We start from the raw sequence: 129,619 nt of genomic DNA on the forward strand, positions 1-129,619 counted from the left end.
ATCCTTTTACTTAGCTGGTTTGGCCCTTTACACAAACTGAGAGCCACATTCTTTTATTTATATAATATAGTTTCATTTCGTAACAACCACTCTTGACATTTAATCTATTAAACTTGTGGCTGCTATAAGGCAATGCTAAATACTAGTACTAAGATATAAACCCTTAGTATATCTATTAACTAAGGCAAAGCTTTCAGGAGGAGTTTGTTTTGCCAAGAAAAGGTTTTGATGCTCAATAAATTAAGGCAAAGTAGTGCCCCGCGAAACCAACAACTAACAAAGTTTTGGCCAATGGGTTATGGGTTTGGCCTAAACATTTAATGTTTAACTTAAGATTGTTGCGAGGCTTATCCATCACATGTATGGCCAGTCCTATAAAGGGTGTCCGAAGACAAACTCAAAGCGTTAGTTGTTATCGTATGTGCTTTGGATGCCACGTGTCTCATTTGCAAGTTCAAGAACAACTTTTTTCATTATGGCCGGGTGAGTGTGACGGCTATGTTGTTCAAGAAATAAGATCAAGATTAGACACTTTAAATTGTAAGCTTGATTGACTTTTTTTTTTTAAATTTAAAATTTAAATAGTATGATCTCGATCTGACGGCTAACGAAACACTAATTATGTGAATGTGCATAATTGTTGAAAGCAAACAATTTAAATCTCAAGAAGTTTGACTTTTGATGGAAATTGATTCACGATGAACCTAAGAGTAATGACTAGACTGAAAGAATCTGGTATGGCAATACGTTGTCTCCTCAAATGTGGGTGATACATGCAAATAAAGTTGATTTATATTCTTACTTGTAGCATAAAGGTTTAATATCATGATGAGAATATCAATGCAATTAGGAAGATTTAAGGGATTCACTTTTTGACCTGAGCTAGACCGAGAAGGATAGTTGATTGGTTGACGTCGAACAAATCATTGAACCCGATGGTAGGGGTGATATCTACGAACACTCTAACGCCTTAGATAAAGTGATTACTTGAGGAGAGTGAGATATATCAAGGATAGATAAAGTGTACCTTTATCAGTACCATAAACACTATTTATATAGAAATGAGTCTCAACGTGGAGAGGGACAGGGACATTTAATGGAGATCAATGCTAGCAGATTTGACGGGATTAGTCGTTATATTTAGGTATGGACTATGAGGCCATGAACCCTAAGTTGGTCTCTTTGGATTGTGATTTTGGGTTAAATCAATGTATAAATTCAGATTAGGTCGATCTCAAACACTTTTGATGACGAGGTCAAATTTCACATTTACAATACGCAAATGTTACTCTAATAGTTGGAAAAATAGCTCAAAAAATATTAAAACTATAAAAGTTGGTTTGCCAAGAAAATTTGAAGTAATTTAATTATGTTGAATCTGTTTATATTTATTTGGCGGCTACTACAAAATAAAATAGCTACGAGAGACAATTTAGTTAAGAGAAGGTGTTAGGAGAAAATAGAGTGATGTGTTACTTAGATTGTGGAGACAATGAATCTATTAATCATCTCTTTTTTTCAATGTCCTTTTTATTCTCAAATTTAGTATGCTCTTCAAATGACTTAGTATTAACTCCTTAGTTTTTGACGATTTTGGGTCAAATTTGGAGTTTTTTTGTTGGATTACTTGGTCGAGGGATAATGTTATCAAACAAAATGTTTGTGTGGAATGCTTGCATTTGGTCATTGTCGAAAGCAATGAACAATTTTTTTTTTCAAGACTGTGTAGATTTATCCAAAATAATTGACGAAGCAAAAGTCTCATCGTAATTATAATTTTCTTTGTTTTAGATGTGTAAGTGACTGCATGCAATCAAATGTTATTTCGCTTCTATGTCATATATGATGATTGGTCATCTAGCTGGTAGTTTTGTTATGTCTTGGTATTGTGAGGTTCATAAGTTTGACATGAATGTCATATGTTTTGGGTGTAATTTATTTCTTATGGTTTGATTTGGTGGTTCTTTTTGATAATGTAACTCTAAAATTCCGACTCTTTGGATTGTTGTTGTTTCTCTTGATTAATCCTTATGCTTCAGGTGTGTTTTTCACCATTAATAAAATTGTATTTTATAAATTTCCCGTCACAAAATAGTATTCTATCGTCTTAAAATAGTTGACTCATGCAAAATACATTATTTCAAAATAGTTAAATCTTTTAATTTTTTTAACTGAATCATTTAATTAATATTATTTGTATCATTTTCAATGCAATATCTATTTATGACATTAATAATATATTAATATCTAATAAGAATAATTTAATAAAAATAATATTCTTTTATTTATTTATATATATTTTTTAATATATGTAAAATGATCAAATATCTTAATTATTTTGAGATAGAAGAAGTAGATATTTTGGAAGGTGGTTTGGTCCTTATGGTACCACATAAATCTGTGGGCTTTATAATCCAATTCTGCACCATCGTGTTTTTTTTTTTTGGTACACCATCATGTTTTTTCTATAAATAATAGTTAATACTATATTTTCAAAGTCATTTAACCCAGCATCACGTTCACAAGTGCACGCTCTTGCAACCTTTTAGGAATGATTTAAAGGACACTCAATCATGTGCTTAGATTGGACGGAAAAAAAATCATGCACCCAATTTTAGTAAAAATCATACATTTACCTTAAATTATTACAAAAACGTCAAACAACACATCGCACTAGTTTTTTTCTCCGGTCACATTGCACTAGGCTTATACTCCCTATACTACACCATAATAGACCAATCAAAATACAAAACAAAATTAGGATGGGTACCAAAACATTAAAGGATTAACAATTTAAATGTCATTTTAATCTTATAATTATAGTGTTTTTTTTTAGTTTGAATTTTGTTCTTTGTAAATTTTAAAAATTATTAATAAACTAGATAAAAATAATAATTTTTCTATATATTTAATGTACTAAAACAAATAAACTCTATAGCTGTAACGAGTAAACTCATATTTAATGTCCTATATTTGATGTAGTAATAATTATTGTCGATAGTTTTATCACAGTTGTCTATAATGTAATATTATTAGTAGCATATGTTATTTTTATTTTATTTTTATCTTGGAAGAGATCTCGAATTCGAACTTGGAACACTACGTCTAATTCCTTCTACTATTTCACTATTTTAGAAATGTTCAATTGAAATATATTTGTTCTTTTTAAATATCGATCTCGTTGATTTTTGCAGTTATTTGTTGTTGTACCATGATTTTATTTCACTTGATTTTTTTGGTAATTTTTTTAAATTAGTAGTAGTTTGTATCCTTTTAAATCGTTTTCTTAAGTATTGGGATAGTCCTCCAAACTTTTTGTAATTTTCTTTTTATTTTTAATAATAATTTGATAATACTACAAAAGATAGGTGATTAATTTAAGATGCTAACATAATTAAAATTTCAGACTAATCATATAATACTTTTGCATTTTATTTATAAAAAAATAGTAGGTTATCCGTTAATGAAATTACATTGAGTAAACAAAAGTGATTGAAGGGATATATATGTGTTGCCATTGAACGAGTGACAAGCCTCGTAGTGCACCCATTCACAGCCATTTAAGCTTCTAAATTCACTCATGGGTCAGTTTGAGGCAAAATTAAAAGAATGTGTTTTTTCACCTCTAATATGAGTTTGGATACACACATTAAAGAACAGTAAACCTGTTCCTTTAGAAAGTCTAATTTTAAATAATTTATGCTTACACTTTAAAAGAAAAAGAAAAAAAGTAGCAAGAGTGGAGTGAAAAGTAGCCAAAAGTTTAGGCCATGGTGTCGGCTAATGGGCCGTAGCCCAAAGATAGTTAAGAGAGTCCAACAGGTGTTTGATATATTATTTGGTACAAAAGTAAGGGAAATTAGCCTTTAAAGTTTCTAAAATAAATAAAAAGAATTTATTTTATTTAGTCAAAATAATAATCAATGAAAGCGTACTTTATGATTGGACCTTTCTAAAAGTTTTTTTTAAGAAGGAATTTTTTTATTTTAAAAATAAATAGTAAATACCATAAAAACTCATATATTTAAATATAATACATATATATTAGTATTTTATATACATTATTTAATAAATAAAACTAATTCTCTTTCTTCATAAGACTTAGTTTAACTGAAAAATATAAAAGTTATTAGATTAGATACCATGTCTCGAATTCGAACTTAAAAATCACAATTACGTATGAGTTTATTTACTATTCTATCTATAAACTAAAAAAACAAAAAATTAACCCTCCTCTGTAAATATTATTTTATGATATAAATATAATTGCATGTGTACAATATTTTTACAAAGCCCCTACTTCGTACAAATTATTTTAAAGCCCCTACTTCTTCATCAAAATAAAGACATAAACATTAATTGAATGTGTACAATATTTTTACAAGGTAGGTAGAAAATAAAGGCATACGAACTGCCTTCCAATTAGGGAAAACAACTTCTTGTTTTGTTTGTTTTTTTGAAATATCATATTAAAAAGAAACAATAGCGATATGGTGCTTTTAGTTTTTATCTAAGAATCACTTTTATTCCTTCCTATGTTTTTTAAAGTTACGCTGTGTTTGGAAGTATATTTTTAGATGGCAAAAATTGCAGTTGTTTCAAAGTATGTATGTGAAGTAGAAAAATAAACTATCTCTTTATTTTTGGTTGAATAAATGCTACATCTGCAATAGAAAGGCAAAGCCCTAAAAAACCAGAACGGCTAAACAAAAGGCCCGACCGGAAATAATATGCACTTATTTTAGAGAATTATATTATGAACTTTCACATTTAAATTTGTTATTCTCAATCAAACGTGAAAATACAATTTTATTTTTTTGACTATTTTTAAAATCTTTAATTTTTTATTTTTTCACTATCTCTTTCGAAACTGTATAAAAATTACTTTAATCTTCGAAACTTTTAAAATATTTGAAATAAAAAATAAGTGACACTCGAAAATTTCGAAGTTCTAAAAGATAAAATTTTCATAATATTCGAAAGTTTCGAAGTGTCAATTTCTAAAATTTTCGAAACTTTCCATATTTGAAAACTTTCTAGATTTAGAAACTTTCAAAATGTTTCAGATTTAAAAACTTTCGAAACTTTCCAAATGTAATTCTTATTTCAAATATTTGAAACTTCCGAAAGTTTTGAAAAATTAAAACTTATGAAATTATCAATTTTGAAACTTATTATAAATGATTAAAAGGATAAAATTATTTTTTATATATATATTGGAGAGTGACATGTACAACTTTGAGATGCAAAGTAGAATCTTCGTTATTTTATTATTGTAAAAAATATAACTACACGAGTCCAATCTACATACAGTCACATAAATAAATAAATAAATAAATAATTAAAATTATCTTATGATTATAAACCATATACCCCACAAAATTAATCCTATAGAAATAAACTCAAACTAAACAAAAATAAAATACGCAAATAAGTGGATTAAGTATCTCAATCACTATAACAGTAGACTTAAATAATTACAACTAACATCTATAGAAAAGGGTAAAAATTTGTAGAACCACACAATATCAAATTCAAAATAATAGTACTTGTGTAGTTCCATAATGTTTTTATCTCATTTCATATGGTGTTAATTTTAATTATTTAAGTTTATTGGTAAAGTGGTTTGAATACTTAATCCACCTCATTACTTCCTTTGGTTTCGGTTCCTTTCTACGAATTAGTTTTGTGGGGACATAAAAAAACCTATAATCATCATCATCATTCAACACGTGTCTAAAAGCCCATTAGCAACTCAACACCAGCCCAAAATGATGGAAAGGATAACCACAACAAAATGTTATGGATGAGAAATAACCCAATAAATATTATATATATATGGAATATAGAACGCAATTCTGGACGCCAAAAATAATTGGAAGACATAATTCTTAAATATGTTTTGATTGTTGACGGGGTTAATCTTAATTATTCAAGCATGCATAATACATTAAAAAATGTTTCTATATTTATCATAAATGTTTTTGGCTATGTATAGTAGTATACTTCTATAGTTCCCTGTATGTCCCTCCTTGTTCTCATGGAATAAGCATGACATGGTCAGGTGCGGAACTAGCATTTAATTGTGGGAGGGGCCATGAATACTTTTACTGAAATGATGATATTAGTGAACAATTTGATAAATTTTTAAAAAGATAAATTCTTTACTTGTTTAATTTTTTTGTCCTTAATAAGTTTGAAATATTATTTACTTAACCATTATAAGGTATACTTTCTCCAAACTAAAATACAAGAATAATATCATATTTGATGAACTACAATTTAAACAAATTCTAACTAATATTATCACTTCCAAAATACCTTTTAATTGATAACCCATGAAACCAAATTATCACAGATAAAATTAAATTTTCATTAAAAAAATAGATATAATTAAATGAAGAGAAATAGCAGTTTAAAATTGTATTTATTTTTTATTACATAGAAAGAAATTTTAAAAAATTAAAGGTGTTCGAATCTGCATATAGCATTTCACTTAGGTCTGCTCTTGAACATAATCGATATTAATTAAATAAAAAAATATAATCATGTATCATATTTTTATTAATTGTTTTATCATATTTTTGGAACTAATACTAATCAAGATATCGTATCTCGTTAAAATAAAAAAGGTGTAAACTCATACTTTCATTAGCACTAAAAGTTTTCACAAGTAATTTGTATGTATAGATAAATGGTCGATCATTCAAAATATGTCCTAGTACTAGTTGGAGCAATTTAAAATTCACATAGCTAGCAAGGTTTGGACGCTTGGTTATTCATGGCTCATTTGCATTTCTAAACTTATCGACCATGAGAGTGGTGGTTGTTGTAACTTGTAAGTACGTGAAGAAGCGAAATGCTAAATTGTCAAATACAATAAATGAGATATCTTGTAAGTCAATAAAGCTTTGTTCTGGCTTTCTAGCCAATGTTGTTTAGTTTCTCAAACGACAATTGAATTTAAGAAAGGAAGAGGGTAAAAAATTACTCCAAATTTAATATCCTGACTAATGGAAACAAAAATACAACCCTTTTTTTTCTCTTGATAAATTCAAACCACAATCCTTTGATTGTAATAATAATATATTCAATGTGGCATCGTATCAACCAGACGTTTCACAACCACTTGATCTCCACCAAGAAAGAAAAACAGTGCTGCCAACGATTTTTTTTTTTTTTTGTTGACAGTGACATTTGTACCAACCCACATGTGTATCTATTACTACCACGGTACGCTATCCACGATACACCATATATGTTTGTTTTGTGTTTAAACGGATACACGTCATTTATTTTACAATTTTTTAACGAATTTTTTTAATAAATATTTAATTCATTCAATCCAACATTTCTAAAAAATTTATTAAATGAGATTAATTAGTAATTTTATATTATTATTTTTTACAACAATAATAATAAATACAAAGTACATGCTATTATTATTTTTTAATGGTTGGATTAGAACATCGTAGAGGAAATTCATAGAAATGGCCTATACAAGATTTGTCCTTTAATAATAACTTACGTGAATTATTCTATAATAGAAGTCGCTAATAGAGAGTAGTTAATAATAAGAATAAATAAATATAATATTTTTCGTTAAAGATGTTCTTAGTTGTTTCTATTTTAAGGTGATTTTTCTTATTCTTTTACAAAATTGTGAAAAAATAAATTTAAAAAATTCTATTTGTTTTTGTCGCATACCAAGTGATCGGTCCATTTGAAAAAAAATAATTGTTTCAAACTATATAAACATTTCAATTTTTTATGCATTTTTTTTATCATTTAATTAATGGTGATACTAACAAGTACAATAAAAAAAATTTTAAATAAATATATTACTTTTTACAATTTCAAAGTTTAAAACTACACAATTTTCAATATTTTATTTCTACATTTGAATTTTTAATGTTGATATTTTCTTTAATTAGTTATACTATCATCCCTTTCAATACAACGTCTTATATTATGTATTTATGATATTAATAATACATTAATACTTAATAAAAATAGTTTGATAAAATAGTATTTTCTATTTTGTTTATATTATTTTTTTTAATATATGTGAAATTATGAAATAATTTAATATTTATGGGAAAGAAGTAGGACCTTTTATATCTTTATTATTTGTATTATCTATTTTCATTTTCACTTTAAATAATAAATATAAAAATTATAGATTTATTGATTCTTTTATCAACCATTTTTAGAAATTTAGGTACTATCAAAATATTTTTAATTGAATTCCTTTTTAAAATATTGAAACTTCTTGAGAGAATGTTTGGAGGAAGTAATTTAAAATTTTTAAACCATTAAAACGATAATGCTTCAATTACATTCCTTCTTTTTTAAATTTTATTGTTTAGATTGAAAATTTTTTTATTTAAAATTTAGATATTTTAAAAATTTTGAAGCAAGAATAAAAAATTAAATTTAGATCAAAATTAAATTTAAGAAAAAATTGCAAAAATATTTAGCAAAATTTTATGAATCAATTTAAAAAATATATAGAAATTAACATACAAATCTTGAAACATATAAAGTGAAAATTATAAATTTAAAAAATTATAAAAACTATTTAAAATTTATATATTATTATATAATATGTAAAAAAATTAATTATTATATAGTCAAATTTATTATCTAAACAAAACACCGCACAACTTTCAATTCCTCTTTGATGAGTGAATAAAGGTGATGTGGTCGATCTCGGACCGTATCTTACGAGACTCCACTTGTTAGCAATACTGAAAAGTAATTGCGATACAAGTTAGTACGAGAATGCAAATGACGTGTACATATACACCTTAACACTGTGTTTGTTTGAGTAGAAAGACTAAGGAAAAAATGACATCGGAGAGAAAGGTCGGATTCCAAGATTATTCCACCGTTTGGAACAACACAAAATGACAAGGTAATGGAAAAATGCACATGGGCCCCATATCGAAATTCTTTCCTCGCTTCGCTGAGTGGAAAGCTGAATTAGGCACATGCATCAATTAATCTTTCCATCCTTCCAGTCCTTTACTTCTTCATATATGTTTGCTACATTTCTGTTTTCTATAATAAAGTTATATATAGGTTAGATATTTTTCAACTAAATCAATTTTTTTAAAAAATTTAATATCCTATTTTAAAATTTATATACATAAATATCATATATTGTTGGTCTTTAAGAAATTGTAAAGAAGAGATGCACGCGGAATAATTTTTTTTCCTTCTTTATAAGAGGTAGTATTATAAACAATTTATTAATGAAATCAAATTATTTTTTTAATAAATGAACAAAGATCAAATTAATAACAAATTTGTATTAATAAAATTAAATAAAATACACTAAATAAAAAAAATACATTAAAATTAATGCAGTTAGATACACGTGCAAAATAAACAATGTACTATGATATTTTAATAATTAATTTTTATTTTGCATTCTATTGTAAATGAATTATAAATTAATAATTTGGTTACAAAATGAGAGAGAATCGTTAACAAATTAGGGAGAGAGTGTTAACAAAATATGATGAAGTTGTTAATTTATATGTAAAATAGACTACAAAATTGGAAAATGTTAAGTATTTTTTTTTTTGTTACTTATTTTATTAATATAATATAATTTTTATTTTATTTATTAAATTAACATTTGTTAAGTTGCACATTTTTTGTATATAAGTTTTAAAGTAGAGTATATTAAAAAAATATTTTAAAAAACATATATGTGAAAAATATCCATATATATCACTTAAAATATATATTTTTCTTTTCTCTCATTTTTTATTTACTTTCACTCTTACTACATAACTATAAAAAATCATCTTATTTTCTATTTACTTTTTATTAATTTTTATTTTCTTCTCTCACTTTCTTTTTTCATTCAAACACATCATACATAGGAGGTAAAAATATAAACATAATGTTATAATAAATTAGTAGTGTGATAAAAATAAAGATATACAAGAAACAATATAAAATGTGGAAGATGAAGTTAAAAAATTAAAAGCTATCCAGATATAAAATACTCAATAAAAAATATTTATTATTATGATAAAAATATTAAAAAAGACAAATAATCATATGTATTATTATTATTTAATTGATTTGATAATTTCTATTCACTATGTTAATGTACAGTTAAATTTCCTAACTTAACATTCTAAAATTTATTCGTGAAAATACCTATCTTATATAGAGCTTTACAGCATTACACATACTCGGTATAATAAATCATCATTTGCAATGAACCATACCACTAGTATAATTTTTCAAAAACTAACACCACGAAAAGTTTACAATAAAATGAAAATCATTTATCCAAAATGAGAATGCCAAGGTTTTAATTAGTTTACAATCAAGCCCACGATTAGTTTAGAATAAATTAGTTTAGAATATAGAATGGAGCTATATATTCTAAACTAATTGTTACTTTCACATTATTAATTTGGATGACTATTTCAATCACAATATTTTCGGACATCATAGTTGTTGTAATATAATATATTATAATATAGAGTGAAAATTAAAGAGTAGTTCTTATCAGAGTTATTTAATAAATTTTTATAGATATTGAATTTTATTGATCCAACTTTTAAATTAATATTTCTTATCAAATAAATTAAATATGTAAATTTTCATAAAAATAGAAGAACATTTTTATATTTTATTGAGTGATTCATTTATATGTATAATATATGTATAAGTAAAATATTAACAAAATTATATGGCTACAAATATTAAATTTCTACAACTTTTAGCATAAATGATTATTTAAATAATATAAAAATAATTAATAATTAAATTAATAAAATTTAATGTTTATAAAGATTTATGAGTTATTAAATAGATTAACTTATGAAGTAAGTTGATTCTAGTAACAATAAATAGTTTTGTATTATTTTGTAATCAATATAAAATGGAAGAACTAAACTAAAATTCCAAATAATATTTGAAACTGATTAGGCTTTGTCAACTGTTATCTTTATTCATTAACACGGCTGAAATATCGGATTAATGAAGTCAAGTTAATCGATTGATGAGGCTAAATAATCTCTAAAATTACCTAATTAATTGATTAATTAGGTGGAAGTAAATTAGAATTTAAAAGCTAGTTATATTAGATTGTTTAATTAGTAGAACAATGGAATAAAGTTATAAATAAAGGGAGTAATCATTGGGTAATTATAATAATGAGATTAATAAGCGATGTAGACAATGATTATTAATTGAGTAAGCATTGATTAGTGAATAATTAAGTATATAGTCTAGTTCTAGTTAGTAAATTGAATAAAATAAGTAATGTTGTTACAAGTATTTAAGTGAACTTAGTACCATGTTATCAAGTAAAAAATATTATATTAAGAAATTGATAGTTAATTAAGTAAAATAACGATAATTAGTTTAGTAATGTAAAATAATCACTAGTTAAAGAAAATAATGGCTACACACAATGATATTAACAACTCTCATACTCAATAATTAATTTAGTAAACTACCTCTCATTTTAAATAAGTTTTATGTTTTAAATGATTCAATTTATTACTTATTGAAGACAATAAACATAACTTTTTATTAGACATACATAAATTAAATATATCAACACTATTTTTAAAAATAGTGTAATTTAATTATTTATAATGGTTTTGCTCTTTACCCTTACTTACCCAACAAGCCATGCATTAAGGTTAAGGTTTTGAGAGAGAGAGAGAGTGTGCTAAGTGAAGAGGGACAAAACAGAAGATAGAGTGCGATAAATGATTCATCGTATAAGTTTGGTGAGTACCGTGACTATAATAATAAGGCAAACCAACCAAACTATATCAAACTAAGTTCTACAACACTTCACATTCAACTGTCAATCACTGCCATACACGTGTACGGTGATTGACATGGATACTCCCCTGCTAAACGGTGCGTCGGCGTTGGTGGAGGAAGACGGCGATTATGCGGAGGTGAAAGGGTTTAAGGAAACCAAGAAAGTTTTCATGATTGAAACAGTTAGAATATGGAAGATTGCATTGCCAATAGTTTTCAACATTTTGTGTCAATACGGTGTTAATTCTTTTACAAACATCTTCGTTGGTCATCTCGGAGATATTGAACTCTCTGCTGTTTCTCTCATTAACTCTGTCATTGGCACTTTTGCTTTTGGTTTCATGGTATCTCTCTTTTCTTCCTTTTCTCTCTCCAACGCTTTTCAATAATTATAATAATATATGTTTTTTTTTGCTATACAGTGATATTCATGATTTTTTTTTAGTAATATTTTTTGTTTCATTTCCTTCTACCCGTTTGAGTTTTTTTTTATTTTTTTTATTTTTTTAATTATAGTCAAACCCCATTGTTTATTTATTTTTCTGGGTCGAGTGTAGCTAAGATATTTTTGTTTTTTTTGCTGAATTTCAAATATTCTTTTAAGTTGATTTCTATTTTCTCTCTTTTTTTTTTGTCTTCTGTGAAACTAAGATAATGTTTTTCCATTATTTGTTTGGAGCTTAAATTTAGTATCTTTTTTTGGTTTGGACTTTTGGAGTGTAGCTTAGTTTCATGAAGGAGAAAGAAAAACAGAGATTTTTGCTGAATTTCAAATATTTTTTTAAGTTGATTTCTATTTTCTCACTATTGTCTGTGAAACTAAGCAAATGTTTTTCCCTGATTTGCTTTTAGCTTAAATTTAGTATCTTTTTTTTGTTTGATTTTACCTTCCTGAAGAAGAACAACCTAGAAAGAAGGATTTTTCTTAATATAAAAATTAAGGATTTAATGGTTTTAATAATGTGTTGGCTTTTGTTAGTTATGAAGATGCAGAGCATTTTGTAGTGTTTCATGAATCTGGATTCATGCAGTCACTTACCACACACATTCACGCAGTCATTGACTGCCATCAGATAATATGGATCTCAAGTTTGTTAATTTTAGTTTAAAGTAAAATAAAAATCTGTTTGAGATCTGACTTACTGCGTGAATGCGTGCAGCCAGTGATTGCAGGGAATTTGGAATAGTGTTTCATGTTATTTTATTGGTAAAATATAATGTTGCATTTGACACCAGATACCACCTGTTTTGAAGTTCTAATTGATTTTTTATTTACCTTGTATTCAATTTTGTGTTGTGTATTTATTAAATGTTATGTCAGGAAAACTTGGATTCAAAACAGAAACCAAGTTGTATGGAAACTTACTTGTCAACAAAGTTTTTGTTTCTTAAGGACAAGATTTTGATGGTATTTTACTAAACCTGTAGCTAGGCATGGGGAGCGCAACGGAGACGCTCTGCGGTCAAGCTTATGGAGCTGGTCAGGTTCATATGCTTGGTGTTTACATGCAACGGTCATGGTTAATTTTATTAGGGACAAGTATTATCCTCTTGCCAATATACATTTTTGCTGCTCCAATTTTGAAACTTCTTGGCCAGCAGGAAGATATGGCTGATCTAGCTGGAAGTTTCGCCCTTTTAGTAATTCCTCAGTTTCTATCACTTTCCTTCAATTTTCCAACCCAAAAGTTCCTTCAGGCTCAAAGTAAGGTTAATGTCATTGCTTGGATTGGGTTAGTGGCTCTAATTTTGCATATTGGGTTGCTCTGGCTCTTGATTTATGTATTAGGTTGGGGCTTAACTGGTGCGGCCGTGGCATTCAATGTCACGAGTTGGGGAATTACTTTGGCTCAACTTGTTTATGTGGTTGGCTGGTGTAAGGATGGATGGAGTGGATTGTCATGGTTGGCTCTTAAGGATATATGGTCCTTTATTAGTCTCTCCATTGCGTCGGCGGTAATGCTTTGCCTTGAAATTTGGTATATGATGAGCCTCATAGTTCTTGCTGGTCATCTTGATAATGCAGTGATTGCGGTTGATTCACTATCTATATGGTAAGATTATGCTATCATTAAAAAAAGGCTTGTTGTCCTAGCTAATTCTAGTGGCATAGCATATTCCTTAATGGTTGCAGTTCCATTTGCATTGCTATAAATGAATATATTATGTGATTTCATTGAAGTTGTGAAATTCTAAATTAACTCTCTTTTCCTTTATTCTTCTATGCAAATAAGATTTTGAAATTGTTGAGGGAACATGTCAAATACACAAATCAAGACAAATTTTTTGTTAAGTATGACTCATAGTTTACTACTGATAAGTGGGTAGGTCGGCCAATTGTTGAGGGGTAATCTTGTAAACTGGATCGTAGTATTGAAACGCAAGTTGTAATATGTACCCCTAAGCTTGAATCATAATAGAAAGGTATTGCAAGACACAATTAGCTGAACTTCGTGGTCAAATCTCGTTTGTTCTTTGATTGTGCTTTTTGTACCTGTTTTCATTTGAATCGTTGTTGCTCTTCTAACCAATTTATATCAAGCAGTTTGTAGTTTGATATTAGTAATCAATTGTTGAAATTGTGGATGTTTTGTTAATACATTATTAATAGAAATTTGCTAATACATTCAATGATGTTTTATAGCATGAATTACAATGGATGGGAAGGCATGATCTTCATTGGAGTAAATGCAGCTATAAGGTATGCAGCATAAAGTTATGTCTTACTGTTGCCATTCCAATTTATGATTGATGAAATTCCAAGGTGCCTAGATGCAAAGTGATGGTATGCGTATCGACTTGTTAAATATACATAATGTATAACTGTGTCACATTGTTAGCATTAGATGCATATAGTTTTTTATATAGTCATGTTTGATTCACCTTTGTATTCTTTTTGTTTTTTCAGTGTCAGAGTTTCCAACGAACTTGGACTTCGACATCCAAGAGCTGCCAAATACTCTGTCTACGTGACAGTCTTTCAATCTATTTTCATCGGATTTTTCTTCATGGCTGTTATATTGTTTGCTAAGGACTATTTTGCCGTTATCTTTACCAACAGCAAGCCTTTACAAGAGGCAGTTGGAAAACTAGGAAACCTCCTTGCCGTGACAATGGTCCTAAACAGCGTTCAACCAGTGATTTCCGGTACAAATTTGTAACCATCTTCCTTTTCTACTTCATGAAGGGTAAAATATTATCTCCTATTCACAAAATGGAAATCATTTGTTACAGGTGTTGCTATTGGAGGTGGGTGGCAGGCCCTGGTGGCTTACATCAATATAGGTTGTTATTACTTGTTTGGGCTTCCACTAGGCTACCTTCTTGGTTATGTTGCAAATTTGGGGGTTAAGGTAATGTATTCATTATTCATTATATTCTAATTCTATCTAAAGCCACCTTGAAAATCTTCACAAATTTGGTAAACATACTTTTTACTTTTCCCATTTGGTAATCCTGATTTATTTTTTTCTCGTTTAGGGACTTTGGGGAGGTATGATATGTGGAATTGTCCTCCAGACGTTGCTGCTTTCGGGGATACTTTACAAAACCAATTGGCAGAAAGAGGTATAAAATGCTTCTCATTCCAACACTCTTTTAATATTGATAAGTTTTCATCTTCAAAGCAACACAGTCACCCTTTTTCTTTCTTATCCTTAACCTTAAGAGCGAATCACATAAGAGCTTATCAATTTAAGTGTTTATCTATGAGATATTTCAATAACAAAAGATAAAATAGTTGAACTCTTTTCACTTAACTCTTGGCAATTGTAGGTGGATAATACAACTCAACGGGTGCAGCAGTGGGCTGGAGAAGCCGTAGAAGTTGACAAAGCATTGGCTTCTGCATAAGCTTGCATGTATCTAGTCAAATTCAGAGAGCCCTTTTTTATTTTTTTTATTATTGTGTTGTTAGTAAAATTAGGGTCATTGGTCTCAATTGTTTCTTTATCATTTTGCTTTGTAATGTAGTAGTTGCTTTCTTTCAATTAGGTACTGAAAATTGGAACATCATCAGTATTATTCTTTTTTCTCTTGCACGTGCATCTTTTTTTCTTCTCTTTTCTATATTTTATTGCTGCGCTACATGAGTGAGATAATAATTTTTAGCATATATAAAATAAGGTTATAAGTATCTGGTAGAAACCAGCAGTGGTGTTGCTCTCTATTTTATATATGCTCAATAGTGATAAATGTGGCTTGGTAAAGAGCTGTTTAATCTTGTTTGTAAAATTAAGTATTATGACAAAGACTAATGTGACATAGTTGGTAGATAATTAAGTTCTATAAGCACATGATCACCAATTTGATTCTTGTTTGGTATTGGTGTGCATAGAAGAACATTTCTTGAAAGATGTCAATTTTTTAAAATGGATTTATGCACTTCGAAAGATTAGTCTCTGACTTTTGATAGGAGATACTTTTAGTAATAAAAATAAATAAGTTAAAGTATTATTATGATTTATAACATTAAGTGTAAAAAATAAAAATTGTTTTTTATGAAAGTCTCAACCAGTAATTGTGAAAAATAACTAATTAAATACAACTATTTAAAATTAAGAGCAAAATGTTAAAGTTTTGTGTACAATGTATGTTTTTTATTGTTTTGATCAAGTGTACTTTTTTACTGTAATTGTTTTCCAAAACACACTTACACATATAAAAACCAATTTTACACTTGTTTGGTTTTTAGTTCAATTCATAAATCTCACATTTTAATATAATTTTTGTCACAATTTTAAGACACTAGACATTCAAATTTTCATATCACTTTGCTATCACTTTTATCCCACCACAAGAACAAAAGTGCTTTATATTTTTAAAAGCTTAATTGCCTCTAATAAATAAAATCAAACATACACTTTGTTCATTGCTTCAAATAAATGAAAAATATATTAGAAGTTCAAAATAAAGTTTGCACCAATGTAGTGATCATCACCTCAACATACTTTAAACACTTTTTCGTCAATTTAGTATTTGGTAACATATTTTTTCTTTATCCTGATTTAAAAAAAATCATGGCATATCAATCATTGAGGTTGGAAGGTTTAACACCATTGTAGTTATATTAACACACAAAAAAAAAATATTGTAGTTATTTAGTCATGATCAAGAACCTTTGTTGGTAAGTATAGAAGAGAGACTATAGAGGAAAGCAAGTTCTAGAAAATATTTCAGCAACACCATAGTTCCTATATATCTCTCTTCCCCTAGAAAAATGACGATTGCTCAAAAAGCTGAAGTTTGTTTCATTTCAACTAAAAGAAACAAACTTTACAAAGAATGATTTTAGTGGCAAGAAACAGTAGCTTGTGCTTCTGTTGGATAGAGGAAAAAAATGAATAGAGAAAATTCCAGAGAAACGAATCATGCTAAGGAATAGGGAAGCTTCTGCAGCTTGAGAACGAAGAAGAATTTTAACGTGACTTCAAATGCTACTATGAAGCAATGATTAGAAATATCTGAAGCATAGATTTCGTTGAGGGGTATCGTACTTTGTAAAACAATCACAGATATATAAATCTTGGTCTCTTTCTCCTGAAATAAAAGCTTCAATGTCATGTTTGATCTTCAAGCTTTGAGATATTGAATAAATAAATGTATTCATATTTTAAAGATATGCGATTGAAGAGAATCGTAATGGGTGTGTGAATGGGGGAAGAAGACTGTGAAAACAGGGAAAGGAGAAAGGAAAGGATCAAGTTATCGCGTGTCTACGAGTAAAGCCCCACATCGGTAGCGTATGAATAAAGCTAAACTAATCGTATTATAAAATGAAAGAACCTATTTCCGAAAGAAGGCACGGAGCCGTGTGATGAGCACAAAGCGAACTATTCTTTCGCCTTTTACTAAAGAATACCGTGTGTACGTCACATATTAGCGGCATACGCTTCTTTTTGGGAAGAGTTCTCATTTTGAGAACTCTACAATTAGTTTAACGATTGTAGACTTTGTTTATTTATCATATTAATTGAAAATTGTTTTTTATTTCGTTGATGTTTAAATCAATTTAGTAATTGTCATAAACATTTTCGCTTATTATTGTATGTAATATTAGAAGTTTTAATTATACAATGCGATTGGGTATGTGAACTGACATAATTGAATGGTTGTTAAACTTTTTATTTATTTCGATCAAAGTTTATTGATTTTGTAAAAAATATAACTGTGATAACCGTTTTTGTGAGTTCAAAACGCTTAAAATAGTAAGTTAATTTATACATCTATTACTAATGAAGCTTGTTTTGGTTTCGAAAAATATATTAAGATGGTGTTAATTGTTTGATTATTTATATAAAATTGTTCAAATTCATTTCTCTCTTATTATTAATAAAATGTCAAAAGAGTTAAAATATTATTTATATAAATATTTTAGATTCTAAATTGGACTTTGGTCTATCGTAGTTTAAAACTAATTTAACAATGAGCCTCCCAATTTCAGTTTTTTTTTTCTTTTCAGTTCACTAACCTTCTTAAATTCTATAAAGAACTTCGTATTGTCTTTGGAGTTTCAGTTTTTTTTAGACAGGAAGGAGTTTTCAGCTATTACATTTTCTTGACTTGCACTAGTTATAAAGCATATTTTCAAAATTTTCCAAGTTTATTATTTTTCATATTTTAATTATAAAGCATCTCAGTGAAAATTGGAATGAAATTATCAGTATAATTCTTTTAGTCGTGCATATTTGCATATTTTGTTTTTCTTTTCTATAATTTATTGCAAGGCCAGATTAGTGAATAAAATGATTTCTAGTTGAAAATAATCTTGATAATGTCTAGTAAATAAAAGCGGTGAATATAGTAAGATAATAACAATAATCAATTTTGATGAATTTCTTCTAATACTTGTGAAAAATAAAAATTTAGAAGAATGTCACAGTAACTAGGAGTTTTTAAATAATAATTTATTTCAAATTAACTTATACATCTCTTCGTTAAATTTTCTTATAAACACTTATCAAATTTGTAAGGGCATAAAAAATACGACAACAGAAGCACATCAACTAATAATTGACTAGAAGTGAAATTTAACGGCCAAATGTGAAGTTTTCTACATTTGATATTGATATCCTTTTATTTGACATTGATATCCTTTTATGCTTCCTTCAAGTCATCTATATATACCAATCTTTATCTATGGTGATGTTAATGTTAAGGTGAGAGTACTTAACTTTGGTGTGGTATTTATAGACTATCGAAATTGTTAAAAAACACGTCCCTACTACTATCGAAATCTAACACTTTATGGTGGTACAATACAAGGAGAAATGTAATAAAGAAACTATAGACTCTAGTTAAATTGTTTACTCGTTAATTCTTGTAAATTATTACACTCACCAATTCCATACTTATACTCACCAATTCCATACTTATACAAGCTAATCATAATAGAAATCGACCTAATCTAACCAATGACATATCATAATATGATTTATTTAGACCCTTCTACATAATGATATCTAGTCATTTAAAACATCTCATGAAATTTGGGTTTAGAGCTTCACATGTTTAGGCAAGACATCCCACCAATTTTATGGTTTACACACTAGTCACTTCTCACATACTTAAAAGTGTAGGACGACTCAACACTTACGAGTTTCTTCTAGCAAACAATACATTATAAATAAGTTGTTCCTAACATATGTGATGTTTTATTGAGTGTAGTGTGATAGTGAATTACATGACCGAAGGTGCATGAATTATGAGTGAGTTCTTCCTAACATATATGTTGTTATGCCAAAACTATTATGATTGTGAGCATGTATTTGACAACTTTAACTGGACCAACTCGATGTTGTATGGACATGTTCTTATTGAACATGCAACTCATCGGGTTTCTATATGATCACATACCTCTTAATTGCCGCAAAACTCAGATTATAGTGGTGTATAAAATTTGCTTTGTCCCATCCACATGTCCTGACTCACAAGTTTCGGGTCATGTTGACCGTAATCCCATTAAATAAAATGGAATAAGTCTAAGGACAAAATACTGAAGAAGGAATGATCAATTTATGGTTGAGTGGTTGACACACTAATCACTGGTCCCTTTCTTAAAGTGTTAGAAGACTCAACATTTTCCTAAAGTGTGAGAAGACTCAACACTTACTAGTGTTTTCCAACAAACAATACATTGTTAATGAGTTGCTCCTAACTTATGTGTTGTTTTATTGGATGTGATGTGATAGTTAGGGTCGTCTCAATGTTTTTGGCGGTCTTGTTCGAATTTAAAAATTAGGCCCCTAACATCTAGATTCAAGATTCTATCATTTGGTGATGGGTGGTGGCACCTCGTAGGCTGCAGCCGCTATTACAAATTCACATTGGAGGGAAACTGAGTTTTATTCTAGGCATATGGTGCAAATATAAAAACTGGATTTTTATTCTAAGCATAAGGTACAAATATAAAATTTTAAAGTGTTTAACTTACAAAATTAAGATATCAATGCTGTAATTTTTCAAATGTTAGTATATACTATAAAAAAAAATTGGAGCTCTCCCTAATTAGGGACTTGTGTCAATGTTTTGGTTGCTCAGATTGATAGCCGACTCTGATGATAGTGAATTATAACACACATAGTGAGTAGTATTGTATCATATAAACTATTTAAATAAATTTATAAAAATACTTTTATGCCAAAATTATTATGTTTGTAAATATGTATTGATGTTGGACGAACTCAATCTTGCCTTGTATGAATCCGTGGTTATTGAATCCACACCTCATCAATTTTATCAAGTTAAAGATCATATTCAAGTCTATAAATAGGCTAGATATAATGTTAGGACCAGTTAAAAGACACATACAAACTCATCATCTGTACACCTCTAGCACATCATCGATTTCAATTTTGAGATGCTGCCAAAGCAAAAAAAGTAAATATTATTAAAATTCAATTATAAAGAAACCAACTTCAGAACCTTAATTTTCAACTGAATTCCGGTACAAAATAATGAGATGCATGCCTTATGAGTTATGAGTTAACACTTGATTAAGAAAATACTCTTTGAGTGTATTTCCCATTTGTCACAGTTAATCCACAATACTAATTTCTTTTTCTTAATAATAAATCCCATCAGTAATGGTGCTTCGTGAAGCAAATTATTTATTTTAACAGCAATATGATTATAAAAAATGAAGAAACAACAAACTTATTTTTTTACTAAAAAAGAAAAACAACTTATACTACAATATTTGCACCTTGTTTTCATGATATGCTGACAAAGGAACATAAAAAATCAATCATTGAGGTTGGACGGTTTCAAACCATTAATGTAGTTATTAGTTGCTCATGATCAAGAACCTTTCTTATGATTCTCACGCCACTCTCATCTCCAAGAAGAAAAATGATTGCACAAAAAGCTGAAGCTTGTTTCAAGTAACAGAAACCTCACAGTTACAAAACCTTGCAAGTTTATCAGATTTTTAACATAAGAGTTACAAAACCCTCACTGATATGATTGTGTTAAGCAGATACAAAACCCTCAATGATGGAAGGAAGGATGAGAAAGTAAATGGTACTTAGTTAACTCTGCTAGGTTGAGAAGGAAGAATAATTTTAATGTGACTTAAAATAGGAAGAACAACGATTAAGAAATATCTGAAGCATAGATTTCGTTGAGGACCAATCATAGATATATAAATCTTGGTCTCTTTCTCTAAAATAAAAGCTTCAATGTCATGTTTGAGGTGTGTGAATGGGGGAAGAAGACTGTGATAGCAGGGAAAGGAGATAGGGAAGGGCTAAGTTAGCGGGTGTCTACTGCGTAAATAGCCCCACATCGGGTAGGTCTGCGTGAAACTAAACTGATCGTGATATAAAATCAAAAGGACCTGCCCCAATGTAAAAGCACGGAGCCGTGTGATGAGCACATAGCGAACTATTCTTTCGCCTTTTACTAAAGAATACCGTGTGCGCGTCACTTATTAGCGGCATACGCTAGTTTTTGGGAAGGGTTCTCTTGTTAGAGGGCTCTGCAATATTAGTTTAAATTTTGAATTGAATTTGAGCTTATTTTTATGAATCACTTCATTATCTATTTATTTTAGTTTATGATTCTTTGATTATAATTAATATTTTGAAATGTATGAAACTTGTGACGTTATTAAAGTGAAGCCTGACGTCGTAAAAGGCTCTAAATCGTGCGAATAGCTCTCTATATTAGACTATGTCATTATTTTGGTGTATTTATTTGTAGTAGATAAAATATTACCTAATACACGATAGTCAACTTAATTGAAAAATATTAAATATTTGATGATTAGTTCTTAATACCAAAAACAAAAATATTTTTATTCAAAATTATTTTAATTATACAAACATTTTATCAAAAAAGTTTCTTTATACAAACAACTACACAATTGTTTCAGTGAAGTCCAAAATCGAGTAATCCTTAATCGTATTTTTTTATCTGTAATGGTTTATAACAGTGTTTTGTCTACTATTACCACTGTAATTAGATTCCCGACTCATTAAATTAAATTTCTTCAACCTTGTATTTTTACTTTTTTGTAGATTTAAGCTTTTAAGTCAATTAATTTAAGTTCTCCACTTGAAATTCGAATACTTAGAACTTTTCCTTATTTCAATCTTGACTCAGTTTTCACTATATTATTTACTTCAGGACATCAAACGTGTTTGGGCGACCGTGACAATATTCTTATCTAATTGGAAGGGTGCTAAGGTGCAACAAGATGAGGTTGTTGATCGTGATCCTGCAACGTAAGCATTTGTGTCTACTGTTGTTAGCACTTACGTGGGTTATTTTTAAGCGTGATTACAAATTAATAGTGGATAACAAGCATAGCATCCAATGTAAAAATATCTTCTCTACCACGTCAAACTGCAAAGTTAAATTTAATCAAATGCAACATATGTAACAACTCATTAGTTAGCTAGTTTCCACATTTTTACTATTGCTTGTATTTGTGTGGTTGATTTCAAGACTGCATATTTATTAAAATAAATTGTGTTACACCAATCTTCCATAAATTTAGTGCATATTAAACTGACATTTTATTTGAAACTACACAATTTTTTATATATTATCTATTGTAATTAGGTGTGCTAATAAAGTTAGTTAAATGGGAGTCATATCTATGAAGTCTAAGAGAGTCGATTATCCCCTTTAAAAAAGTTGATTAGTTTTATTTAAAATTAAAAGTGGATTGATTTGTTATCTAAATCTTTATATTTTTTATTTTTTAATGGTAAAATACTTTCATCATTATCTACAAGAAAAAACAGGAAAACCAACAACAAAGTTTGACTATGTTGGGACATAACCCAACCAACCAAGTCCTAGATCCAGCATGTTTTGAAAAATGAACTAAACTATGAGTAATATAATTTAATGTTTAAACTATGTTTAACATAAACAGCATTGGTTTTCCATATTGGGAAAATCCAAATCCCACTCAAATAGATAAGAGATATAGCACCACATAGATAAGAGATATAGCACCACATAGATAAGAGATAGAACTCTATAATAATATATAAAGAGATACAATTTTCACTTTAATATAAGTTAAATTTAATATAAAATTTAATATTTTACGTGTAATGGATTTGTTTGCACCTTTTAAAATGGACTTCCTTGGTGATAAATTTATAAGATATTTTTTACAACTCAAAATAAAAAATAATGATGTATGTTGGCATCGTTGACATGTTCATTCTTTCTTTGCTTATATCTTGATTATGGCGGAAGATAATTGTAGTCTTCTAAAACATTCTTCCAATACGCCAAATCAAGATCACTATCCTTCACGTACACTACAAGATATCAATAATAGATAGCATTGATCTCACAAAGTCTTTCTTATAAGCAACAGCCAAAACTAAAATGGCAATGCATTATAAAAGTTCGAAAAAAATTCTCTTGCAGAGAGAACAGTACCTACTTAAAAATTCCTACATTTGCAAAAGTTTTCAAGAGCAAAAGCTTCATTCATCACAAAGGTGGCATCTAATTGAATTTCATTTGAAAAAGAGATACTCATTATAACTATTATTATTGCCTCTCTCCTCGTGAACACCAACACGTGTATTTACTTAATAATACTTTGAATATATTTAATTAATTCATTTTGTCAAATTATTATTATTATTGATATTCAATGTTGTGTTTAGTATTCGGTATTTGTGTTTCATAGCTTCTGAGTTATCTCTCATATGTGTTGATTTGCAGTATAAGATATGATAACAGAGATGAAGAACAAATTGGTTCGGCATATAAAGAAGAAGTTGTTTCCGTGTTCCAGTAATCACACTTTATCCTTTTCCTTTTTCCTTATTGAACTTCTATCACTTATCATGCAAAAAAGTTAAAATTATCAAGAGCAGCAATATTTCATTCTTTATAAAAAAAACAATTTTGATAATCACAAGCAATTTTGAACCATGATATCAACATATTTTTAATTATCGGTTGTCTAATCCATAAATAAATCAACACCGACTGCACAATAAAATTAGTTACAGAGGATAATCTAAATTCTTTTCATATATAAAAAAAAGTAGACATTTGTCTCTAAACTAATAAATTAACATTATTTTTATTTTTATGCATTCAAAGAATTATTTATCGACTTCTATATTTTAAGAAATACTATGTCATAAGAAAAACACCATTTCATTATTTTAAAGCATTATACTAATTTTTTACATTGTAAAAAATATTCAATATTTACTGCTATGAAAAAAAAATTCAATTTTTATTTTTTATTTTGCTGACATTTATGGTACATAATATTTAGTTATTATAATATTTTAAATGATAATTCTTTTTTTAAAACAATAAACTTATTAAGTTATTAATTAAAATTCAAATGTCGAATTGATATATGTACACGTTGAATTTCTCAATAAAATCAATCATCTACGAACTAATTTTATATTAAAACAGTTTTTAGTTTTTATAGTGCAGCTGACTAGAGTACGAATTTCTACAAAAGCTACACAGTGCAGCAGTAGCTGTTAGATATAGAAAGAAAAACTGTATCTATAGATCTAACTATTCTCACATCATCTATTGCATGGTGGTTAATGTACAATACTCATAATTGTCACTATAGTTTATTAATTTGATTTAATGGCAACGTATTAATAAATTAATGGCAGTAAGTGACATGCAACAGTGTGCAGGCATAGTTCTCCAAATCATGAAACAAGGGTAGACGTGCGTGAAGAATATGCCAATGCATTTCGAACAGAATCATACATAGAATTTTGGACACATGTGGTTGAATATTCAAATGCTGAATGTCGTAAATCTTGTTTGTCAACAGAAGAGTCCACCACATCAACCCGTCTTCCATCTTACCGTTTATTTGCCGAACACCTATTGGACCCAGATCAGCCCACGGTTACACAGATCTTGGCCCAAACCAAACTTCAGCCCGAAATCCATTCTCTCCTAAAAGACTATTTTACCCACACTGCTAATGCCTCTTTACTTTGTAGCCATTTGTTAAAAGACATTGATAGTGTTCGTGTTAAATATAGATCACTTAATACCATTCTTCAATGTGTTTCAACCAATCAAATTCCTTCTCCAATAGTAGTGGCCCATTTAATTGAGTTTTCAAACTCTTTAAACCCATTTTCTATATCTGGTCCATCTCCGTGTCGGGTTCGGGTCAGTTTAGGTAATTGCTTTGATTTACAAAAACGGCTTGAGTCGAGCCGTGATAACGCACGTGCCAAGCTTAAAATGGTTACCATGCTAAAACGTTGCTCGAATTGTTTTGTTGTGGTGGTGATAACGGCTTCCCTTGTTGTGCTTGTTGTGGCTCATGGCTTTGCATTGCTCGTGGCTATGCCTGGACTAGCTTTGATGAATTTGGCTTCGAAAAGGAAGTTGACTAAGGTGACGGCTCAGCTCGATGCAGCCGCTAAGGGAACGTATATATTGAACAAAGACTTGGAGACAACTAGTCGGCTTGTGGCTCGGCTTAATGATGAAATGGAGCATTTAAGGGTAATGGTTAAGTTTTGGCTTGAAAGGAAAGAGGATAAAATTCAAGCCGATGGAGAAGTGGTGCGCCTATTAAAGAAGAATCAATGTAATTTTAGTGATCAATTGGATGAGTTGGAGGAACATTTGTATTTATGTTTCATGACTATTAATAGGGCTAGAAATCTTGTGTTGAATCAGATCACTGATTCAACTTGATTCACCATCAAGTAATAAATTGTTCACATTTGTTGTTAATTAAGTTTGACTTAAATGGAAGTAGTAGATGATCAGTTATATTAAACTTAAGCAACTTTTACGATTTAACTTACAAGGGAATTGTTTTTTCATAGTGTTTAACTTTTTTTTTTTGCGTATAAGTGAGACAATTTACATCCCAAAAAATTAAAAGCTTGCCAGCAAATTAGATATATACTTTATCATACACTTAACCATCATCATCTGCTTTGATCTTTTGTCAAAGAAAAACCAATAAATTTTGTTTTGATCCTCCAAAATTTTAGCTGGATAGAGAAGAGTTTGAAAGAATGTGATTTAAAATTTTAAAGATAAATTACAACAAAACAAAATTGAGTTATTTTATAGAATAAAATATGATATCTTATACATATAATAACAACTCCCATTTTCTTCGTTTAAAAAAAACTCCTATTATCATGGAGGCAAAGAAGGAGTTATGATACAAGAAAAAGATTAATAATTTAATTTTAAATATATAATTTTATATCAAGTCAAGTAGAAAATTAGTAGGGTTTAGACCTATTCAATCTCTAGAAACGACTTCCTAAAAAAACTCTAATAGTCACCTTAAGTGTATTGAATAAGAGATTAATATCAATATTTTATCCAAATACTTTTAATTTACAAACATAGTTTGTAATAGAAGAGTAAATCCATCTATAGAAAATTCTAGCATTTACATGATCAAACATTTACAAATTATAAAAATATACTGAAGTTGAGAATGAATATTTAGAGCAAATACACCTTTCTATAGATAAATACAGCAATAGAAAACTCTAGCACTTACTTTTTATAGATAAATATACTTTGACTTTATATTTGATACAATTTTTAATGGTAATTAGTTAAATAAAAATTGACATCAAAATGTATGTTAGATTTTTACCATATACTTTTTATTTTAGATCGGCGACTCACTGTGATCCATTTCAAGCTCAAATATAATACAATTGAGAATTAGGGTATTACAACAGAGTAAAAGGATTTGAGTGATCATCAAAATTTACTTGGACCTCCTCCCAAAGCCACATAGACAATCATGATTCTCATATCACAATCTTAGTCACACCATGATAACAATTATCATCTATCATTGATGACATGTATTCGAAACTAAACCACGATCCACATGTCACATATTATAGAAATGCTTAACACAGTTTAAAGATATACAATATTCCAATTATAAAATTTCTTCCTCTCATTTATAAACTTACTCGATCATAAGAGTATGTGTGTAGGTACACACCTACCGAAGAGTTATCATTGATCACCACCGCACAACAATCATGTTTTCACTTCTTTAAACTCAAATATAGGTTCACCAGATATTACTTCTAGTAACTCTTTTATGAAGCAAGATCCATATACTTTTTAAGTCTTCTTGTGTCAAATAAGATGCTTAATTTATAATTTTACTTTATGTCTCTCATATTACTAATGAAGTTTTTTTGTTGCTTTTATTTGCAGAAATAAAATTATGTGAAATATTTTGTACAAAGAAGTCTCTTCTTTTTGTATGAAATCTTATGTTCTAATTTTATAGATTAAAATATGTTCTAAATTTTTATTCATTACTCTATATATAAAACTAAATTGTAATATAAAAATATATCATTTCTCTAAATTAAGGAACATATCAAAAATATATTTTAAACACTAATATAAATTATATCCGAGTGATATCTTATTCTAAATCTAAATATATATCTTATCAAAATATTCTCAAGCTATTTAGCCATAGTATTTTCAACACTCCTTCTTTGTATCTTTAAATCTTCATATCCTCCTTGATAGGGCTAGCTATTGTATTGGGTTGTGTAAGCAGTCCAATAACACATGATCCCCAATTGGTAAATGTCCTAATTTTTTGTATTTATAATATAATAAAATAAGGTGATTTTGAATTAAATATATTGTTAATTTCTATAAAATTATGATATTTTAAATTTAGTCTATAATTTTTTTTATTCACTTCTAGTCTCTATTACGATTTTATAGGGACCAAACGAGAATACATTTTTTTAGGGACTAAAATAAAAGTTTATAGAGAATTAAAATTATTTTATCTATTTTTTTAATTATTAAAATTGTATTTTTTTTATTAGGACTCAATTTTTACAATTAGAATAAAACCTCTAAAATATTTAAGACAACCCTACTCCTTGATTGAATATTTTGATGTTTGACGCCTCTTGTTGTGGTTTTTTCTTTCTTTCATATCTTCATGTAACACAAAAGTATACAGTTTTTTTTAGCCCTATATTTTTACGAAACACATAAATAAGTAGTATTTGGTTATAACCATACATCTTCATGAAGCACACAAAGAAGCAGTGCTTAGTTATAGCCCTACATCTTCATGTAACAAATAAGCATATTTCATGTAACACATAAAAATGTAACATTAGTTATGGTTATCTATCCTCGTGTAACACGTGAAGATAAATTTTTGCTTATGGTTATATATTTTCGTGTAATATGTATCAATTTTTTATTGTGATTATCGATCATCATGTAGCACATGAAGAATCAGATTTTTTATCTATCATCACGTAACACATGAATAATCATGTTTTTTTATTTATTTATCCTCATGTAACACATGAAGATCATTTTTTAATTATCTACCCTCATGAACACATGAATATCATTTTTTAGTTATCTATCTTTATGAACGCACGACAATTCAGACCAATTGTTAGGATCCTTTCTTTTAGCAAGAAAGAATTTTTGGAATGATAGTGTAAAAATAAATTAAAATGAGCAAAGATAAAGATTGTAAACAAAAGTATGATTTATTATTCATGTAGTGAGGTTGAAAGAGAAGTTACAAGAGATTAACAAATAATCATGCACTCAAGACTATCCCAAATGAATATTCTCCTTTCTTGTTAGAGCACTTTTTAGTTTACAAGTTAATTATTCAAAGTTTTCTTTCCCTTATACCAATTGAGGATTTAAAGACTTTATAAGAATAATCAAAATAACACCTCTGAATAACCATGTAACTAATTCACCAACTTACTGAATAACTCTTAACAACTCCAATTAGTCTCATTCTATATCCTAACAATTCAAGTTTTGTATTTATAAAAACAGAACTATATGCAATATATTTTGTATAGAGAAATTTCTTTTTTTGAGTGAAATATGTTTTTATTTTATTTTATTTTATTTTTTGATTAAATATGTTCTAAATTTGTATTAAGTGCTCTACATATCGAGTTAAATTGTAATTTAAAAACATCTCATGTTTCTAAATTAAGAAAGATATCCAAATAATATTATAGATATAAATATAAATTATACATTCAATGATATTTTATTCTAAATCATAATTATATTCAAATCAAAATAAGATATTTAAACATATTATTCTCAACAACTAAATTATAAAATACATACAATTACACGTTCAAAAATATTTTTGACAAGTATCATCCAAATAATTTATATTTTATTAGACACAGAAAAGTTTATCAAACCTAGATTATATCATATCATTAAATCATATCTTTTTAAAAAAGAAAAAAAAAACAGATTATATCATTATTTTACGGCGATTTATCTTATCCTATCTTTTGTTTTTGACTTTTTTTCAAACAGATCATTCAGCAAGTTCGGGCCGTTATAAAAAAAAAACTATAAATCCAAGGAACGAGCCCAAGTGTTATAACATACGGTTGCTAGCCCAAACATCTTTTCAATTTTGGGATTGTGAAGCTGAGAACAAACCTTTCTCTTCTTCCTTCCCTCTCCGCCTGCGACAACACACTCTCTCATTACTTCTTTCTCCTTCCCCGGTAAGCCTCCATCTCAATTTCGCTCCCTCAAAAATATTATTATATTTTACTATTTCCATTCCTATTTATTTAATACAAATTTTAAATATACAAAACCTACTCACTGAGTAGCTTCCGTTAATTCACGCGCGTCCTCAACAAACACAATTTAGGTTTTATTTTCGAAATGGATTCGATCGAAAAAAGGGACGAAGAAGATTGGGAGTTCACCGATAAGAGAAAGCAGAGGTCAAGGAAGTATTCTAACGGCGATGACGGTGAAGGTGAAGCCGAAGGTGATGGTTCCGATGGAAGCGGAAGAAGGAAGCGTTCTGCAAAAAGCGAAGTTGACGATTACGATTCGCGGTCGAAGGCGGCGAAGAAGAGACAAGAGGAGAGTACATTGGAGAAGTTGAGTAGTTGGTATGAGGATGGTGAATTGGATGTTGGTGATAAGATGGGAAGGAATGTTCATAGAGTGAAAGAGGATTATAGGTATTCGGATAAAGGAGAAAGTGGAAGAGATAAGAGTCGTGGAGCGTCTGAACAGGTTAAGAGTTCTAGAAGGAAGTGGGATGAAGTTGATATTGTTAGTGTGAAGAGAGAAAAGGAGAGTGTTTCTGAGAAAGGTGAATTGAAGAGTGTTAGTAATTCTAAGGTTTCTGATGGTAAGAGAAGCGAGTCGAGAGAGAGGAGTGGATCTGTTAGGAATGAGCATGGGGAGAGTAAAGCTTCTGGTAGTGGTGATAGTAAGGTGGTTGTTAAATCTGGTGGTAAAGAAGATAGAAGAAATGATGCTGAGAGAGGTAAGAGTAAAGGAAAGGTGGAAGTTTCGGATGAGCGGGTTGAAAAGCCTAGGCGTCATAGAACTCCGACAGGTTTTGATGTGGCTGAAACATGGGAGAGGCCGGGGAATGTTGATGAGGAGGGAAGTGTGAGGGTTAAGGATAAAACTGTTAGGGAAACTGGGAATTCGGCCAGATCTAGGACACCTGAGAGGAGTGGTAAACGTCATAAAGATTCGGAAAATTCGGAGATGGATTATGAAAGAAGTGGTAGTTTTAAAAGGAAGGAACTTGAGAGTGATGGTTATAATAAAGATGATAGATCGAAAGGAAAAGATGAAACTTGGAGTGATAGGAGGAATGATAGGGAGAGTTCTAAAGAGAATTGGAAAAGGAGGCAGGGGAGTAATGTTGACAGAGATTCGAAGAATGAGGATGGTGGCTTTGATCCCAACAGAGAATGGGAGTTGCCTAGACACGGTTATGATAGGATGGACAACGAAAGGCCTCATGGTCGGCCCGGTGGTAGAAAAGATGTACTCAGAGGGGAAGCTGTGAAAACAACAACGAAGTTTGGAATTTCAAATGATAATTATGATGTGATAGAGATCCAGCCGAAGTCCATTGACTATGGAAAAGCAGAATCTGTATCCAACCTTATCAAGAGAACTGAAGGTAATCAACAGTACAATTCTAGATCAGGTGCTAATTCTGAAGAATGGACACGGGATCAAGAAGAAAGAGCGAGAAAGAGTGATTTATCTGGTTCTGGTACACCTGGTGAAGATCAGAAGGAGAGATATAATGATGATGACTATGATTTTTATGGGGGAAGAGGAAGAGGTCAGAGAGGTGGCGCAACTACTCGCAGTACCGGTGGCTCACAGTCTCAATATGGAAACCCGGATTCCGGATCCTTTAACAGAGCCGGTCCACAAGGAATGAAAGGGAACAACAGGATTGGTAGAGGAGGAAGGATTAGGCCTCCCGGGAGAGACAACCAGCAGGTTGGAATGCCATTACCAATGATGGGATCTCCCTTTGGACCTCTTGGCATGCCTCCGCCCGGTCCAATGCAGTCTCTTACCCATGGTATGTCACCTGCTCCTGGTCCTCCGATTTCTCCTGGAGTCTTTATGTCACCATTTAATCCAGCTGTTTGGGCTGGACCTCGAGGTGTTGACATGAATATAATGGGTGTTCCACCTGCAATGTCTCCTGTGCCCCCAAGTCCCTCAGGTCCAAGATTTAATGCCGCTAATATGGGAAACCCACAAAATCCTGCAATGTATTATAACCAATCTGGCCTTGGAAGAGGGATCCCTCCAGGCATTTCTGGTCCTGGTTTCAATCATACAGGACCGATGGCAAGAGGAACACTGCCTGATAAAACTCCAGGGGGATGGGCTCCACCCAAAAGTAGTGGAAGTATGGGTAAAGCTCCTTCCAGAGGTGAGCAGAATGATTATTCTCAAAACTTTGTCGACACTGGTATGCGGCCGCAGAATTTCATCAGGGAACTTGAGCTCACAAATGTTGTAGAGGACTACCCTAAGCTTAGGGAGCTTATCCAGAAAAAGGATGAGATTGTGGCAAATTCTGCAACCTCTCCCATGTATTACAAGTGTAATCTTAAAGAGTTTGAACTGACTCCAGAGTTCTTTGGGACCAAGTTTGATGTCATTCTTGTGGATCCCCCATGGGAGGAGTATGTGCACCGAGCCCCTGGTGTTGCTGATCACACAGAGTACTGGACATTGGAAGAAATTATGAATCTCAAGATTGAGGTAAGCCATTATTTTGGTTGTGCAACGCTTTTTGTTAGTCTTGTTTCAGTCTTAGCATTTGCATCCTGCTAAGGTTTCAAAAGCACACGAAGGCCTTTATCTTTACTGGTTGGACTAATTACCAACTGTTTTTAGTACCCTAGGCTGCAATAGAATGATAAGGTTTAAGAATGTTAAAAGTGACAAGAGTATTGTGGTACTGAAGCTTTTGCTAACTTTACAAGTTGTATTTTTGGGGTGGCACTTGTAGCTTAATGATCTATCTTGTTCATTTAAAAGTTAGTTGTTAATATTAGTTTGTGTGATATATATAATGCTTCCTTTTTGTTTCCTTTTCTAATTGCATAATCTCTATCTTTTGATTTAGACATCTATTTATTTTGTCCATTTCTCCAGGCTATAGCAGACACTCCTTCTTTCATCTTCCTTTGGGTGGGTGACGGTGTAGGCCTTGAACAAGGACGTCAATGTCTAAAGAAGGTACACTATCTAGAAGTTGCAACTGTTAATCGCATTTGACTTCAATCATTGGTTATGGTTCTCATATCCTATTTATTGCTTCTACTGCTTAATTTCTATCTTTATATTTTCTTTTTCTTATTTGGGGTTGGGACTGGGTTTCTACAGTGGGGATTTCGCAGGTGTGAAGATATATGTTGGGTGAAGACAAATAAAAGCAATGCAACTCCAGGACTGCGGCATGATTCACATACTTTATTTCAACATTCAAAGGTTTGTTAAAATTTATATTTTGTACACCCGCAGCTTGATTTCAACATTTGAGATAGTTGTTTTGACGTCGAAGTGTCAAAAATAGTAGTCTAACCTGAACTGTTTGGTTTTGTTGTGGTGCAGGAACACTGCTTGATGGGCATAAAAGGAACAGTCCGTCGAAGTACTGATGGCCATATTATTCATGCCAACATTGACACGGACGTAATTATTGCTGAAGAACCTCCTTATGGTTAGTTTATCAATTGTGCCTATAAAATTGATGTTTCACATGACTAAACCATACTATGTTAGATAATATTCTACTTCCTCTGCCCATAAATACCTCTTGAGAATTTTTGTTTCTTTTTATAGAATCCCTTTCGAATTTCAACTTCATGAATCATTTACTTACTACGATGGAAAGATGAACTAATTCTTCTACCTTAACGACAAATTTGGAAAAGCAGTATTAATTGTTAACAAATTTAATAACAACTTCCATACTTTTTGTAATTTAGTTAGTGAGGTCCTTCGTTTAGGGACAAATGTAGTATCAGCTTTTCCTCAATGGGTACTATTCCAAAATAAGTAGAAGCTGCAAAGCATCAAAATAAATTTTGGAGATCAGAATATGTTAGATTCGAGAATTAAACACAGAATACTGTGATTTCTAGCAACTATGGTTTCATGTTCTTCCCTAGGCATTTTTGTTCTTCATAAATCACTTTGTCTTGGCAAGGGCGCTAGCACTTTACTTTGCTTCATAAATTGAAAAATTACATACCTACCTAAATTGAAAACCAAAATTGTGTAAAAGCTGCTTAAGATAAAATGCTTTGTTTTTTAATACATGCCTTCTTGATTGCAATGCATTTGCACGAAAGACTAAAATGGTCACCTCTTTAGTTTCTTGCTCAATGCTCTCATATACATACTGCAGGTTCAACACAAAAGCCTGAAGACATGTATAGGATTATTGAACACTTTGCCCTTGGAAGGAGGAGGCTTGAACTATTTGGTGAAGACCACAATATCCGAGCTGGTTGGCTGACTGTTGGTAAAGAACTGTCGTCTACAAACTTTAATAAGGAGGTAAAAAATTTGAAATGATGATATACCAACATGATATCTGAAGTAGATTTTTCCTATCTACCTCTTTTATTTCTTTAGAGTTGGATAAAATCTGCAGCATGTTATCCATTCCAGTAGGATAGTATGATCTACTGTATTTTGAAAACAGTCTTCTCATCACAAGATAAGTTCTAGAAAATAAATTAAGCAGTTAATTATCCATTTTTAATTGGGTCATTTTGCTCAGTGGCTGTAACTGCTTGAAATATTGGTTCAACAACCATGAATTTTGTTGGATGTAGTACAATAGGCTAAAATTCATACTTAAAACATACTTTTAGAAGTTTTTGAAGCCTATCTTACTCTTTTGTTCATACACAAATAATGCGTTTTTATCTTTATTTCCTCCAACTTCAAGATTTTCTTCTATCTTGTTTGTTACTTGATGCTGATTGATTGTATCCTCTGGCTTGATTAATCACATTGATTGGACTTGGATAAATTCAGGCATATGTCAAGAACTTCGGTGACAAAGATGGGAAAGTTTGGCAAGGTGGAGGAGGAAGAAATCCACCTCCTGAGGCACCTCATCTGGTGGTGACTACTCCTGATATAGAGGCTCTTAGGCCAAAGTCCCCAATGAAGAACCAGCAACAAATGCAGCAGCAGCAATCAGTATCCATTAATTTGACGTCAGCCAGCGTATCAAACAGAAGGCCCACTGGGAATTCACCGCAGAATCCAACTGCACTCAGTGTCAACCAAGACGCTTCTAGCTCAAACCCTTCTACATCGGCTCCTTGGGCTTCTTCACCTATGGAGTCCTTTAAGGGACGTGAAGGCTCAGTATTGCCTTCTGATGATAAAGTAAGTGATATGTATGGGTTTCATGGACCACCACCAGCAGGCTATCTAGATTTTGAAACATTCAGACAAATGAATATGTTGTAGCATAACTTTCCAGGATAAAGCTGCATGAGTATGTATTGTATAATTTTTTTTCCCTGCCAATATAAAATTGGGAAGAAAATTTATTCGCATTTTGTCTGTTCATTCTTTTGGTAGTGCTGGCGATTATTTTGTTAGGGGAATAATAGAAAGCGTCGGATTACTGTAAAATTAGTTATACATTTAATGTGTTTTAATCAAATGTTTTGAAGCAATATAAGTTTAATTCACGTGCTTCCAATTGTAATATTAGTGAAATGGTTAGGTTAGTAATCAATCTTTAAGGAAGTTCAAACCAAATGAATTGATTGATTAAGCAAATAAAACTTGTTGCGGTTTAATTCAAGACGTCGGGTTGCAAAAACGATATGCAATTAATACATATCTATTTATCAAAATTCACCATTTATGAAAAAAATTTCTATGATGAAGGGATGATGTCCTAGTTTAAGGTAGCCTTTTTTTTAATGTAATTTCTGTATAATCATATTTTTATGTTTTATGGTTTTCGCTATCAAGAAGGAAGAGAGAGAGGATGCTCAACTTTAAAAGTGACTACAACAAATTCATATAAGCACACTACATGTTAACATTTTTCTATACTTTTTTACACAATTTAAATGACTAAGAGGCAACAAAATTGAGTGACACTCATTCATTTTCTCATCACCAATACCAGTAGTTGCCCAAATTCCAGGTAATGAACTGATAATTGGACAAGTTACTTTGTACTTCCTATGAATCCATAGGTAAAGATTCACTTTCTGGTTTCTGAGGTGGTGGCACAGTAGCAGCTGTTTCATTAGCTGCATACCAAATCGCTTTAAAGTCAGGTGAATATAGAGCAGAATGGAAACAGGGAGAAAAAGATAGAGAGAAGTGCTACAGAAACGACTAACCAGGAGACTGGATTTGCAGTTCAATTTCGGCTTCTTTAGGAGGGGGTGTCTGCTCCTGCTGTTGTGCAGCAGCAGATGCCTTTAGCTGCTCCTCTGTAATCTTAAGATAATCCTCAGTGCTGTATGCTCTACTTGGATCTTGCTTCCCATCTGCATTGTCAGAGATATAATTATATTCATCCACATATTACACATCTAGCATTTAGGTTGAGAGATTGATGGGAAAATATTCTCTCGTGTTGCAACATCTTCATCCTAATGGCTAACAAATTCTTGAGTTAACTCTTAAACTCGTACGAGTCACAATTTAGGTCACAAATGAGTTACCTCGCATGTAAACTCCCTTTTTGATAAACTTTAACGCAAACTATTTCTGAACATGAGACTGGTGCAGTTGTAATAATAATAATTCACTTTCTAGGACAATTGTTGATTAATTATGGAACCTATTAATGAGATGGTTGCATCCAAAAAGTGTATATGGGTCATCAATTTGGATTTTTATACTTAACTACTTAGTATAACCAAACCCTACCTAGTGTATATGGTTGTGCTGCTGTTATCTAGCTTTAGAAACAAGTAGTTTAGTTAAAAATCCGAAGTTTGGTTTATTTTCTGGCTGTTAGCAACTACCAAAATCTTCTACAATAGCTGATAAGGTAGCTTAATGAATAATGATAATTGTTTTATAGCGATATTAATTAGATAGCATGCATAAGATGGAAAATACCCTGTATATGGCGTTGTGATATTAATTTGCTAGCATGCATATGAGGATAAATAACCTGTTCATATTTCATATTCTAAACTCCCAGAAAATAAATATAAAATAAAATCGATATTAGATAACTCACTAGGGTCAACGGCAATCTGAGAGCTATTGGTGGATGGTGGAGTTGATGTGGCGGTGTTGCGTAGATTGGAAGAATATGTGTTCTGTGTTGGGTTTGAAATGTCATCAAGCCCAATCTCCCGTTCAAGTGTACTTTTAAATTCCCTTGAAACATCCTAAAGGAGCAAAAATGGCAAGTAATAATGACATTAAAACATCCATCAAATGGCATTGGCATAACAAATTTTAATCTAGACTCTGGACTCTAGTATTTTGCACCAACCTGGATCTCTCTAATGGTAGGTTGAAATTCACGTAATGTTTTTCCCAGATTTCGAGCAACCTGCATTCAGTGACTCGGTAGAAGACTACGGGTTAAGAAAAAGGTAAACGAGAAAAAAAGATTACCACCATAACCAATAACAACGACAAATATTTTACAAAATAAGGCTCAGAGGACCTCTCTAGTGAATTACAACTATCTGAACTTAATCTCATTCAAAAACAATCACGGAAGAATGTAAGAGTAAGACAATTCTTTATATCCTGAATGACAGGATAACTTTCACAGCTTCCCTGCAAAATCCTTCCAGGAAATATGTAGTAGAACCGGCAACGCATTATCTTCTGTTGTTTCATGTAAATTTGATTATTCTTGTGAAGTGTATAAATAGAGGGAGCCCTATCCTTTCCCTTATATAAAGTCAAAAAACAAAGGTATAGACGTCTCCAGACAGATTAGTATCAAGAATGAAAGATCTGAGAACGAAAAAATCATCATCTTGAATATTATTTTTCCCCATCTTATACATATTCACTTTGATTAACAAAATATATAAAAAAAAAAATACTTCTTGGCTATCTGCATCCCCGAACACAAGGTATCACTATTCTCAACAAAGATTTAGATTAAGTATATGTATCTCCGATTGATTCATCATACTGATGTATAAGATGGGGAAAATACTAAGAAATAGAAGGTTTATTCGTGAATTGATCCGTTGCTTAGTGGTAAGAAGAGAAAGTCTGAAGCAGTTCAATTCCAATCAAAACATGAAAAATGTTAGTTTTCAAGCAGATTGGTATCCATCAGCATCTCGGAGGTTTTGCATTTTATTAAAGATTTGACTATATAGAATAGAACAAGAATATTCCTTAACTAATAAGAGAATTAATCCTTAATCATTTAAAAACTAATCTTTTGCAAACCATGCAAACCACAGAACTAGTGAATATCAACAATGAAAATCTGAGTAAACATGACCAGTTTACTATTTCTTTAGCATAAGAATGCAACATTGACACACAAACAAGCTATGAGAAAAATAAGCGCTTTTTTTGTCTATGTTCATTGAAGATAGGTGACATTTGATAAACTAAAGGAAACTTCTTTCAAACGTTTACCAACTGTTAATGTTTTGTCAGTTGGAAATTTACAGGTTCTAGGATTAATAGCCTTTCTAATGTCAATTTCATGTAAAATCATGAGCCTTATATCCATTGTTTCCTTCTCTTCGCAAAGTAGACAGAACAAGTTCTCGAGAGTGTATGAGATAAAATCGAAAAGAGAAATGATATTTTGACACAAAATTTGACAACAAGTTAGGTGGTGAATGCAGTTAGGTGGTTAATTACCAATGGTTAATGGATATAACAAGGTTATTAACTATCTATATTAACCATATATTAGAACTGTTGTGTCAAAATAACACAGCTCAATCATAAAACCACCCTTGGACCTCCCCTAACTACTGAAACTGTTAAATGATCAAGAAATTAAGCTTTTAGAATCACTGATTCCTTAACAAAACCAAATACTATGAATTAACAAGATAAGAAATCATTAAAGATTCTAAAATTTATCATAATAAGCATAGGAAAAGGCATTCAAAAATGTTATAAACAGAAAAATGATACCAAAGCAAGATAAAACTCACCTCAGCAAGACCTTTAGGACCAAAAACCAACAAAGCAACGACACCAATTACCAGAGCTTCAGGTGCTCCAACTCCAAAGAGAGATGCATAAACCACTTTACCCTTACACCGACCCTTTCTATCTACAAAATGAGTTTAGTATAAATAAATTCAACAAAAACAAAACCCAAATAGAGAAAGATGTTGATTATTGTTATACCTATATGAAAAAGGGGTTTTTTGGGTTTAGTTGAGAGACCCAGACGCTTCAAACCATTCCAAGGTGAGAAAAGGCGTCGACCCAATGGAGATAACAATGAATAGAGATGAAAATGTTTGATTTTTGAATGTGAAGTTGTACAATTGGACAGTGACAATGAACATGTTCCTAGTTTAGGATACAACAACATGGTTGAAGTTGAAGAAACCATTGTAAGTGACACTGTCATTTGGAATAGAATAATTCGATTTGATGAATGAACGAATGTGTGTCGAATTGTTATGTCTGAATTGCTTCGGCCCTCGAATCCTATCTCTAATTTTCTAATGGCTAAAGCAAACCACTTCCTATAAATTCATTTGGGTTGGGCTTAATAATTTCGGAATGTTTTCATTTTCACAAAATGAAAATCGTATTTATCTATAATGAGGACTTTTTTATTTAATTTACAATAATGCTAAATAGTATGAAGCATGAGGATAGTACATAATTTATCATACATACATGAATAAATGGTGAAATAGAAAAATGAAAGAGTCTTACTATTTAGTTTAATTGATAAAAATATTGATATTATTTTATTGAACATTTTATAGATAAAAAGATAAATGCATAATAAAATAAAAAAGTGATAATAAATTAAAAATAGTTAATGTTTTATTTTTCATTTATAATGTATTTGTAAAATTTAACATTTTCTTTAATTTTAACATGTAATTACAAAAGTAGGTTGAATTTATAAAATAGTGAGCTCTCAAATTTCAACAGAAGTCATTGTCAAATTAGCTTATATCCACAGTACATGTTTGTAAACTCTTTATTTGTTTGTTTGTTAATTGTTTTTTTGTTAACGATGATTTAATAAAATATCCGCATGTATTAATAATTATTTGTAAGATAAATTAATGTTTAGGTTTAACAAAATGAATCGTTAATCTCATCGTGGCAAACTGTGATTCAAATCTTTGCTAAACAAAAGCTATTACAAGACTTCCCAAACTTAATTGCATTATGTAAGAGAATATAGTGTGTTCATATAGTACTTGTGTGAAGCTCCATTCTTCAACTACTCTTTTGCTTAATATATATGTATATAATATCGATTTATATATTGTCGATTTAAAGTACTACTAAAATTTAGTCTATACTGCTAAATAAAAATTGTCTATACTTGGCACCCTTTTTCAAATAGATTATGATGATTATGTATTTGGTTTATTTACACTGAAAAATAATTACTTATGAGTTGTATTATTGGAATACAGTTTTTGACAATATCATATCTCATTCATGCGGATTATATATCTCTCGTCTATGCACGCATTTTAAGGTGACTGAAAAAAGTAAAAAAAAATATTACCGACCATGTTAATATACAGTGTCGATGTCACTTTGTGGGTCAACACTATTGATTATTTATTTATGGTTTCTTCTAATGGCTAGACCAATTATGAAGAGATGTTACTACAATTTGGCACACTCCCTCCCTCAAAATCAATATGGTTTAAGATTTTTGTATACATTTTAAAAGATGTGATAATTAAAAAAGAGAGAATTAATTTTATCAAACTATTCATTTTAATTGTTGATGAGTTTTTTACTGTTATTAATATAAAATATAATAATGATTTGAAATTTGTGTATATAGTAATTATTAAAAAATAATATTAAAAAAATTATTAAAGTTGCGTTGAAATTTGCTAATAACATTGATTTTGAGATAGTTTTTTTTTTTTGTTAAAATTTAAATGTGAAAAAGAGAGACTTTTTAATAATTAAAATAGTGCAATGACTAATTAACATTAAGTCTAATTTAACTGTTTTTAAATTTTGTTATGAGTATTTTCTCAACATCTTTCTTAACAGAATGCAAAAGTAATATCCTTCTCATTACATTTACCTAGCAAACAACCACAAAGTACATTGTAATTATACTATAAAATAAAAAATAAAAATAAAAATCAGATAACAGAAATACAACTTTGGATTCGATCTTTCAACAAAAGAGAACTTTGGATGGTGTAGTACTTTCGAGTCTTGCGGTGCAAGGATAAAGGCACTAGGCTTATTAGATTTAGATCTTAAAAGGGTAATGTTTGTACCCATTTTTCTTGGAATTAAACTTTCAAATAATTTTCTCCATTTGAAAATAAACTTCTAAAAATTCGAAACACAGCGGCAAAATGGAAGTATCAATAGCAAGCACTCGAAATTTGTATCACTCTGGTGTCAAGTGCACTTCTAGGAAAATACTTATTGTTCCAACAAAACTACTTATCACGATAAGGAAACACAAGAATTTTGCGACGTATCACAATTACAAGTAATAATCACTCATTCTCCTTAATTATACTTTCATCTACCAAATCTATTAATAGAGACCTTCATTTCTTTATAGAAATAAAAAATATCTCAGCTCTATTTGTTTGGACCCTAGGCCATCCCTTACCAAAAAAACAACAGATTTTTTTAAAACAAAATTTCCACAATGTTGTCATGTTCTAAAGACACAATTTTGATTATATCTATGACCGTAGGGTGAAAAACCTCCATAATCACGAAATAAAATCACTACAGATCTCTAGCAAACCAATATACAGGTCACAAGTCATCGTAATCATCATTAATTTAGTCCAAAATTTGCACCAAAATCAAGCATGGTTATATTGGCAATTAAGGTCGTATGCATGTACCAAATGAAGTCAAGGTCCTATACAAGAGCTAGTTCCAATGCACAATCCAAATGGTCAAAAAAGTGCATCAAAAGGCAAACTTATCAACCTCTTCATCCTCGTCCTCATCTATAGCATCCTCATCATCAGTATATATCCCCAAATCACCATCATCATCACCATCCATTTCCTCGTCCTCTTCATCCTCATCTTCCTCGTCCATCTTGCTTTTACTTTTACATATCTCTCTGTCTTTCAAACCAGTGCTCAAGACTACAGTTTCTCCTCCAGATTTCTCCATGTCCCTCCTCAGTTTATCCATGTTCTCCTTCCTGCGCTCTTCCTCCAATCGCTGTTTCTCTTCACGTCTTTTATCAAGATCAGCCCTAAACATTGCATAATTGAAAAATTTAATTGCTAAGCCAAAAGTGAAATAATGGTCAAACTAGCAAATAAAAAATATGTCAAGAGAGACAATACTTATAGTTTTCCATGTACTCCTCTGCACTGGCTTCAACAGCTTTGAAGAAGCCATCAATTCCTGCACCTGAAACTGCAGAAACTCCCGCTGTTCTTAAATTATTGTAAAATTCATCAAGTGCGAGAGAAAGGCTGTGAGTTAAATTTGATGTGTACGACTGATCTGAACTTATTGCTGCTTGGAATGCCTCAAAATCTTTCATCCACTAGATACACAACAAGTTCAACAAAAGAAAAAATAAGGATAAACTCAGTGCCAGCCAGATGTAAAGACAAGACAGAACAAAAGTTCAACAGACAGGAAAAAAGGAAACCAGCTGAGAATTGGCAGGGTATTGGGCTGCAAATAAAGTAGTCATTCAATTTTTCAGAGCAGAAATAAAGAGATTCAGCTCAGACATGCAAAGGAAGGAGCCATAAACCCTGAACTTACAGGAAAACGTCTTAATCTCTATCTATACAATAATATCTCCAACATGAAAGGAAAAACTAATAACTAACTCTGATATTGCTTCCCATTTCACCCCAATTTGTTAAAACATAAAAGTTGAATTACTTACTTCCTTTAACTCCATTTTCTCCAATTGAATGTTATGTTAAAATACACTAAGCATATGACCTTTTAATTAGTGTTTATACGTGCAGTAATAGGGGGGCATAAAACCATGTCTAAGAAATAAATAAATACTTCAAAACAGAACAACCAAGTCCAACTCCTACTTCATAGGACAATGAAAGCCATTAAATTGAATGTTGTTTTTAAGGTATTGAGAAATCTTCTAGTGTGACGCCAAATTTCATTACAGACACAGCCCATATGTCATTAATTACCTGTTGATAGTGAGTTAAAAGACACACACATCCTATCATTTTTTAGTTTTCAACGAACTAATCTCAACAACACATCACATACAATTGAAGCTAAATAAAATTCATCAAAAATCAGCAATACCTCCAAGGCAAACTCATGTTGTGCTACATCGACCTTGTTGAATGCCAAGATGAGAGGTAACCTTGTCTTATAGAGGATACTACAAGCATAAAGCATATTGCTCATAAAAGTAGTGGGATTTTGTGCACGAGGCGTATCAACTACATAGGCAACTACAGTGGGAAATGTGGAGGCAAAAGCTTCTGTGATGATAGCACCAGAAGCAGACCAGGTGAATATTTCAATCTGACCAGGGGTATCCACAAGAACATAGTCAAGATGATCTGCTCGTTTCTCAATAACAGAAATTACCTGAAATTGAGGGGCATAAACATTAGTTAAATTGCATTTGAAGTGTGCAGTAGATGGGAACAAGATGTACCAGCAAGCAAACAAATGTGTTGTTAGACTAAAACAACAAATAAGGACCTAAAAATGAACCACTGGCAATGACAACGTACACATTCTTATCTCAAACATTACACCAATAGCTTAATTGCTGGAAAAAAAAATCAAACAATCTCAAGGAAGCTCTCCATCATAAAAAATAAACATGAAGCTGGGATCATGTTACCATTATTAGTGATATAAATAAGTATGAACGCCCAATGCAAACAAATATGTCCTTAGGAGTAAAACTTAATTCGAAAGGCAATCAGTCCACATAACCAGCAAAGCAATGTACTACGTTATATTGAACAAGAGTTTCAGGGATTAAGAAGAAAACTTTACCTCATCGAACTTGGTTGCAAACAAGTTAAGAGAAGTCAAAATTCCACCATTGGGGCCAAGGTTGAACTGCTTCATGACTTCTTTGTACTTGACTGTGTCCCTTATATCAATGTTAGAAGCATATGGGAGTGTCATGACAGCCGGGTCGAGATTCATCACATAACCCCTAAGTTTTGACATGTGTGTGTGGGCAACCAACCTATGAAGGAGGGTTGTTTTCCCACTCCCTGAACACAAATGAGTTATATTCCAAGTATTAATTTATAAAGCAAAAATAGATACACAATATATACATATAATATACAATAAAGTGAAAGCAAACTAAGCATATTCGGATTGACTTAATGAGAGCTTAAGGAAACAAACTATCACCTGCCCCTAAGCTATTTTTAGCTTATTTCCATTAACTCTCCAGGTTAGCTTACAAAAATAGGTTATAACTAATGTTAAAACAGATTAGCTTTATTATATCATAGGTTATAGAAATAACTTATACATAAACATTTATATCATAAGTGTTTATAGCATGTACATGCAATCACCTGCCATTCCCACAACAATGATGATAACAGGTTTTCTTTTGAAGTTAATTGATCCATTCCCAATCCCAGACGATGATCCTTCAATGCCCAAATTCTTCATAGACTCAGCGAGATCCTCTTTTTGTTCATCTTTTGCCTTCAACACAAAACCACTCCACAATTCAGAATTTCAAATTAAATTAAACTCGCAAAATTACAACAACTAAAAACACATCGTTAGGGTTTATCATTTTTCAGAATAACAGTTAACAATCACGTCTTATGAGTCTATTAGGCATAGTCGCGTGAAGTGGAGTCAACGGCATAATTTGTTAGGGTTATTCATTTTTCAATTTTGTTTCATTTACGAAATTGAAGAAAGAGAAAAGCGAGTTCGGAGGAAGTACTTGAGAATCAGCGGATTCGAGTTCCATGAGAGTGTCATCGGGGTTAACATTCGTTGAACCGTTATCAGCGTCCATTTTCCAGTAGAAGAAATCCTCCAAGTAATTTAGTTGCGGAGAGTATTAAACTGGCTCTAAATGGAAGAAAAGGGGATTCAAAAGGTGGTTGTCCGGTTGAGCCTTGAAACAGGAAGACTATTCGATAGGTTTTGAAGAGAACGGGGAAATGACGAAGGGTGGATGGCGGAGTTATGGCGGGGATTAGCCGGCGGCGGGGGTGGCTGTTTGTAGGAAGAATGAAGTAAAATGACTGACTGTGTAGAGGGAGGTCACGGTGATTTGGAAGAGATCGATAAAAGTGTTTTTGTACGATTTTGAATGAGAGAGATGGGCCTAGAAATAACAATACTCGAGTTTTTTTTAGGAAACAATCGATGACTAGGGTTTGAGTTGGGTTCCTCTTCCAATTTTTAGGTATTTATTTCTTTTTGCAAATTCTATCTCGATTTCCTTTCTTTTTATATCTGACAAATTGGAAGTAGTCAATCAAATTTATTAAAAATTATGAGAAAAAATAACAATATTATTTTTATAACTAAAAATTACTTGTCTATTACGACTATATGGCTCTTTTTTTTTATTAAAGTTTTTTTTTATAATCACTCATTTAAATTATTTTATTTTATTTAAATAAATGATTTCTGTACAAATTATTTTTTTTTTGTATTTTTAATGTGATATTGTTTTGTTTGCTTAGTGTTTTCTTGTTTGTTTGATTTTCTTATTTTATTGTAGTGTTTATTTGATATAAATTGATAAATTAATTTTAATCTATTATAAATTCAAATCAATTATTTTAGTGGTGTCAATATTACAAATTCAGATGAATTGACATGTACATTTTAATATTTTTAGGTTTTAGACATTTGATTATTTTGTGCTATTAATTTAGACATTGTTAATTTGTCTTCAGATTAATGATTTTTTTATTTTAACAATTTAAAATTTATATTGAATCAATACTATATATTTGAATGAATCAACATCATATTTTTAATCAAATAAAATAACTAAAAAAATTAAATTATATAATTTTTTATTTAAATCTAAATTAGACGTAGAGGGTGGGATCTAACTACAAACACGCCGTGAGATATTTTCATTTACTTTTATTTTTCTTTCATCTTGTAATTTATATTTTTCTCTTTTTTCCTTTTCTATTTTAATTTTACTCTGTATTAATTTACTTGAACCAATCTGAACGTGCTTGTGTTGGTTAGGCTCTATCACTCGTTTTTTCTGAAACATAAAGCTAACCCAATCCATTGTGAATAATAATAATAATAATAATAATATCTTCATAGTAGTTTCCCCCTTATTGTTTGTGCGGCTTGTTTTTTACTCGTTTTGTTGACAATGAAAGTCACTTTAATAACAATATTATTTTTTATTTTATATATAATTTTAATTATTAATTGTATTTTTAAAGTAATGTATGTACAAATCTTAAACTGACATTTTTAAAAATAGTCAATGAATTGTATACTGTCTATATAGATAGTATCTACTAATATATCACAATCAGATAAAATTATAGATCGGTTATTTAACTTTATAAATTTTATAACTTTTTTTCGTTGTTATATTTATTTAAAGGTCTATCTTTGTCAAAACTAATTTAAGCATAATTGTTTCTGCAACATTTCTTTCGTCAAATCTCATCTAGTGACTTTGTCTCGCTACTTTAATGGTAGTGTGAGCTACTTCATCTGATTAATTTTGGTGATTGTTCGATTATTCAATTTAAATTGAATTGTCCGTCCATTCAATACTTTTGTTTGCAACAAAGATAGTATATAGGTTGTTCACAAACAATCGATTGAACACAGTTATGCAATCTTAATCGAGGTCTCACCACCGTCAAAATTGAGCTCAAAAGTCAATGAACGTTTGAGTCACTTGATATAGTTTGCAACAACAAAAGACAAATAATGTGAAACAAAGATTTTTCGTTGTGCAACATAAAATTGCCTACGTCATTGGCTCTCTACTATCCCAATTTTGCAAACACTTACAAATATATCCAGTTGATTTTTAAGGAGCTCACATAGATCCCCAAACCATCTTATGTCACTTCCTCGCATATATAATGCCTTACAATATCGAAATTTTAGTCAATCACATTCTTCCGACTTTAAACCCTAAAATAAAACACTTATATCCACTTCAAATCAAACCATAAACGTCTCTAGTTGAAAAATGGTTATTGACCTCCTCTTCTTTTGTTGGTCCCACACCACCGATGAGACATTTCCTCTAACCACTTTTACAGTATTTGTTTAAATTTTAAAGTTCAAAATATTTGAGAATAAAATATTCGTAAAAAAAAAATTATAAAATTACATAATTGAAGATCTTATAAAATAATAATACCTTTTAGTCCAAAAAATAATACTAATAATTTGTCTATATATCTCTTTTTTTAAGCACATATAAGAGTTGAGATACTCTCTTATAATTGAAAGAATTATTTGTAGGAGAAAGAGAAAATAAAATAAAACAGAAAGAAAGGTTCAAAAATTAAAATATTATCTTATTTTACTTATCTTCCCTTCTACTAAATTTTCCAATAAGATGATATAGGATCCTAACCCTACACAAAAATCTACTATTTTATATATAAAAAAAAATATATATATATATATATATATATATATATATATATATATATATACTATAACTTTAGACATACATCAAAACCAAAACACCAATAATGATTTAACAAAATAATTGATAATGAAAAAATTCTATAAATTTTTTAAATTTATATAAATATAATTTTTTTTATCTTTTTGCAACGATTACTATTAATGATATTAAATTATTAGTATTTTGGTGATAATAACAATCAAATTTATAATTTCTTTATCATTTTACTTTTTAACTCACTTGTCTTAGTCACCGAATCAACTTTATAATTTATAATTTATATGTTGAGATTTTATATATTGATTGATAGCCATTGATTTCAAATCATAGAGCACATATTGGCCTTTTTCTGTTTTAAATATACCACCAACCATTCCAATTATCACCAATTTACCTGGTCGCCATGGTTTGAAGTTTGAAGGAATCAAATCCAAAAACCAAATCCATAGAATGTGTATTGCCATATTTTTATAACATTTTTCTTATGTTAAAAGACAAATACCAATATTAATATAATTTGATTTGTTTAAAAATACAAATCAATAATTTAATCACCTTGATGTAGCAGGTACATTTTTCTTTCGAATTATATATTTATTTAAAAAGATTAAAATAATTAAATTAAAAGGATCATTATTTAATTATTAAATTAAAGTGATTAAGATAAATCGTTTAAAAGAATTTAATTTCACATCCTACCTAAAACAAGTATTGGATCAAATTTTAAATTCCACGCGTATTTCAGGAAAGTGTTCATTTGAAAATCAAAAGATTAAATTAAAAAAATAGGCCCTTGCAATAATGTGAAAAGGTTCCATGTGGTAATTACAAATTGAATATATTTTAATAATTAAATTATTATTTTTAATATTAAGAAAGAATAACACTCATTGAGACAGAGACCTCTTATTCACTCTCTTTTGTTTCTCTTTCTCTTCTTCTTCTCTCTCATTCTCTACGCGATCTCTTTCACTGACTTTCCATTCCGAATGTTTTCACCACAAATAACTACAAAATCCTTCTCTATTTGTCGCATTTTCCGTGTCTTTTGGGTCTCTCTCTCGAGGACCTCCGAACCTGTTCATGAAATTTTCTCACTCAGATTTGAGCTGAAAATTACACACTAGGTTCAGTTCAGCTTTAAGGATTTCATTAATTGAAGTAAGTTTCCACCTTTTTAACATTTTCGGTTACCCTTTTGCCTGATTTCACTCTATGATCAACTAGTTAGTTAATTTAGCTGTTTCCTTTGCATAATCATGTGTTAGTGGATCTGTGTTTTTTTTATAATGAGTGTGTAGTTTAGCTTGGGATCATAACAAATTTGGTCGAGTTAGAGAAGTGAATGTGAAATTTTGAATTTTTATTATATTTTTTTCTGGGTTTTTGGGAATCTGAGTATTGAAACTTGAACACACAAAAATTAAAGTATATCTATATATATATATATATTTTTTTTGAGAGTTGGGTTTCTTTTATTGTAATGATCTAGGTTCAAATTTATGGTAAAATAATTTCTTTTTTTTTCACCCACTCTCTTGGTTAGACATTGGAGTTAGGATATGAAGTGGGTTTTGAAGTTGGAAATTTGGGAAATTTTAGCTGATAATAACAAGTAGTTGAATGCTTCTTTCTTTAAAGTTATTCAAGTTTTGGGAATTTTACAATCTACGTAAAAGAGATGCTCAGCAGTAGATTCCATGTTGATCAATTTATATCCAATAAGAAGTTCAAAGGTTGGCGTTTAAGTCACTCTAGTGATGTATGTACTATACTAAGACTCAAGCTTGGAGACTGATGGAAGGGAGTTATCTAATTTAAAATGCTTAGTTTAACCTTTGTCATGTCAGATCAGTTGGATAGTGTTTTCCGGTAATACACTGGGACTAATGTGCATCATTGAACTGTTAGCTTCTTCTACCATAACAACTGCAGTTTATCACTTTAGACAGTCTTGTGACTGATTTACGGACTAAGAATCAATATATATTCATTTAAATATGCAATATATGCACTTTTTTACTGATTGAAAGTACACATTTTCCTCTGCTGCAGGTTTTTTTGCAATAACTTCAATATCTGATTCCTGTCTCTCTTAAGTTACTGCCTTTGAATTTTGTAAATCTCTATTACTATTTAAGGTTTATGGCTGGATCACGGTGTTTAAAAATCCGTCTAATGATGTGAAATGATAGAACTTTTTGAACTATTATCAGTATCCTTCCAAGAAACCTGGTTGTGAGATCTCAATTTAGAAAGTACAAATATGCCTTCATGGTGGGGGAAATTATCATCAAAAGAAACCAAGAAGAAAGCAAGTAAGGAAAGTATTTTTGACACATTGCACCGAAAATTTAGATTTCCATCTGAGGGTAAACTAAGCACTATATCAGGAGAATCACGTAGACGATGCAGTGACACAATTTCAGAGAAAGGGGATCGTTCTCCATCTGAATCAAGATCTCCTTCACCTTCCAAAGTAGCAAGGTGTCAAAGTTTTTCCGAAAGGCCTCATGCTCAGCCACTTCCACTTCCTGGTCTGCACCCTTCAAGTGTAGGTCGAGTGGATTCTGAAATTAGTATATCAGTGAAATCAAGACTTGAAAAGAGCTCCAAGCCGTCATTGTTTCTTCCTCTTCCAAAACCTGCATGCATACGTTGTGGACCAAGTCCTGCAGATTTGGATGGAGATTTGGTCACTAATTCAGTCTTCAGTGATTGCTCTGCCGATAGTGATGAGCCAGCAGACTCACGCAATCGTAGTCCTCTGGCAACTGACTCTGAAACCGGGACTAGAACTGCTGCTGGAAGTCCTTCCAGGTTGCCTCCTCAAACCATAATATGCTTACAGATTCTACATGTTATTGCATATCCGTGCCTTAATTATTTGATAGATTGCATTAGAAACATATATCTTTTCTACTTTACTCAAAAGTTTCCCTTTTTCTGAAGCTTGATGCTCAAGGATCAAACTTCTGCTGTTTCCCAACTGAATTCAAGAGAAGTCAAAAAACCGACAAACATTCTAAGTAATCACACGTCTTCTACTTCACCAAAACGGAGGCCTTTACGCAACCACGTACCAAATCTTCAGGTTCCTCCCCACGGTGTCTTTTATAGTGGTCCTGACAGTTCCTTGTCAAGTCCATCAAGAAGTCCATTGAGGGCATTTGGTACAGATCAGGTATTGAACTCTGCTTTTTGGGCCGGAAAGCCATATCCAGAGGTCAATTTCCTTGGATCTGGGCACTGCTCTAGTCCAGGTTCTGGTCACAACTCTGGGCATAATTCAATGGGAGGGGACATGTCGGGACCATTATTTTGGCAACCAAGCAGGGGTAGCCCTGAGTATTCTCCGGTACCGAGTCCTAGAATGACTAGCCCTGGTCCAAGCTCTAGAATTCAGAGTGGAGCTGTCACACCTATTCATCCTCGAGCAGCAGGAACGCCAACTGAATCACAATCAGGATGGGTTGATGATGGAAAACAACAGAGTCATCGTTTGCCCCTCCCTCCTTTAACTGTTACCAATTCCTCGCTGTTTTCTCACTCTAATTCTGCAGCAACATCTCCATCTATGCCAAGAAGTCCAGCTAGAGCAGATAGTCCAATGAGCTCTGGTTCACGTTGGAAAAAAGGAAAGCTGCTTGGCAGAGGCACATTTGGACACGTCTATATTGGCTTCAATAGGTATGTACTTTGGATAAAACGTTAACAATTTCATTATGGTTTTTTATTTTTTGATTTCTAAATATGCAGCTTAACAATAATTATTTGGTTAAAAATGTTTGTCTCTTTTAGTGAAAGTGGTGAAATGTGTGCAATGAAGGAGGTTACTATGTTTTCAGATGATGCCAAGTCTATGGAAAGTGCTAAGCAATTAATGCAGGTAAACCAATCCCTTCTAAATCTAGCGAAGTTTCATGTTTGTAAATAATTCATTTGTTTTGTTAGGTGAAACATCATATTTTCTAGTCTTGAATTTAACATAGCTTTCAAAATCTAACTTAAAGATTTATTTCAGGAAATTCATTTATTGAGCCGTTTAAGGCATCCAAATATTGTGCAGTATTATGGCTCTGAAACAGTAAGTTATCTCCTTCCTTTCCTGTGTACAAAACTTATACTGATGAGAAATGTTGGCATTCAGATTCTGAAATTAACCCTACCTACCAGTGAATGATGATGATTTATTTTGGATTATTTCTAATGTGTATGCATGATCTTCTAGTCATATGAATATTAGTTTCTGGAAGTTTACCTAACAATGGAAAATATAGTGGTGGGAATTTGTTAGAAGTATTTCTTTCTATAGTCTACTTATAGAAGTTTTTGAATCATCCCTTGTACAGGTTGACGACAAGCTTTACATATACCTCGAGTATGTATCTGGAGGCTCCATACATAAACTTCTTCAAGAATATGGGCAATTCGGTGAACTAGCTATTCGTAGTTATACTCAACAAATTTTGTCAGGGCTTGCTTATTTACATGCTAAAAATACTCTTCACAGGTGAACCTAGGCATCTATTTCATTATTTCAATGTTTTAAATTATGTTGCTGCCACATAATGATTCGTTTTATTTTTAAACTTTTGATATATCTATCTCTGAAATTCTATTTACATGTAAAGGGACATCAAAGGAGCAAACATACTGGTAGATCCAAATGGTCGGGTCAAGGTTGCAGACTTTGGCATGGCAAAACATGTAAGCTTAGAGATGATAATTGTCCGGTCTCCATTCTATCTGCATTTAAGCTGAATGAGTTATTAGCTATGAACATTAGATCCTAATGCTTATTGAAGTCATGAACCTTAGTTAAAAAAATCAATAATTCGCTAAATCAAGTGCGTTGTTATTTCCAATTTCATGAGATTGTACCCCATTGCTTCTACCTCTGCCTAATTAACATTTTTTAAGAAAATGGGAAGATGGAACCCTATTTTTAAGTATGCAAAGAGAAACCATGTGTAATGAAAAAAGGTGATGGTATGATTTACCTTGTAGACCACATTGTCCATAACCTTGCTTGATTTATCCTGTTTGTTGTACTTATACACTACACGATTTGCAGATAACAGGGCAATACTGTCCCTTGTCATTCAAAGGAAGTCCATATTGGATGGCTCCTGAGGTTCTACTTTTTGTTGGGTTCGGTTCTTCAGATTTTAATTGCATACTAGTTTTGTCACTCAGTTTTTTTGCCTTTTGATGATTCAGGTTATAAAAAACTCTAAGGGATGCAGCCTTGCTGTGGATATATGGAGTCTTGGATGCACAGTTTTGGAAATGGCTACAACTAAGCCTCCTTGGTCTCAATATGAAGGGGTTAGTAATTCATGTATATATATAATGGAGTTTTATATTTACAAAGACCAGATGATATTTCTTGTATTATGAACATGTCAAGTTTTTAAATGATTTCTTCTTACTGCTTGATGTATTTACATGTTTCTATAACAGGTTGCTGCTATGTTCAAAATTGGTAACAGCAAGGAGCTTCCAGCAATCCCAGATCATCTCTCAAATGAAGGAAAAGATTTTGTTAGAAAATGTCTACAACGTAATCCACGTGATCGCCCTTCAGCAATTGAATTATTGGACCACCCTTTTGTAAAATCTGCTGGACCTTTGGAAAGACCTATTATGGTTCCTGAAGCTTCAGACACTATGTCTGGAATTACACACGGAACAAAAGCTCTGGTACGCAAGCTATTTCCCACACGGGTCATTTGAAACTCAGTTGAATTTGTGTGGTTGTCCATGTTACAATTTTTGTAGTTTGTTTGTCTTTCGTTGATGCCAATATCAAACTGTCCCATTGCCTTATCTACACGATAGAACAAAATCAGAAACAATCTGCTATGAAAATTTCATGTGAAACTTCCGTTCTGTGTTTTCACATTTATCATGGTTGATTAATATGCTGGTGTGTATATTTTATAGGCTATTCGTGCTCTTGGCAATACATAAAATCTATGGATTTTAATCCATCAAGTCCAGATCTATATTTTCATTCCTTTTTCCATGTATGTTATTATGGAAATTATTTTTGTATGAGGCAGCATGTGTGATGTGTAAGGGAAAAGCTGAGACAGTAGTATCTTGAGGCATAATTTAGGTTGAGGGGTAGTAGGATAATGGTTTGAACACGATAAAGGTTCTAGGGTTTATAAATTGGATACCCTTTTCATTAGACCAGGCTTGAGAGACTTTTGTTATTTCAAGATTTGTGGTATAATTATTTTAGCAGTAACGTAAATCTTTTTTGTATTTCTTTGCATGAATTAGCTTCCCGTATGAGATCACAGCAAGTTTTTCATAAGTCAAGGAGTTAGCTTTGTACTACTTGATCTGCATTCTCTTGTTTTTTTTTTTATTTTTTTTTTTATTTTTTTAATAATTATGCACACCTTTGATCAATTCTCAGGGCATTGGACAAGGAAGAAATCCGTCTGCCTTGGATTCAGATAAACTCTCCGTTCATTCTTCTAGGGTTTTGAAAAGTAATCCTCATGAAAGGTAATCTCTCTCTCCCTCCCTCTCACTCACACACACACACACACGTAAATGCATACAAGATGGTAATCTGAAATTATTTCATTAATTTTCAGTGAAATCCATATTTCAAGGAATATATCTTGCCCAGTCTCTCCCATTGGAAGCCCACTTTTGAGGTCAAGATCACCACAACAGAGAAGTGGAAGATTGTCTCCTTCTCCTATATCTAGCCCTCGGACTGCTTCGGGTGCATCCACGCCTCTCACTGGCGGCAGTGGTGCCATTCCATTCAGTAATAACCTAAAACAGTCAGTTTACTTTCAAGAATGTCTTGGAAGCATGCCGAAATCCTCAAACAGTGTCTACATTAACGGCTCCACTCATCACGACTCAAATATTGACATTTTTCGAGGAATGCAAATTGGGCCACACATTAAATCAGATCTTGTCTCCAGTGAAAATGATGTTCTCGGTAAGCAGTTTGTCAGGTCTCCTCATGTAGAGCCGTATGACTTTCAGTCAGTCTTGGCTGATCGTGTTGGCCGGCAGTTGCTCGGGGACCATGTTAAGATTAACCCTTCGTTCGATCCATGTCCCAGTCCGTCATTGCTCAACCGAACAAACGGTTTATGACATCAGGAATCCGGAATTTTGCTTGACCACTAATCTGATCAGCTTTTGAAGTTTCCCAATATACCGTCAATTACACAGATCGGTTCATTGTTATATTTGTAAGGATATAATAATACAATAAGGACCCAAATCACTAGAGAGAATCTGTGTAAATAAAATTGCAGAGGTGCATTTTGCATGGCTTCAAGTTTGAGCGGAGATCAATCTTTACATATGAAGTGCCACAAAAATGTCACAACATGAAACTTTCTGATCTCAATCAAAAAAGGCTCTCACTTGTTGGCCAAGAGAGGAACTCGTTTGCATGCATCATCATGTTCAAGATGCAACATCAACTTATGAGAGGCCAGAAGCATAGATTTCTCTACGTGCTTAAGAAATGACTAGAGTTAATGCAATGAATGACAAATGCAATTTTTCGAACCCCATATAATGCCAAAAAATAGTTGAATTGGTTCAAAACTTTTAACTCGTAGACTATTTGTTTTGGGAAGTAAGACATTGTTGTACATAAGATGGAAACTTTATCGATGGCAAATTAAGGTTATGTAAAAGCTCATGCATCTTATGTTTAATTGTTGGCTCAAATGTATTACTGTCATTGTATCTTTTTCTGTACATTTCATCTGTAAAATCCAAGAAATTTAATCTTGTGATCCTCTCATTGGTTTGATGTATTTGGTTGTTACAATATTAGGCGACTTTACAAGTTACAACTAGAATTTGTGAGTTTTAAGTTACTCTACAATAATTTAACTGACTTTCAAAGTTTTCATCTCTACATTTTTAATATTATGGTTGAAATAATTTTTGTTTAATATGTTTATTAGGATAATTATCTTGAACATAAAAAACTATTTTGATAATATATAACTTTTTTTATCTAGTTTTCTATGAAACAATGGTTATGTTGTTTTCATTCAAGCAATAACTCTCAACGTGGTTTGGAGTTTTCAAAGTTATAGTCTTATCTGCAAATAAGTTTTGGGATTGGGTTAGGTGCAAGATAAGTGGAAAATTAATCCAAATTCCAAAATTTTGATAGCAGCAATTTTATTTTTGGGTTACTTTTGAAAGAAAATGACTTTTTACTTAATAAAAAATTACGTAACATAAGATTAGAAAGGTCATTCAAATTGGACCAGTCTTGAAGAGTTGATTAGTTTATGTAAGATTATTATTATTAATTTATTATTACAAGCCATTCGAATTGGACCACTGACGATGACAGTTACACCAACGACATCAATTCCATAAGTAACTTGTTCAAAAGTGGAACTAGTAGTACTCTATGAAAGATTTCTTTGATACTATAATATTAGAAAATGAAAAAGTGAAATTGTGTTTGATTCTCCAATAGTGAATTTTTTTATAGAAAAATCTAATATTGCTATTTGATTTTAAAATAATTGATTTTATAAAATTAATTTTAATTAAAACTAAATTAATTATAAATATATATATTTGAATACATTCACATACAAATGAGTTTAAAATATATTTTGGTGGTAAAAATAATTTTAGTCTAGCACAACAAATTTGATGTTTTTAAAATCACTTTAATTTTCCACAAAAATGACCAAACATTCCTTGTAAGCTTATAATTTATGTCTAAGCAATGTAGGAGTTATAATTACATCAAAGAAAACAGTAAATATTCCGTGCATGAGAAAAAGATGACGAAAAAATAGAGGTATAACATTCTGTCATTTGTCATAGTGACATTATTCTATTTCGAACAGTGTATGGTATTGACTAGTAACACTAGGTGGTTATTCTATTTCGGCTTCACCAAATTCATGCTGAAATCCCATAGTTTTTTTGCCAAATCAGCATCCTTCCCGTGTGGGGTTGTTTTGTACACATTATTGTCTGAAAAATACTCACCACTAACTCCTTTCACTTGTGGGTTCAATGCAACATAGCATGTTGTAGCTGCTCCCTGCATTAAAATAGGAGAGAAAGTGAACATGCAAACTCAAATAAATTCACTATTAAATATAACTTATATATAAGGAATCCTCTAGGTCTAGTAACATTAATTATTTTAGTAAATCCTCTACAGTCTGCTTTAAGGTGCAATCAATTGTAGACTATTAGATTAAGAGAGATAATTTTTTCCCTCTTAGTCTAACAGTGTGCAGCTGACTTCACCCTAAAGTCAAACTATAGAAGATTCAATTTGGATATCTTCTCTTATTGTAAGAAATTAAGAATCTTTGAATGTTAAATATGGATATTTCTCCCATCAGGAATCTGAACTGTAATTCTCTATGTTGTGATTGATAAGCACTTCCACTACACGAAACAATGATTTGTACACGAAGTTAATACGTCTCTGAACATTTTTCAATTTGATTTAACTTACCTGCTGGACATTTTTCATTATAACTCTCCCAATCACACTTACTATACCTGCATAAAACAAACACAACCATAAAACTCAAGTACTGTCATTATCTGCATATTCAAAAGCAACCCAATTTTTTAAAGGCTCATGAGTTGATATGAGGTAGCAATTCAATGCTATGAGTTACAATGGCCATTTCTTAGTGGTCATAGGAAAATGTGCTTCATAAGAATACTTAAAATATTGAAATTGTTCTTCAGTATGTTTGTTGTCACTCAATATTGTGAAATTCATCTGAAGTTATAAAGGATAATTAACTTGAAATAAACAAGAAACATATCCTCCCATGATTACATAATTCAAAGACAAAAGTCAATGTGATTTAGATGCATAACATGTGGTACTTACTATTCACTGCATTGTTATAACGGAAAAGATTGGTAGTAATTGTTCCTGGATGAAGAGAATTTGCAGTAATATCCACCCCATCTTCCTGATCAACAAGCAGAAGTAATATTAAATGTATCAAAAATAGTTAACGCGGAAAAACCAAACAAGAATGAGAAAGAAAGTAAACAAAAAAATGATAATAATAAAAATTCACAACACTCTCGAGTTCGAGCCTCGTGGATGGAAAAAACATGGCAGGAAAGGGAGATCTCATTAAAGGTGGTCAGCCAAGTTTCCTAATGAAGATTACTCATCGACAAAGCTATGAAATGGTTACAAAAAAACTATTTAAAATGTAGATAACACCATTGAGTAAATATACCTTTAAATGCTTTGTAAGTTGGTTGGCATGTAAAATGTTAGCAAGCTTGGACTGTCCATATGCACGCCAGTTGTTGTAACTGTACACAGGGCAGCAAACAAAATTAAATAGGCATAAGCAACACTTCTAAAGTGGACGTATACTACAGGAATCACATTTCCATGTTTAATTCTTCATGCAACTAAGATAAGACAATTATTTTAGCTGTAATCAAGGAAGCAAACATAATCACATGGCATTACCTCGACTCGTCGTTGATTTTGTCGAAACGGATTCCTTCAGTATATGTAAATCTATGAGCCTCTGAGGCGACATTAACAATTCTTCCTTCTTTCTTACTTTTGCGGGTTGTTTTCTTCATAGTATCCAACAAAAGATTTGTCAAGAGAAAATGACCTGCGTAATCACAATAGTTCATAAATAAAATCAGAAAGATTTCTTCTTCTAAGTATATGCATTTAGAGAAACAGTGAAGTTCTCACACACAAAAAAAAAAAGAAAACAGTAAAATGCTTACTTGTTTTTTATATATAGGTTCATTGAGATATATCATAAATGTAAACTACACATAAATTTCATGTTTCAATGATTTACAAACCACTTCTTCAAAAGAGAAAGAGAGGTTTCAAATATGAATGCTGCTACATAAACTATTACTTTTTATCGTTGAATGGTTAATAATTTGAATTTGAATAAGAAATAAATAAAACACTTGGCCTACACTCCCTATAAACTATTGCTAGTGGCAAAGTGCTCCCTCACTTCCCCACTTTAGTGCTAGAAAGTTCGTGAATAATTCGTATTATAAGAAGAGTAAAACATTAGTAAATTTAAATAATGTCATTTTCAGTAGCCAAATGGATTTTCAAAAGCAAAAACACTTAGTTGATTGGATCTTACTCCTAAGAATAAAATAATAACATTTACCACATACCTATGTGATTGGTTGCAAACTGCAGTTCAATGTTGTCTTTGGACAGCTTGAAAGGGCATGCCATAATTCCTGCATTATTTCTTACAAATTATTACAAACAAGAAAACATTAGTACTAATGTGTTGACTTGAATAATCATGATTAGCAAAGCACAATTAAAAGTTGAAACATAGACACTAACAAGTTCAATAAAACCCAAATAAACAATAAAAAATAAATATGATTATTTTATATGACCAATGTAATATCCTTTTCTTACATCAAGATGTTCAGTGGTCGACCAGAGGAATTAAACTCGGATGCAAATTTCTTGACAGAGTCCAGTGAACTGAGATCTAACTCCATGGCATCAACTTTAGCAGAAGGAATGTCCTTGAGTATTGTTTCTTTGACATCCTTAGCAGCAGCCATATTTCTCACACCCATAATCACATGAGCACCACGCAAAGCAAGGACACGAGTAGTCTCAGCCCCAATCCCGCTGGATGCTCCTGTTACCAAAATGTCCAGCGCGTCTCATGAATTAATTATAAGGAATTCAATGTAGCATGAATGTGTTGCGGCCACAGTTACAGTGGAATACCATTTTCAAAAACCTTGTGCATATGTAATCAAACAAGCAGAAGATAAAGAGTAAAAAAATTAACAAATAAATTGCGATTAGTCTAAAAGAAACTGTTTGCAAATTTCAACAATTTAAGACCGCCGGTAGATCAATACTATTTACTACCACTGCACTAGTTTTCATAGAGGCATTTCACAAACTAAATTGGATAGGGTCAATTTAAAAATAAAAAACAAACTATTTATTGTTTTTTAAAAAATTATAAAATAAATCCTCCTAAAACCGATGCTTAATTATCTGATGCAATTTGCAAAGCTACAGAGTAATATTCCTAAAAACTCTATGCACCATATGGAAATTAAAACGTGTATTAAACCAAAAGGGCATGCATATGAAAAAGTGATTAAAAAGATGAATATGTACAGCGATTAAAAATAACTATTGTATTAGATTAATAGAGTCACAAAAATTTTCAGCGTGACTAGGAAATGAAACATTTTTATGTTAATAAGGAACCATTGAAGTAAATAGGTTATGAAATTTTGCATTAACATGAACGTATAAACAATCATATTTTTAACCAAACAGCATGAACAGAAAAATCATTGACCGGTAGTTCATCATCTCTGTTACCTAATCTCTCTAAAGAAGAAGAAAAAAAAACATTTTTGTTTGCATGGGAAATAACGAAGAAAGAAAAAGCTGAGAAGAAAATATTGGGAAATTTGGGAGAAAGAAAGAGTATATACCAGTGACAATAGCAGTGAGACCAGTGGCATCGATTCCATGAGTAACTTGTTCAGCAGTTGAACTCCATGAAAATCCAGAAACTCCTTTCTTGCTGAATAGCCACATGATTCTGCGTATGAATCTTTATCTCTCTATGACGGGTGTCACAAAAGCACTTGAGAGATATATGAAGTGGCAAAAATTGACGCTAAAATATCTTTATGAAATTAGAAGACACAACAATTGAAAAAAAGAGAAAAAGAAAGAAAAATAATAATAATACTGTAAAAGTAGTTGTGAACTTTTGGTAACTCTCTCAGTGAACCCTGTTGTCAAAAAAAAAAAAAAAAAATTTCAACTCGAGTTTGTGGACTCAAGTCAATTGTCTTTTACATAAATTCTTCAAAGATTCATTTTATTAATAAAATATTTGGAGTTCAAAAGTTTAAAAATTTTGATATTAGAGTTTCCAGAGAATGAAATTTAGGATTTTTACTTTTCGTCAATTTTAATATTTTAATGGGCGAGTTTTATGTGAAATTATATATGAATTAAGAAAGTGAAATCATATTTTAAATTATTTAATAAATATAAATTGTGAAACATTTTAATACATTATTAGAATTTGTGATTTGTAAACAAGTGAATAATCTTTTGGTTTTAAGTGAATCAAGAAAAGTGGATATATTTAACTTAAAATTTAGGTCAAATACATTCATTTCTATTGATCAAGTTTTATCTTATATTTAAGATTAAATAGAATAAATATTGAGATAAAGTGATATAAACTAAGAAGACAATAATTTCATTCAAAATTCAATGAGAAGTCACATATAAACTTAATTTGTAAGCACAATTTAAAAGATAACTAAAAAACGTTGGATTTTCACAAGTCAGTGGAAAACTAGTCTTCAAAATGTGATTTTAGTGAATTTTTTTTTTTTTGTCATTCTAACCTTTTTATTCAATATCGGAGATGACGGTTATAAAATAATAATTATTTTCATTATTATTAATAATAATAATTTTTCTTCTCCATTTTTTTTATAAGTTTATAATAAAAAGTGTCCAAAATTAATAGAGATCAAAGACTATTTGAACTATTTTTTGATACGAATATTATGTGATAAAATTGTATTACCCAAAATTAATAGAGATCAAAGACTATTTAAACTTCTCTTTGATATGAATATTATGTGATAAAATCGTATGAAGTTACAATAAGGTATTTTTGAAGTACTTTTTTATCTCGTCAAACAAAACCTACAAGAGCATCTTCAACTGTAGCCAAATCCGATAATGTGTAATTACGTAAAATTCAGTTTTTGGCGAGTTTTTCGTTGTAGTTGTGCCAAGTTGTCATCTCAAGAAGGAACAATACTTTCATGTTGAATTCACAGTTGAAGTAAAAAATGAATGAGTTGCTTCAACATGATGTGGCATAATAGATCCTATTTAATGAACTGATTTCACCGTTGGATATGATCTAGAGCATCTCCAACAGTAAGTAAATTAGGTATTCAGTCAATGTAGTTAAGTAAAATGCAGTTTTTGGCGAGTTCACTATTGGAGTTGTGTCAATATGTCATCACGATACTCTAAAAAATGAGCGATATTTTCATAATAAATTTACAGTTAGTAGGTCTTATTTAATGAATCCATGTTGATAAAATAAGGTTGTCACTAACCAAACCAAGACGAAACTTTACCAATGCATCATTTATAATCAATTTCAACACTTTTTTTTTGCTACACAATTAAACAACTTATTATTTTCAAAAATAATAATAAATAAACAATGTATTAATGAACATTAAATTTTTCATTTGGCTTTTTCGTTGCTAGCTAACCGTTCACTATCAGCTAGCCGTTGCTATATCAGCCATTCTATATCATCCCACCGATTGAATAAGTTAAACACATATTTGTTTTATAGAGTTATAACACTTGGGTCCCTTCTTTTAATCAGCTAACAACAACTCAATTTTGTATTCTGACTATCCATCATTTATTTTTAGTGTTAATTATATCACGAGTAAAAAAAAAAGTATTAATTATTATGCGATACTAGATTTTTTTAGATTTCTTTTATAACATTCTTATAAATAATATTATTCTATAATTTTAATTTTTAATATATAATATTAAAATTTTGGTTTAGGATTTGAGAGAAATTAGGAAAGAAGATGAAGAAGAAAATGAGTAACAAGAATAACCATTTTTTAGCTTTTCATATTTGAAAATTTATTGAGAATTTGTTTTTGGTAATATTGTCATTTTAATCCATGACAAATTAATCATAATTCAATCAGTATCTTCATCATTTCACTTCCCCATATTTGATACACCCAAAAAAACAATAATCAAATTTTGTATAGATAATTAGGATTGTCAATATATCCATCGTGTGATTCTGGTAGAGAAAGAGACATCACAAAAGAATTATGAGTCCAGAGTTTCAATAAGAAGACACAATCTGTTAGGAATCTAAGAATGAGATTCTAAGGAATTATTTAAAAAACTATAAAAAATAATAGAAGATAATTTTTCATCCAAGAGTGAATATGCTATTATATTTTTTACTAATATTAACCATACTAATTATTAATATTAATTGAAAAATTTATAATTTCTTAAAAAAAGAACTTTTATTTTATAGATTATTTGTACACTAGAAATAAGAGGGTAAATGACCAATCCAGCAACTGTCCTACAGAACAATAAAACAAAAACAACTAAGAACACTATAAAAGAGGACAACCATTTAAAAATAACAACCAACTGCTTTAACTACTCTATTGTATTATATCCTAACCATCCAAAAACACTTATCCACCACTCACATTTAAATCCAACACAAATTAATAAATATATCCAAGTGCAGTCATATTATTGATATACTGTTTCAAATTAATAAATATATCAAGTGCACTCATATTATTGATATACTGTTTCATACAGTAATAGGAATTTAAGCGTATGGAATAAAGTAGGAATCAACATCCCATTAAAAATAGGTGATTACATTCTGTTAATACTATCCACATACGCATATACAATGTATGCCACTTGGTTATATGCTATTTCTCCTGAATCAAATTGAGGGTGAAATTCCAGAGTTTCTTAGCCAAATCAGCATCCCTCCCTTTTGAACCTGTTTTGGCCACATTACTGTCAGAGAAAAACTCGCCACTAACTCCCTTCACTTGTGGGTGCAATGCTATATAACATGTAGTGGCTGCTCCCTGCATTCAAATTGGAGAGAAAAGTCAAATATAATAACTCTCTACGGGATCCTTTACATTAGTTAATGGTCCTTGATTAAGTATGGATTGGAGGATAATTTCATAATAAATGTTACAATTATATTGCCATATTTAATGGTCCCTGCTTGTTAACTTTTTTTTAAATTTTGTTACAACTTTTGGAAAAAAAAATCAGAATCTAAAAATAATCTAAAAGAAATAAAATCTACATAAAATGATAAGCTTTTTTGAATAGTTTATAATAAAACTCTTTTTTTTATAACTATCTTTTTTGTAAAAAAAATATTTTCATTACACTGGACATACCTCACTTATTTTATGTGTTTTTTTAAATTTATATGGTGAGTTTGGTTGGAAAGGTTTGGAGGGAGTAAAACTACTTTAAAATCATTTAAAATCTCTCCCCCTTCCTTCCCCTTGAACCAAACACCAAACCATAAAAATTCATTTGCCCCTCCTTTGAATCAAACATGTCTCTAATTTCTTATCTTCCCCTCCTCTCTATTAAACCAAACAGACCCTAACAAATCTCTAAATTATTGAATGATAAAATCACTTTTTTTATAATCCATAACAACTGATTTTACCTGCTCAACGTTTTTTAGAACAAGTCTGCCAACGGTATTTACTATACCTGCAAATATAAATCAAATCAAACAATAGTGGTAGTATATCCATAAAAGCCAGATAGTGTCATCATCTATATATTAACAAACAAATAAACCAGAAAAAAAGATCAATTAAAAAAATAAATTTTAACAAAGTAATATAATAGTTACCCTTGATTGTACTGTTATGACGAACAAGATTGGTGGTAATGGCTCCAGGATGAAGACAATTTGCAGTGATATCCACCCCATCCTCCTGATCAATACATAACAAATATTAACATGTATCAGTTCCAGTCAATTACACGAAGAGAAATCACTATCAATAAACTATTTCACCGGATAAAAGGTGAATTACACCGAGAGAAATCAGCACACCTTTAATTTTCTAGCAAGTTCATTGGAGTGTAAAATGTTAGCAAGTTTTGACTGTCCATATGCTCGCCATTTACTGTAACTGTATACAAGAAGAAGAAGAAGAAACAAAATTTGAAGCTTATAACATAACTACTCTCTCGTATTCACATTTCACACCTATACAAATAAATTTCTCTTTCATTTATAAACAAAATATACAAGAACAGCAAATCTCGTCATGATTTGAACTTAAAGGTTATCTGATTACAATTACCTTGACTGATCATTAATTTTGTCAAAACGGATTCCTTCGGAATATGCAAATAGGTGAGCATCTGAAGAGACAATAACAATTCTTCCATCTTTTTTACTTTCACGTGTTGTTTTCTTCATAGTCTCCAACAAAAGATCCGTCAAGAGAAAATGACCTGCACAATTATATTACATCAAAACAAAATGATCACATCTTCTCACTATATGCATTTAAAGAATAAGTAAAATAATTACTTGTAATTGGACCTTAGAATCAAACATATTTACAAAATACCTAAGTGGTTTGTTGCAAACTGTAATTCAATGTTGTCTTTGGATAGCATGAAAGGGCATGCCATAATTCCTGCATTGTTTCTTTACAATTACAAATAAACAAAGCAGTGAACATTACTACAATTGATTTTCCTTGAATGATCATGATCAAGAGAGAACAGGTAACTAACAACTTCAATAAAAATCAGGAATTAAATAAATAGTGAAATAAAATTTATAATGTGACCTATGTAACTTCTTTTTCTTACATCAAGATGTTCAATGGAAGACCAGAGGAAATAAACTCAGAGGCAAATTTCTTGACAGATTCCAATGAACTGAGATCTAACTCCATGACATCAATTTTTGCTGAGGGAATGTCCTTAAGTATTGTTTCTTTGACATCTTTAGCGGCAACCAAATTCCTCACACCCATAATCACATGAACACCACGCAAAGCAAGGACACGAGTAGTCTCAGCCCCAATGCCGCTGGATGCTCCTATTACGAAAATGTCCAAATACCGCATTAAAATGGTCACAAATCCCGATAATAATTATTTATTAAGAATTCAATGTATCATGCATATACAAAGTTTCAAATTGTGGTCGCAGTTGCATTAGGATTCTTGGCATTACATAATATTGCTGTCAAAGACACTTGGTGTGGCTGCAATTGAAGTCACAATGTCATCTAAAGGCAAAGATATTGTTGTTGCAGCCACAATTACACATCATTTTCAAAAACCTTATGCCTATGTAATCAAGCATATTTCAACTGTTTGCATATTACTAGTGCAAATTTCATGATTAATCTAAAAAAAACAGTTTGTAGTTTTCAGCATTTTGAGACTGACAATAGATCATTACTACAATCACTAGTTGTTTCATAGAGGTTTACTGTTGCACAAGCTAAATTGGATAGAGTCAATTAAAAAAAAGTAGTCAAATATGGGGTGTTTTGGATCTTTTTGAGATAGAACCTGCAAATTTCAACATTTTGAGATTACCATTGAACTCAGTTCCTCTATTAACCTAGTTCTGGGGGATGCAACAACAATAATCTTAGACTAAATTATACAAAGTAAACTACAAAGAGTATTAGTTTAATTTTGATTTTGGATCTTCATTGAAAAAGCTTATAAATCAATCCTCACGCCTCTAGGTATGTATATTTGATGAAAAGCTACATGGTACTTATTTCCAATAACTCGGAAACATAAAGCACTCAAAACAACTATTCAACAAAAGAACATGCTTGAAATTTTGAAAAATGAAAACTAATTAACAACAAGATAAACATGAAATTTATGTGAAGAGTCAAGAACATGAAAAAAAAACACTTTATTTGCATGGAGAGATACCCTTTTGAGAAAATAGATGATAACAGTGATAGAAGATAGATGATAGACATACCAGTGACAATAGCAGTGAGACCAGTGGCATCGATTCCATGGGTAACTTGTTCAGCAGTTGAACTCCATGAAAACCCAGAAACTCCTTTCTTGCTGAACGGCCACATGATGATGATGATTGATAATCTCGATTTCTCCTTTCACAAAGTCCACAACAAGTGAGAGAAACTCACGTTTTGATTGGATCTATGTCTAAAGTCAACAAAATATCTTATACTATAATTATTTTACTATAGTTTTTATTATATTAAAATTTGATTTATTATTTTACTTCATTTGTGATTTTGGAAGATATTTTTTTTAATATTATTTAGTGTTATCCCGTTGCCATTTTTAAGAGATTAGAATTAGGTTGATTTTTTCTTTTTTTGGGTTTGTTGATTGATTTTTAGAAATGGGAAATAGGGTATCATCATACAAATAAAAAAGAAAATCCTTTTTACTAATATACGAAATTAGCACAACAAAAATAATTATATACTTCATCGGAATAAAATATAAAACTAGATAAATTATATTTTCAATTACTCTTTTCTTACTTATCTTAAGTTTCAAGACATGTAGATGGAAAAAACTTCATATGACAAAAAGCATGATTAAGAGAGAAGACTCTAATAACATAGTTAAAAAAATAACTTTTTTTGTAAGTACACAAGTGTGTGTATTTCTACAGCCAAAACCATATATTACTATGCAAATATCATACACTAATGAGCAGGAAAATCATGGTTCAAGACCTTATACATCATCAAAATAAAATATATTCTATCAAAACATGGATAAATGAACACCCTATAGCTACCTAATAATTCCTTAATTTACTTTGGTGGTGCCAGAGTAATATGACTTAAAAACTTTAGGAAGATAAACAGGTAACAAAAATCCAAACAAATTGAAGCTCCAAAAAGCCATATTAGCCACAGCAAGTGCTCTTCCAGCATAGATCCTTCTATAAGAACCACTATGTTCTTCATCAACCTTGTAAATCTCATCTCTAAACCAATCAACAATAGTGAAAACCCTTCTTGCATTATAAATAACAGGAACAAAAGCTCTTATTGGAGATGAAAATCCATCTGAGAATGCAACTCCTTCCATGAAAACTTGACTAGCCAAAAGAAAAACATGGGGTGAAGCTGCTTTGATACCTTCTTTATCACCTTCAAATATTCCATGTAAAATATAAGCTATAGGTGCATAAAGTCCAACGATGGCTCCAATGAAGACATAAAGTTGAAGGAGTTTGTTTTGTGGATTGAAAATTGGTGGTTCTTTTAAAGGGTGAAGAGATGGAAAAGCAACTTTTGACATGAAGTACATGTAGAAAATGGAGAAAACAACAAAGGCAAAATCTTCAGGGCTAACCATGCCACTGGCTGATAAGACAACAACAACAGCTAAACAATTGAGTTGTCTGAATGAGAGGAAACTGGCCTTGCGTTGTGTGGTGTTGGTGGATTTGTTGAGATTCTTGAGTGTTTGGTCTTGTTTTTCTTTGTGTTCAACTTCTTCTTGTTCTTTTGGTAGGCTAATGTCACAGCCAGTAGGGCCAATTCCACCAGACATTTTTGTGCAGTTAACAACAGAATGTGTGATCAAAGTGAGGAATAATTAATAATATTGAAAGCTTCAATTTTTTCTAGAGATGGAGAAATTTGTGAGATGGGTTTTGAGAATTAAGGGAAGAAGCAGAAAGATAAGGTGAGGTTAGATGATGGGGTAGAAATGATGTACAAATGGCAGTGTGTCTATGTTTTTTTGGTTTGGAGGACATGTGTCGTTTATTAATTAAATTGTGGATCTTATTGGATGTGTGGTGGTGGCTAGTTCTAAGCCTTGAGATTCCGTGTCACACTAATTATAACAGTACATATAAAAAAAAGTATGTAAGTGTTTGGTTTGGCTTGCTTTGATTATTCTCAACCATGTGAATATGTGATGCAACCAGTCATGGAAAATAATGAATGAATTTTCAGAGGCATTGAAAACAGCAGATCTAGTCATTTTCATTTGTTGTAAGGATTAAGTGTAGCCTTGCAATGCGCCTTTTTTATATGAACATCGTAACAACAAGTATGAGACATTTGCAAAATTAGACCATATATTATAGGATTGACAAGTCGAAAATATGTATTAAAAAAAAAAAAAACATTGTGAGATTTAATTGAGGGTCTATGTAAATAATGTGTATTTCTGTCTCTTTTCCATCGCGATTATTTGATCTATGGCTTTGCACCATCCCAATAGAAGGAAAGACAAAAAAAATAAAAAATACTTAGACATTCTTATTTGATTTATGTCATATAAACAAGTATACTGCCATACTATCGATGCACGAAACTTCTCTTCCTATTCATCACTTTTACATGAACTGTTGAAAACAAATTTCCAAAGAATCTGTTAACAATCATCGTTGACAGCAATTAGCTTCCATGATTGAGATTAGATGGTTGAGACTAATGGCGAAGCTACTTAAACAATGAACACTGAAAAATCCTCCATCGTGTATTAAAAAAATGTTTCACTTAAATTATCGTACGAAAAGTAATAGTACATTGTAATATTGGAAGTTATAGTAAACTTAAATAATCCAAAAACTAAGAGAGAAGCAGAAGTCACAACTTCATTCTTTGACCAAATTCTTCAATTGTTTTGGTTGCTAGAGTAAGGACATCTACAAAAGCACTATATGATGCACGAAGAAATCTGGCTTCTGTTGCCTCAAAGTGCCTGCATAAAAAGGATTCCAATGGGAGAAAGGAGAAGAAAAATTAAGCAAGACAAGACTACACATTCAGCACTGCAGCATACCCTGAAATCTACATTAACTAATGACAACAGTAAAAAAATATTTTCAGATAAAAAGGCAGCTAGAAATTAATGACTAACAAAAAGTTTGCTTCATTATTCCGAATGATATATTTAAAATTTTAGTTATTGTTCTAACTAAAATCGATTTTATGAAAAAATTCATTGCAGTTAACCCAAACATGAAGCAGTATTCATGTATTCATTTACATAGGACCTAGAACAAAATTGATTATAATGCAAACTCCTATCAATTGACTTTTTAAACAATGTATTTTAAAACTTAACCTTAAGATCATAACATTTATTGCATTAGGGGAAATATTTGGTGAACTACTCAATTGACTTTAAACTTGTTCACAAAAACCAATTACCAACACCAAAGGAATACTCACACCGACAGTTTTCCATCAGACACCGTCATGAGTCGCTTAACTTTGTCAGGTTGCAACTGCAGAAGGCATAGAAATAAAGAAAAACTAGTTGAGAAACTAGTGCTAAAGATTCATAAAGCTCATAAGTTAAGATAGTCACCTCCTTATCGACGGCTAAGGTAGCATATACAATAGAAGCGTTCTCTTCGGAACCAAAATCCACTTCCAAGTCACTGCAATTGTCATTCCAATTTTATTAATATCAATTGTCATTTGTCAGTACTAATTTCAGTACACCACACAACCTCATACTTTGGATTGCTTGCAATCAGCAATCTCATGCATTCACACAGTTAACATAGCTCGGTAATTTAGATTTAAAAAAAATCAAAATCAACATTGAAATCTAAATCACCTGATCTCAATCCACCGGCCAGCGATGTGCTAATTGCGGGAATGGATGAGATTGTTGACTGCAGACAATCCAAATCTAAATCTTTATAGTTCTAAAAATCTTCTCAAATTATTTTACATGTATTGCTACTATTTATTTACTAGAATACAATTCTTAATAATAATAATAACAATGTTACTTATTATGCCTCAAATGTTGAAATGATTAATTTTAAAAATAAAAAAACTTAATCTTTTTATTATCTTTATTACCATAAAAAAAGTTACAAAGTCTTAAAGTGTGCAATTTTCATTTGAAAGTAAAAGAACAAGTGGTCTTAGGGTAAAACACTACCAATAATGATGTGACAAACACAAACCAAAATTCAAATGTTTTTCTAATTTTCTCTTGTATTTGTGTGTCGTGCAAATTCCAATTTTGTTACATAGTGGCTATAGCGCAATAGAATTTGAACAAAAGGCTATTATAACACCTTTAGCACCATTGCTTAGTAGAATTTGGAAAATGTTTATCGGGGAGTTTTTGTACCTAAGAAGGAAACAAGACTATTCTATGAAACCTATAATTATTAAACCCTAAAAAGCAAGAAATGTAGTTTATAACTAAAAAGTTGATGGGATAATTATAGAGTAGAGAGAGTAACCAGCTAAAATCCCATTGAGATTGGGATAGGGTATTTAGTGTGGCATCCATGTCTGACTCTGCAACAAAATGAATGACAAATAAAACATAATTAATATTTTGTTTACATATTGAACTTTTGTGAGCTCAAAGTATGAAATTAGCAGAAAGAAGGAAGAAGAGGAACAGGGAAGATAAACCTGTTCGTGCGAAGGGGAAGGGGCGGCGGAAGGTCGCACGAGAGATAATCGCTTTTGGGAGAAGAAGTGAGAAGCACCCACAAGGGTGTTTAGGTCATCTGATACGTTTTGTTGTTTTTTGTTTTGGAAAAAAAAGAGGTGAAATTTAAAAAAAAAATCGTAAATTTTCCTTTATATTACAGGTAAGAGACTTATTAAAAAGAAATAGATAAGAATTTGTTTAAAAAAAAATGACAAGAAAATGAAAAATATAAAATTGGATGTTTTTCTCCGATTTAAATTTTCAATCAAAAATATAAAATTAAAAAAATTATTCTATTTTGAGAAAAATAAAAAATATCATTCTCTTTTTTTAAAAAAAAGTAACTTAATTTTGATACACCATCACATTCACACCTCTTGTACTGAAAATATTCAAAGATTATTATTTTTTTTAACTATAAAGTTGATATCATTTTTGTTGGGTTGCAAATATTTAAATTTGACCTAACCACTGTAGGTTATGAAGTTAATATTATTTATTAAAAAAATGTCTTTTATTTAATTCAACTTTGTTGTTTTGATTTGGTCTCTATTTGTTATGAGTTTTTTTAGGGATTTAATGTCATTGTTATAGTTGTACGTGTCTTTGTAGATATGTGTTCTAGATTTGATAAAGATATATGTTTCTTTGAAGATGAAGTTGGAAATTCTCTTTTGATTTTATCTATTGGAAGTATAACGAATTATGTAAAAAAAGAAATAAAGTTAACATTTTTAAATATTAAAATCTAAATTAAAAAAAAAAGTTAACATTTTTAAATATTAAAATTTAAATTGAAAAAAAAAATCGTTACATAAATTAAATTAAAGGACAATAAGTGTAATTTTACTATAAAATATTAATTTCAAGCAAAAGAAGCAAATAAAGGATGGCAAAGCAAGCAAAACAAAGAAGGAATCATTTACATGCACATTCTTAGATGTGTCGTCATGTCTAGGAGTGGGAATAGGTCAGGTCAGGCCAGACTTTGAAAGGTCTGAGTCTGGCCTACGATTTATTTTTTAGGCTTAAGTCTGGCCTAGAGTCTATCATAAGCTTTTTTTTCGGTCTAGCCTGAAAGTCTATTTAAAAGCCTTATTTAAGTTAAAATATTTAAATGATCTACTAATACCACATGATACTCTCCACTAGGGATGAGAATAAGCTAGGTCGTCGGTAGGGGTTTATGGTCTGGTCTGGTCTGACCTATTTAATAAAAAAGCTAGGCTCATAATGTTTTTAAAGCCTATTTATTTAAATAGGTCAGACTTAGGCTTATAAAAAAGCCTATTAGGCCTAACATGCCGACCTATATATATTTTATTATTTATTAATATTTATTTATTATTATTATTATATTAATAATATTATTTCCTATTTTAAATTATGCAATCACTCAGTGAGCATTCCATATTCAGTAGTTGTTCCATATTCGGTAGCGATTTCATATTTGGTAATCATTCAAAGAAAAATCTATTATTTGATACAAAAAGTTATTTTTTAGGGTTTTAAATGATGTTTGTTTTTTCATACTTTTTAAAAATTATTTTAAGTAGACTTTTAAATAGGCTTCAAGGTCAGACTTTTAAAAAAGTCAGGTCAAATCGAAAAAAAAGTCTATGATAGGCCGTAGACCAGACTTAGGCCTAAAAAATAAATCGTAGGCCAGACTCAGGTCTTTCTAAGTCTGGCCTGACCTATTCCCACCCATACTCTCCACATACCAATATCAACGTCTATATATCTATATATATTAAACAAAAAATAATTTTCTAACAAAATAACTTTAAAAAAATTTAAAACAAACATCTTCTAAACCCTAAAAAATAATTTTTGATTTCAAATAATAGATTTTTTATTGACTAATTAAACGGTTACCGAATATAGAATGACTACTGAATATATAATTGTTATCGAATATGGAATGGTTACTGAAATATGGAATGATTACTGATTGATTGATTGATTTTAAAATAGGAAATAATATTATTAATATAATAATAAAAAATAATATTAATAAATAATAAAATATATATAGGCTGACCTGTCAGGCATAATAGGCTTTTTTATAAGCCTAACCTGACCTATTTAAATAAATAGGCATTAAAAACAGTCTGAGTCTAACGTTTTTATTAAATAGGTCAGGTCAGACCATAAGTTGGTCAGGCCATAGCCCCTGACGGATGACCTAGCATATTTTATTAAATAGGTCAGGTCAGACCATAAGTTGGTCAGGCCATAGCCCCTGATGGATGACCTAACCTATTCTCATCCCTAGTCATATCTGATGTGAATCGATTTCTTATATTCATATAATATATGTCTGACAATTCACACACATTTAATAAGATTAAAGATACAGTAAATAAATGATAATAAACGAAAGATTTATACTCTTATAATATATGTTTCACAATTCACACGCATTTAATACAATTAAAGACAATAAATAAATGATAATAAATAAAAGATTAAAAACATTAAAATTGATTACATCGAGTTTTACTTTTATGTAACACATGAATGGACAAAGTTAAAGCAATTTATAAAAAAATTCATAATGAAATAATTTGTGCAATTTAAACGCTAATAATATTTTAATTACTGATTAAAATCTTTTATAAATAATGTTCGAAGTGCATAATTGGTTCCACCATCTTTTATAAATATTAATAATATTGACTACGACCAAGAACACAAGCTCATGTCAATATATTATTGCCATAAACTTAGTGCATGTTTAAAATAAATAAAAAATTCATATTAATTTGAAAGATGTTTGATCCTTCGGAATAAAAACAAAAATCATATTAATTTGAAAAGGATTGCATAGGGACCCGATAAAACCTAGCTAGATAATTAATCCATTACTAGTGAGACAAAGCATCCTTAATGCGCAATAAATCCCCTATGAGACCATTTGAAGGAAAAAGGACGGAACACTCAATTACTCAATTTCAGCAATATCTCACAAGTTTCTAGGTAAACAACTCAACTTTTAAAGTAGCATCTGAGATTGTAGGATTGTCAGTGCAAACAACCTTACATACCATCTGTTCATATGTTTAAAAGGTTGACACAGTAGAGAAGAAAGTGAAGGGCAAAGCACAGGTAATTTCAACAATAGAGAATTGAGAAATTTCGACAATACATACCAAATGGAGGGGAAGACATCTTTTTTTTTTCCTATTAAAAAATGACACTCTTTTACAACAGAAAAATTTATTACACAATTTCAGTAAACAAATGTCATGAGAAAAAAAGAAAAAAAAAAAACTTAATGCACAATCCCCTTCGAGAGACTGTTTGAAGGAAAAGGACGGAACACAAATACTTTCCGGCAAAATCTACCTTCAATTTTCTGACAGAAGACCATCGGTAAAACTGGAACCTCTGATAATAAATTAATTGGCGACAAATCAAATTGAGCATATCTGTTTCAAAAAAAAAAAACTATTTCCTTTGATTCTTCTGTTTAAGCTGCAACTTTTAGTTTTGGAATATACTTTATCTTGATTCCCTTCTCGGGCTTCGCTCTGGGTTTGGATTTAGCAACTCTGGATGATGCAGGCGGCAACCAGTTCTCTGTATTTGCAACAATGCTACATCTCTCCATATTAGAAGAAGACTGACATGATGCTTGTTCGCAATCCTGGACTGGCTGGAATCCACGAGGTTCGGAATCAGGAGAAATAACCAACTCCACGTGATGCGACGAAATTGCTTCTTTCCATCCTGCATGAGAATGTTGGTGACTCGGTCAACAAAATTAAAGACAAAGTCAAGCATACTTACAATTGATACATACAATAGAAGAAAAAATATTAGGTTTAAATTGCTAAAGCTTACTTTGTGCAAGAAAGGCTTTTGCAGTAAGGCTGGACAACCGAAAGCTTTCTGAGCTTTCTGAATTTACTTTAACACGTTGAACGAACAACTTCTGATCATCTTTTCCATGAACTACATCAACTTCTGTCGTCCCAACACTTTGAAGTGGTGGTGGATTTTTAGTTCCGTGCTGGCTAACCGGCCTCCAAAGCTTAACTCTTGACCGATTGTTGCCTCCCTGAACGGAGTCAGGTTTCATTGGCTTTTCCAGAGCAATATTTTGGTCAGACAAATTCTCTATTACGTCGTTCGCTTGAGATGTGACAAGATTACCCTCTGATTGACTGCAATTGGCCAGTGAAACAAATACAGATCCTATCAGAACTTCTTGATTCTTAATTTTGTCGGGTTCTTTATCCAGTCTGGTTTTTATAACCACTGCTTCTGTTTCTGGTTTAGGCTTTCGGCTCCAAACTTTACCACCATTACCTATAGGAGCTGCTCTTTGATCACGGTTGGTTCCATATTTTGGACTGACACCAAACTTCGACTTTTGAGAGTTCTGGTTTGCATACAAACTATTGGCAATAGTACGTTGTGACTTAGGCAACCCTTGCCGTCTAGCAGCCATTGTTCGCCGAGGATTATGTCCATGTGGTGTCTGTCTCTCTAAACTCCGATCAATGTCACAATCATAACCTGACTGTGCATCCCTTTGTGAAGTCTGCCGTTCCACATTCTGATCGGTGTCACAATCATATCCTGATTGTGTATCCCCGTCGACATATTCATCGGTGTTTGGGCAGTTATAAGTTACATGAAGTGAAGAAGCATGATCTGCTGATACATCCGCCCTATGTGCTTCAAACTCACATGCAGCCGAAGTTGCTTCCTCTTGTGATACATCGTCTCCTGTGCTGCTGATATTCCCTTTAATTTCTGTGTCATTTGCAAGTCGTTCCCTTGCTTTCTGTTCTTTCTGTCTAAGCTTTTTCTGACGTTTTCTTTCCAAAATCGCAGCTTGTCTGTAAATAAAGGGAACAATAAAAAACAAATAAAATATTACCCATACATGACTAGTTTCCCAAGGAAGTACATTTTGACAAACATCTCAAGTACCTTTAGATTTTGCTAAATGAACAAGGTAAAACAGTTATTGTTTTATCAACTACCTAAATAATTAAAAAATGCAGTATGATTCATTTATAATAGCACGATAAAAAAAAAACTTAAAAAGTACTTAGAAAATTAAGATGAATTTAAAAAAAATGAAAATGTAAGCCATGCATAGGAATCATGAGACAATTTTAAGTCTATTCTAGACGTGCTAATACAACTGGTGAGCAAAACAGCAGGTATACTTGGTGAAAGTTGTTGCATAGTGAAGTTCTGCCTGTGCAGTTGAGATAGTCAATTGCCAAAACCATACACTACGTATGTGTTTACTTATAGTCCATCTTTCTTACAACCTGATTCTTGTTTATCAATTGCATACTTGTTTCTCTCAATTGAGAACTTGTTTCTTTAGGTTTTGTTTTTTTAGCTGCAGTTGTTGAAATATTATATTAAAAATTCAAAAAAGATTACATTCAAGCTCCACTCCAAGTCCTAAATTTAAGAACAAACTGATTACGGCATTAAATGTACCTTCTCTGTGCAGCTTCCTCCTCCTCCACCAGCAGCTTCTGGCATCTCAATGCTTCAGCCTCCTTGTCTGCGAGCCACTCCTTTACCTATGTGAGAGGAAATTCACATTTCATCACAACTGTAGTTAAAAACTACTTCAATAGAATCAAGTTTGATGTTTGAATATGCACATAGAGGATACGCTATGAACTTAGGTTCAACTAGCACTTTTTTTTTCTTCAAAATCAAATCACATGATATGTGCTGGATTTATGTGTTAACTGATAATTCCTAAAAAGAGAACATGCATCGGAATAATATAGGTTTTTAGAAACCCTTAGATGTGGAAATATTATATTATTTCACATTAATTTTCCCTTTCAACTCATTTCTCTGCTCTGTGTGATGGAAAATGGCACCCGGAGACATGTCTACATATGTAAACTCAATTGGGAAAGAGCCAAACATACTAAAATATGTACGTACAACCTTCCCATGAAGAAGCCAAAGAAAATAGTGATAATGAGAACTAATCTTCAAGTTCAACCATTGTACCAATCATAGAGAATGGAAATCTGGCTGAATAACTGTTTGTTCATAGCTGATAGTAGCTATAAATGAAGAATGTATTTGTACAGTGGCCGCGTACTCCTAAAAGCTTGTGTTATTTGGTGAACTCTCTTGAATGGCATAGTCTAACATGCCCCTAACACATATTATGCTCAGGTTTGAAATAAACCTAACTTATACATACCCAAAAAACTATAAAATAACAAACCCTACATCCAATGCTATTGGTTAATAATTTAATTATCATGCAAGATTTATTTGCATCTCGAGCATATCATGGTGATGGTCTGTTCAATCTTCTTAGACAATGCACAAGAAATACAACTTTAACACGAAGTACTGAATGCAAGAATAGGTGACCACTGAGTGTGTTTTCCACAACCGAAATGGTAGTTAGGCAAGAATTGGTGACCATTGAATGAAAGTGACTTAATTATTTCGAAATTATGACTTTCATTCTTTAACACAATTATGAATGTGACTTCCACTGGGACAGTAGTTTTATCATTAGAAGTATTATTCCGTGATTAACATATTAGAATCAGATTCAACCTCCCATATATTTGAGTAGAAGGAAATAACACTACATCTCAAGTTTATTCTACCTAAGTCAATGTTTAAAACTTTATAATATTTTGCAGCAATTTTATAGGAAAATACAGTGGTTTGCAGCGAGCATTTAAAATATTTGCATTGTAGAAAATTAGATGAGAAAATTAAAGTTCATAGATGCTGGTTTTGCACATTTAAGCATTATTTTAAAATGTCAACATGATACTGCGGTTCTGTATTGTGTCACATCCAAATTTAATATCAAAACGCGCAACTTCAAGGATTTAATATCAAAACGCGCAACTTTTGACTTAAAGGATATTTTATATATTACATACTTGCAATAGGTCTCATAAATGTTTTGGATAGAATGCATGAAGTAACAAAATAATAAAACTCGAGGAATAAGTTAAAGGATTTGAAATAAAAGTTTACGTGATGAAGAATTGGATAACATGCCAAAGTAACACGATCAACGTCGACCCCAGTGACAGACGTGTCCCTAATGTACAAGCATGTAATATGTACAACACAAGCCAAAAATTAAACTAAAATTACTAAATTGAAAATTGCATGTTTCAATATTAAATTTGAATGTGATACAATTTAGAAACGCGGTATCATGTTGACAACAGTGCTTAAATGTGCAAAACACTTTAATTTTATCATCTAATTACAATTATACAAATTTTCCAAATGCTTGCGGCAAACCACCATATCTTATGGCGTAAAATTACAAAATGTTAGAAAGTTCTAAACATGGTTAGTTTTTCCTAGAATAGATTTTTTTTTATTTAGTGTTATTTCTTTCTACTCAAATATATTATCAAGTTGAATCTTGACCTAATATGGTAATCACAAAATAATACTTGTAATGATAAAACTATTGTTCTGGTTGAAGTTATGTTCTTAACTGTATTAAAGAATGAAAGTCGTAATTTCAAAGACAGTCATTAGTGGAAAACATGCAAGTTCAAAACCATTTTAAAAAATTTAGAGCCATAATTACATCATTACCAATTTCTGCTCTAGCAAGAAACTTGTGCAAGCAACTAGGTTTTTTGGTTCAAGACCAATCTTTCCAGACTCTCCGTCAAAAATGTGTCGATGCATTGACGCTGCTGTTCCACATAAAAATGTTTTTTCACTGCAATCATCAAGAATACCGAACAATTTCTGGGAAGATATAGGAAAACTAGAAGGCCTGGATTGAACAATATCCTGCAAACAATGGGAATATATATTGCATTACTAAACCTAAGGAATGTATCCAACAAAAACTAACCATAATGAATAGTTGATGAGTAAGACATCAATTATCAATATTTCTTACCAAAAGTGCAAAACCAGCCCGGAGATAATTTTGTGGAAGAGAAGAAAATCCTTGTTGTGTTCTAAGAGTTGGGAGAGCTTGTAAAATTGAAGACCCTGGAACCTCCTGGAAAGCATTTTCATTGGAGGTAAGACAAGAATACAAAATATTTAGATTAGTTAGGAAAAAAAAAAGTATAACTAGAAAACAATAAGAGTTGAAAAGGGGAACAGCAAGAGACTCCTATGTCTTCGTATCTGTAGCCCGTCTTTGATAAGCTCTCCATTTCAAAAGTAGATGCATATGATTAATAAAATTTCCAGATAAGAATGATGGAAAACATGTTTAAAAATCATATTCACATAGAAAAGACACCTTCAATCTTTCAACAAACGGAGGATAGTTTTCAGATCCAACATGGCAGTTAGAAAGAACTAAGACAGTCAAACAAAATATGATACAAGAATGTATAGCATTAATAAAAGAGTGTGAAAAAATATAGTGAGTATGTGAAGAAGTGAATGAAAGAACAAAGTTGAGAGGCCTCTGTGACCCGACCTCCCACACTTTCATTTCTGCTAATCATAGCTTTTTGACAAATCACCATAAGGTGTGCAAGGCAAACCACATTAAAATAACTCCATAAAGAAATAAACTAGCAAAGTAAGGAGCAAAAAGGTTTTACCCCCAGCATCACATTGTTAAATGACACAACTTCCTTTGCCTCTTCTACAGAGAGCTGCACAAATTATGAAAAAAATCAGCACATTAAAACAAGATTTATTCTTCTTGCATGTAAAGTTCACTGCGATGAAAGATTACCTTATCCCAATACGCAGCTAAAAGATCCCTACTTTTCTTAGAGTCCTACAATATATAAGAGGCATTAGGTAAAATTGAGGATGACTTGATAAAGAAAGAAACATGAAAAACACACTAGAAGCAAAAGCATGATCAAGAACAACAATGTGGGATATAATTGCTTCCACTTATGAGATATAAAGATAACCTTATCAAGCTTTTTCAATCGACGGTGTATACGTTTATGCCTTCTATAATTAATAGGAGAGCAAAACTCTCCGGAACACTTGTCACACTTATATATCTGAACCTTTGCAGGAGAGAACAAAGGCCACCCTTGAACATCTGCTGAACGAATCAAAAGTTTTATCAGAAACTATGGGTTTAGAATCAGATGCATCAGTGACCAGCTTAAACGCATTTTTGTGATGCATTTTACATATAATTCTGCTAGCTTTGTATACGTCAGTTACAAATGCAACTGTATTCCAAAGATTATCAATTGCTGTTTTTTCTCCAATTATTTTAATTTTACTGATTAAGGAAGGCTAATCACATTTACTATTCCTAATACCCATTACCCAAAAGAAAAGTTAAATGTTACCTTGCTGCTGTTCTAAAGCATGAAATAATTGAATCCACTGTCCTGGCCTGTCACCAGTCCTAGGAAAGGAAAGCAAAGATTCTTTTCCAATTGCCTGTCTGATTATGGTGTCCAAAGAATCATTCCCATCTTCAGTTTTCGTAAAATTGGAAGTACCCGGGGCAGTAAGTTTTGCAACTGGCATCTATTCAGCCAAAAGCTTACCAATAAACTTTTCAGGATTCCACTGCACAAAGTAAAATATAGTAAGATTAAAAAATTGAACTAAAATTTAAAATCACATGAATGAGAAAGATGGAGATTACACAATGTCAACAAAGTTTAATTTCAAATTAACCAAAAAAAATGTCAGGGCATAATTGTGTGCAAAATGCTGCTAATTGCTGGACTCATGCCAAAACTAACAGATTTTAATTTTAATTTTAACTTTTAATTTTTAATTTTTGCCATACGATCAAATAAAGTTGAAAACTGAATCTCTCAACATATCAAATTTGCGAGAAAAATAAAAAAGTATCAAAACTCAACAAGAGTGAAATAGATCGATGTAGAAACTAAACTCCAATTTTGTTAAATCTACTTATTAGAAAAAAGAGTCCATCAGATTGTTGCATTCTCCATTGGAAATAAGGCAAAACATTGTCGATTAATTTTCGATTCACTAAAATAAACACAATAATAGATCACGGTAAACATGATCTTTCAAATACATATTAGAATAAAAATAAAAATAGAAATCTATCTACATCCCTAAAAAATATACAAAAAACTGAAAGATAAATTGATTTTTGAAAAATAAAATCCAATGGAACAATCTGGTATAGCGTGATCCAGATCAAGTAAGAGAAAGTGAAGTAGAATGGTATGAGATCACGTACGAGAGACGAGAACGAGGAAGAGATCGGTTTGGGAGATATAAACTGAGGATCCGAAAAGAATTGAAAGCGGCAGCAGAGATTGAAGAAAATAAGAGAAGAACGAAAGTGATCGAAAAAATGGCGTAGAAGAGAGAACCCTGTTATAGAAGTAGTAGGGCGAAAAACGTTTCTAACAAGAAACAGCAGCTGCAATACATAAAAAGAATTTTGTGAAAATAAAATCATTAATTAATTACTTTTTAAAGAAAAAATAAATGTCGATTTTCAAGCGACGCTCTCATGTTCCAGTACGTTTTGCTGTGAGTTGGTCACACAACCACTTTCCAAGGGGTGCGGGCACGTATATTTTTATGGAAGTTTTTTTGGTCAATAAAAAGTGGGTTGGGCCTTGACATTGTCCACCAAAATGAATTGAGACCTTCTTTTTAAATATATTGGGCCGATGGTCCTAAATTATCGTTTTTTTACCGCATCACAGGCAAGAAAAATTTCTCTTGGACCCCCACACTTTGCCTTGTACCCCGAAAAAAATTCAAAAATGGCAAAACTACCCTCAATTTTTTTCACCATTTTGTAAATGACTATTATACCGGAAATGTAAATATTTTTTTCACCATTTTGTCACAAACCCAGCCGTAAAACAGATTTCCGGTAAGTGGCAGTTTTCGGTAACTACCGGAATACTTGAAACAAGATTTCCGGTATAGAGTAAAGTACCGGAAATGTTAAAACTGAGTTTTCCGGTACAGTGTAGTACCGGAAATGTTAAAACTGACTTCTCCGGTACAGAAGGGGAAAGTTGTGTACCGGAAATCTTGGTTGGCAAGTATTCAGGTACAGTAGTAGGTTCCGGAAAACTTCATTTTTGAGTTTTCCGGTACAGACCATATTTTTTTAATTTTTTTTTAAGTTTTTTAATTTTTTTTTAAGTTTTTTAATTTTTTTTAAATGTTAACAGATATGGATAATCCACTACTATTAATGGACAAAACATGTGTCGATACTACAAATATTTTTGACACAGATCAGGTATGAATAAATATATTTAATATTAATATTATAAAAATATATTTTTGTGATTAATTATAATTATTTTATTTCAGATATTTGATTCAAGGGATACTGTTGTGAAATGGGCAAAAGAAATTGGTATAAAAAATAAAGTTACCGTTATTATCAGAAGATCAGATATAGAGACGGGTGAGAAAGGACGGAGAAATAAATTAATATTAGGTTGTGACAAAGGGGGAAAATACAAGTGTGCTGCTAGTTCTATTCGAAGTTCAACAAAAAAATGTGATTGTCCTTTCAAGCTTAGATCAAAACCATTAAAAGATGGTTCAGGATGGATAGTTAAAGTAATTTGTGGAATTCACAACCATGAATTACCTGATACTTTGGAGGGGCATGCATATGTTGGGCGCTTAAATGAAGAAGATAGAAAGCATGTTCATGAATTAACAAAATATAATGTTGCACCGAGACACATATTACTCTCATTGCAAGACCGAGATAAGAGTAATGTTACTAAGATCTCACAAATATATAAACAGAGAAGTATCATTCGATTGCGCGTGAGAGGTAATAGAACAGAGATGCAACATTTATTCAAGTTAATTGAAGATGCAAAATATGTGTGCTGGAATAGAAAGCGTGAAGACTCCGATGTTATGAGAGATATTTTTTGGGCGCATCCAGATTCAGTGAAGTTGTTGAATTTGTTTCCGATTGTGTTGATTATGGACAGTACCTACAAAACCAATAAATACAGAATGCCATTACTTGAAATTGTTGGTATGACATCAACAGAGAAAACATTTGTAGTTGGGTTTGCTTATTTGGAATGTGAGAGGGAAGAAAACTTTTGTTGGGCATTAGAGAGACTAAAAGATTTGTTTGTTACACAAAATAAATTCCCTCAAGTAATTGTGACAGACAGAGATCTTGCGTTAATGAATGCAGTTGGCATTGTGTTTCCACATGCTGTTAATTTACTTTGTCGATTTCATATCGAAAAAAATGTTGGAGCAAAATGCAAGCAATATGTCTTAAAGGATAGACAAGAGTCAATATTGAATATGTGGAAAGACATTATGTATTGTAGTAATGAAAAAGAGTATATGATGCGCTTGCATATGTTTGAACAATCATGTGTTGATACTAAAGTGTTTGTTGATTATGTCAAAGAAACTTGGTTGACTCCACATAAGGAAAGATTTGTTGAAGCATGGACAAATAAAGTGATGCATTTGGGGAACACAACGACTAACAGGTATTTAATATAATTTTATTATATATTGTTGAATTTTACAGGGTTGAGTCGGCTCACTGGAAACTGAAGTTAATGTTAGAAAATAGCATGAGTGATTTGTGTAAATGTTGGGAGGCTATGAACAACATGATAAGGTTACAACATAAAAGAATCAGAGCCTCGTTTCAAAAAAGTTTTTATGATGAAGAGCATGAGCACAGAAATCCATTTTATCAGAGATTGAATACATTTGTATCAACAGAAGCTCAAAGACGTATTGCTGAAGAATACGACAAAGTTGAGTGGGTGGGTACTGACAAATCTATATGTGGGTGTTCTCTGAGAAGGACATACGGATTACCTTGTGCTTGTGAATTGGGACAATATAAATTAATGGGTGAACCAATTCCTCTAGATTCTGTGCATATTCAATGGAGAAAATTAAGCATGGAATGTGAACTCACTCAAGACACAGAAGATGGATCAGAGTTGGATATGTCTACTGAGATGAATGCCTTATGGAAACGCTTTCGATCACTTGATGTTATTGGGAAACGAGTGTTGAAGAGTAAAGTGCGTGAACTTGCTTTTCCAAGTACAAGTTCAATATGTCCACCACCTGAAAAAGTCAAAACCAAAGGAAGAGTGAAGAAGAGTAAGGGTATGAAGCCAGATGGATATGATGTATATCGAGACCCTTCTTACTTTGAGCATGTTAATGCAACATATGGTGAAGATATTGGTTCCCAACCCTCTCAATCAAAGAAGAGACAAGCCTCTCAATCAAAGAAACACCCCTCTCAGTCATCTCATTCTTCAAAAAATTTGTTATTGACACAATTTCCTGATATTATTCAGCCATACATTGATGACATATTTGACGTGGCAGCTGATGGAAATTGTGGTTTTCGCGCTATTGCATTATTGCTTGGTTTCGGTGAAGAGTGTTGGTCTTTGGTCCGCAAGAGATTGGATCAAGAGATTGTTTCTCATGTAACTCCATATGATAGATTGTTCACAGGACGCATTAAAGAAGTAAGAGATTCGTTGATGATATCCGGCTTAGGTGTTCAACCCATGGATAAATGGTTGTCCATGCCTGATATGGGTTACGTGATAGCGACAACATATAATATTATTCTTGTCACGTTCGGTCTGACATTTTCAATGACTTTCTTTCCTATGAGGGGTTCACATTCCGGATCGACAAAAAATGATCGCATTTGTTGTATTGGTTTTGTTAATGGAAATCACTGGGTTCCGGTAATTATTTTCTTATACTTTTTTAAATTTTATTCTGATAATTTTGTCTTATATTTTGTTAATTTATTTAATTTTTGCAGTTAAAGATGAAAGATGGATTTCCAATGCCAGACATTGCACCAGGTTGGAAGCAATATTAAAATATTAAAAGAATTAAATCACAATAAGTTATAAAATTATAATTAATTAAATTAAAAAAAAATATACGTAACTTCCGGAAAACTTGATGCTCAAGTTTTCCGGTAACTACCGGAAATGTTGGCAATCAAATTTTCCGGAACGCTTTCTGTACCGGATATGTCAAAAATAAGTTTTCCGGAACACTCTTCTGTATCGGAAAACTTCCTAAAAAGATTTCCGGTACCGGAAAACTTTAAAACAACTTTTCCGGAGTACAACCTCTGTACCGGAAAACTTGTTTCTCAACTTCTCCGGAAATTTTGAAAAAAAACTTACTCTCTGTTCCGGAAATGTGAAAGTGTGGAATGGTAATTTTGTGAGGTTTTATTATTTATACGAGGGCAAAATAGTCATTTCATTCTAAATTTGGGGGTATAGGTATAATAAGGAGGGTACAAGGGAAATTTTTCCACAGGCAGTGTCTCCAATTCAAAAGTGAAAAATAGAAATAACGATGTTGTAAGAAACTCCAATTTAATAATTTTTTTATATACATTTTGAATAGGGAGTGGATGAACAACCATTAAAATATTGTGATTTTTTTTTATTAAAACAATAGTGATGTTATTTAGAAGGATATTTTCAAACCGCATAAATTTTATTTTTTTTTATGTGAACTTTTGAAGATGGGAAAAGAAGTTCTCCAAAAGAATTCCAATCTGAAATAAACATTATATATCAAAATCGAAATGTCCATTATCCAATTCAGACAAGAAGAAGAATTGATATTGTTTGTTTTTTAATACAAATGTTTAAAAAATAAGAATAAAAATAAATGAATTAATATTAAAATTCCTAAAAATAGTCAATACTTAAAAACAAACAAACATACTAAAAGTAATATAAGCATTCTTCTAAAAAGTTACATTTTATTGTATTATAAATAGTTTAGAAATGCCTTACAGTTTTTTCTTATCAACTATATCAACTAATTTTACCTAACAAACTTGTTAGTAGTTAACTTCTAACTATGGACTTTCAAATGAATCATATAAATTGAGTTAGAAAAATGCAATCACTATATTTCATAAAATCAGGAGAAAAAAATTCATAAATCTCGTGAATATAGAGAATTAAATTTGAAGTTCAACAATTTTACTTCCTTCCAATTAAAGGGGAAAGGAACCGAAAAGATGTTAAAATCAAGTTATACACCTCAAAATCATGGCAGAACCAAAAACATATGGTTTACATGTTTAGAATCCCCATACATTCATCAAATGTGGAGAACTTCAATTTATTTATTTGTTTGACAATGAGAACTTCAATTTCTAGAATTTTGATAAAAATGAAAGGGGTTCTTGAAAATTACATTATAATCCCTCACTTTAGAAAGATCCCAACCAAACCAAGGAGAAGGTTTCGTTAAAAATTATCCTCCCCTCTATTTCCTCCTTTCTCCACGGAACATACTTACTCTACTAGGCAATTGCTACTCGTAAAATTATCTCCAAAGTAAGCAAGTAATAGTGTATATAACCTTCATTTATCTCAACTGGCTAATATTCAAGAGTGTATACACTTTTACTTGCTCACTTGAGAAGATCTATTTTCAAGATAAATGTAATTTACATGAGTATATGTGCAATTATAAAGGAAAATATTCACTGTTGCTGCCATTCCTGAATGGCATTATGTAGTGCATAATTAGGTACCAAATTTGTGTGTTCAAGCTTAAGGTTTGTCATAGGGGATGTGTTGTGACCACTTTCCAACCATCCCCTTATTGCCTCTTCTTCATATGTAAACCCATCTGCCGCTATGTATGGATCTTCCATAACTTCCTGTAAAACAAAAAACAACCAACATCATTATCATTTACAGGAACGGAATTAAATGTTCATCTTATATTATTTCCCACCCACCCCCAAAAGAAAAATACAAAATGCTTTGATAAAAATGCATTTGGAACAAATTATGATCTTCACCTGGACAATGGGGCATACAAAATGAGAAGGAGCGCGTTGAAGCTTCTTAGAAGTCAACTCTTGTCTCCTGTCTATGCAAGTAGTTCTGAATGGTTTAAGAATACTCCAGACTTCCGACGCAAGATCTGGCCGGTTCAGCCAACTCTTCTCACAACACCTCAGTGCTAAATATGCAAGTTGTTTGGTTTGATCAAGTGGCCATTCACCAGCTGAAGAGTCCAGCACAGTTTTAAGATTTTCCTTTTCCAATGCACATCTCACATCTCTAACTAGCCCCGAAAGTGGTCTTCCAGTTAGAAGTTGTAACAGTATGATTCCGAATGAATACACATCTGACTCTGGTGTAGATTTACCAGTGACAAGATACTCTGGATCCACATACGCCAAATAGTTATGCGAGTTGTGACATACTACTGGGTTTGTGTTGTCCGCTGAATCCACACTATGCTGGACTAAAGAATGAATCCCCAAGTCACCAAGTTTGGCAACAAAGTTAGCATCAAGGAGAACCTTACTAGGCTTCAAATTCCCATGGACAATACAAGGCTCGCTGGAGTGAAGGAAGATTAGAGCAGAGCATATGTTGGTAGAAATGGATATTCGAATTTGCCATGGAAGTGGAGTCTTATCTTTGCAGGCAAGATGGCTTTCAAGGCTACCATTGTTAAGGTATTCATACACAAGTGACTTAGATTCTGCACAGCTTCCAATTAGTGTTAACAGGTTTGGATGTCTTACTCTACTTAAAACCTCTACCTGAAATTCAACCAATAATATGGCAGCAGTAAAATAAAACTGTGAGTTCCTCATGGAAGAAGAATCTATGACATTCATTAAATTGGGATTTTTTTACCATAGATACTTTAGATCAGAGGATATGACTTTTAGAATACAAATTTTAAAACATTTTAAACAGATATGAGGAAACAATTAGACCCAGCTACAAAGTGAAGGTAAATAGATCTCAGACTCATAGTCGATCCTTTAAAAGAAATTAAAGTCATAAATTCACTACGTCGGCAATTTCTAACTTTCAATACATAAAATCATCAAAACATATTCAGAAAGTTAACCACGTGTAGTAAAAATTGGAATTACATAGTACAATACTTCGGAAATAGTGTTGATAGGTCCATCAAGTGAAAATCACAACCCATTCTGACATCTTTTTGGGGTTCTTTAACCAGCATGGACTGACTCTTATTTTCAGAACCATACAGCCACTATAAAAAGAGAATATAAAATTACCTGATGCTGGAATTCCAATTGGCTCTGACAACCATAAGAGGGTAGCATTTTTATGGCAACAAGCATGTTGCGAAGCAGTCCCTTGTAAACACTTCCGTACCTTCCCTCTCCAATTTTCCAAGATTGGTCAAAATCATGAGTTGCCTCATTGATCTCCATGAAAGAAAATGCAGGGAATTCTACCTCATAAGAGGATGTAGTATCCACTTCTTCCATTTTTTTGAGCACTTCAACTTTCCTAACTGCATTTGCATGCTCTGTCCTTAGCTTATCTCGTTTTTCCTTGAAACTTATCAAAAGGCCCACAGCTGATATAATCTTCTCTTCCAACTCGGTTACCGTACACTTGGATTCAAACAATTGGTTTCTAAGAGCTGAACTTTGGTCTCGGACCATCTGCAACTCACACATTATTTTATCTCGCTGATTCTTCATTTGTTGTACATCTTTCTTTTCCCTTGCCAATTGTTCTTCAACTTCTTTTTTTCTACTTATCTCCTTAGCACGCCAGTTTTGTAATGTTTCATCATTCTGTCAAAATTTAAGTTGAAGTTTCAGCGGAAAAATGGAATCAATTTAGTTCATCCATAATCATATAGTGATTCATATAGCCCATTTATTATACATATCCATGTGTGCATGTTCATCGAAGTCCAAACACATACATTTGCCACATTAAGCTGACAATCCTTTACAATTGATATTCAGGCTCATCTTTTCAACAAATGTTTCATATACATAACATCATGGTAGTAAGGATGCTGGTGATAAAGGTATTGTGTCTGATGGTTTAGCCTGAAGTTTGAGGAAAATGTTTATTCAACAAATCTTTATGCTTTGAAATTAAGTATAAACCTAAGGTTAAAATAGAAAATGAACCAGAGACAGTAGAACAGCCACTGTACCAATCTTATTCATAAGAAACCATGACTTTTATCAAATATTCTTTCAAGCGCAGGAAGTCACAGATTAAAAAAGTATCCTACCACAAAATAGTGGCAGCAACCATAAAATAGCAGAAACTTGTGCAACAAGGTTGAAGGAGATCAATCACCTCTCACCTCATGAATAGGCAAATCTGTCAACTTTGTCCTGTCAGTAACACTGTTAAAGGACCACTCTGCATTTAAAGAACTGTGAGAATTGACTTTTTTAGTCTCTTCCATATCACCAGAATCTGCACAACCATTTCACAAGTTACTTCCCTATGCCATTTTTAAATTAACAATAAGGAAATAGAGAAGAAAAGAAACATTCAGCAACAATACCTAAATATTTCAATACATCAGGAATTAATTTTGATTTAGCCTTTTGAGATTGTTTCGCTTCCTTATCTGAGTCAAGCATCAACAATACAGGGGCAGTCTCTTCAATTGTGTCTTCACTATCTACCCTGTTTTATTGTTCACAAGTCATAGTGGAAGAGACCATCACATATTATTATTATTATAAGCTTAAAAAAGCTATTGCCAACATTACAGAATATTGTATAAAGCTTATGTGTTCTCTGTCACTCTATACATGCTCTTCAACATTCTTCTACGGCATATAGATAAAATTTGATGATGTTCGGGTAAAATAAAATTGATCATAAACTATTCCATAACTTTCCATAGAATGACTTTTTCACCATACTATTAAAGCTCCCATTTCATGTAATGCTGTTTCTTAACAAATCATTCTTCCATATACTGCTATGAAGATATTGGCAAAGACGCTCATGCAGTCCACTTCATCAACATTAGACATTAAAACCACATAAATACAGTGTGAATCCTATTTTATTTACATTTTTACCTAGATCGTGTGAGGTTTCCCTTGCAAATGAACAAAATATTACAGGACAGCGATGCTTGTTCACGTACATAAATAGCTTTTCTCGACAGTTTGCTGCAATTCCAAGCACTACAATTCTGTAATTTGTGTAAGAGACTACGATTGACACAACTTTAAGTCAGACTCAAAAGAAAACTCATGAAACAAATTGTGTTTTAACCATACAGAAAAAACCAATTTTATTCTCATTTTACATAGTAACAATATACTTGGGTCATTATAAAAATGAGCGTAGTTCCTTTGCAATATCCTATGATTGTTTCTAGCCCAATTTTTTTTCCAAAACCAGTAAGCCTGTACCAACACATCAATGCATAGATAAAAAAAAACTATCATGCGGGATAGCTGTCTCATGTTTAGGGATATCTAAAATGGAAATCCCTGTATGCATGGAGATTGTATAGGCCCAGTTATACAAATGAGGAAAAGGAAAAAAGAAACCAAACCAATGAGAGAAATAAAATAAAAAGCAACATGAGGTTTGGAATTGGCACCCCAACTTATGTCTGTCTGCATCTGCTCCCATTACAAGACATCTAATAGTGTGTTGAGCAATAGCTTCTATGATCCCTTTCTCAATATTGTCCTTCTCAATCAACAATTTAGAGGCATGTACCTACAAACATGCGCGGTAGGTAATGTAAACAAAGTCTAGACCTCTTCAAGAAGTAGTTACTAAAGAGGGAAACCAACATTTTAAACTGTTAAAATTTAATTAAAATTCAAAGATACCAAGCATCTTTGGAGAAAGTAGTTACTACTCTATTGTTATATTTAGTTGTACTTATAATAAAGAAAAAGGCTCAATTTTCACCCTTCAATTTAGTCACATATGCATTTTGGTTCTCAAACTTTAAAAAAACTCAATATGATCCCTAGTCTTTAGACGGATGCGTATTTAAGTCATTCTGACTAATTTTCCATCAGCATTGAACAGAAATTGGAGAAGGTATAATGGAATGTCCACATCAAGAAAATCAGCAGAAAAAATGGTCTTAGTTGTTTGAGCATGACAATTTCTGTTTGTGTTTGATGGAACTTAGATGGAATGACTGAAGTGCACAGTTTTAAAGTATGTGTTGTTGCACATTTTTAATGTTTAAGGACTAAAATGCACATGATCCTAATCCTAAGATGGAAGGAGTAAATTGGACTTTAACCTAAAACAGATACGGTTACTTAGACTACAGATTCAGTGCTAGCAGATAACAATTTCATCTTAGTATATAGTCAATACAAGTGAAAAAAATCATAAAAAGATCATACCCCTGCTGAGACCAGAGGGAAAATGTATTGGTCTAGGAGTTCATGCACTGTTTGACTACCATGCTCCTGGAATGCGCTGATTTCATGGTCTTTAGGTTCATATCCAGAGAGATTTGTGTCTGCTTTACATGGGACAAAATAAAACGAAAAAGGGTACTTCATTAAATATTACCAAGCTATAAGATAAGGCCTAAGTTAATCTACCGAAAATGATGATTCCAGGAACAGGTTCAATACTAGCTAGATCAGCTATGTCAAAATCAGAAATAAAATCCAAAACCAGAACCAAAATAGAGCATATAGATCAGCTATGCACCTAAGTTGAGCTGAAACTTGGCATTTTTTAGCAAGTCCAAATCAAAGCTTTAAACTTGGTTCATTTAAGTACACAAGAGTCAGGCTTGAAGTTCATTTTTTTATCAAATGAAACCTAAATTTCAAGTGCTTTCTCCATTCAACTCATTGATAATGATACTCTTACGTGCATACTCTGAAACCATGACAAACTAATCACAAGTCAAAATGAGTCCATTCAATTTCAATGCCAGTTCCATCATTTACTTGATCAATTATTATTGCGGTATAAGAAAAACAGCATAATCCAATACTTGTCTTCTGAGCTTCACCTTCCAAGAGTTCAATTCAATAACATTACTATAGTCAATCTTCCTTTCTTCTTGACCAAGGTCTTGGGAATTTTTGTGTGGTCAAATAGCCTAGTGGCTAGACTCACCCACCATAAGTGTGGAGAAGTGGAAAATCCCGAGTTCAAACTTAAATCCATATATATCAATGTCCTTGCTGGCTGCAGCTTCCAAATGTACTTAACAAGACAAATCTTGGAAATTTTAATTCAAAAAAAAGGGAAACAAATAGACCAACCAAAAATTAAATCCTACATTCGCAACCATTCAACCCAACAAGCAAAACTCAAAATAAGCAACTAATTATTAATTAATTAAAGCACCACACAACAAAGTTTCCACTAAATGTTTACAGTTTTGATGATCATAAGAATTTCCAGAAAAAGATAAAGAAAAAAAAAGATTAAAAACACGAAGTAAAAAAGTGAGAGAATTGAAGAGAGTCTCACTCAACGAATTCAGATGGTGGGGTGGGTGAATGTGAAGAAGGCAAATTTTGTTCCGTGTGAATTTTTGAGTTGTCCAATGCAATAATAGTTGAGTCTTCTTTGGGTTATTTCCCACCGCAACGTAAACAGTGTCGTCTTCTGTAACCGATACCGCTTCTTCGATGCTACCCATCAGATCCAACAATTGCAGGGAATCGATGAATCGAGGGCGATTGGAGAAGGTAGTAGTAGAAGACGCAACAAAAGTGTCAACACTATTATAGTGTGGAATTTGAAGTGAAGAAGAAGCAATTGATTTTTCATGGAATCAATCAACGCTAAAAACGGCGTTACTTTCTTTTTATGTACAGGTGGGTCCCACTGGGTTAGTGCGTTGGTGAACCGTGAAACGACTTTGGATTATAACTTAATCACCAAGAATGAAAAGGTGATAGAAAAATAATATCGAATTTGAAATTTGAATTAGGACTAAAAGACATGATAATTATAATTTTATTTTATTATTTTGTTTGTCTATAACAAAAAATTAATGACAATCGAAGAAGAGATAAAAATAAAAAAATAAAATAAATTTATAAAGACAAAAATCAAATGAATGTGTTTTTTAAAATAATTTTAAAATAAAATTAAACTCATAAGACTAAACATATATTTTTGCATTATTATTTGTTTTTATTAAATTTAATTGTAATTTTGATCAATCTATTATCACCAATTCACATGATTAATTCTCTATTTTAAAAGTCGATTGTTTTGGTCTATCTTGTATTTTTAAACTAAAAAGTGAAGTTTTGATATATTTTTAATGACGTGATATATAATTCTATGATATAAAACTATCTAAATACATTAATTATTCATATATCATTAATTAAATTTAAAATTTGGAAGAAAAAAATGTTGTGTTTTATTCTAATTTTATGGACGTTAATCAGTGTATATCATCGTATTATATATCATGTTATTTAAAACATATCACCTTATCATTTAGTTAGAAAAAATTAAAGAAAGAACCAAAATTGTCGATATTTAAAATCAGATAATCAATTTGTAAATCAATACAAATAAGGGACTAAAGGTACAATTAAGCCTTTTATTGTTATATATCATTTGTCCAAAAAATTATTATATATATCCTTGGCTAAATATTGTCAAAAAAAAATGCTTAGTCAAAACAAATTGCTACAATAACATACGTAAATAAATCTATTTTGTATCAAAAATAAATAAATTGAAAAAATAAATTATTTTAAATAATAATAAAAAATTATTGTGATTTCGAGTTAATTGTTTTTTCTTCCTTAACACTTTCTAAAAAAATGAAACTGTGATAATTTAAAATTCAGTCGAAAGACAATTAAAATCTTGCATATAATTGTTTCAGTTAAAAATTAAATTCGAATTGTCCCAACACAATTAATTTTTTTTTTTTAGTTAAAACTCATTAATGACTTGATAGAAAGCACCTCTAGATGGACAGATTGGTAAATATCAAATTGTCTATAGATGCTCTAATATACACATATGATTTACACTAATTCTTGAAAGACAAATGTTGACGAGTGTTCTAAAAACATTTGTTAAGAATACAAACATAGGAATCTTTATTTGAAGAGACTTGCAATTGCTTGTGAAAAAGAGATCTTAGTAATTTATAATTCAACATAAAGTTTAGTTAAAATAAACAACTATTAAGCTTAATTGCACTTTTAATACTCTTATTTTTACCAATTTTTTAAATTGGTGTCCTTATTTTAAAATTGAACAGTTTCTGGCCATTTGTCAAAATTTTAAACTAAAAATAGGCATATGATATATTTTAAACGATATGACATATGACATAATAATGTTATCAATTAATATCCATAAAATTTTAATAAAACACTCCTAAAATTTTAGTTTCAATTTCAAAAAGGATTTATTTTTGTGATTAAACTAACAACAAAAAAATAGTTAATTCATCTAAATAATTTTACTAATAAAATCTTATGTCATGTCATTTAAAATACATAGAATCATTATTTTTGTAGTTAAAAAAACTGATAGAAACTAAAATTGTTGTGTTTTAAAATAGAATGATTAGTTTTAAAATTAATAAATAAAAATGAGACTAAAATTATAATTAAATCTAATTATTAAAGTTGAGTCACCATTTATCACAATTTATGTATCAAAACTAAGACCAAGATCCGCTTTAACAAAGAAAAGACAATTACATGCAGTTTTTTATATCTACCATTAATTCGAAATAGAAAAGTTCTTATTACACCATAACAAAATCAATGAAAAATGATCATTATTACGGTTGAATATTCACAAGAAACACACGGATCCTACGAGGTAACATATGATTCTTCTAAATAATAATTGTCCACTACTCAAAACTCCTATTTTCATTTATTCTGCTATTTATTGTAATAATTATCTGTAATAAATAACACTTCTTATTGTCAATTTAAGATCAACTGAGAGTGGAGATCGAAAATTACGTGACATATTTATGCACTAAATTCAAATCCATGAAAGCCTCTAGTCCAAGCCAAGCTTAAGTTGCGTTGGCCAATAGTTCCAATTCCCACCAACCTAACCTTCTTCTCTGTTGACTGTTAGTTTTGATTTCTAAACTCTCTTCTTCATGAACATCCACAACCAACCATACACACACACATACACACCTTATATTATTATATGCAACATGGAACAATCCTATCATGTTCTTCATTCAGATAAACTTCCTTACTTTGAAACGGTTTTCAGAGGAAAAGAAGATGTATTGATTGAAAAAGAAATGGAAGGTTTCAAACAAGCAGTTGAGAGTGAAAACAAAAATGAGTTGATGTTGAATGTTTTTGAATCCCTCACTTCAACTAAGGAATCCTTATTTAGAGTAATAGAGGGGTTAGAGGGAGAAAAAGATGAATATTTTGTTAAAGAAATGGTTAGTGTGGAATCAGAATTAAAATTAGTTGAGGAATCAAGGGTGTTAATATTGGAAGAGGCAAGGTTGATATCAAAGCTTGCAATTGAGGTGGAAACAAAGGTGGATAAATATAAGGAATTAAGGAGGAAGGAAAAGAGAGAATTGGAGAACAGTTTGATTAGTTTAACTGAAGAGAATAGGGATATTAATAACTTGTTTAGGGTTGCTTTGTTGGAGAAAGAAGGATTAGAGAAGAGAATTAAGGGACATGACCATAAAAGGATTCCCCTTTTGCAGTTTGCTGAGCTTGGATTGCAGAAAGTTGGGTTTGGGTTCATGAGAGGAAGTGCTAATAGTAATAGTAATGAACAATCAACAGATACTACTTCTGAGGCTAACATATCAGATAGTAGCAGTGAGTGTGAATTGGAAGTTATCAGTTTGGTAAGCTCTTGTTATCTTTAAGATCTCTGTTATTTTTACATTCAAATTCAAAGTTAACAACAAATTTCAACAACTACTTAGATAATTAGCACAATTTAAATATACGATTAATTGCGTTTAGTGAATAGTTAATGAATACAGCAAGACATTGTAACTCATTTATCATCCACCCAACACAATTGACTACGATTTTGAGTGTTGCAAACCACAATTTTCAGGTACATATTTGAAACAAATCAAGATTAATAGATATTATACATATTTGAACACCAAAAGTTTATGTATATTTGAACACAATTTGGATAGTTAATGCATATCACATTATCTGAAAATTGTGGTTAATAAAGTTCAACATTGTAGTTAATTACATACGGTTAATGAGTTGCGACACCTTATTGTATCATTAACCATTCACTAAACATAATCATGTACATATTTAAACTGCATTAATCATTCAAATTATTGTCAAATTTGCGTGGAAAAATATCATTTTTGTATTTGTAATTCAAGGCATTATTGGTTGGGTAAACTACTATTCCTTTCTACCAAAAAGTGTCTCTCTTGTAATATTATAGACATTTCACAAAAAAAGACAAACAAAAAGAATCATAATGAGTTATTTTATCACTCCACTGATAGCATTAGTATTATTAGATTTATAGTTTTTTTTCTGTTAGAAATTTGGTTGCCATTTTCTTTTTCTATTTCAGTTCCCATCTATTGTATCAGCATCAGATTTAGTTACATTTTTTGTGTCTTTCAAGTGTTTGAGTAAAGAAGTGTTACACTTTTGATATATAAGAGTTGTAGTCTACTTCTTGCAAAAGAGTTACTGTGCTGAAATTTATGGTCATTTTCCAAGGCCTCAACAGTAGAAAGGATAATGAAGAATCTACGACTTGAAATCACTCAATTGAGAAGATCTTTGGAAGAATCTAGGTACTTCTACCATATACTAATTATGTTAAATTCGTACATTCTTGTCCATCATAGTGATATATGGTTTTAAGCTAAAACTGCATAATCTGCAATAAAGAGAGTTAAAAAGACTTTGAAGTATCTTACACATAAACACTTATAATATGATATACGCATTTATGTTATAAGCTCTTAATTAAACCGTTTATTCAAACCGGGCGTATGTTATCTGAGCTTATTTTGATTTTATAGTATTACCTTGCTACCATAGTTCAAAAACATATATTGAGTTCATCTAGCTTGGTTTTGGATTATTTATTGTGAACTTGATGCCAGGTCAGACACAGAGCGACTCCAGTGTCTCACAGAGAAACAAACCAAAGAGATTGAAGATAATAAACTCTACATCAAGGAGTTAGAAGATAGAGAGAGAATAATGGCTCAAAATGTAATCACTTATTACTTGATCAATAAATTGGATTATCATTCCTTAACAAAAGCTCTTTTTTCTCACTAGCTTTTTTTTCCTTTTTGTCTGACTCTCAAAAGATTGAGGAGTTTTTGATTGAAATCAAAGAAGCAGAAGAAGAAATAGCCAGATGGAAGGAAGCTTGTGAATTGGAAGTTAAAGCTGGAAAAAAAGAGGTTGAAGAGCGTGACAAAATGGTAAGGAATTTTTATAAACTCTTAATGTTTTAATGCCAAATTAGTTTGTAATTATTACTACTCTATAGTCTATATCTTTATTATTGATATAATGTTTGAATGTTCCATGAGATGGCTACGTTGAAACAAGAACTACAGAAAACAAAGGGTGCTTTGGACATATCCAATGGAAAATTAAAACTGAAAGAAGAACTAGCAATGACTGCAATAGCTGCACAAGAAGCAGCAGAGAGGTCTTTGCAGCTAGCTGATAGCAGAGGAGTTGAACTTCGTCGGCATATCGAGGAACTAACAAGACAATTAGAGGAAGCAGAGAAACGTGAACGTAATAATAGCCATAAAGTGAGACGTATATGTTGGCCATGGCAAGTTTTTAGATTGAGTTCTAGTAATATTGCAGACTCTAGAATTGGAAATACTAAAAGGATGCTACCAGAAATGCAATCATTTCTTCACTGAAATGTATGTAGCATAATTTTCCAGAACAGTGAATCGATTCATATTAAACTCAATTTTTCGGTGTGATTCACCTATTGTACGCACCAACGCTTAAATTAACTAGTAATAATCAACTAACCACTGTATTGCTCAATTAACTATGTGCTATTACATATTATTCCATGCATGTTTAGAAGAAACTACTTAAAAGTTGATACTTATTTAGGCAAAGGGATTGATTACTTGAAAGTTATGGCAGTCAAATTATAAGAGTCCATTTGATATAAGTTATTTTTATATTTAATAATAGAGATTTTTAAGAAAAAAAATTAATATGTTTTGAGTTTATACGCTAGAGTGAAAATTAATTTCTTTTTTAAAAAATCAATTATAAAAATAATTTTTTAGAGATATTGCTAAAAACATATTTTCATTTAAAGCAAATTTTTTATTATTTTCAAGTTTTTTATTTCTTAAAAAAATTGTAGCAAACAAATATAACTTTCAAGTGATTATTTAATTTTAAAATGTGATTATTTTACTAATAAAACTATAACAAACACAAACTCTAATAAGATATTATAAAGTATGGGATAAACAATTAGTAACACAAACAAACATACTTAAAAAACTATGCATTTTAGTAATTGAGCAATCAATATCAATAAAAAATTAGTGTAAACAAAGCCCAAAAATATAATACTACCTCTATCCCATTGTAGAGAAAATGACAAAAATATTAAAATCAATGTACTAGATAATTGTGTTTTAATTATTTTTACATATATATGTTTGTACAAAATTGTGATATATTAATATTCACTAATAATCTTGAAAGAGGACACCTTAAATAAGGGTATAAAAATAATTTAAACAGTAAATGCATTTTAAAAATCACAACTTTTTCTTATATATAAGTTATTTCTGATACTTATTTAAACAAGAGTGTCTAATTACTTGAAAAAAGTTATTTTATTTTTAATAATTTATAGATTTTTAAAATAAAATAAAAAAGAATATATTTTGTGTTTGTTCGTTGGCATGAAAATTACTTTTAAGAAAGAAAAAAACTATTTATAAAATATAATTTTTTTAGAGATGTTGTTAAAATAGATTCTCATTTAAAACAAATTTTTGATTATTTTCAAGTTTTTTATTTTCTAAAAAGTTGTATAAATAAATATAAATATTATTTTATTTTAAAATGTGATTATTTTACAAACAATAACAAACACACTCCAATAAAAGAATACAAATTATGCCATACACAATTAGTAACAGAAACAAACATAGTTAAAAGAAAAACTATGCATTTTATTAATTGAGTCAATCAATATCAAAAAAAGGGTAGGCATCTTATCGCATGGATTGCTCAATTAACTATGTGCTATTACATATTATTTCAGACATATTTAGAATAGACTATTTAAAAATTGATATTTATTTTATTAAGTGACTAATTACTTGCAAGTTATCTCGTTCAACCATAAGAGTTCATTTGACATAAATTATTTTTATATTTAATATACATATAAATTTGTAAGAAAAAAATTAATATGTTTTGAGTTTGTAGGCTAGAGTGAAAATTAAATTCATTTTAAAAAATCAATTATAAAAATAAATTTTTAAAAATGTTGCTAAAGATATATTTTCATTTAAAGCAAATTTTGTATTATATTTAAGGTTTTTATTTTTCTTTTAAATTGTAACAAACAAACATAAAAATTGTTTTTATTTTAAAATGTGATTGTTTACAAACAAGAAAAAAAAAACTATTATAAACACGCACTCCAAGAAAAGAATACAAAGTATATTATAAACAATTAGTAACACAAACAAACATAGATAAAAGAACTATGCATATTATTAATTCAACCAATCAATATCAACAAAAAAAAATTAGGCACCTTATGGTATGGAAAGGAAGCCTAGAAATACAATAATAGTTTCATCTATATTAATACTAGGTAATTATACATTTTTAGTTGGTTGTTTATTGATCGCGAAATTGTTCCAAAGCAGTCGAAAAGTTGACTCTATTTGTTGAAGTTTGTCGATTATTTGCTCGTTATTGATTTGATTAAAATCCTTTAGCGTCAACAAAGTGTCGAATCTCGAAAGTAATTTTGTATGCTCTTTAAACAGTTCCACCAATCTTGCTCTAATAGTGACACATTCTCTATCAATACTTAGAGCATTGAAATCGTTGCTCACTTTTAAAATTTCTTCATTCTTGTGCACTTTTGTTGATGTTTCTTTCATGCTTACTACTTTCTCACCACCTTCACCACAATCCTTCATCATTAAGAAAATAATATATAGTTTAATAATTATTTCTAATTCAAAACTAAACCAAAAATAAAACGAAAACAAAATTGATTTATTAAAGAAATACCATTGGTTTTTTACACTTGATTGATTTGCTGGAAAGTGAAGAAATCTTGCTTGCTTGTGTTTTTGTATTGAGTTGTCTTTGATTTGTATACCAATATAGACATCTCTACTACTATTACTATTATATAGGAAAGGAACGGAACTCTATTTAAAATAATAATCTTTTTAATTTTAATATCAAATCAATTTGAATCTTTTTGTGATCTTCGAATTAATTGGAATGAGAATCGATCAAGATAACGTTTTGTTTCTTTTATTGTTAAAGTGGCAAGTTTGTTTCAATGTGAATAGTTGGAAGGTGAATAAATAAAGGATTTTGTTTCAAAATATTCTTTGAATGTAGATACGTTTATAAAATTTGATAAAATATCAAATCTTTTATTTTGAAATAAATAAAAAATAAATTATCTTTTTTTAATTTTAAAAATAAATAAATAATTGAGTTATATTGAAAAATTATGTTAAACATACTTTTTTTAAATACATGTTAAATCAAATTTTGTTAAATTTAGTCTTTACATGTTTTTATTTTTATTTTTTACTTTAGTCCCTATTTTAATAACTTTTTACAAAAGAAAATGAGTGATTTTTGTTTTATAAAATTATTATTGATGATAATAATAATAATAATAATAATAATAATAATAATAATAATAATAATAATAATAATAATAATAATAATAATAATAATACCAGTACCGACAATATCACCCCAAAAAATGTGAAAAATAATAAGCATTAAATATAAACTTTTTATAAATTTTTTAAAATTTCATTTTTAATTCTTATAAAATTATTATACACGTATTTTTGGTTCATACTAAAATTACAACGTATATTTTATAACAATATTTAGAATCTTATAAAAAGTTTTTTCACACAAATTTATAATTTTTTAATTTTAGATAAATGAAACGTGAATTTTTTAATATTATAAACTCAAAATAATATTAATAAAAATATAAAATTAAAAAAATAAAAATTGATCTTATTTTGTGTGGATAAACTACATATAATATTGTCAACATGACTATTAAAAGTTAATCTAAAAATATTTGGTGATATTTCAATAAGACTAAAATCACATGTATGATAATTTTATAGGACTAAAAAATCAGATTTTTTATAGAGACTAAAAATGAAATTTTAAAATTTTATAAATAAAATTTATTTAACCCTAATAATTGTAATCTATTGTAACAATAAAAACAAAATTTTAATTATCATACATTAATAATGTGAAAAGATTTACACCCTCTAATCATTTATGAACATGATTTAAGAACATATCTAATGATATAACATTTGTGATTGACTAACAATATAAAATCTATTTATATTAACAATGTATACAATAATATTCTTTTTTTTATAAGATATAAGTGAATTGTTATAAGTTTTAAGATACATCGCTCAGTTGTGTTTTAATTTTTAAAAATTTATAATTTGATAGAAAATTTATATTAATAAATCATTTATGTAAACTATTTCAAACATTTAAAATTATTTGATATGTTATTGAAATATATCAAAATTAACGTCTTATATATTTTTATTAAATGTCGTTAATTTTTATGATATTATAAATAAATAATCTATATGATATAAATTTTTAATCCAATCTAATTTATATTAATTAAAATATTATTAAATTGTGTAACATAATTTGATATCCACTTAGTTTATAATTCTATAGCTAAAAATTACATAAGCATTATAATTCATTATAATTCTATAGACACAAATTATAATTCATATCCTCTTTTCTTCATCATAGAAAAGGTGATTTAAATTACTTTTTGTCTAAAATTATTCATCTATTTCATATTTTGTATTCTTTTTATCTAGATAATTAATTTTCTCACATATTTTGTCTTGTTTCATATTTTTTTTTTATCTTCTTAGAACATAGTTGTTTTGGTTTCTCTCTTTCTTAAATGCTATTTTAATTTTTTGCCTACTAATCCAAAATTCTATCGGGATGCAAGAAAAATTTGACAAAAAATTATTGCAATATTCAAACTCAAAATTCAGCCGGCCAAACATTTTTTACTTTAAGAAGATGTAATTTCTCCTATTTAGTTTTTTTTTTAAAGGTTAGCATACATTATTGCAATAAAAAAGCATATAGTAATAATAATACCAACTGTCAAAAAAAAAAAAAACAATAATACCAACATTCCGTCAAAAATAAAAAACATAAACGGAAAATTAATTTATTGATAACTAGTCATCGTCTTCTTCATTGAGCAGCGTTAGGGTTTGCAGAGTTGCTCTTTCCAATTAATTTATTGATAACTAGTCATCGTCTTCTTCATTGAGCAGCGTTAGGGTTTGCAGAGTTGTTCTTTCCCTCCATCTCCCATCGTAGTGTCATTATTTTCTGCTAAAACACCTCACACTTTTGCAATTCACCTCGTAGATTCGTTTTTGCAACTCACCAAATTTACCGTACCGTGCTGGGCCTCGTTGCGGTACGATATTTCGCTTATTCATTTCTACCGATTGCTTATTCTGTCATTCACATTTTCAATTCCAAAATTCACTGATTTTATTTTATTTTAAATTATTAATTTGTTGTGGTTTTATTATTTTGATTGACTCTATTGCAATTTGATGTAAAATACAGAACCTTTTTCATTCTAACTAAATTGGAACTTATGGGTCACGAAGAAGAGAATAATAGTAGCAGTGTGAAGAAAATAATTTCACCATGCGATGTTGAGGCTTTAAAAAAGTGTTTGGAAGAGAACAAGGGTGACTATGTTAAATGCCAGTCACAAATTGAGGCTTTTAAATCATCATGCTCACTCAAGAAACCAAATCATTCTCCTGAAGGGAAATAAAAATTTATGAAATTTGAGCCTCTTTAAAGGTATTATAAAGTTGTATTAATTTGTAACAAAATGAAATGTTCTCGAGTTGTAGCTTTTTAAGGATAATAAATTTTACGAAAGAGTTTCGATGATACTAGTGATTGTTAACGGTTAAGAATGAGAGTCAACACTATGCTGAAGAGTAGTGATGTTTTTGCCACAATTTTGTATGGAGTTTCCCGCTGATTTACTCTGTCTAGGTTTGTGTCCGTGCAATGAAATTATGATATTTCCTGTGTTTATCTAATTGTTTAATTGAGTATTAACGTGGTTGAACTGTTTTTGCTCCTCTTTTAGTTTCTTTGTACATTATCTTTTTCCTGGCTTATCTTAATCTAGTTATGTCTGCAGTCTGCATTTTGAGGATCCTAGGCTTGGGATTCATTGTTACTGTTTAATTATTGCACGGAATGAATGAAAGTAAAATATATATAATATGACTTGTTGCGTATAAAATTACTTTACACATCAATACATAACCATTGCGCTCTTCTTTAAAACTTATTTTGCAAAATTAAATTTGATTAAAATGAGTTTGCTTCAATGTGATTTATGATAACTTTGCTCAAATGTACTTATGATAAACTGTGATTTATTTGGATGTTACTTATCAAAAGTACTTTAAACATGTAATTACCAAAAAAATCTTATGCATACAAACAACTGAAGTCAAACTTAGTTTGACAAACGGACTTTAAGAGTGCATCAAACATGAATTTTTTTATGGATTTTGATAATTTTATGACAAACAAGTATTTTTTTTAATGGTGACGGATTTTGAGAATTTTATGATAAGGTAATCTAGTAGTATTTGTATAATCGTAATCTAGTAGTATAATTTTGTCACATTCAATTACCTTCAAATCATTGAATTTCAGTCAAAGGACTTATATATGTGAACGATCCCTTCCTGGCTTGCAATAAACTTAATGCTGTGTACCATTTATTGTTTCTCTTCTGCTACAAAATGCTGTGAAACCTAGCTGGTTCTGGGTTCATTACTTTTTGTGGATAATGAGAACTTAAATGTTTCTTCTAGAATATAGCATTTAACATAAGAGATCTCTTAACTAAAACTTCTACTGTTCTTTTATAAGATTGAACAGTTGTTCAAAGAATTAAAAAGAAAATTACTCTTTCGCATCTGATGCAAAGACATTTTTTCTCTCTTGGAAACAAGGGTACTCCGATTTACCATTAATTGCAGGATGCTATGACGATAAACTTCTCAATAACTATATATTAATAAGCAGGATAAATTGTACTCAGCTTTCAGAGATATAGATAAGAGAAACTGGAAATGTAAGTTTCACTTATTCATGGAATGAATTGTTGTATCCTTACATATATGAAGCATAAGAAGAGAACACGATTCCCAACAATTTCTACGGAAAAAATTTACCATTCTTCACTCACACCAAAATTCACAAAAAAAATGAATGAATTTTAGTTCAAGACAAGAATTCATATATTTTAGTACACGTAAATTACATTATCATCATTTCTTGAGCACAATACGGCCATGTTCATCCTTATCAAAAAGGCGCTCGATCAATACATCCCAGCTTTCATCCACTGTGCTCTTATCAGTTGAACCAATTGAAGATTCAGCCTCTGACCTTCTTGAATTCTCCTCTCCCTCATCAAATGTTCCATATTGTGATGGTGGTGCATAAGCATGTGGAACATCTAACGTTTTAGCCCTTTGTAATGCTGCTTTGTATTCTTTGTTGTGTCTCGTCATTGTTTCCTGACGCTCCATGATTTGCTTTGCAGGTACTTCCATGGTATTATCTTTCTCTAGCATCAACTGCAATTGGAAGAAACCATATGGCAAAGATGTTGTCAAAAATATGAAGCACTTAAACGCTTATGTATGAGTTATTTTTATATCAAAAGATAAAATAAAGTCAAACTGTTTACAAATATATAATCTATAAGTTGTTTTCATAAACATATCTTGGAAAGCTTGTGGAAATAAGCTGAAATCAATTTATGATCGCGTCATAAGTTGTTTTTATAAATTTTTCTAAAGAGTATCACAAGTGTTTATGTCATTAGATAAGCTCAAATAAATCAATTCTAAGAGGCCCTAAATAGAATGTCAAATTAGTGGAACTTAATTCTTTACTTAGGCCTACAAAAAGCTCAAATTGTTACAGTATGAAAAAAATAAAATTAAATATGTTTTTAGTTCCTATAAAATTATGACCTTTCAATATTAATCCGTATAAAATAAAAATATATTTTTTAGTCCCAACAAAATTATCTAAATATTTCTTTTACTCCCTACAAAATTAAGCGAAACATGTTTAATTGTCTTTTAACTTTAAAAATTTTAAATAATTTTTTGCAATCATGTTTAAAACATTATAAAAATATAATCCACAAAAATTTACAACTTTTTAAATTCATATGATTTAAATATTATTTTTTTAAATGTTAAAATACCAAGATAAAAATAATGAAAATATGAACTTAGAAATCGAATTTTAAGCTTATTTTTTGTGAATGGACTTTCTATAATGTCATTAATATGCATGAAAAAATTCATTAAAAAATATATGTTGCCTTAACCGTGGAAACTAAAATTGTTTGCATGATAATTTTGTAGTTTTGCAGGAACTAATATTGAAATGTAGAAATTTTATAAGGACTAAAAGTATATTTAATTCAGAAAAATATGAAAGTTTATATGCATACTTGAAGGACGTGAAGAGGAAATTGTCAAAAGCTCTTTTTTTTTTCTGCTACACAAGGGAGATGTAACAGAGACACAAAAATTGCTATCAGTGTGGTGTGATGCTGAAAAAAAAAATATGATATAATTACATCTCCAAATTCATATTATTCATTTTTGCCTCCCACAATCGGAAGTTAATCCTTTGAGGTACGGAGATTCATTTAAGAAATTGACCTCTTCCAAGAGGTGCCTTTCCATACACACCGATCAGAATCGGACCCATGACCACATGTTCAAGGAACCCAGTTATCTGGGGATTGTGTGATTTGTGTCACACCATGTTGGTTCTCAAAATTCATATTACTCTAAGTATTTCAAATCTTCAGGCCGTTGATTGAAAAGGGTGATAATTGCATCCAGGGCCTTAGTCAACATAACTATAGTTGACCCAAACACATAAAAAGAGAAACAAAAGTTTTACTTCGCTTCCCCGAAAAAATGAAGTGCAAAATTACAAGGCTGATAGACTTACATCCAAAGCCCTTTTAGCCTCTTTCTCTATCCAAATAATGGCATGATCTGATGTAGCATTGCAAGAAAGGACTATATGCTCAAACCTTCCATCTACAGGCACTGCTGTTCTCACAACTGGAGGAAACCTTCCAAATCTGCATAGAAAAAGGTGTTAATAAATGTAAAGCCAAAAGAAAAACCAGTATAAGCATATTTTGCATATAATTGAAGAAACAAGATAAACACATGCTAGACAAATCAAATGGATACATTATGTTTAAACTGCTGTTAGCTTCCAAAATTACTGTTACAGTACTGCATAAGCTCTTCCTGGAATCCTTAGTGATACCTGAAAGGCTTTCTCTCAACAATGTGATAAAGGCGACCGGGTGCATAGAGTCTCCTTGGATCTTTCAGCATCTTCTCCTCTGGTATACATGTATCCCTCATGCATCTCAAGCACAACAAGCATGGTAAACTGCCAATCCAAGAAACCAATATCTTCTCATGAAAACATTATTAAATTACAATGACAGTCATTTTAAGTTGCCACTAGAACATACTCGGATCTTATATAACAAGCAAGATAATAATAAAATTACTTGTACATGTGATCTTACAACCTACCAGAAAAGAGACTTGAATATATCTTCCAATGGTGTGGCTGTCCTCGGTAAGAAGTCATCCTGATCAAGGAAAACACTGGTTAACTTCAAATTACAAATGCAGCATTAATAGTGTATTGAGGGAGTATAAGCTAAAATTTTAAATTATCTTAAGCCCACATATAGTAACTGTCATAAGGACAAGTCCATTGCTATCTCATAATAAAAAACAACAATCAAACATCTTTCCATCAGGTTGCTATAACATGAAATAAACTTCAGGAAAATATTTGTCTTGGTGTTACATTCATTCTAATGCTCTAATTTAACATTCATCACAATGATCACATTCTACTTTATGTGAAAATGTTCAAAGGAATGTCAAATATTCTGCAAGTAAGCAAATAAGATTCTGACCAACTTGCCTGAAGCACGACGGAATTTATGATATCTGCATATCTGACTGCCAAATTGAGAGACATACACCTAGCAGGAGCGATAGCATAGCACCTAACTCTCTTTCTCTCGATATTTCCAAGCCTATCTCGATTCTGCACGACCACCATGCTTAACATTGCAGCTACACCTGATCCAAGCGAATGTCCAGCAAAAGTAAGAGTATAATTCGGATACTGCTCGACGAATTCCCTCAAAATTTCACACTCAGCATCCATAACCCATCCGGCAGCCTTCAACAACCCATTATGAACATACCCTCCATCAAACTTTCTCTTCCCCAATTTATTATCCAACAAAACAGCATAATCACTCTCCTTAGCCAAATTTAGTCCTCTAATGGCAAGAACTATATCAGCATGATCATGATCAAGATACAATATATATGGTGGAGCCCGTCTTTGTGTATCTTCGTATGTCTTTTTAAGTATTAACCAATCAGGGTTAATTCCATAGCCACCGGGAGGGGCCCAAAGAGGGTGCCTAAGATCATCTTCATACACAGCTAAAATATAGCGACATAGACGTGGGACAGGCTCAAATTCTTCGATTGAGGCAAAGCCCCAAGTTTCACTGTCATGGCCTGCAGTGTGTAGACATCGTTTCCAAGCCCATCGCGCGCAAGCTAGACAATACACACACTCAACGAGAGGCAAGCCACAGATAATTGACATTGTTCCTACAACCTAAGCATACAAAGTACACAAAATACCTATATTGTCTTTCCACCAAATGGAAAAATTCCTGAAAGGTAATAATGACTTGCTTTTACAGATATAGATATCAACTTCAAGTGTTCAAGTTTAAGTGCAAACAAAAATTTCATAATAGTACGACTACTCTATTTGTTGTACAATTAATAGAACATTGACACTATAAAAAATTGTGGATTCAACAATGATCACTGATTAAAAACTGTAACTTCAGGTAGCAGATTTACCCCAAAAATAGAGAGAAAAAATTAAGTATTAGATGAAAATTCGAGTAGGTATACAATTTAGCAACAAAATGACCAAGAATCTTAACTTCCTTGTGATAAGAGCTATAACATTTATTCTACTCAAAATAAAGAGATTATACAATCTGAAGAATACAAAAAATTACATAGGGGTTTGAAATTGCTGAATATATCAAAAGTAGGAACAGAGATGCTTTACAGGGAAAAAAAACCAGAAACTCAAAGACTCAAAATTCGATTACTTCAGCCAAAACTATGACTTTGATCAATAAATCAAAATTGGAGAGTAAAAGGAAGCAGCAAGGAAGGAAATATAATAAGGAAAAACGACTTGTACCAAATTTGAATGTTGGTCAAAGTACCCAGAAAACCAAAGCATCAAAAGATGAAAACTTTTTTTTTGACAAAAAAAAGATGAAAACTTTGGTTCGAGAAGGAGACAATCAGATTGTGCTAATAGGATTTAATGATTATAAAACAACGTTGGAGGAGTGAATGATAGGGACAGCTTTGGGATTTACCTTGTGCTGAGTTGTAAACTTTAATATATAATTTTGAAATAATAGAGAATAGATTTCAAGGTGAAGGTGTATAGTATTACACAGATGAAAGTCAAATGGGCATTTGGTTTTGGGTTTGAGGTTTTCATGGTGGCAAAAGTTGGGTGGGGATTGGGGGCTGATTTTGTATGAAATGAATAAGTATTGTTATTGTGAGGCAATTTAAATAAATTATTCTAGATCTAATGTCATTTATTGGGGGGAGTGGTCATGTGTCTTTCACATTCCCATGTGAGTGCTTAATTGAGTAAAAAAAAAATGAGCGCTTAATTTAGAGGTATTATACACCCATATCATATATAGGAGTAGGGCTGTGAAAAAACTCCCTAACTTCAAGATTTTCTACAAAATTTTTTAAGAAAAAACATATTTTTTAATTTATTTTGATATTTGTTCGAATAAAATAAATTTCAAAAATTTTTAAAGAAATTTTTTTTTCAAAATAACCAAAAAATTGGAAGCTATAAACCAACTCTTTTAAATCCCACGAAATAATTGGTCGGAACTTTAAAAAAATTATTTTGATAGAAGGCTTAATATTAAAAGCTTATAAAAGAAATTTTTTAGATAATCTTGAAGTTAGGGAGTTTTTTCACAGCCCTACTACTATATATGCTATGGGTGTATAATACCTCTAAATTAAGCGCTCATTTTTTTTTTACTCAATTAAGCACTCACATGGGAATGTGAAAGACACATGACCACTCCCCCCAATAAATGACATTAGATCTAGATTTAGAGGTATTATACACCCATAGCATATATAGTAGTAGGGCTGTGAAAAAACTCCCTAACTTCAAGATTATCTAAAAAATTTCTTTTATAAGCTTTTAATATTAAGCCTTCTATCAAAATAATTTTTTTAAAGTTCCGACCAATTATTTCGTGGGATTTAAAAGAGTTGGTTTATAGCTTCCAATTTTTTGGTTATTTTGAAAAAAAAATTTCTTTAAAAATTTTTGAAATTTATTTTATTCGAACAAATATCAAAATAAATTAAAAAATATGTTTTTTCTTAAAAAATTTTGAGAGAAATCTTGAAGTTAGGGAGTTTTTTCACAGCCCTACTCCTATATATGATATGGGTGTATAATACCTCTAAAGTTGGTCTATAGGTCCACTAAGTCCACAAAATTTTAGGGGGTTTTGTTTTTTTGGGGCTTTTTAAATTATAAATTTTGTTGGGCTTTCCAACATAGAGGTCGGGTCCAATAATTAGGGGGTTTGTCAAATTGACAGCTCTATATGGGAGAGGCCAAATTATGAGGAAAATATGAGAGACGAAATAAGAGATGTGAGTTACAACTTACAAGTTAAAAAGTAATTGAGCACATAATTATTATAATATTTATTGTTTTATAAAGACAGTAAACATTTAATCTATGTCGGTCCAATATGGGCCAATAAAATATTACCCGAGTCCAACCCTAGACAGGTTGTGGTTTAGCGGGTAACCCACATATTTTTTTTTATTCATTATATTTTTTTATTTTTTTGCGACTCTTTTAACTTGAAAAATTTCGGTTGATGCCCATTTAAAAAAAATTATAGTATACTACTTATGCATTAAGTATAAATCAATTTTAATGTCTATTTAAAAAATATTATGGTTTACTCTTTATACAAAAATTCAATTCAAAATTTTCAAAAATAACATATTATCTAAACAACACACAAATTAAAATAAGTTCAAATTATTCAAAAGTTATAGATATTATCTAACATAACACAAATGAATTTATATTTATCTAGCATAACTTAAACTCGAACCAAATTCAAATAGAGTGCTGAATAGTTCTAATGTGACTCTATAATAAGTGTTTTTAGATTTCTTTAGCAATGTTCATATTTTACAAAGTGTTGGATAATTGTCTCTTTAGAAAAATAAAGAAATTATTGTTAAAAATATATAACTAACTAAAGATAATATTATATCACAAAAGATTATATATATAACCAACTAAGTAGATTGAATTTATTTTGGAGTTTCTTTTATGTGAGCTAATTTTATAAAAAAAAATTGTTTTAAATTGGTTATGCGGGCTACTCGATACCCATACGGACTAATCCGAATTGGTAACAAGTTTATTCATACCAAATTAAAAAAATCTAAAAATTTTGGGTTTAAATTATTAGACACAAACTCTATATTTTAGCGGATTGGACGAGCTAGTCTATTGGGGCTAATCTATTTTGATAGCTCAATGAGCAAGGAGATAGGTTGAAAAAAATCAAGTGACTTTTAAATTTTAATAAATGGAGAGAGGTAGTAATAAAGGTATTCGTTACTAAAATAATAATAGATTGGTTTTTGAGATTCAACTACGTTTAGATTGGACATATTGTCTAAATTTGAATTAAGACTTCACAATTGTAAAACTTAATTATGGCGAAATTTATCATCTCTTCTAAAATTAAAAAATAATAATAATATCTTTACCTTTAAATATAAATTCTTTTAAGATTTTTTGTTTTTGTTTTTTTATAGGATACCTTTTAATTTTTCAACTACATCAATTATTTATTTACTAACTTACCTATAATTTATGTTACAATTTTTTCTTCTATAATATGTAAAAAATACTACAACAAAAAGATAAATTAATTTTAACCATTTAAAAATAAAATAATAAAACAATTAAAATTATCAACAAATTTTATACTATAATTAATTTTTTAATTCTTGTAATTTAGTCAAATAAATCTCATATGTAGGAACAAATGTATATAATATATTTGTATTTTTTTATACTATACTATACGTGTTAAATGATATTTAGAAAACATTTTATACTAAATAAAAATAATTTTTATGCACAGTAATTAATTATCTATTAATATAATATTCTAACAAATAAAAGGAAATCTATATTTATGAATATCCTTTACTTGAGAGCCAAAATAAATTATTATATTTGACGAAATTCACGATAATAATTTTTTAATTCTAAATATTATAAGATTATAGTAGCTGCAATGCGTATACATGTAGAGAACCGTGCATCCCCGCGTGTATTTCTATCCCCTATCTCCATTGAAAATATCATTTTATCCTTGTTCTTATCTATAAAAACTTTCAAAAAATTTACATTCCATTTTTTCACCTATTCTATTCGAAACTTTCAATTGTCCGATTCACATATTTGCAAACCTTCTAACATTTGAAACCTTTGAAATACAAAAATAAGAACCCCTTCGAAAATTTGAAACTTTCGAAACCATATTTTTTCAAATGTTCGAAAGTTTAGAAATTTTCGAAATGATATTTTTTTCCATATACCATAAATTTTTGAAAGTAACTAACAAACTAAAACTTTTGAAGTGCATTTTGTCCCAGAATTTTTGAAACTTTAGAAAGTTTCTATCAGCATGAAAATTTCAAAATATTGAAACTTTCGAATCTTTCTAACAACTTGAAACTTTCAAAATGTGAATTTCAAAAACATGAAATATTCGAATGTTTCAAATTCTTTGAAACTTTAGAATTAATGGAAAGACATCTTTAGTCAAATTATTCACAACATTGCCCGAAGCGTGAGAGGTGATAATGGTGATGGAGCTGAGAGAATTCCACCAACAACATTGAACAAACGACGAAATGAAAGCAAACCGTCTAAATATGCAGCATCGTCGTAGACAGGATGTTCAGGATGATGTCGTTAAGCCTGCACAAATGGAGGAGGATGTCTCTGAGCCTGCACAAATTAAATTTTCAAAGACGAACAATTGTCTTACCTTTTCAAATGCTCAAATGAAGTTATCTTGTCGCTCTTGTTCCAAGTAAGCAAACCCAACTGAAAATGTCAAACTAGTATATGTGACACCGACAATTTCAAGTAATGGAAATCGACATCTATTTGTTTTGTATGTGCTATCACATACCAAAATAAAATAAAACATGTTTAACAACTTTATACAATCAGAATGTGTCTAAAATATATCTCTCATAACATCTGAATTCTCCTTGTCCAATGCACATAATTTATTTGTTGTATTAACTTCAACAGATGTTGCATTTATGTGTACAAACCTCTCAACGATGATCGATAAGTACTCATTGCTTTGTATATTTGACTGAGAATTGTGAGATTATCTTTATTTCTCTCTTTCAAAGTATTCAAAATGAATCTCAGTGCAAACTTATACTTTGTCATGTCTTTGATAAATTTCCTCTCTTATTCCTTCAAACGCCCCAAATACGAATGATCGGTTAAAGTATCTAGTAAATCATGATTGTGTGTTTCACAACATACACTAATTTTTCATCATTCACCGATACTTAACGGTATACATCTGAGTTTAAACAACTAGTTTTCCTTGTGAGAACAAGTTACTGTTGATTTTGATTTATATCTTCCATCTCCATCGCATCCAAAAATTAATTTGTCTTTTATTTCTTTCTTTCTGGTTGCTTTATCTGATCGAATGGTAACAATTAAAATTCTATTTTGCCTTCCAATATTTTTTGCCCATTCAAATACAACTTCTCGAGAGGGAAATAACTACAAAATATGTTTCAAATAAAACATCAATATATATCTATAATAAAAATTTGATCGATTGTGAATTATCAGTAATAATATCTAATCAATGGTGAATTTTTTTTGTAGAATCTATAATCGTTCTTGAAGCAGGAACCTTAACTATACTTGTACATGATTTCAAAAAGAGTAATAAATTTAATTAATAATAATATTATAAATCCTTTTTTAAAAATAATTTTAATTATTATTAAAAAATTATGTACATTTTGAAAATTTCATATAAATCGAAACTTTTGAAAGTTTTGATGAATTATGAAGTTTTTTTGAAAGTTCAAATTGATCAAAACGTTTGAAAGTTTTGATGAATTTTGAAAAAATGCATTTCAAAAAGTTTCAGATTTCTCAAAAGTTTTAAAATTATCTAAAATTTTAAAAAAATTATGTTTCAGGAGTTTCATGTTTAAGAAAAGTTTCAAAATATCAACAAAACTCATTTTTTTATATTCGAAAGTTTGAAATTTTTAAATAATAAAGTAGATTTTTTAATTTTCGAAAGAGGGGGTGAAAAATGGAGTGATAAATCCTTTTGAATGTTTTATATATAGTAAAAAATGACAAATTTGTATTTTCAATGGAGATTGGGGGTGAGAAGCACATGGGGGGTACAGATACAATTCTTATACATGTTTATTGGTTGTTTTTATTTTAATTTAAAAAAAGAGTAATTGGGCCGGTGTAGGCCCATTCACTAAGTTAAAATGAACCCTATTATTTTCTTCCACCGCAGATTGCTAGGGTTTCTGAACACACCGGCACCACAGGTAAACAATGTTTCCTCTCAATCTCATTCTCGATCTTCGATTGCCTCAATCCAATGTTTTCGTCCTGATAATTTCTACCTATCTTCTTATTATTGTTAAACAATCGTTAATTTTCAAGTGTGTGATTTTGTTTTGATCAGGGAAATGGCTCCAAAACAACCCAGTACGGGTCTTTTTGTTGGTTTGAACAAGGGTCACGTTGTCACCAAGAAGGAGTTGGCTCCACGCCCCTCAGATCGCAAGGGGGTCAGTTTTTTTTCCTTTTCTATGCAATTTTATATTTCAGTTTCGTATTCTAAATTTGTTTAGATTGTGAATGGTGTTTTTAGAATCACAACTTAAATAGTGTAAATGTTTTTAGCAGTTGTAGTAGGTGTCTTTCTAGTTGGGACAGATATACGTAATAGTTTTTGCTTCCTGATTTTTAAAACCTAATTTTTCAATTTGTGAGTTTTGAACTATCTTGTAACTTTGAAAAAAGGAAGTTGGTTTCCAATTGATTAAATTTATTGTATCTGTTTAATTTGAGTACAATTTTTACTTATGAGGCAACTCCCTTGTATTATAATTTCATTGTCTACACATTAGTGTAAATCACTTAATAGTGGCGAAGCATTTGAATTTGTTGCCTACAACTTGCAATGTTTTTTCTGTTATTGCTGGTGTTTTTATACCAGATTGAATCCAGTGTTTTTTTTACCGGTTCCTTTCACTTCACTCACAATTTTGGTTTAAGTTTTTACTATTCATGCTGCCATAGTCTGTTTAAAGGATAAAACTAGAGTAAAACAGTTTAATAATGTTAGAAGCATCGTTTGATGGGTTGTTTCTTGTTAAGTTCCTGTTTGATACCAAATCATTCTGTGTGAAAGATACAAATAAAATGAGAACTATGCCTTTTTAGTGGCTAGCTATTGACTTTCTATCCACCTTAGAAAATCTAATAAGATGGAATGTTGTTTAAATGTTTCCCTAAAGAATTTATTGACTCAATCAGAAAACAAGCAAGAGAGTTCACTTCGTGAGAAACCTCATCAGAGAGGTTGCTGGGTTTGCACCTTATGAGAAGCGTATAACTGAGTTGCTCAAGGTTGGAAAAGATAAGAGGGCACTTAAGGTTGCAAAGAGAAAGCTTGGAACCCACAAACGTGCCAAGAAGAAGCGTGAGGAGATGTCCAACGTACTCAGGAAGATGAGGTTTGTCCTATGTTCTGTTGTTAATATTATTAATATGCGGATCATATCTAATTTAAAACCTATGTTATTTTGTTAATATCATTAATATGTGTACCATATCTAATTTATTATGATAAGCATTCCTGAAATGTAGTTTTGTTGGTCTGGATATGTGCTAACTATGATATTTTCGATGTGCAGGGCTGGTGGAGCTGGAGACAAGAAGAAATAAGTATGATTTACCCTTGTTATGGTTTTAGAGTCAATGTTTTGATGGATATTAGCTTTTATTTGTTTTAATTTTGTTTGAGTATTTTTGAGTATTTGGTTAGAAATGTACTCTATTTAAACCGAGACATCCGAGTTAAAATCAATTTTTCAAACAAACTTATTATATTTCATGTATTTTTCTGTATTATTACTTGATTACTTGATATCGACAACACCTTTAATTATTTATACGCTATGGTTTTTGTTAAGCAAAGAGGATCTACAAGTAGGACTGTTAAATTAATACAGAGGATAAACTGGATATATGTTTTCTTTAATTTTGAAGATAAAGTAAATTAATGAGATAAACTAGAAGTAAACTTTAATTATCTAAGTTTTATTATTCATCATTGTTTTTTATTAAAGTTATAGATGTAAAATTATATAATTTTATCGCTAATCTTCAAAAAGAAAATATATTCATCGAACAAAACCTGAACGTCCTAGAAGCCTCCTTCATGATCTTCTGCTTCCGAAGTAGTCTTTATTGTGGCATGTTTAACATATATGATAGAAATGTCTACACTTATCTTCGAAGCTATAGTTTAAGTAGAATGTGGTTTTAAAAAGGGGAAAGGTGAAAAGTGATTTTTTAATTTAAGTTATATTTTGTTCATGAAGAGGAGAGGTGTTTTAAGGATTTTATATGCGTATCACCTCTTTCAAATGGAGGAATTTTGCTCCTCTCTCCACATAAAAACTGAACTAAACACATTTAAAATATTTCCTCTCCTCTTTTATCTACCCACAGCCAAAACCATAAGTTTAATCTGTATACACTTGAGACAACATTTATCTATACACTCGCAACTACTGCTATTCCATGACAGCAGTATTTGCAACTAAACTTGTTCTCCATGTTTATTCCTTAATATTTGCATAAAAGAGATAAACAATCCTTCAAATGTGCTCCAGTTGCTTAAACAGTGTTGAGTTTGTTGAAAGTACTGCAGTTTGATTCTTGCATAACACACTCTTTGGGAGGGGTGAAGAGCTTTAAAGTGTAACCTTAGCATCTACAATTTAAAACTTGTCCAACAAATTGTACTTTTTTGAAACCAACTCTTCTGATTCTTTTGTGCGGCCAACTCTTCTTACAATGTATTTAACAAAACAGCCTTGCAGAAGGCAACATTACAGAATTTAGAAGAAGCTAGATTTTTTATACAAGAATTACATCACTGTGACAGAACTGTGATGCACGTTTCTATTCTCTTTTCGATCTTGTATAATTTTGTGAAGAGAAAATTCACATACCAATACATTTACAACCAAGAACAACATGTGCCAAGGCCATGCAGGGAAGAAAGCAACAAATGACAATGAAATAGACAGGTAGGAGACGTGGAGGACAATCTTGAGACCCCACTGATCCTCTACAAGTCCTATATAAGTGGATAATCCAACAGACTCTTTTGGAAATTGAATAGTAATTAAATGATGTTTTAACTAAATGCTCTTATAATATATTAGTGAGATCTTGGAATGATTCAATCTTTTAGAAACACATTAACCTCCTAAGTTATTTGTTGGGTAGTCCGAGAGATTTTGACACATCTCCATCTAAAACTTTAAAACAATTAATATATGGATCATCTCTCTTATATATCCAATGTTTTGTTCATTCATAATCGACGCGAGACTTGACTACTCAAAGTCGAACCCAACATCATTGAACACACAAAGTTAACTAATTGTTGTCTTTTACAATGCAATATAATCAAATGTTTGATTTAAGCCTTTGATTATTTTGTTTCACTAATCTCGTGTTACTCTTGTGACCGTGGCAGCATGTTGAGCACTGTGACTATTAAATCAAGATAAAAATTAGACACCCAGATTTGGATTTCATACGACATATGGACTGAAGAATTCGAAATTTCAATATCATAATGATTTTTAAACTTGACCACATATTTTCACTCTATTGAATATGAACTGAACAATTCTATAAATTTAATAATGTTTTTATGTGTGAAAAAATTCCCACAATTTGAACAATTCTATACTTCTGAGTGATACCAAATATTAAATAGAGTGAAAATTCTTTTATCTTATCTCAAACTTCTTACAATTTGAGCATATCTTAACCAAAATCAATTTTTTTTACCCATCTTCCTAATGACCACAAGGATCTAAACAATACATTACAAACTGAACCTGTATGTACATACATCACTCCCCTGAACTCTCATAGGCGCTTCCAAGATTCGACGTAATGTCGTGCACCAAAACCCGAATTATGTTGCTTCCTCCTGATGATCTTGTAACATCAATGCACTCCTGCAGGTCTGCATCACATGCTATCAAAACCCATTCATGATCATCATCAAGGTACTTGACATCAAATGTACCAACTTCTAGTTTCAACCTTTTTGCAATTTCTTCTTTCAATTCCACAATGCCACAAGTCAAAGTGACCCTAAACCTTATGATATCTTCTCTATAAGTTGCCTTAATAGTCACAGTTTTCATTTCTTTCCTAGCTGCAAAAGGCGTCGTGGATGTATTAATAGTATCCATGCACTGTTTAGGAGCAAGGTATGATGAACCTGGAAGATTAGTCCCACAAGGTTCTGGTGCCATATCCTCCAAAATGGCCTCAGCTACTGAAGGACACAAATTTCTTAAGTCTTTTGAACTACCAGCATCCTCTATTAGCATTCCTCCAAATGGCTCTTCAAGTTCTGCAATCACATTGTCGGGCATACGGTAAGCCGATGCAGAGTTGAATCCATTAGTTGGCTGCACTCTCGACTCTGGCGATCCCTTCAATGCAACACATTGCTCATTGTTGGACGGAATGAATATTTCTTTTATGGTTGAACTTTCAATTGGTGGACTACCATGGCATGAGTCATGAGAAATAGGATTTGTGCTATCTCCGCTCGATCCGCTCCTAGCTCTAACCTTCTGAACAGGCACGCCTTTATCATTAATAATCACTTCTTTTCCAAGACTTCGTTTCCTACCTCCAAGCAATTGATCTTCCATTACAACCTCTATGTTTGTTTCTGATACTTTAGACGCATCGATTCCATTCTCTTTTATCTGAGGCTCTGACGGCCTAATGCTTAATGAGGCTTGCTGGTTGGACGTATTTGGAGTAGAAGGCTCAGGGAAAGAACTAACAATTGGAAGTTGATTAGTATTGAGAGAATTCAAATCAAACGCTCCTTCGCCACCTTGAACTGATTCAATAACACGCTTGAGCTTGGACAGGGAACGGTTAACCTTGTTGATCTTTCGAGATGGCCAACGGGATATCCCATGCTGCCTGCATATGCGCTTCATTGTCGTAGGGCAAACTGTTCAACAAGAATATATTCAAGAACTTTATGTTAGAGCTGCTACTTTCTTTCGTGCTTCGTTAGATAAAAAGCTGCTACTAACTTAAAAAAAATACAATTTGTATGTTTTGATTGCATAATATATTCTTTGCTGATAGTACTACTTCCAGATAGCTGCGGATTCATAGAGATAAAATAACCACAAGATGAACTTCATTGTAGTAGAATCAACATTTGTATTCTTAGACAATTATAAATATGAATATTATCACACTATATGTCAGAGTATGAACGTACCGCCAAGGCTCTTTGCAGCATCTTTGAGACTCCCTGCGAAATAGCGTTGTAGAACTTCAAGACTAATTGATTTCTCGGTTTTTCCACGTTTCCTCTCTGAGGGTTTCTTTACGTTTTTATTCCCTAAGAAGGACACCTGATCAATGTTTCCACCTATATTTTCACCCTGAATATCTGACGGATCCTGCGGTACCTTGTCCTCCTCCATATTTGGTGAGGCATCAGGTCTTGGTGGCGATTTAATAGATTGAACAATTGGAATAGATTCAATCCTAATATGAACACTTTCATCCATTGCTTCAATAATTTCAATCGAACCATCTTCGCCAAGTTCAACACCTGCAGCAATCTTAAGACTCTGAAAATGCTGTTTCATTATTGCCAATATGGATCCCAAGAGTGTCTTCTGTTCATGAAATTCTGTAATATTAGGAGGCAGGAAAAACTCTAACACATAATAGTCGTTTCCCGTGTGAGAGCTCCGCAAGCAAATCGAAAAACAGCTTGTTAACCCAAACATGAGAGCATAATGAACCAAAGGGTAATCTGTTTTGCAAAATTGAGTAATGTTTGTGCAGAAGCTCATGTTTTGTGACAAAAAAGCTCTTCCAGCAACACCTTGACCTTGTTGTAAGTGGTGCTCAACACAAGCCTCTCTGAATCCCCATAAATGAGGATCTATGATATATAATGCTACCTCGGTTGTAGACATGCAAACTTGTCCCATGCAACTACCATCAAAACTAGAACAACTTTTCTTTAAACCACCACCATGTGCCAAAATACTCCTATGCCTACATGGAACCCATGTTTGTGCAAGAGGTAAATTATGAGTTTCACACACCACTGTCAATATCTCCAAGATCTCGGATAATGCGTTTTGACGCCCTTCATTGCAAATCTGGTTTAAAAGCATTGCCAAGTTATATCTGTGGGAATCCAGGGGTAAGGTATAGAACAATACTAATATCGACATTATCTAGATATAACAGATTAGGATGCATCAAGCATGAAATTAAAATCACCTGAGTGTATGGATAGTCCAAAATTTCTGAACTCCTCAAATTTACTGCCTGCAAGGACACCGACAGAAAGTGACTTAGAAATCTAAATATGTTTGTACTTATATCAGTTATCAGTGTTGTCGATTGCGGATTGCAAAAAATAGTAGTTTGTTCAAATTCCGCTATGCAACACCACTATAGAGCCGCTATAGCCGCTATTGACAAGATTTTGTACTAAATAGCGTATTGCAAAGTAACAATGATTTGTTCAAATTGCACTTGTTAACAACCCTGATACTTATTCAACATTTCTACCATGAAAATCTTGGTATAAAATATATAAACATATGTTAATCACCAAACATAAGAAAACCCTAAAATTTGGTATAGATAGCAACGTTGAAAAAAACTCAACCTCAAGAGCTTTGCAGATTTTTTCAACCTCAGGAGCATAGTTAATCTTTGGTGAAGTCATTATTAACTCTAGCACACCAATACATGACTGCAATGAAGTTTCAAATACAGGCAAAGCCAAGGTTCCACGAACGTTGTAATGTTGAGCATAATATCGGCGTGGATACTCTTTACTAGTATAGTACTGAACATTGGGAGACCATTCTGGTAGTTTCTGCTGAAAAACTCGACCAGGAAGTCCGAGAGTTCCATCGTTCTCTCCATCCACAGAAAACATGTACATCAAGGAGACCGTTCTATACTGACAGAGTCCATTACTATGTGGATCATCAAGAACGAAGGGTTGACCTGAAGTTGTAAGCATATACCGATTTCCGTTTCTCACAGGTGCCCAAACCTGAGCCAAAACATTCAGTTCAGTCCACTCTTTGAAGTAGCGGAGCGCTTGTGTCATCTTTTCCTTGATTGCACAATATCCATTCAAATTTTCTATTGGTGGCACAAGAGGTGGTAAATGTTTTTTGTTTTCATCATTCTCCACCGGCTTCTCGGTTATTGAATTTGAATCAGCTGAAAACAGTAGCTTTAGTTAGAAGAAATGAAGCTCTCCACACAAACTACAAAACACATGTTTAGCACCAAATTACATTGTAGTAGATTATGAAAACTTCACAGTTATGGTAATAAACTATATGAACTCAACATCATAATATAATATCTAGAATTTCCAAACCTTTAAAATACTCCAAGAATCTAAAAAAAAATGTAGCATGTAATGGTATAAGGTAAAAGCCATGAAACTTCAGCAGTGGAGTTTAGAAGAAGGAGAAAAAAAAATCAATTTCAGTCCCATAAAGTCTTTCTACATAATCAACTCTGCCTTGTAATCAAGTTAAGCCTCAAGCACTGTAGTAGGTTATTAACATAATTTTCTTATTTAAAAAAAGTTTCTTCAATACACCCAAATTTAAAGGTAAAATTAGGCAAAAGAAAACTTCAACTACATTGGGCCAAAATAATTACCAATTTGGTTCATATTACATTTTCAACTCCAGTTACAGTCAACTGAGAATTAATCAAGTCTCAAAGATTAATAAAAAATAAAAAAATGAAGTCAACAGAAAAACAATCTGAAAGGAACCAAACAAAACATACAAGAGAAGATTTTGTGGCAATCAGATAAAGCTGAAGCTGCAAGCTTAACATGCTTATCATCTTCTCCATCAGTAAAAGCCCATAGAGGAGATGAAGGTTGGTCAGAGATGGTGGAAAACTGAAAAGGTGACATAGGGTTGGAGACAAAGGACATGTGATCCAAAGGCCATGAAGTTTCCAAATCCAAATCAAAATCCATAGCACAACAACCATGTTCCTCTAATGATGATGTTTTTGTTTTAGGTAGAAACTCTTGATTTTCTTCCTCAGATTCTGCCATTTTCTCAAGCTTTCTATTTGTGGGTGTAGTTGAAAAGTGATAAAAATTGGAACTTTGTGAAAAGGATATGGATAAATTGGAAGAATGCAAAGAGAGGACTCGGATTCCATGTGAATTTTTTTTGTACAATTGTTCTACTACCACTTGCAAGTTGAGACAAAAGGGTGATTAAATTATTCAATAAATTAAAAAATTAAAAATAAAACTTTACTATTATTGCACCAACTATCAAAAGGAAGAGCACTTGTAATTGTTTTTGTCTATCATTATTTTATTTGTAAAAACATTTTCAAATCTATGAAGCACAATAGTTACACAAGACACAACTAACATAAACACAAGTAATAACTCAAAAAGTAATATTTTTTATTTTTTTGACAAAATTCAAAAAATATCAATGTGGTATATGTGTCTATTAAATATAAAAGTTAATTAGTTAATAAGTGATTAGTTAATTAAGATTCTACTAATTGTATATAAAGAGATATAACTTTTTGTATTTTTTTAATTGTATCAATATAAAATTTATTTCACTTTAATATTATCTATTTTTTATATTTTTTTATCGAGATTCCAGACATTCTGATATCAATATGTGTCGAAGACACATGCACACCTTCGATAAAGAAACCGCAGAGGAAAGGAACAAAAATAGAAAACAAAGGAAAATTTGACTACGGTTTTGGAGAAGATTTGGGAAAAAGATGATAAATGTATTATGTGGTTGTTGCAGCACGTAATAGAAATAGTTGTTTGTTTGCATGAAAATGCATTTCCTTTCTTGTTCATAAAAACGAGTGGTTTTAATTGAATGATTCCAATAAGAATATGCCATGATTCGAAAGTACATTTTTCTTCTCTAATGCTTATAATGGTTGATATTCCTTCAAAATGCTTGGAACTTTGTTTTTTCTTTTTCTTCCACAAAATCACACAGGAATAAGAGGTTGCTTTGAGCAGGAGTGAAGTGGTGGAAAAAGTGGTTAATTGATTCTCCATATCATTTTTTTTTCCGATTAAATCTTCTTTATTCAATTACAAATGTTTTAGGGAACCTCGAATTAGATTTTATTTATTTGTCGGCAGAACTCTTGATTATTAGATTGCTTTTCTCGGCTAATTGAAAGATTTAGAAAGAAAATAAAATATTGTTGATTGAAAAATAACTACTATTGATATTAAAAAAACATCTATAATTTGATTATTGAGCACCTGATATTTTAACATAGTACATTTTGTAAGTGTATTAATTACTCCTTTCATTTTATAATATTTGTTGCAGTTAATCACTTCAATATTAAAAAATGATGATAAATAAATTATAATTCTAATAAACTATTAGTTTCTTATTATTATAAATGTAAAAGAAAAAATAACAATTCTAAAATAACTTATATAATATTAATTTAAAAGTATAAAAGATTAAAACAATTAATGTTATATTAAAAACCGAACAAATTTATTGATTTTTTTTTTTGCATATGTGATAACTATTATGCATGATGCCTCGAGTCTAAATTAACCACAATAGTAGCAAAACTCTCTCTCAAAATATTTATCTAAAATTGGATTTTACTTTTTTATTTATGGGAGTAAGTGTTAAAATGCAATTTTTTTTTTTTGAAAAAAAAGTTTGAATTTATTATTTTGTATATAATTTCTTAACGTTTGTAATTTAGTCTTTGGATTTCACAAATAATTTTGTCATTTCTTATAAATACGAATGAGAGGAGTATTATACAGTATATGAAAATTAGATATTGGAAATATGTCTTTACATTAGAGGTTTAACGTGAATGAGCAATGTGGAAAACGATGGAGCTTCTAGTCAATTTGAAGAGTTATCATACGTGTGAATTAACGGAAAAATTAGGTCTGCCATATATCAATTATTTGAATCAATTATGTCATTTGGATAACATTTGTCCCTGCCACAAAATTATTGCTATACCAATCCCCAGTGTGCATATAAGAAAATGCATCTTATTCTAGATACAAATAATTTAGCTGTTCCACCGTTGCTTCTGATTGTTATAATTATATTGTTTGTTTTGTTTGTTATATTTGTAATGATGGAATATCTCTGCTATCTAATCCAAAAAAAAAAAATCTCTATTATTCGTTATAGATATATCCTCTTTTTTATAAAATTTAATTAAGATGTTAACTTTGAAAAAAAAAATTTAATAGTTCTATTTTTTACACCTTTAGAATTGCAGATTCGATATGGAAGTATTATTTTTTATTAATATAATTTTGTTTTAAAAATATTTTAATTGTTTTTTATTAATTAAATTAACATTTTTTAAAATTAAAATTAAAAAAATTAAAAAAACTTAGTAGATAGTCGCATCCTCATTATATTGTCTTTTATTATAAATTGTAATAAAAAATTAATATTTTTGTCAGTGAATGCAATTTATGTCAAGAAAAAATAGATAATTTAATATATTTTTTTTAAAATGGTAATTAAGTTTTTTCAAAAAAGGATATATTAATCAAATAAAAAATAAAAACCTATTATTCTGTAATTTATGTCCCAATCAAGAACAGGTACAAGGTAAATTTTCATATATAAAGAGTTGGCTTGACTAGCTGTCTTGATACCATAAGGCAAGGACTTGTATTGATTGTTAAAAGGGTAGCAAATTTAAATAATTTTATAATTTGTTGCTCGTGTATAAATACTTGTATTCAAGAGGTATGGATGAGATGAAAAATATCTCTTTCAAGTTTCAATATCTATAGGTGTAAGAACCTAATTATTGATTGAAAAAAGAAAAAAAAAACTTATTCAATGATCTCTATAAATTTGAAAATTCAATTTAAATCAATTAAATTTTTTTGATTTTTTTTTTTATATGTGAGTAAAAAATAATGAAACAAATTTGACCTCCAATTTTTTTTCAATGATATGACCACTATCAATTAAGCATATATTTAATTTTATGATAGGATTGATAGAACTATGACGATTCTATGTAATTTTATAAATTCAACTGTAAAACTTGTAAAATCAAATATGCACCTAACAAATATATTTAATTACATGTTGAATAACTAATTATTTTATGAGTTTTAATAACATTTTTGAAGAACTTTTCCAAAATAAAGAACTCCTTATAATAGAATAGAATGAATTCAAACACAATTACATGTTTAATAACTTATGTAAATTTACCGTAATAAAAAAAAAAACTAAATTTAACGATTGAATAAGTAATTTTTAATTGAATAGGTCAAATTCAAGTAATTTAATAACATGCATTTGATTAATTGTCATGGTTCTGATAAAGAAATTGTCATAAAACAAATATGCCACTTGACAAGACAAACCACAAAAGTCCTCCCTTATTATATTAGATTACATTCAACTTTTTCTAATGGCCCTCTTATGTCAAAAAAATTACCTCTTTAATTATTTTCCAACAAAATATGGAAAGGTCGTTAAAGTCTACAGTTACATCTAGCAAAAACAAAAACAAATTTAGCTTTCTTTATTTAATGAATAGTTTTATTTGAAAAGAGACTTATACATAAAATAAAATAGTATTAATATTTATGTGTCTGTCTCTCCAAATGAAAATGTCAATTAAATGAAGAGATCGTAACCCCACATACACTAATGAATTTCTTAGGTACACTCCATAACATTCATTGTTGCACTTGTTTAAATATTTGTTCCACTTACGATATTGTTTGACTGAATCAAGATGTTGCCTATTTTTCTAATGTTTTGTAGCCATACTACTTTGAGTGGGATGCAAATATTAATAATTCATTTGCCTAAATGATGACCTATGAGATGTTGGAAATTTGATGGACCCGATGTGAACATTCTTCTTATTAGTTTATATCAATTGAGGTGATGCTATCTGATGGCAAAAAAATAATATTGAAGTGGTGATATTTGATGGCAAAAATTAATACAAGTGGTGTGACCTTTTTAGAATTACATATACTCGTGTCATATAGTACATGTTTATTGAAAAAGTAGTGATACAATGCAATTTGACATTATTTCTCACAAGTTATACCAATTGGGATTATAATTTATTTTTGTAAAATCCTTTTGTTGTTACACATTTGACATATAACTTTAGGAATTTAACAAAACCTCGTACAAATTCTAGATCAAGTGTAGTGTAGGTTATTCAGGAGAAGCATCCAAAATCATGGGTATGAAGCAGAAAGGGACAAAAAAACTCAAGAGATATACAAGTGACCACTGGGCATATTAAAACTGATCCTGTAATATCTGTTCAAATTTTTAACTCATAGCAATCACTATAAATATAAAGTATACATAAAATCATTCTACACTATATTTTGACTCAGAATATTAGAAACAGATGAAGATATTTATGAAGAATATTTTTATTAATACCATTAAAATTAATATTTTCTAAAACAGAACTCATTTCAAAACAAGTGAAGATCAAATTGATCAATGATCATGTCACTATCTTCCGGTAAAAATAAGCAACAAAGTTGAAATTAATTTTTAAAGTTTTTAATTAAAAATAATGTGAATACTATAATCAAACTTTTTCTTGAGTTTGTTTACATTAATGATAGATTTAATTATTAGTTATTAACCTCAAAAGTTTATTACTGTTTGTTGCTTAAATGAATTTAGCCCATTTGTCCACATGGGCTAGCCACACTTATGATAAGCAAAGCAACAAAAGAATGATCTACTGTAACTTGAATGCTACTTTTCCCACCCCCAAAATTAATTTGAAAGTGTGTATCAGAAAAAAAATATCAAACCTTGCTCGTCTTGATCCATGGTTCCCAAATAATTTGTACAGTCCAAATAAGCACTTCCAAAAACATTAAGAGATTTTTAATGACGACTACGCAAAAAAGCAGCACCCTTGTAATTTGGGCATTTTATAACACAAGAACAATCCCTCGTATGCAGATTGAAATCATGTTAAAGTTTATTTGGTCACCTCAGGATATGTATCACTTAGGTTGTGTTCGGTCGCCTTCACTATCCCAAGCACATTGGCATATTGAAGGCTTACAAAGAAATTTGCTATCATTTGGAAAAATACAGCCTCGATTTTTTCTTTCCGGATGCAGTCTTGTGTAATATTTCCTTTAATTTTTTGGTGTATGAATAAAAACATCAAGACATAACAACTTTAACATTTTATGCCAATTTTCTTGGTGAGTCGCATGATTAAAGATTCTCAGTGAATTTACAACTTTCTTTTTGGCTATAAAACCCACGAGTTAACAGACTAAACTTCTACTTCACGGTCCTTATCATTGAGATTTGGTATGTTTCCTTCCCACAACTCGTGTAACTCCTTTTTTATCCAAGAGGTCACAATTACAGGTCCCAAGGTAGAAGGCACCTGCATAAACAAATAAAAGTAAATGTTATTATCAAAAATAGAAAAAGAATGGTTTAGTTTTGATGCATACTAAAAGTTAAAATTAAGAAGCTAGCTGTACCATGAATGGCAAAATTTAAAATTTAGTTAATTATATATACAAACTTCAATTAGACCAAATTTTTGGCTTACTTCTTTTTTTTTTTTTAATTACTGTATGCATCAAAAACCTTGGATTTCTTTCTATACATCAAGTGAGAATTTGATGCCACAGTATTGGTCAAGCTAAATGAGAATGCAAAATGGGATAGGTTCCAATGTAAATACTATTATATACGATATTTACATTGTATAAGATGAACAATTAAATGAAGAATGTTCTTGACTTTTGAGAACAGAGCTCCATTGACAATCATGAGATTCAGGACCATGGAATGAGTATTGCATAGTTTGAAACTCAACAAACAAATAACTTAGAAAAATGTTTGGGTATAGATGAATATAATGTACATAATGCAACATGTAGTTTATGCAGTGGACAGTAGGTGACAATTGTTTTGACAATATCTGATTTGGGTCCAAGAAAACAGATTTTGACAAACAAATTGCATGTATCAAGTGGCTCAGTGCCTCAGTGTACAGATTCAACATAAACCATATATATCAAATAACCTGTCCCTACTGAATCAGAAATTGTCAGTAAAAAATGTTTTAACAATTTCACTTTATTACTCCAACGCAAATTTGGCAGACACCACAGTCATACCCACCATATTTTTTATTGCTATGTGCACCTAGAAGGAAAACAGAACCCATTTTTACAAGAGGAGCAGGAGTTATACACAAGGCTCATCAACATCATAGTGATGTATGCTAGCAGTAAAAGAGAGGGGATGAAACTGAGGAAACAGCTTCACGTAAATAATGAATGAATAAGTATGTGTTTGGTTGCATATTGGAACACCGTAAATGCACGTTTCACTCTTCTGCGAGATGTTTGGGAAAACAATGGAAAATCAATTTTACTTTTTAAAAATGATTCTAGCAGAAGCTACTATTTGGAGCTTTCACAGTGGAGTGAAATAGATTTTGAAATTCAATGGTGTGTGGCATGTTTATCTTTCTTCATCTTCCTCTATTACCCTCAACTTATTTTCTAATATACCAGTGACGTGATGATGGTTTCTCTCGCTGGTGTCTTGTGGCTGCTACTTTTGTTTTAGGTTGAAGAAGAAAAACAATTGGGCTATTACTTTGACCTGCTGGCCCATTTAAATTGCTCTTGATCTTGGATTTTTTTGTATTATTGTTGCGGCTACGCAAGGAAATGTGGAATCAAGTTTTTCTTATTTTTATTTTTTAACAAAAAGTTGCTCTTTATCTTTTGGTTGCAAAGTCAAAATAATTTAATGAAAAAAGAAATAAAATATAGTAATGTAAGAAATAAAATAAAAGTAAGAAACAAAAGTGCATTATGAAAACTAATTTTAAAATAAAATTAAAACCCATTTTGGTAATTACACTTTCAAAAGCAATTTTAATTTCAAACTATCCAAACAACATAAATTGACAAGAATCAATTTATGAGAATATATCTAAATATAAATCAATTTACATTCAACTCACTTTTAATCAAAATCAATTCTCTCATAATCAATTCTTTCAAACTCAATTCTCTCCACCTCAGAACCAAACACAAGCCAAGTAAATCTCCAGTCCTCATTAAACAAAAATATGAAAGTTGGACTTAGTTATTCCTCCGAAATCATGTACACGACTATAACAGTCTTTTGTATCAATAGAGAGAGCATACCAGTTGCTATTGTTCTTTTAAAGTGGAATGATAAATAAATAGTTTGAATTATGTAGATTAAGCAATAGCTACGACTACTTCCATTTATTTGTTCTGTAAACTAAACTTCTCCCAACGTATAAAGAAAATATGATAATTGAGTAATAAAAAAGTTATAGAAGAAATTATTAATCAGTATTGGGGAGTATAGTTATTGAAAAAACATAATTACCAGATAAAGGAGTGCGGGTTGAGGTGAGTGGGTCAAGACCCCAGCTGCCAAAGCAGTTACCAGACCAATGGCATATCCAGGTAGCGCATACCATATGTATTTGTGCCCCTTCGAAGAACGTAATTCAGAGAGATTTACTGTATCCCTGCTCTTGCGATAATCAAAGCAGAGGACTAAAGCCAGGAGCATGCCTGGGATGGCCTACAAAAAGATAAGCAAAAATCATGAAACGCCAAATACACAAGTTTAGAAGAAACTAGAATTTCAAAATTTATTGAAATCAGGGTTAGCTGAGGATGACATGGAACTCTAATGATATTAAAAGCTTTAAACCACGGTATTTTATAGAGTACACGCAACACACGTGTGTTAGAGAAGGCAGAAACAAATGGTCGTTAGTTATAGGCAGTTATTTATTTTATTCACAGTTACTGTTTTTATAACTAATAATTAGTAGCAGTTATTAAGTAAGATATTTATTGTATTGAATAAATAGGGAACTGCAGCCTGTTATTGGGAAAAACAGAAAAGTGGTATTTAGAAGTGAGATCGAATTCTTGGAAGGGAGAGACCCAAGACTCTCGAATTTCTTGGGAACAAATTGTGTAATCTTATTCTGTCATCAATAAAAGTTGTTTATTTCCTTTAAATCTCTATGTTTGGTACCGGATTCTATTGACGTGATACACTGAACCACACAGAAAACTTTGATCACAATATGCCCTATTTAATTACTGAATAACTCACAACAGAAATTTCACTCAAATCAACCAATTTGGCAGAATGAACCTATTCAACCTATTTGGTGCAGGAGAAGTTGGAGAAAGTGGAAAGACTAAAGAGAGGGAA

General features: G+C 30.8%; 17 protein-coding genes, 2 long non-coding RNA genes and 2 other non-coding genes across 36 annotated transcripts in view; 10 read left to right on the forward strand and 11 right to left on the reverse strand.

The window, feature by feature from the left end:
* The first annotated feature begins 11,677 nt into the window (after positions 1-11,677).
* LOC101514779 (protein DETOXIFICATION 35) lies at positions 11,678-15,851 on the forward strand. The gene is made up of 7 exons (XM_004496477.4): positions 11,678-12,155; positions 13,240-13,865; positions 14,456-14,512; positions 14,720-14,958; positions 15,046-15,164; positions 15,292-15,378; positions 15,586-15,851. Exons 1-7 carry the CDS (start codon positions 11,886-11,888, stop codon positions 15,661-15,663), a joined length of 1,476 nt encoding a protein of 491 aa, XP_004496534.1. The 5' UTR covers positions 11,678-11,885; the 3' UTR covers positions 15,664-15,851.
* Positions 15,852-17,617: 1,766 nt separating this feature from the next.
* Positions 17,618-17,736, forward strand: LOC113786396 (U5 spliceosomal RNA). The gene has a single exon (XR_003472679.1). It is a non-coding gene; the product is annotated as a U5 spliceosomal RNA (small nuclear RNA).
* Positions 17,737-21,668: 3,932 nt separating this feature from the next.
* LOC113786395 (U5 spliceosomal RNA) lies at positions 21,669-21,786 on the forward strand. Its single transcript, XR_003472678.1, has one exon. It is a non-coding gene; the product is annotated as a U5 spliceosomal RNA (small nuclear RNA).
* A 9-nt stretch (positions 21,787-21,795) lies between these two features.
* On the forward strand, positions 21,796-26,125 carry LOC101515104 (UPF0496 protein At3g49070). Of its 4 annotated transcripts, none has more exons than XM_027333397.2 (3): positions 21,796-22,535; positions 24,007-24,078; positions 24,956-26,125. In XM_027333397.2, exons 2-3 carry the CDS (start codon positions 24,015-24,017, stop codon positions 25,990-25,992), a joined length of 1,101 nt encoding a protein of 366 aa, XP_027189198.1. In that variant the 5' UTR covers positions 21,796-22,535; positions 24,007-24,014; the 3' UTR covers positions 25,993-26,125. The 4 variants fall into 4 exon arrangements, with proteins under 4 accessions (XP_027189198.1, XP_027189194.1, XP_027189195.1 ...); XM_027333393.2 differs by lacking the exon at positions 21,796-22,535 and adding an exon at positions 23,642-23,777 and having other exon boundaries at positions 24,963-26,125; XM_027333394.2 differs by lacking the exon at positions 21,796-22,535 and adding an exon at positions 23,710-23,777.
* A 3,575-nt stretch (positions 26,126-29,700) lies between these two features.
* Positions 29,701-35,363, forward strand: LOC101488296 (N6-adenosine-methyltransferase non-catalytic subunit MTB). Of its 2 annotated transcripts, XM_004496482.4 has the most exons (7): positions 29,701-29,843; positions 29,996-32,394; positions 32,791-32,874; positions 33,022-33,126; positions 33,250-33,358; positions 34,049-34,200; positions 34,687-35,363. In XM_004496482.4, the coding sequence occupies exons 2-7, from the start codon at positions 30,010-30,012 to the stop codon at positions 35,128-35,130; spliced, it is 3,279 nt and encodes a 1,092-aa protein (XP_004496539.1). In that variant the 5' UTR covers positions 29,701-29,843; positions 29,996-30,009; the 3' UTR covers positions 35,131-35,363. The 2 variants fall into 2 exon arrangements, with proteins under 2 accessions (XP_004496539.1, XP_004496538.1); XM_004496481.4 differs by having other exon boundaries at positions 29,734-32,394.
* A 308-nt stretch (positions 35,364-35,671) lies between these two features.
* On the reverse strand, positions 35,672-39,363 carry LOC101488862 (sec-independent protein translocase protein TATB, chloroplastic). The gene is made up of 6 exons (XM_004496483.4): positions 38,995-39,363; positions 38,796-38,917; positions 37,142-37,201; positions 36,881-37,034; positions 36,027-36,176; positions 35,672-35,933 (listed from the first exon to the last, which is right to left on the reverse strand). Exons 1-6 carry the CDS (start codon positions 39,221-39,223, stop codon positions 35,863-35,865), a joined length of 786 nt encoding a protein of 261 aa, XP_004496540.1. The 5' UTR covers positions 39,224-39,363; the 3' UTR covers positions 35,672-35,862.
* A 2,226-nt stretch (positions 39,364-41,589) lies between these two features.
* Positions 41,590-45,174, reverse strand: LOC101489187 (GPN-loop GTPase QQT2). The gene is made up of 6 exons (XM_004496484.4): positions 44,738-45,174; positions 44,352-44,487; positions 43,810-44,036; positions 43,099-43,389; positions 42,147-42,352; positions 41,590-42,052 (listed from the first exon to the last, which is right to left on the reverse strand). The coding sequence occupies exons 1-6, from the start codon at positions 44,810-44,812 to the stop codon at positions 41,755-41,757; spliced, it is 1,233 nt and encodes a 410-aa protein (XP_004496541.1). The 5' UTR covers positions 44,813-45,174; the 3' UTR covers positions 41,590-41,754.
* A 3,166-nt stretch (positions 45,175-48,340) lies between these two features.
* LOC101489516 (mitogen-activated protein kinase kinase kinase YODA-like) lies at positions 48,341-55,302 on the forward strand. Of its 2 annotated transcripts, XM_004496485.4 has the most exons (12): positions 48,341-48,604; positions 49,499-50,263; positions 50,396-51,133; positions 51,245-51,332; positions 51,468-51,530; positions 51,796-51,956; positions 52,078-52,153; positions 52,521-52,580; positions 52,667-52,774; positions 52,910-53,149; positions 53,877-53,968; positions 54,061-55,302. In XM_004496485.4, exons 2-12 carry the CDS (start codon positions 49,710-49,712, stop codon positions 54,578-54,580), a joined length of 2,700 nt encoding a protein of 899 aa, XP_004496542.1. In that variant the 5' UTR covers positions 48,341-48,604; positions 49,499-49,709; the 3' UTR covers positions 54,581-55,302. The 2 variants fall into 2 exon arrangements, with proteins under 2 accessions (XP_004496542.1, XP_012570148.1); XM_012714694.3 differs by lacking the exon at positions 52,521-52,580.
* An 854-nt stretch (positions 55,303-56,156) lies between these two features.
* On the reverse strand, positions 56,157-60,163 carry LOC101489832 (short-chain dehydrogenase TIC 32, chloroplastic). 2 transcript variants are annotated; one of them, XM_004496486.4, is made up of 8 exons: positions 59,951-60,163; positions 58,896-59,127; positions 58,637-58,716; positions 57,945-58,098; positions 57,703-57,781; positions 57,339-57,423; positions 56,949-56,995; positions 56,157-56,522 (listed from the first exon to the last, which is right to left on the reverse strand). In XM_004496486.4, exons 1-8 carry the CDS (start codon positions 60,054-60,056, stop codon positions 56,358-56,360), a joined length of 948 nt encoding a protein of 315 aa, XP_004496543.1. In that variant the 5' UTR covers positions 60,057-60,163; the 3' UTR covers positions 56,157-56,357. The 2 variants fall into 2 exon arrangements, with proteins under 2 accessions (XP_004496543.1, XP_073223790.1); XM_073367689.1 differs by lacking the exon at positions 56,949-56,995.
* Positions 60,164-62,795: 2,632 nt separating this feature from the next.
* LOC101490161 (short-chain dehydrogenase TIC 32, chloroplastic-like) lies at positions 62,796-66,366 on the reverse strand. The gene is made up of 8 exons (XM_004496487.4): positions 66,102-66,366; positions 64,956-65,187; positions 64,709-64,788; positions 64,436-64,589; positions 64,183-64,261; positions 63,976-64,060; positions 63,784-63,830; positions 62,796-63,175 (listed from the first exon to the last, which is right to left on the reverse strand). The coding sequence occupies exons 1-8, from the start codon at positions 66,205-66,207 to the stop codon at positions 63,011-63,013; spliced, it is 948 nt and encodes a 315-aa protein (XP_004496544.1). The 5' UTR covers positions 66,208-66,366; the 3' UTR covers positions 62,796-63,010.
* A 394-nt stretch (positions 66,367-66,760) lies between these two features.
* LOC101490485 (uncharacterized) lies at positions 66,761-67,904 on the reverse strand. Its single transcript, XM_004496488.4, has one exon. It carries the CDS (start codon positions 67,664-67,666, stop codon positions 66,914-66,916), a length of 753 nt encoding a protein of 250 aa, XP_004496545.1. The 5' UTR covers positions 67,667-67,904; the 3' UTR covers positions 66,761-66,913.
* A 676-nt stretch (positions 67,905-68,580) lies between these two features.
* Positions 68,581-70,670, reverse strand: LOC101490809 (uncharacterized). Its single transcript, XM_004496489.4, has 5 exons — positions 70,519-70,670; positions 70,341-70,398; positions 69,443-69,515; positions 69,304-69,359; positions 68,581-68,830 (listed from the first exon to the last, which is right to left on the reverse strand). Exons 2-5 carry the CDS (start codon positions 70,388-70,390, stop codon positions 68,716-68,718), a joined length of 294 nt encoding a protein of 97 aa, XP_004496546.1. The 5' UTR covers positions 70,391-70,398; positions 70,519-70,670; the 3' UTR covers positions 68,581-68,715.
* Positions 70,671-73,401: 2,731 nt separating this feature from the next.
* Positions 73,402-73,834, forward strand: LOC113786303 (uncharacterized). The gene is made up of 2 exons (XR_003472498.2): positions 73,402-73,522; positions 73,613-73,834. It is a non-coding gene; the product is annotated as an uncharacterized lncRNA (long non-coding RNA).
* Positions 73,700-80,965, reverse strand: LOC101491132 (uncharacterized). Of its 3 annotated transcripts, none has more exons than XM_073367688.1 (10): positions 80,948-80,965; positions 79,834-80,059; positions 79,438-79,577; positions 79,251-79,295; positions 79,114-79,167; positions 78,450-78,554; positions 78,134-78,337; positions 76,016-76,101; positions 74,390-75,393; positions 73,700-74,275 (listed from the first exon to the last, which is right to left on the reverse strand). In XM_073367688.1, exons 2-10 carry the CDS (start codon positions 80,015-80,017, stop codon positions 74,016-74,018), a joined length of 2,082 nt encoding a protein of 693 aa, XP_073223789.1. In that variant the 5' UTR covers positions 80,018-80,059; positions 80,948-80,965; the 3' UTR covers positions 73,700-74,015. The 3 variants fall into 3 exon arrangements, with proteins under 3 accessions (XP_073223789.1, XP_004496548.1, XP_004496547.1); XM_004496491.4 differs by lacking the exon at positions 80,948-80,965 and adding an exon at positions 80,712-80,911 and having other exon boundaries at positions 79,438-79,574; XM_004496490.4 differs by lacking the exon at positions 80,948-80,965 and adding an exon at positions 80,712-80,911.
* Positions 80,966-85,570: 4,605 nt separating this feature from the next.
* On the reverse strand, positions 85,571-92,094 carry LOC101491859 (U-box domain-containing protein 32). 7 transcript variants are annotated; one of them, XM_027333686.2, is made up of 10 exons: positions 91,777-91,917; positions 91,000-91,173; positions 90,684-90,802; positions 89,912-90,033; positions 89,379-89,486; positions 88,850-88,974; positions 88,643-88,758; positions 87,582-88,112; positions 86,334-87,089; positions 85,571-86,189 (listed from the first exon to the last, which is right to left on the reverse strand). In XM_027333686.2, the coding sequence occupies exons 4-10, from the start codon at positions 89,941-89,943 to the stop codon at positions 86,010-86,012; spliced, it is 1,848 nt and encodes a 615-aa protein (XP_027189487.1). In that variant the 5' UTR covers positions 89,944-90,033; positions 90,684-90,802; positions 91,000-91,173; positions 91,777-91,917; the 3' UTR covers positions 85,571-86,009. The 7 variants fall into 7 exon arrangements, with proteins under 7 accessions (XP_027189487.1, XP_012570155.1, XP_012570156.1 ...); XM_012714701.3 differs by lacking the exon at positions 91,000-91,173 and having other exon boundaries at positions 90,684-90,805; positions 91,777-92,094; XM_012714702.3 differs by lacking the exon at positions 91,000-91,173 and having other exon boundaries at positions 91,777-92,093.
* A 2,127-nt stretch (positions 92,095-94,221) lies between these two features.
* On the forward strand, positions 94,222-97,266 carry LOC101492195 (uncharacterized protein At3g49055). The gene is made up of 5 exons (XM_004496494.4): positions 94,222-95,140; positions 96,003-96,079; positions 96,395-96,506; positions 96,608-96,724; positions 96,836-97,266. Exons 1-5 carry the CDS (start codon positions 94,412-94,414, stop codon positions 97,181-97,183), a joined length of 1,383 nt encoding a protein of 460 aa, XP_004496551.1. The 5' UTR covers positions 94,222-94,411; the 3' UTR covers positions 97,184-97,266.
* Positions 97,267-101,839: 4,573 nt separating this feature from the next.
* Positions 101,840-104,674, forward strand: LOC105851889 (uncharacterized). Of its 2 annotated transcripts, XR_012162769.1 has the most exons (3): positions 101,840-102,030; positions 102,186-102,431; positions 104,209-104,674. It is a non-coding gene; the product is annotated as an uncharacterized lncRNA (long non-coding RNA). The 2 variants fall into 2 exon arrangements; XR_001143665.3 differs by lacking the exon at positions 104,209-104,674 and having other exon boundaries at positions 102,186-102,721.
* LOC101492754 (uncharacterized) lies at positions 103,718-108,343 on the reverse strand. Its single transcript, XM_004496495.4, has 5 exons — positions 106,659-108,343; positions 106,256-106,314; positions 105,978-106,106; positions 105,648-105,783; positions 103,718-104,242 (listed from the first exon to the last, which is right to left on the reverse strand). Exons 1-5 carry the CDS (start codon positions 107,361-107,363, stop codon positions 103,931-103,933), a joined length of 1,341 nt encoding a protein of 446 aa, XP_004496552.1. The 5' UTR covers positions 107,364-108,343; the 3' UTR covers positions 103,718-103,930.
* Positions 108,344-113,411: 5,068 nt separating this feature from the next.
* On the forward strand, positions 113,412-115,093 carry LOC101493088 (large ribosomal subunit protein eL36x-like). Its single transcript, XM_004496496.4, has 4 exons — positions 113,412-113,512; positions 113,653-113,758; positions 114,510-114,709; positions 114,890-115,093. The coding sequence occupies exons 2-4, from the start codon at positions 113,657-113,659 to the stop codon at positions 114,918-114,920; spliced, it is 333 nt and encodes a 110-aa protein (XP_004496553.1). The 5' UTR covers positions 113,412-113,512; positions 113,653-113,656; the 3' UTR covers positions 114,921-115,093.
* Positions 115,094-116,986: 1,893 nt separating this feature from the next.
* On the reverse strand, positions 116,987-121,538 carry LOC101493414 (protein NLP6). The gene is made up of 5 exons (XM_004496497.4): positions 121,119-121,538; positions 119,965-120,533; positions 119,571-119,618; positions 118,546-119,446; positions 116,987-118,266 (listed from the first exon to the last, which is right to left on the reverse strand). The coding sequence occupies exons 1-5, from the start codon at positions 121,396-121,398 to the stop codon at positions 117,134-117,136; spliced, it is 2,931 nt and encodes a 976-aa protein (XP_004496554.1). The 5' UTR covers positions 121,399-121,538; the 3' UTR covers positions 116,987-117,133.
* A 5,005-nt stretch (positions 121,539-126,543) lies between these two features.
* Positions 126,544-129,619, reverse strand: part of LOC101493736 (signal peptide peptidase-like 1) — a 5,267-nt gene continuing 2,191 nt past the window's right edge. The window contains exons 3-4 of the mRNA XM_004496498.4: positions 128,771-128,971; positions 126,544-126,767 (exon numbers count right to left, since the gene is read on the reverse strand). Coding sequence (XP_004496555.1) covers positions 126,651-126,767; positions 128,771-128,971 — 318 coding nt within the window. The 3' untranslated portion in view covers positions 126,544-126,650. The remainder of the gene's footprint in view (positions 126,768-128,770; positions 128,972-129,619) is intronic.

Source organism: Cicer arietinum, chromosome 4 (genome assembly GCF_000331145.2).
Source record: "Cicer arietinum cultivar CDC Frontier isolate Library 1 chromosome 4, Cicar.CDCFrontier_v2.0, whole genome shotgun sequence".
Classification (NCBI taxonomy): domain Eukaryota; kingdom Viridiplantae; phylum Streptophyta; class Magnoliopsida; order Fabales; family Fabaceae; genus Cicer; species Cicer arietinum.

Bases quoted from the DNA above. Each gene is read 5' to 3' on its own strand.
- LOC101489832 (XM_004496486.4), bottom strand. From the start codon at position 60,056: ATGTGGCTATTCAGCAAGAAAGGAGTTTCTGGATTTTCATGGAGTTCA. The intron at 58,099-58,636 runs GTATGTGGTAAA...GTGATTACGCAG, and splicing joins GTTTGCAACCAATCACATAG to GTCATTTTCTCTTGACAAAT. The intron at 56,996-57,338 runs GTAAGTACCACA...TGTTTTATGCAG, and splicing joins TTATAACAATGCAGTGAATA to GTATAGTAAGTGTGATTGGG.
- LOC101488296 (XM_004496482.4), top strand. From the start codon at position 30,010: ATGGATTCGATCGAAAAAAGGGACGAAGAAGATTGGGAGTTCACCGAT. The intron at 33,127-33,249 runs GTTTGTTAAAAT...GTTGTGGTGCAG, and splicing joins CTTTATTTCAACATTCAAAG to GAACACTGCTTGATGGGCAT. The intron at 34,201-34,686 runs GTAAAAAATTTG...GGATAAATTCAG, and splicing joins CTACAAACTTTAATAAGGAG to GCATATGTCAAGAACTTCGG.
- LOC101489516 (XM_004496485.4), top strand. From the start codon at position 49,710: ATGCCTTCATGGTGGGGGAAATTATCATCAAAAGAAACCAAGAAGAAA. The intron at 52,581-52,666 runs GTTCTACTTTTT...TTGATGATTCAG, and splicing joins CATATTGGATGGCTCCTGAG to GTTATAAAAAACTCTAAGGG. The intron at 53,969-54,060 runs GTAATCTCTCTC...ATTAATTTTCAG, and splicing joins AAAAGTAATCCTCATGAAAG to TGAAATCCATATTTCAAGGA.
- LOC101493088 (XM_004496496.4), top strand. From the start codon at position 113,657: ATGGCTCCAAAACAACCCAGTACGGGTCTTTTTGTTGGTTTGAACAAG. The intron at 113,759-114,509 runs GTCAGTTTTTTT...TGACTCAATCAG, and splicing joins GCCCCTCAGATCGCAAGGGG to AAAACAAGCAAGAGAGTTCA. The intron at 114,710-114,889 runs GTTTGTCCTATG...TTCGATGTGCAG, and splicing joins AACGTACTCAGGAAGATGAG to GGCTGGTGGAGCTGGAGACA.
- LOC101514779 (XM_004496477.4), top strand. From the start codon at position 11,886: ATGGATACTCCCCTGCTAAACGGTGCGTCGGCGTTGGTGGAGGAAGAC. The intron at 13,866-14,455 runs GTAAGATTATGC...GATGTTTTATAG, and splicing joins GTTGATTCACTATCTATATG to CATGAATTACAATGGATGGG. The intron at 15,165-15,291 runs GTAATGTATTCA...TTTCTCGTTTAG, and splicing joins TTGCAAATTTGGGGGTTAAG to GGACTTTGGGGAGGTATGAT.
- LOC101490485 (XM_004496488.4), bottom strand. From the start codon at position 67,666: ATGTCTGGTGGAATTGGCCCTACTGGCTGTGACATTAGCCTACCAAAA.
- LOC101490809 (XM_004496489.4), bottom strand. From the start codon at position 70,390: ATGGATGCCACACTAAATACCCTATCCCAATCTCAATGGGATTTTAGC. The intron at 69,516-70,340 runs GTTACTCTCTCT...TGACAATTGCAG, and splicing joins TCTCAATGGGATTTTAGCTG to TGACTTGGAAGTGGATTTTG. The intron at 68,831-69,303 runs GTGAGTATTCCT...CTTTTTATGCAG, and splicing joins TCTGATGGAAAACTGTCGGT to GCACTTTGAGGCAACAGAAG.
- LOC101489187 (XM_004496484.4), bottom strand. From the start codon at position 44,812: ATGGACGCTGATAACGGTTCAACGAATGTTAACCCCGATGACACTCTC. The intron at 44,488-44,737 runs GTACTTCCTCCG...TTTGTGTTGAAG, and splicing joins TCGAATCCGCTGATTCTCAA to GCAAAAGATGAACAAAAAGA. The intron at 42,053-42,146 runs GTATTGTCTCTC...TGCAATGTTTAG, and splicing joins GAGTACATGGAAAACTATAA to GGCTGATCTTGATAAAAGAC.
- LOC101488862 (XM_004496483.4), bottom strand. From the start codon at position 39,223: ATGACAGTGTCACTTACAATGGTTTCTTCAACTTCAACCATGTTGTTG. The intron at 37,035-37,141 runs GTTGGTGCAAAA...TTGCTCCTTTAG, and splicing joins CTACCATTAGAGAGATCCAG to GATGTTTCAAGGGAATTTAA. The intron at 35,934-36,026 runs GTTAGTCGTTTC...TTTGGTATGCAG, and splicing joins ACTGCAAATCCAGTCTCCTG to CTAATGAAACAGCTGCTACT.
- LOC101492195 (XM_004496494.4), top strand. From the start codon at position 94,412: ATGAACATCCACAACCAACCATACACACACACATACACACCTTATATT. The intron at 96,080-96,394 runs GTACTTCTACCA...ACTTGATGCCAG, and splicing joins AGATCTTTGGAAGAATCTAG to GTCAGACACAGAGCGACTCC. The intron at 96,725-96,835 runs GTAAGGAATTTT...ATGTTCCATGAG, and splicing joins TTGAAGAGCGTGACAAAATG to ATGGCTACGTTGAAACAAGA.
- LOC101515104 (XM_027333393.2), top strand. From the start codon at position 23,662: ATGGCAATGCATTATAAAAGTTCGAAAAAAATTCTCTTGCAGAGAGAA. The intron at 23,778-24,006 runs GTGGCATCTAAT...GTTGATTTGCAG, and splicing joins AAGCTTCATTCATCACAAAG to TATAAGATATGATAACAGAG. The intron at 24,079-24,962 runs GTAATCACACTT...AACAGTGTGCAG, and splicing joins GAAGTTGTTTCCGTGTTCCA to GCATAGTTCTCCAAATCATG.
- LOC101492754 (XM_004496495.4), bottom strand. From the start codon at position 107,363: ATGTCAATTATCTGTGGCTTGCCTCTCGTTGAGTGTGTGTATTGTCTA. The intron at 106,315-106,658 runs GCAAGTTGGTCA...TTCCTTGATCAG, and splicing joins TAAATTCCGTCGTGCTTCAG to GATGACTTCTTACCGAGGAC. The intron at 105,784-105,977 runs GTATCACTAAGG...TTTTCTATGCAG, and splicing joins GTTGAGAGAAAGCCTTTCAG to ATTTGGAAGGTTTCCTCCAG.
- LOC101490161 (XM_004496487.4), bottom strand. From the start codon at position 66,207: ATGTGGCCGTTCAGCAAGAAAGGAGTTTCTGGGTTTTCATGGAGTTCA. The intron at 65,188-66,101 runs GTATGTCTATCA...TTTTCGTAATAG, and splicing joins TCTCACTGCTATTGTCACTG to GAGCATCCAGCGGCATTGGG. The intron at 64,262-64,435 runs GTAATTGTAATC...TCTTGTATACAG, and splicing joins AAAATTAATGATCAGTCAAG to TTACAGTAAATGGCGAGCAT.
- LOC101493414 (XM_004496497.4), bottom strand. From the start codon at position 121,398: ATGGCAGAATCTGAGGAAGAAAATCAAGAGTTTCTACCTAAAACAAAA. The intron at 120,534-121,118 runs GTATGTTTTGTT...TACTGTTTTCAG, and splicing joins TTGCCACAAAATCTTCTCTT to CTGATTCAAATTCAATAACC. The intron at 119,619-119,964 runs GTTGAGTTTTTT...GTGTCCTTGCAG, and splicing joins AAATCTGCAAAGCTCTTGAG to GCAGTAAATTTGAGGAGTTC.
- LOC101491132 (XM_073367688.1), bottom strand. From the start codon at position 80,017: ATGCCAGTTGCAAAACTTACTGCCCCGGGTACTTCCAATTTTACGAAA. The intron at 78,338-78,449 runs GTAAGAAATATT...CATTGTTTGCAG, and splicing joins GGGCTGGTTTTGCACTTTTG to GATATTGTTCAATCCAGGCC. The intron at 75,394-76,015 runs GTACATTTAATG...CTTTATTTACAG, and splicing joins GAGGAAGCTGCACAGAGAAG to ACAAGCTGCGATTTTGGAAA.
- LOC101491859 (XM_012714701.3), bottom strand. From the start codon at position 91,948: ATGGGTAGCATCGAAGAAGCGGTATCGGTTACAGAAGACGACACTGTT. The intron at 90,806-91,776 runs GTGAGACTCTCT...TCCCATGTAAAG, and splicing joins CCACCATCTGAATTCGTTGA to CAGACACAAATCTCTCTGGA. The intron at 87,090-87,581 runs GTAATTTTATAT...GTTGAATTTCAG, and splicing joins AATTGGAATTCCAGCATCAG to GTAGAGGTTTTAAGTAGAGT.